We start from the raw sequence: 144,179 nt of genomic DNA on the forward strand, positions 1-144,179 counted from the left end.
TCTGCAGGATTTATGCCAAAATGTGAAAATATCTGTTTATGGAAATCGTACGGTGCATGTTGCTGTTCGCGTTTAAGTGTTGTCATGACAACATTTGTCAGGGAAATACAATAAATATATTAATGATATTTCATGATATTATTGTGATAGTGTCAGCTCCATAACAGCTGATCTTTATCTACACGTGTTTCCAACATTTACACAGGAGTGTTATTCTCACGAGAGTGAATGTTGTTTAACGCCGCAATCAGCAATATTTCAGCTAACCGGGACGACCTGTTAGGAGACTAGACCAACGAAACCAGTGACCGATAGCATAAGCACCACCATCGGGGCACGATAACAAACAATGAACCATAGCACTACTCAATCATAATTGGGGCGGTGGGGTAGCCTAGTGGTTAAAGCGTTCGCTCGTAACGCCGAAGACCCGGGTTCAATTCCTCACATGTATACAATGTGTGAAGCCCATTTCTGGTGTCCCTCGTCGTGATATTGCAGAAATATTGCTAAAGGCGGCGTTACACAATACTCATTAACCCGATCACAATTCGCCCCTGAAGACCAGCAATGGGGCATTTGGGGCCCATTCTAAACCAGGGGACCACCGCCGTGGTCTAGTGGTAGCGGGTCCGCCCAGAGTGCGAAAGGGGGGTTCGATCCCTGGCTGCGGCATAACAAAAGAGGCTAATAGATGGTACCCGTTGTTACCCTGCCTGGCGCTCGACATTAAGGGGCTAAAACAAGGACTGGTCGGCTCATTATAGTGTCTGAGTGGGGTATCCATGTTGAACTGCGGCATGGTATCTCAGTGGGCTTGCACTATAAAATCGGGTTTAGTCCGGACTAATACCAGCAGCCAAACACACACACGTGCATGCACGTCGCTATATAAGTGCAATAATCTTGAACGCGACGTCAAACCCCACCTCCCCTCACCTCACCAGGGCCCAGTTGAACAAAGAGATCTTAGCGCTAATACTGTCGCAAGTGTATGTTAAACTATAGGAGGTATACGATCATCTTTGCAGAAGAATGCTTCGTGGAACGGGCCCCAACTGGTCTCACGGATCTAGTTTGATCAAAATGATCAAAGTGGGATTATTTATCACAACGCCTGGTTAGATACAGGAATTTAACACCATCTCTTTAAAATTGATTGCGTTTGGTTTTATGCGCTTTGAACAGTTTTCCAGTTACACAGGGCGTGTCAGCTTAATGTGGGACGGAGAAGGGATGCAGGTCTCAGACGTTTGCTAGTTCAGAAGGAACTAATGGTAGACGTATGTGTATTGTACGCGTAGTAGAAACAGTAGTAACAGCAATAATTGTGCAGGTAGTAGACAGCATATTCAGTTACCGTAGCAGCATCAATTACCGTAGCATCACACTCAGTTACCGTAGCAGCATCAGTTACCGTAGCATCACACTCAGTTACCGTAGCATCACATTCAGTTACCGTAGCATCACACTCAGTTACCGTAGCAGCATCAGTTACCGTAGCATCACATTCAGTTACCGTAGCATCACACTCAGTTACCGTAGCAGCATCAATTACCGTAGCATCACACTCAGTTACCGTAGCATCACATTCAGTTACCGTAGCATCACACTCAGTTACCGTAGCAGCATCAGTTACCGTAGCAGCATCAGTTACCGTAGCATCACACTCGGTTACCGTAGCAGAACTCTGTTTTTATCAGATATCAAATCAAACCGATTGCTTCATAAATATAATGTAAACATTAAAAAACATTTCAATATCGCCATAATAACGTTAGTATCATGCATGTTTTATGACAGAAATTAGAAATAAACATCAGCGCAAACAACATTATACTTCCTTCCTCCGGGATGAAATAAATTGTCTGCATCATTTCCTAAATCTGAAGAATACCGACCATGGAATACCCATCAGGCTCCAGAACAACAAGCGCCGCTTCCTGTCACAATCTAATGCATTAACCTCTAACCACCTCTTTTAACATGATCAATAGTTTCTGAATTTGTTAGGCGTGTTTGTAATTGAAAGTCTATTTGTTAGCCGATATACCTGTTTCCTGAGTAAAAATGAACTTGTCAATTGCTCAAGGGGTGTGCACAATATTGACCGACGCTCGCGCACAACGACATGAAAGGAAGCATTGCGCCTTTTAGGATCAGAAATGGCGGTCGCCCGTGAATCCTAAACGCACCGGCGGCTTCACCGGAAGTCGCTCGAAATAATCTCGAACCAGTAATTTCCGGTGACGGAAGTAAGGGATTTGAGTTCAAACAAAGCTTACGGATGAATCAACATGCATTTAAAACCAATATAACACTCTATGAAAATGGATTCATTAATGACTCGAGAGTTTTATTATAGTCTGTCTTTTACAGGGGCGGTTTATGAAACGTCAACATTTCCGAGCGATTAGGGCTGATCGATTTGTATCGAATCGGTTGTCACAGTATCAAACCTTGCGAAGTGAACCTGCAAACACTATCCTTGCATCAACGCTGGCATATGTAGACGATTTTTCGATGAAAGGTAACACGGTTTTAACTGTGATCAATATATGTATGGACATCCGCTTTTAGAGAAACAGGATGCTTAAAAGGAAATCGAACTCGAGCGTTGCAGGTGTACAGCGAACGCATTGACTACTGGCCGCCTCAGTTCCACTTTCGGAGAATTTTGTGAATATGTATTCAGTAGTTTAGTGAACTGTTGATAATAACTATTCTTTATTGATGTTTATATATATATATGTTGACCTAATGTCTTAATGCTTCATTTCGCCTTGGTGAAATGGTCACATTAACCAAATCTAGTTTCACAGAACGAGGACCATTTTGAATAATTGATTTATTATTTCAAGGTCTGGATAGGGAAAGTTTAAATCGGAAATTAATATTAACTGAACTGTATGGTGGAATAGATCCACACATATCCAGTACGTCGCAAGGGTAACCACAGTACCACCCAGACGCAAATACTGCTACCTAGGCCTACTGATGTGACAACTCTCCCTTTACGCCCCCCCCCCCGTTTATTCCCCTACCTTCAATTTAAAAATCGCCCCCCCCAAAAAAAAAAAATAATAATAATAATAATAATAATAAAAATAACATAAAAAAAATAAATAAATTAAAATTTAAAAAAACAACCAGAAAAATAAAACAGACAAATCCAAATAAAACAAAAATGTACAAGGACAAACAAGGAACAAACAATCAAAACAGTTAAAAGAAAAGAAAGAAGAAAGAAAGAACTTTTCTTTAAAATATTACGATGTACAGTACACCCGAAAAGCTATACTTGTATATGGTATATACCCAAACACGGAACCGACCTTTGTCTTCAGCAACCCATGCTTGCCGTAAAAGACGACTATGCTTGTCGTAAGAGGCGACTAACGGGATCGGGTAGTCAAGCCCGCTGACTTGGCAGATGCATCCCAATTGCGTGGATCGATGCTCATGATGTCAGTCACTGGATTGTCTGGTTCAGACTCGATTTTTTACACACCTCCGTCATATAGCTGGACTATTGCTGAGTGCGGAGTTAAACAAGAAACAAACAAACAAAAAACATCATATTCATGTGTTGATAACAGAAAATTAACGATGATTATGGTGTTGGGGAGTTAGTAACTAAACATATTTCTACTGAGGATACAATTAACAAACAACCTGTCAAAGGTAACTCGGCTACGTGTTATAAGAAGTCGTAATTTTAATTTTAATCAATTAATAAAATAATTGATTAAAAAATTGAAAAATATTTAACAAACCTATGATTTCCATCCTTGTCACACTTAAACACAAGTACACTTTAAGTGATCAAAGAAAGAGGAATGTTGACTTACGTGCTTCTTAAACAACTATTATAATACAGATGTGGTAATATTTATAATTGCCTTTTCATTCGAGCCTGTAGAAAGTTGGTCAACCAAACAGAAGTCCATCAAACCAGGACCCGCATCTATAGAGATGAACTAGCCACCCTCGTTCAAGATGAAGCCAGGGACGTACTTCTACGAAACATCTCCCACTTTGATATAATAAGGACAACGTACAGATAGCGCCGTAAGAACCAACCCAAATATCTCTTACAGACCACACTGATAGAGTTGCACATCTTCTTGGAGAGTGTGAATGACTTTTAGTAAGCTTATGTTTGTGAATAATGAAGATGTTTGTTTTAGATGGATAGAAAAACAAATGATACAAAAAAATATGTGATAGAGTTGCACATCTTCTTGGAGAGTATGATTGACTTTAATAAAACTTATGCTTGTGAACAGTGATAGATAGACAGATAGATAGATAGATAGTTAGATAGATAGATAGATAGATAGACAGACAGACAGACAGACAGATAGATAGATAGATAGATAGATAAAAAATGTGTTGTTTTTAATTTTATGCACCTCTGTTTTCACAGTGAAATTGGTTGTTCAACATACCTACTTTGTCTAACAAACTCTCTCATCCCTGACTATACCTGAGTTGTCCAATTCCTAGTTTACCTGTTTTTAAAAATTAGACGGTTGATTCCGTTTCCCAACCTCTTACCAATTTTGCCCATCCACCCCGTGAGCCCCATATCGGTACCCTCATAGGAGAAAAATCATTTCAGTCACACATCATCGTCGACGGCTAACGTGTATCTACATGTATCATCGAAGCCACGGAAACTCGCGGCTTGAATATCGGGGGTATCGATCTGTTTGCGCGAGGGCCGGGGGTATCGAGAGGACGAACTTCCCCAGTTTGTTTGGTGCTCTGGGGGTCTTGGTTGAGTGAAAGCCCAGACTATGTGACCGAAGAAATTAATTAGTTTCTCATGCGCAAACTGAGTTAATTAGCGAGCGCCGTGTCTCGCATATGGCGTTCGACGCTCCGAACAGACAGATAAAAATTAAACTTTGCCGCGAACGGTAAAGGATGTGTCATTTTTTTATTCTCTTTTTAGCACCGATAGGCGGTTTGGATACTGCCGTGTGATCTGTTTGCTCAGAATCAGGATGAACAAACGCTACTACAAAGGTTCTTCACGGCAGAAATGACGTCAAAGACGACGCAGCAACAAAAGCATTTTGCTTGGTTAACTTCTGTCGCCTTACTGCATGGTCAGGGCGAGATTCCAACTTCGTCGACTACGGCGGTACCGTCTCGGTTCGCGGAGAAAATAGATCTCGTGAAATTGAATGAGCCGATGTATTCATGGGTGTCTTCAGACAAAGGCCTCTCTTTTGTGTGATAATTACTGCAATGATTACTCATTACTCTTATTCCAGAGGATTACCCCTCACAACCCCACTGCGCTCTTGCAACAAGGGGAACCTGGCGTTAGCCATCTTTCATCCCAGATGGGCATCCGACTCTCAATACGAGCGGTTCCACTAGCCTAAATCTGGAACAATGTGATCATCTCTGGGCCTCTTCGGTTGGGAGACTTATAAAGGTTAAATCTGAAACTATGAATTTTTAAACTTTCTGGGTGATTAAATCTCAAATAGTTTTATAGCATCTCTCACCAACGGGTAAAGATAAACAGCTTCCAAGTTAATACCCAAGGGAAGAGCCGAGTGTTTAATAATCGTCCTTAATTAATTTCTTAATTTGTTCGTGTCCATGATAGGAGCGGAGGCGAAGGAGGACCGCAATGCCATGATTTGATAATTTACCGGTCGCAATTCAGGGATATTTAAGTGATCTCTCGTCGAACCGCGTTGACCTCACTTTGTCATCGTTAAAACTTTGGTGATCTTGAGGGTGCGGGGTGGGGCCAAGTTGTCACCGGGTGTGATAACAGTAAAACTTTCCTGTCTCTATTTATCATTCATGTGTTTTTTCAGTCAATATAGAAACATTTGTCTACCACGCTTAATGCTACTGTCATTAACTTTGACTGTGTAAAATGATATCTAACTTAACATTGATGAAATCTTAATGTTTGACAAATGATAAATATAAATCGATTTGTTTCACACAAAAGAACTAAAACAAAAGGGATTATTGGCGTCGTCGTCGTCACCATCACATTATTATTATTATTATTATTATTATTATTATTATTATTATTATTATTATTATTATTATTCATTACTATTACAATGCACTGTAAATAAAAAGATTACCCATTTATTTTGTAGTAGTAGTAGTAGTAGTAGTAGTAGAAGTAGTAGTAGTAGTAGGCAGGAGAAGGTAGTTGGGTTTATAAGTAGCATGATAAACCAATTAACCAGACATTATATTTAATATATACACATAAATATTAACGTTATTACAGCATATTTCCCTGACAACTATCTGTGCGGAAGTCTCCTTTCACAACCCCCTTTATTCCGAATATATAATTATATATACAACATAATAAAACACGCAGTATCTGTATGTTAATAATTTACACACGTATTTATGTAAGGTCAATGTTATGGTCGAACAATGATTTCTTGCAATGAAGCGATTACACTTGACGTGTTCCAAGAGTGAGGGAAGGTTATTGTGTAAGATCATATCTTGAAAATAATCTGTTATAGATAATCATTTTCTTTGTGACAACATGCTGGTATTGATGTGTTGTAGTTGTGTCCTTCACGACATGCTTGGAAAAGATCAACAACAACAACAACAACAACAACATCTCTTTTCTAACAATCAGTTCGCGCATTTCTTATTTGACATTATTACGATAATCTTACTGCATTAAATATTTTGTAGAAATTCAGATCCTTTGTTGAAACCCTTAAAAGATATTTTGGTTCATTTATATATCCTATTCCTAATCATAAGTAGTAGTAGTAGTAGTAGTAATAGTAGTAGTAGTAGTTTGTTGCTTGTTTGTTGTTTAACGCCGTTCTCCGCAATATTCCAGCTTTCTGACGGCGGTCTGTAAATAATCGAGTTAAGACCAGACAATCCGGTGATTGACATCATGAGCATCAATCCACGCAATTTGGATACGATGACATGCATCAACCAAGTCAGCGAGCGTGACCACCCGATCCCGTTAGTAGTAGTAGTAGTAGTAGTAGTAGTAGTAGTAGTAGTAGTAGTAATAGTAGTAGTAGTAGTAGTTCTGTTGTAAGCAATAACACCAGTATTACTATCGTGATTATTCTCATGATAGTTTTTGTAATAATTTTCAAAGATCTTTATTTTTTATCATTGTCACTATTATCGCCAGTCGTGATTATAATCATCGTTACTGTTGTCATGGTAATTGCCCGATGGATGAAGTGTTGGTTCGTTATGCTGAATAGTCGGGTAATATTTCCCTCATGGGTACGACCCCCGAAGCCTTTGCTTGTTGCCCGTCATGAGGGGTTACAATATTGCTAAAGGTGGCGTAAAACCTTACACATTCGCTTATCATATTCATCTCCATCACGAATTTTATCAGTTTATCTGGTGTTCTACATGACCTTATATGGTAAAATTCGTTTGAAGCCGTCGTTTGGCGTTCTACTGTCGATCTTTTTAAAGAAGATATTCTTCAAGATTTATTCCTAAGAAATTTTAAGACGTTAACGGTCTTTTTCTGACAGAGAACCTCGTTTTTTTATACAAATAAATATCATATAAGCAATGGTTGATACATTGTGCCTGGGTGAATATTCGTTTTATCACCCAGTAGGGAAAGGAAATATGATATAAACTAGATTAGGGTCAACTTTTCGCCCCGAATACCTACAATACACAAAAAAGGTGTCGAAACAATCAGAGAGCGTCATTTATCAACGCTACCTGAAACATACATCACAGCGCCACGCTAATGAAATAAACATCACAAAGTGAAATTGACAAGGACGGAACATGTCAAACACGTGCGGGCGACTGAAATAGATTACCAGATACCATGGTATCACCTTCGCCTCTGACAGCATAGAAAACAATCAGACTAGAGTACATGTGATAAAAGACATGAGATATGAATATGACAAGTGCTTGACACAGCCTACCCCAGAGGGTGCCTTGTTCTGAAATATTCATTAATTTCTCATTAATTATTTCGCAATTTGCGTCTATATTGGGAGCCCTGTCTGATTAGTGTAACCGAGCTAATTACGTTTTCGTACAATATGAAAAACAGGAGTCTTTTTCCCCGAAAAGTTTGCCACTTCGGCTCGTCTCTGATTGAAAAATCATACTTCCCGTTGTAAAAAATTCTTGATTGAGCTCAACGCAGTAACGTGGCGATGCAAAAAATGAAAAGATTGATCGTAATTTAGCTTCAAATTGATCCAACTTGTAGGGAGGCAATTGAAATGTGGAGTCAAATCTTCATGACTTATGTGTTTAGCCGCGACCCCCTTTGCCTCTCAATTGGCATTTCTAAGACACTTTCATCTACATGTTGTGAACGCATTTTGATCAGGATTTTTCTCATTTTTTTCTGCCGAAACTGAACGAATTTTAATTCAGTTCGCACCGAAATTCATCGAATCATATTCAGATTCAGAGAGAGTAATGCGATAGTTTTGCTATTGAATTAAGGGTAGCCGATTTTTTTACATTATTACTTTCGAACATTTTTTATATTTTTTATCAATTTACCATTTACTGCGTTTTTATGGCTCTTTCCCCCCTCCCCCAATTACGTTGAAAGTAATAAAACGTATTATTTATTTGCAAGTGTAAACATAGACGAAATATTAATATTATTCATTTCAAACATTACACATATTGACAGCCCCGGTTACGTTCTACAAGTGTGTTTTCTGTGATTTATTGGACAGTGCCTAAATTTAAACCGGGTTAAATTGTCAATTTGATACTCTGTACATTTGAGTACAAACAATTGCGACACGATAAAATCCAGGATCGAAGATCCGAAAAAGTCTTTTTTAACAAGTTATTTTGAAATATTATATAAAGTATGGTACATTTGTTATTTAATATTTAATGTTTCTTCATTCAAGTTCCATCACGTAAGTCGATATAATTTATCGTTTCGTTTTAAAGTTTTAAAGTTTGCATGTCATGCTGCAAGATTAAATGAAATCAAACAATTCAAGGAAGACTGCATTCCTCCTCTCGCGAGATACTACTCCCACTTAGAAAATTTCCTCGTTTCCCCTTTACAATAAAATATATTTTTAAATATTTATATCCAGAAATCTACAGGTTTAAAATTATGACTATAGCATATGGTTTACCTGTACACAAAGAATATTATGTACATAGCAACGCTTGGGTATTTTAGTAAGTTAATATTCCCGTGTTGATCCTGTTATTGTTCTAATGATAACCACAAATATGTATTTTGAAAAACAACCTGGAAGTTTATCCTTTTTGTTTCAACTTGCGGGACGTCTGAGATATATACATTCACCGTTTTTAGAAGGATTGCTTACAATAAACATGTATGACTACCGTGTTTAAAAGTAGAATATATTTAAAATTAAGGTTAGAGCTTTTATTAACTGCCGGGCAAAAGTAACTGCGGTCCATCGCTTTAGTATGGGCAGCATATGATGCCATATATGTGACTAAAGCGCCGGGCAGAAGAAAGTAAACACCCATGTTTGTTTATTTCTATAAAAAAACAAAAACAAGAAATGGTTATTCGATGGTGATGTATTTCATACGGGTACCATAGTTGTGTTTCGGACCTTATGTCTGCAGTGTTTCGGCGACTGTTCCAGTCTAGTTACGATTTGAAAACGTTTGTAATTTTGGAGTGAAATCCAAGTTTCAGTGTTTGTTTTGTCCGTCATTTTTTGAATGAATCAGCGTATAATTTTGACATTGAAATAAGCTTTATTTCTCAGATAGTTGTCCTGTAAAACTATTTACTTTTAACACCATGTATCAATATTATTAAATTGCACAAATAAAATATTAACAATAATATTTTCAACAATAAAATAGAATCGATGATGTATAATGCATGTATAAGTCTTGAGTGCCAACGCGCCACGATCATAACTCAACCATGAAAATACGGAGAGCACCGCTGTCATTATAGGCCTGAAACAAATTCGTCAAATTATTTATCAATGAGTATGCAAACTGAAATAACTAATTTAAAGACAAAATACAACCGCTTTGGTTTGACATAGTTTCTACTGGTACTGGAGGCATCTAGCGTTTAACGTGTATACACGTACCATTGATTTGCTTCTCAACCTGCAAATTATACAGTGGTTGGGGGGGAAATCGTGTTTTTTTATGCGGCGTTTTTTTTTCTTTATGAAAAGAATTCGGTACGAAAAGGGTTGATACGTATGTCCATGCAAGCGCGTTACAGTAAAACTGCAAGAGGAATACTCGTAGCAAAATATTGTGCTAGGATGGAACACACAACAATTTTCTTTTTGATATTCTCAATTTCCACAATGTTCACAACAAATTGAGCTTTCTTTCAACGGAATCGCGCATCATTTATTTATTTATTTATATATTTATACATATATTTATATACTTATACACATATATATATATATTATTTTGTTGTTATTGTATGTTGTTGTTGTTGTTGTTGTTATTATTATTATTATTATTATCATTATTATTATTATTATATTCGGTCTATTATCTCGGGGGACGGGGGGGGGGGGGGGGGGGGGGGGGGGGGCGTGTGGGAGGGGATTTCATACTTTATAATTACCTCTATTTGAACTTAATATAAAAAAAGGGTACTTTCTTTTAATACACTCGAGGCGTAACAAAAGCTACACACATTAATCACGAGAAATCATGAATGTCTAATCATGACTATTAGATAAACACCTCCACTTTCCCCGATTTCACAATCAGTCAAATAATTAATTTGTCATCGCCTAATTACTATGATAATGAAGAATATTATTCAAGGGGCAGTAACTCCACCCCTAGACACACTGGGATGGTGTTCCTCAGTTGAGCGCATCATCTAGAAAAAAATCAACACGAAGAGAGCCCACCATCCGTAAAATAAAATTGATATATTTTTACTGAAATATTTAACCATGTTGTATTTATGCACACTTATGTACATCTCTGACCCTGCGCAATGATTTATGGGAAGTTTCTGGTACCTCTCTTCAACCGGAATGATATAATGTTCTCTAAATATAAAGCAATTCATTTTAAAAATATATCATTCAACTAGTTTTTTTTTCAGTACAGTTTTATAGAAGCTTACGGGTTCACAACAATACTACATTAACTCAACATTTTGTTGCTTCGTAATTTTATCGTTTTTTATATTTTTTCGAATCCGCAAAAGACGTATTTACGAGGGATTTCTACCCCTTTCACCACGAGGTTCTACAATCGTCGGTTGTTTGCGCGAATGTTGCATTGCTAAGACAAATGACACATTCCCGCAGCACCACTGCTCGGTGCATAACGGTGAACTTTTGAGAAGCATGGCGTTTTGTTAATGTCACACAACAAAAAGAATATAATTTGTCTTTCTGTGAGGCACATACATCCGCCTTGCTCGTTGTGATAGGCAGGAGGAATTAAATACCCTCACTCAACACAACCTATCCCCATGTTTTTTCTTCCGAAAAAAACATCAATCGCTCTGACACCATTGCTGAATTTCAAACATATTCCTTCGCGACTTTTTATACAATTCCTATAAAATCTGTCGACCTTCATAAATGAGAATGGAATGTTCCGTTAAATAGTTTTACCTGAGCACATAATCAAAACCAATTAGGTTACCAAATACCATTCTGTTTGGAGTACGTATTTGACTTTACGCGGTTAAATTCACGACCTTAAATATTGTTTTGTTATAAAGACAGATTTTGGGTATTTAATCGTCTCCGGTTAGATTTGAAATTTAATTTGAAAATGAGTCTAAATGAAAAATTAGAACAGTGAAAATATTTTCACCTACCTGTACAAAAAGCCTTGCCACTTATCTAAAGAGTACAATTCCAAAATGCGTGATTTCTAGTACGTTGTAGCTCAATACGAGCGCGAAAACAAAACCCAACGGCAACACCTCTCTCGGAGACCGTCTGACGGGAAATAAATCGAAATATTCACGATATTGGAATTAAATCGAATTGAGAGGTTCTGCTACATATATTTAATAACCGTTCAATTAATTTGATAACTGCTGGGCCGAATGGTAATACAAATAGCTCAAGTAAATACAAGGATTACGGGACCTCGTTTCAACGACTAATCAACTTAGTGCCCCGTTATTTTCATCTAATTGAAACTTTTATCCCAATTTTCTTGTTTGACTTCTAAAACTCTTGTTTTATATCTCGCCAGACCGCGCGTTATTTGATGAGAGTTTTCAATTTTTTCCTTTATTCGTGGCTAGAAACTATAGATTTTCCATAATTTTCCCGTCCCTTGGAAGGGCTATATTTGCAAATACTGATTGCCCTGCGTACCGTCGTGTCGGTTTCATATTGATGAGTTTAGCCACTAGAGACAGAAGTTAATTTATCAGACACTGTGAGCGATGACCCCACTTTGCCGTTACTTCCCAAGCTCGCGACGCCATGACGACAAATGAGTCACGTGACCCCTGCCTGGGTTTAATTTAGCGGATTGGTTCTGACGGTTGCCGATGAGGGAGGTGGGGAGGGGGTGCGGACAGTAGGTGTACAGTGTATGGCCCAAAAATATCAGATGAAGATTTGTTTGAGATAACAGAACAATATTGATAATTCGAATTTAAGTGAAAGGAAGGAAAGGACGTACCGTTCTTAGAATTACGTCACAGTAAATATTGAAACGACTTACTGGGATCATGTTGATGATGCTAAACTGTTGTAATGTGTTTTTCTTTCTAACACTTTTTATACTTGCTCTGAAGAACCGACGGGATTACAGTCGCAGACAGTATTAGATACGGTGAGATTGACGAAGTATTGAGAAGCCCTTGTATAAATGATGAATAAAAATATTATCGTATGTACAAATAACAAATATCTTCCTACTCAGGTTTTGCATAAATATTGAAATTAAAGACACCTGAAACCATTTGTAGATGACCTTTGTAATGTGGTTGAAAAAATATTTTTAAATGTTTGTTCAGACAGACAAAAAATAATTTTAGACGGGAACTGTAAATATTTGTTTACTTCAAAGACGAGAGTCAAAGCCTTGGTTCAGTCACGCGCTATTGTCGGAATATCAGGAACAGGAAATGGTAGCACGTGGAGTGTAGAGCGGAACAATACCCCCATGCTCGTGTTTGTTTGTTTGTTGTTTAACGCCGCACACAGCAATATTCCAGCTCTCTGACGGCGGTCTGTAAATAATCGAGTCTGGACCAGACAATCCAGTGATTGACGTCATGAGCATCGATCCACGCAATTGAGATACGATGACATGCATCAACCAAGTCAGCGAGCCTGACCACCCGATCCCATTAGATCCCTTGCCTTTTACGACAAGCATGGGTTGCTGTAGACCAATACTCTTACCCGGAAACCTCATGGGTCAGTTGTCATCCGGAAACCTCATGGGTCAGTTGTCAGCGGTCACTGGATATGTATGACTGATATAATGGCGATGCGACGTTAGACTTTATATTTTTCATATTATATAGTTTAGTGAGTCGATTAAAACTGATAAGATGTTTCCAGTTTGTGTCCTGACTGACTGTGTGTCATCATGTACCGACTGTGTGTCATCGTGTACAGACTGTGTGTCATCGTGTACAGACTGTGTGTCATCGTGTACAGACTGTGTGTCATCGTGTACAGACTGTGTGTCATCGTGTACAGACTGTGTGTCATCGTGTACAGACTGTGTGTCATCGTGTTCAGACTGTGTGTCATCGTGTTCAGACTGTGTGTCATCGTGTACAGACTGTGTGTCATCGTCTACAGACTGTGTGTCATCGTGTTCAGACTGTGTGTCATCGTGTACAGACTGTGTGTCATCGTGTACAGACTGTGTGTCATCGTGTTCAGACTGTGTGTCATCGTGTTCAGACTGTGTGTCATCGTGTACCGACTGTGTGTCATCGTGTTCAGACTGTGTGTCATCGTGTTCAGACTGTGTGTCATCGTGTACAGACTGTGTGTCATCGTGTACAGACTGTGTGTCATCGTGTACAGACTGTGTGTCATCGTGTACAGACTGTGTGTCATCGTGTACAGACTGTGTGTCATCGTGTTCAGACTGTGTGTCATCGTGTACAGACTGTGTGTCATCGTGTACAGACTGTGTGTCATCGTGTACAGACTGTGTGTCATCGTGTTCAGACTGTGTGTCATCGTGTACAGACTGTGTGTCATCGTGTACAGACTGTGTGTCATCGTGTACAGACTGTGTGTCATCGTGTACAGACTGTGTGTCATCGTGTACAGACTGTGTGTCATCGTGTACAGACTGTGTGTCATCGTGTTCAGACTGTGTGTCATCGTGTTCAGACTGTGTGGCATCGTGTACAGACTGTGTGTCATCGTGTACAGACTGTGTGTCATCATGTACCGACTGTGTCATCGTGTGCCGACTGTGTGTCATCGTGTACAGACTGTGTGTCATCGTGTTCAGACTGTGTGTCATCGTGTTCAGACTGTGTGTCATCATGTACCGACTGTGTGTCATCGTGTTCAGACTGTGTGTCATCATGTACCGACTGTGTGTCATCGTGTACAGACTGTGTGTCATCGTGTACAGACTGTGTGTCATCGTGTTCAGACTGTGTGTCATCATGTACCGACTGTGTGTCATCGTGTACAGACTGTGTGTCATCATGTAACGACTGTGTGTCATCGTGTTCAGACTGTGTGTCATCATGTACCGACTGTGTGTCATCATGTAGCGACTGTGTCATCGTGTACCGACTGTGTGTCATCGTGTACCGACTGTGTCATCGTGGACCGACTGTGTGTCATCACATACCGACTGTGTGTCATCATGTACCGACTGTGTGTCATCATGTACCGACTGTGTGTCATCATGTACCGACTGTGTGTCATCGTGTAGCGACTGTGTGTCATCGTGTACCGACTATGTGTCATCGTGTACCGATTGTGTCATCGTGTACCGACTGTGTGTCATCATGTACCGACTGTGTGTCATCGTGTACCGACTATGTGTCATCTTGTACCGACTGTGTCATCATGTACCGACTGTGTCATCGTGTACCGACTGTGTCATCATGTACCGACTGTGTCATCATGAACCGACTGTGTGTCATCGTGTACAGACTGTGTGTCATCGTGTACAGACTGTGTGTCATCGTGTACAGACTGTGTGTCATCGTGTACAGACTGTGTGTCATCGTGTTCAGACTGTGTGTCATCGTGTACAGACTGTGTGTCATCGTGTTCAGACTGTGTGTCATCGTGTACAGACTGTGTGTCATCGTGTACAGACTGTGTGTCATTGTGTACAGACTGTGTGTCATCGTGTTCAGACTGTGTGTCATCGTGTACAGACTGTGTGTCATCGTGTTCAGACTGTGTGTCATCGTGTACAGACTGTGTGTCATCGTGTACAGACTGTGTGTCATCGTGTTCAGACTGTGTGTCATCGTGTACAGACTGTGTGTCATCGTGTACAGACTGTGTGTCATCGTGTACAGACTGTGTGTCATCGTGTACAGACTGTGTGTCATCGTGTTCAGACTGTGTGTCATCGTGTACAGACTGTGTGTCATCGTGTTCAGACTGTGTGTCATCGTGTACCGACTGTGTGTCATCGTGTACCGACTGTGTCATCGCGTACCGACTGTGTGTCATCATGTACCGACTGTGTACCATCATGTACCGACTGTATGTCATCGTGTACAGACTGTGTGTCATCATGTAGCGACTGTCTCATCGTGTATCGACTGTGTGTCATCGTGTACCGACTGTGTCATCATGTTCCGACTGTGTGTCATCATGTACCGACTGTGTGTCATCATGTACCGACTGTGTGTCATCGTGTACCGACTGTGTCATCATGTTCCGACTGTGTGTCATCGTGTACCGACTGTGTGTCATCGTGTACCGACTGTGTCATCATGTTCCGACTGTGTGTCATCATGTACCGACTGTGTGTCATCATGTACCGACTGTGTGTCATCGTGTACCGACTGTGTCATCATGTACCGACTGTGTGTCATCATGTACTGACTGTGTGTCATCATGTACCGACTGTATCATCATGTACCGACTGTGTGTCATCATGTACCGACTGTGTGTCGTCGTGTACAGACTGTGTGTCATCATGTACCGACTGTGTCATCGTGTATCGACTGTGTGTCATCGTGTACCGACTGTGTGTCATCGTGTACCGACTGTGTGTCATCGTGTATCGACTGTGTGTCATCGTGTACCGACTGTGTGTCATCGTGTACCGACTGTGTGTCATCATGTAGCGACTGTCTCATCGTGTACCGACTGTGTGTCATCGTGTACCGACTGTGTGTCATCGTGTACCGACTGTGTGCCATCATGTTCTGACTGTGTGTCATGATGTATCGACTGTGTGTCATCATGTACCGACTGTGTGTCATCGTGTACCGACTGTGTCATCGTGTACCGACTGTGTGTCATCATGTACCGACTGTGTGTCATCGTGTACCGAATGTGTGTCATCTTGTTCCGACTGTGTCATCGTGTCCCGACTGTGTCATCATGTCCCGACTGTGTCATCAAGTCCCGATATCATGTGAACGGTTACCTCGCAGTCAACTACCGGTGTGTCTCGAGTGCTTACAAACCGCGTGAAACTGATGAAATATTGCTCTTTGGCGTTAAACAACATTCACACATTCTCTCAATACATGTTTGCAATCTTTATTACACGTAAATGTATTGAGCCTCTTTATGAAATATATTTAATCTTCTTCTGTATTTTACGGAAACACCAACAATATTAATGCATTTTTTACACACTGAAACACATTTACCTGTCGATTACTAAAGTGATCGTCTAAAAAAGAGGGCCATACAAATTTTTCTATTTATTCGATATTTTAGAATGAAACTTTAACCACAATTCTATTCATAAGATGTTGCTTTCATTTTGCAGAAATTCGATACATTCAATCATATCAAAACACGTCGACAAAAGTGTTTAAACCTTTATCGACTCATGTTGATCTGTTTTCTATCAAATGGTCTTATATCGGCACTCTGCTTGTGTCGAACTAGGGTAATTTGATATTTATTCGACGGTACCCAGTAGTTCGAATTAACTAGGCTTCAACGTACTCGCTGCTCGGTTTGTTTGTTTGTTGTTTAACGCCGCACTCAGCAATATTCCAGCTATATGACGGCGGTCTGTAAATAATCGAGTCTGGACCAGACAATCCAGTGATTGACATCATTTGTATCAATGGGATACGATGACATGCATCAACCAAGTCAGCGAGCCTGAAAAACCCCATCCCGTTAGACACCTCTAACGACCAGCATAGACACCTCTAACGACCAGCATAGACACCTCTAACAACAAGCATAGGCACCTCTAACGACAAGCATAGACACCTCTAACGACCAGCATAGACACCTCTAACGACAAGCATAGACACCTCTAACGACCAGCATAGACACCTCTAACGACAAGCATAGACACCTCTAACGACCAGCATAGACACCTCTAACGACAAGCATAGACACCTCTAACGACCAGCGTAGACACCTCTAACGACAAGCATAGACACCTCTAACGACCAGCGTAGACACCTCTAACGACAAGCAAGGGTTGCTGAAGACCAGTTCTGACCCAGTACGTCACGGATGCTACATTTGTATCGTTTTAATTTCGCATACCTCTTTTTCCAGCGTCTTTACTTTGTTTGTTTCTTGTTTATTAGACTTTTTGTTATATTTGATACTTTTCGTGAGGGATACATTGCATAACGTTTGTGTGAATTTCAAAGAATATGAAGTACTTAACAAGACAGGTTACCTTTCGAAGGACATTGGGGACACAAGTATGGAGGATCTGGCTGATATAAAACTTTAAACGTAATGTCGAACATTGCTCATACTGATTGGAATATGTCCTGATTGTGTAATACGCCTAGTTTTGAAAATATATTCAGAAGAAATACATTGTAAATAATAGAAAAAAAAATATAATCATAATAGACGGGTTTTTTTATTATCAAAGGAAGTCGCGAATAATCTGTTGTTGTTTTCCACATGAAAGGGACACACAAGGTACTGTTTAGACATTTATTTTTCAAAGAGTCTGTTTCTTTTGAGGCTTTGAAGATGAGATGCACAATCCTTATTCGTGTTTTGGAAGGTGAGATTGAACTCTTTTTCAGATTTTTATCATTAATTTTTATTTATTGATTTTTAAAGATACATAGATCAAGTAATACGATACTTGACAATAGATGTCATAAAACTGGGACGTGAACATCTGGAAATAGATGCAATTGTAAAATCTGCCGATAGACGTCACTCTACTTTATTGAATTCAAGACCTTTTTATGTGTTTCTAGCATAATGATTGAAATATGTTTGTGTGAAATGTATTTACATATCGCTGTCATATAGCTGGAATAGTGCTGATAATGTTTGTCTATAGCGAATATTCGGGCCTGAGGTATATATTTGGCTACTCGACAAGATATCACATTATGTTGTAACAGTTCGTACGAGTATGACCATACTCCATGTAGTATAGGTTGTTGTTATGACAACCCTTGCACGGAAAGTCTGTGTCAAATCTGTCAATATTGAGCTGCGGGTGACGAAGTGCATTTTATTTTGAGTGTAAATAATTGGTTTATCACCTGAAAGAATAATGTTATTCTTTCTCTACCAAGTTATTGTCATAGTCGTCCCATCTTTTATAAGATTCACAGTCTGTTTGCAGCCAGTAACGCAAAGGCATTTACTTCGCCTGAACTAATTTATCAAAGGCATATTTATCGCTAAACAGTTATATGTAAAGGTATAAGGAAAAAAGGCACAGATAATCGACATGAGGATCGTGAGAATATGCAGGAAATACCACACTTAACCCACTTGTTTCTAAAATGGATTTGTCCGACATTTTCCGAGGCAGGATTCTATTCAGGAAGTCATCATTATTAAAATTTGGGTAAATGTACACTTTATCAAACTCCTTAAAGAGACTGTACATAATGTTGATATCTCATATAAGAAATAAACGACTCGTTGTCGTTGTTTATCGTACAATAAAACACTGCAGGGAGAATAAACCCTAAGGGGTTTATTCTCCCTGCAGTGTTTTATTGTAGGATAAACAACGACCACGAGTCGTTTATTTCTTAAATATAAGTGCTTGCTTTATAAATTTGTGCATAGATTCGGTTTGCACCATCTCGTCTTGACAGTGATAAGCCTTTTATTTCCAAATGTAAGATAGCTACGCGATAAATCGCAAAGAACAATGAAGAACGAAGCGTGGTTTATTTCATGATGTATTTTAATGTGTCCTATAAACCCAGGAGTGAGTGAGTATGGTTTTACGCCGTTTTTAGAAATATTCCAGCAATATCACGGCGGGGGACACCAGAAATGGGCTTCACACATTGTACCCATGTCGGGATTCGAACCCGGGTCATCGGCGTGACGAGCGAACGCTTTAACCACTAGGCTACCCGACCGCCCTTTATAAACCCAGTAAACTAGGCGTGAAAGGCATGTATGTATTATAGTGTGTGTATGTTATTATACGTGTTTGTACATGTGACACACATTCAACACCCCCACGTGTACATGAGATGTGTGTTCACATCATATTGTTATGCCGTGTTTAGTTTTAGGAATACATTGTTTATCTGTTTGCTTGTTTGTTGTTTAGCGCCACAATCGCTATATGGCGTCGACCTGTAAATGGGTAAATAATCAATTCTGGACCAGACAACCAGTGAATGATGTCATGAGCAACACCCCACGCCGTCAAGGTAGGATGACCCGGATAAAACTGTTGGAATATATTCTCATGCAGTGACATTCAGAAAAGTATATAACATACTAATCACAGAAACATTTATAGACATTCTTTAGTGCACAATACGCAAGCCACGTTTTATATAATTTCATACTTTTATCAGAAGATGTTTACCGTCACATGACACAACAGCTACAATCTTTTACACGTTAAGATATTAAAAAGAAATCTAGTTCGGATACTGTAGTAAAAAACAAAATTCATCGCCAACAGCATTGATACGAAATGTACATGGTCTTTGTCCTTGCACAATATTGTGCCATCTGCCAGATTCATTTGGAAGCCGGTGATTGGAGGTTCGGAGTCCCGTTATCCTTTATCGCAGGTCCGGGGAATTCAGAATAAATATTCCTCCATTACCGGCACGTGTTTATACATACTAATGTATTACGTCTGTGTGATATTCCTTTCGACCCACTCCAACTACTGTAAATGTTCCAAAAGAATTAATTTAACATATACTTGTACAGTAGGTATTTATGAATTCAACCCATGCTTGTCGTAATAGGCGACTAGCGGGATCGGGTGGTCAGGCTCGCTGACTTGGTTGATGCATGTCATCGTATCCTTATTGCGTGGATCGATGCGCATGATATCAATCACTAGATTGTCTGGGCCGGACTCGATTATTTACAGACCGCCGTCAGATAGCTGGAATATTGATGAGTGCGGCGTTAAACAACAAACAAACAAGCATGAATTCTTGAGGTACTCAAATGTACCTGTGTTGTTTTATGTGTTATTATGCGTTATCACGTACTGTAACGCACACTGTCACGCACACTGTAACGTACACTGTCACGTACACTGTAACGTACACTGTCACGCACACTGTAACGTACACTGTCACAACACTGTAACGTACACTGTCACGTACACTGTCACGTACACTGTCACAACACTGTCACGAAAACTGTCACGTGCACTGTCACGTACACTGTCACGCACACTGTAACGTACACTGTCACGCACACTGTAACGTACACTGTAACGTACACTGTCACGCACACTGTAACGTACACTGTCACGTGCACTGTCACAACACTGTCACGTACACTGTCACGTACACTGTAACGTACACTGTCACGCACACTGTAACGTACACTGTCACGTGCACTGTCACGTACACTGTAACGTACACTGTCACGCACACTGTAACGTACACTGTCACGTGCACTGTCACGTACACTGTAACGTACACTGTCACGCACACTGTAACGTACACTGTCACGTGCACTGTCACGTACACTGTCACGCACACTGTAACGTACACTGTCACGCACACTGTAACGTACACTGTCAAGCACACTGTAACGCACACTGTCACGCACACTGTAACGTACACTGTAACGTACACTGTCACGCACACTGTAACGTACACTGTAACGTACACTGTAACGTACACTGTCAAGCACACTGTCACGTGCACTGTAACGTACACTGTAACGTACACTGTCACGCACACTGTAACGTACACTGTAACGTACACTGTCAAGCACACTGTCACGTACACTGTCACGCACACTGTAACGTACACTGTAACGTACACTGTCAAGCACACTGTCACGTGCACTGTAACGTACACTGTCACGTGCACTGTCACGTACACTGTCACGCACACTGTAACGTACACTGTCACGCACACTGTAACGTACACTGTAACGTACACTGTAACGTACACTGTCAAGCACACTGTCACGTGCACTGTAACGTACACTGTCACGTGCACTGTCACGTACACTGTCACGCACACTGTAACGTACACTGTCACGCACACTGTAACGTACACTGTCACGCACACTGTAACGTACACTGTCACGCACACTGTAACGTACACTGTCACGTGCACTGTCACGTACACTGTCACGCACACTGTAACGCACACTGTCACGCACACTGTAACGCACACTGTAACGTACACTGTCACGCACACTGTAACGTACACTGTCACGTGCACTGTCACGTACACTGTCACGCACACTGTAACGCACACTGTAACGCACACTGTCACGCACACTGTAACGTACACTGTCACGTACACTGTCACGTACACTGTCACGCACACTGTAACGTACACTCAGTCGTGTGTGCAATATGCCGTATGTGTTGACCTGAACACCTCACACAACCTGACGCAAGTGTACTTTGTGTATTTGTGTATACAATAAGGTACATTGGGTATATTTATATTACGACAGTCGTAGTGTTACGAGTGCTTTGTGGTTATTTATTACTGGGCGGTGCAGACTGCGTCGTAAAAGAACAATCACCCCCTCGTTCATTTACATGGCAAAGCCGACAGTCCGAGAGAACAATACTTCCATCATGGCGCAGAAAATAAGCGCCGAGATGCAGTTCCTAATGTACCGTGTGTTCAGAATGATTTCACGTCTTGAGCAGTAGCATCACGCATGACCGAACGTCATAAGCCGATTTCACACTGGGCTTTTCAAAAGCATCCAAGTCAAAACCTTGTCCGACAATGCGGATCAGCGAATCTTGGTCCTGCATCAAAAGCAGCTGATTCCAAGCAATAACTTAAGCCCTTCTTGAATAGCACCATCTTAATCTTCCTCCTGCACGGGTCATAATTCAAGATGACCTTTATCGGAGACTGTTTACCTAACAACAAAGAATACTATACGACGCAGGTGTGTCGTGAGACGGACACGGAAGAAATTAATCAAGCTTTAGTGTTCGTGCATACTGCATTGGGGTTGCGTGATGGCCTTCGGCGTCAACTTGTTCGGATATTTTAGGCCACGTCAAGAAACCAGGTACAGGCATGTTGATGGATAGAGACGCTTTAACGAAGGTGACAATTCAAAGATCTCAAAGATACCACATGTTATCCACGTGCGCTGCGTTGATTAATAATTAGTGTTTGTCACGAGATTCTGTGATATCAACGTTCTACATCACCGTAAAAAATATTCAATAATTTGTTTAAATATATTTTGTTCATATTCTTAAGTGAGACATTTTACATGCTTTTGCAACATCAGTACAACTCTCCCTTTGTGAAAATTGGGAGGGTATTTGGACACATGGCGTGGTTAAATGCTTTAAGGTGCAAGGATCCGCTAGTAGTGTCTTCCAACCCCGGAATCGTCCTGACTGTTTAAATGGAGTACCTCGTTAAACGTCCCGATTAGCACCATATGAACTTTCTTCCAACATTTAAGACCATACCATTTAAATCTGTGTTAAACCCTCACTCAATCATTTTTATATTTTTTTTCATTTTTTTTTAAATATTTTTATTCATTTATTTATTTATTTATTTTTATATTTTTTTTATATTTTTTTTTTTTTGGGGGGGGAGATATAAACATTAACCTGTACATGTTTGTTTGTTTTTTAACGCCCCACTCAGCAATATTCCTTCTATTAGACGGCGGTCTGTAAGTAATAGAGTCTGAACCAGACAATCCAGTGTTATCAGGAACATCGATCCACGAAATTGGGCTACGATTATATGCATCAACGGAATCAGCGAGCCTGACCACTCGATCCCGTTAGTCGTCTCTTTCGATAAGCATGGTCGCCTTTTTTGGCAAGCATGGGTTGCTGAAGACCGATTCTATCCCGGATCTTCACGGGTCATGTCTTTATGTTTTAACGAACTATATAACTGCATTTGATAAACAATGTAACTTCCCGAGAACACATTTGATTGATAAATGTTGATAAATTAGCAGTTTTTGTTTTAAAATTACTATATATACACGAGCCTTTATGGTGATACTTAAAGTGATTAACTACATGTTCGTTTATGTTGATAAATACGTAAGAAGAATGTGAGTAGAGTACAAGGTTTACTTCTGGTATAGTAATTGTAGACCCGTGAAGATCCAGGAAGGAATAGGTCTTCAGCAACCCATGCTTGCCGTAAAAGGCGACTATGCTTGTCGTAAGACGCGACTAACGGGATCGATTGGTCAGGCTCGCTGACTTGGTTGATGCATGTCATCGTATCCAAATTGCGTGGATCGAAGCCCATGATGTCAATCACTGGATTGACTGGATTATTTACAGACCGCCGTCATATACATGTAGCTGGAATATCACTGAGTGCGGCGTTAAACAACAAACAAACAAATACAGTAATTGTCTGGTCATTGCATTGTGAGTGAGTGAGTTTAGTTTAGTACCGCTTTGAACAATATTTCAGTTATCTCGCGTCTTATTGGCAGTAAGTTGAAAGGAAGCGATGGAGGTATTAGACGTTTGGTGAAACCCAAGAGCACGGGTTGGGTGCTGACACACGAAAACACGATCCGCGAATTCTGGCACGAATAAGGGGAGCAACTCTATAGAGCACATTACGCCACAGTAGATCAATTGGCCCCATGTGTACCGATAGCAGCTTCCCAGGTTTGGCAATGTCACAATTTCTTTCAATGCTTTTAAAAAAAAGTCTCACGATGTGCTGAAAATTGATTTTAAATTTGAATCAGGCACGAGTCCCCGGTGTCTACTTGGTGTATTAATTTTTATCAATCAAAATACAAGTACGCTGCCACATCAAATATTATCCATTCGTGACTTTTGTCTAAAATCTGTTCAACTCACCTCAAAAGTATTGTTCACTATCTAAAAACCATCTAATGCTGACCCATATCTCAAATTAAAAATTAAATATTAATTGATTTAATCACAATTAAAACAAAAAGATCTAACTTGATTCAGGCTTTCAACCCGCATCGCCATTGAGGCATTAGCGCCAGGGTGACCCAGAGAGTCTCACTGAGCGTAATGAAAGTCGTTGTCGGCTAGTATTACTATTGCTATCACTCCGTTGTCGACCAGCCGTGAATTTGGATACAATCAATTTCCTTTTCAGCTCCTTTCGGAGACTCTCGGTTTAATCCATCGTCCAGCATAACCGGTCCCTTGAGCACCATTGCAACCGCTTCTTCTGCTACGGTTGCCGCTCTAGTCGCAGGTGACTCTGAATTATCTCCCCTGAGGGTATCTTCAGACGAGACAGAAAGATCAATGCTGCACGTGCAAAATAGAGTTATCCCCCCTCCAGCTATGACAACATTACGTCAATTTGATTTAAAAAAGTCTTTTAGCGGACAAAAACGATGGAGAATATCGAATCCTACCCGAATATTCCAACAGGAGACACGATGCCGGCTGCTGTAGCAGCGTTAGTGTTTTCGTTGTAGGTAACACGACCATCAACAAACAACCAGTCCATTTCGGAAATGGCCTGTATGGCTAATGAAAAAAGTGAGGTTATTCAGGCTTAGATGGTGATAGAATTACGGTAGTTTGCCACAACAAACGTCAGTTCGCTAACTCCACCCATCTCGCTTTCTCTGTCCAGCTCAATTGACTCCCGTCGTTGGTCGCGTGGAGATCGCGTGCGCGGATTTCTGACTGCCCGCCGGCTGTTTTCGTGTTGCCAGTGCAATTTGAAGTCATTACGCTAATGACTTGGCCGTGATCAACGGACGTGGAAGTCCCGACTATGATTCGAGTCGATTACTGTCGGATGTGGAGGATTACCGCCCTCTTGACTCGTTCTCGCAATTAAGCCACTGTGTCGTCTGCGCTAACACTACCATACTTCACAAGAGTATTTGCTTATTTCCGAGTATCTTAATCAAGCTCCTCTGGGCTGATGACGAGCAACCACTGAAGATTATCAACACACAGGAACGTTTCCTATACAAACCGCCAACTGGCAAACACCGATCGTGTTTTTGTGCTGTCTGTCTATATATCCGGTGTAATCTGTCGTCTGCTTGCTGAAATTTCAATGGGAGTAATCGCTGTTGAGCCTTTCGTGGCCTTTGGCGCCCCATTTGTCATTGTACGAATTTCATGACACGAAAATATAACAAATAAAGCACCCTCGATACTGGTCGATACTAAATGAAACTCGGCCCCGAACGTGTTTAATATGTCATTAGATTATTGAACTATTTTTAAGGGCTGATTGGATGTGTTGTCTACAAGCGATCTGTCAGATATTAATTATCTTACCTTATAATACCGAAACAATCAGGCAAGAAGGTGAATTGGTACAACAGAGCCAAGAGGGCAATATTTTCCTTCACAAGCCATGGAGACTTAGGCTATCCTTACTCTGGTGGTGAGTGAGCGGTTTTGGTTTAACGTCGAACTGCACAGTGTCATCTTCATGTGGGAGACACTACTGAAGTGATGCAGGTCTCATTCACTTTTGTTTGTTTGTTTGACTTGTTGTTTAACGCCGCACTCATCAATGTTCCAGCTATATAAGCCCAATTCTGGTGTCCCCCGCTGTGATATGGCTGGAATATTGCTAAAAGCGGCGTAAAACCATACTCACTCACTCACTCCAGCTATATGAGGGCGGCCTGTAAATAATCGACTCTGGACCAGACAATGCAGTGATATCATGAACATCGATCCACGCAGTTGGTATGCGATGACATGCATCAACCAAGTCAGCAAGTCTGAACACTCGATCCTATTAGTCGCCCCTTTCAACAAGAACAGTCGCCTTCTAAAGCAAGCATGGGTTGCTGAAGACCAATTCTAACCCGGATCTTCCGGGGTCACCAGTTGTGAAACCGATGATAACGGATATAGTGCTTACAAACCTAACAGAAAACATAATAAGGCTAATAGGGGACCATAGGTTTCTTGCACGCACAAACTCTGCACAGCGACTGGCGCTTTCAACCCAGTGGCTGATAACAGGAACACCTACCCGTGCCATGAGTGAGTGGGTTTTATACCGCTTTGAACAGTATGACGGCGTGTTAACTTGCGGAAGGAAGGCTGAGATTTTTTATGGAGTTTAGATATTATTTTCAGCTACATCTGAGAACCAGATATCTTTTTTAATTAAAAAAATTCTAAAACAAAAATCTTGCTACGAAGTATTTTTTTAGCAAGACATTTTCTTTTTTCAACGGTCTTAAGCATTATTCTTTTTTTCAAGCATTTTCTTGGACTTTCTTTAGAAATGGGTGCTGTACGTCCGAATTTCCATCCTTCCGGCCATCCGCCCGTCCGTCACGTCTCGTTTCCGGAGCAGAACACAAAAAACCACGAGAGATATCTTAACCAAACAAAGTCTAGTTGTGAACTGGTGCCTTTTGACAGTTTGATATTTATAAAAAAAACAACGTATTTTTCGAGTTTTTCCTGTCTTAGAGTGAAAATTGTGGTAATGCTCCTTTCCGGAGCAGATCTTGAAAACCGTTCACTATTTCTTCATCAAACTTGGCACATAGATAGATCTTGTGATAAACTGGTGCCTTTTGACAGTTTGGGATTTTTGAACAAAATAATTTTTTTGTGTTTCCATAACAACGACTTTGACTTCGACTTAAAATAGTGGTAGTGCTCGTTTCCGGAGAAGATCTTGAAAATTGTACATTATGACAATATTTCTTGTCTAGCACGCAACCGGACATGTCATATGAGTATTCAGGGGTTTTTTTCAATACAATCCCCGTTATTTGGTAAAGTACATCTCCGATACACATGCTCTATACAATGGAAGCAGTTTGCAATAGAATGCTAATACAATATTCAATGGCGCTATAAAATATGATAACAGTGATCAGTATAACGTAAAAAAATCACACATATATATATATATATATATATATATATATATATATATATTCACCCAGCGGCGACGACCGCCTCCGTGGTCTAGTGGTAGAGCGTCCGCCCGGAGAGCGGAAGGTCGGGGGTTCGATCCCAGGCCACGTCATACCAAAAGACGTTAAAAGATGGTACTTTTTGTTACCCTGTCTGACGCTCGGCATTAAGGGGCTAAAACAAGGACTGGTCGGCTCGGAGTCAGTATACTGTGTCTGAGTGGGGTATTCATGTCAAACTGCGGCATGGTATCTCAGTGAGCTAGCACTATAAATCGGCATCAGTCCGGACTAGTACAAGCAGCCACACACACACGCGTGCATGCACGTCGCTATATAAGTGCAATAATCTTGGACGCGACATTAAACCCAATTTCACCTCACTTCACCTCACCCAGCGGCGACGGTGGTCAAGCCTCCGAGATAGGCCTAGGCTGGGAATCCGGGTTGACAAGTGATCTTCACAATAACCGCTGGTCTTGATGTAATGTCAGATTAAATGTGAGATGAAATGCGAGATGACAGGCATGCGCCCGCGCCACCTATATACAGCACTTTCCACACAGTGCCAGACCAGTCCAGTGTCACTAATAACATCACATCACATAATATTCCAGATATATATTTTACAGATAATTCGAGCATCTAAATATAACTTCCTCACCACTGCTTACGTTAAATAGTACTGTATTCCTAACAACTAATCATTGTCAAAGTACAATGCAATGAACTTCTACAGAATCTCCACATAACCAATGTAATAAGTAAGAATTAGTGTTTAACAATGCAAAAACACTTGAATTTGTGTATACCGTCTTTATGACTGAACGAACAGCATAAATGTATCTTTGGGGAGTGTTATGATGTGATTTTCCACGCGGAGGGTAACCCAGAATTCGGTTCACACGGAACCAAATTGTGAAATCAGTGAATGACAATACAAGACCAATGAATAATTAATAAATAATATCTAAACAGTTCTAGGTTTACAATGTCAATATAACGGATCCAGTGGTAGTAGCTTTAAGAAACAGGCTCCAGAAATAACGTCAATGCACTCACAAATGTTTATTTTATTGCTGCTTTTAATGTCTTGAAAGAGGACCGTCTTCTTAAATCTAGAATAGTGTTGAAAGTTGGCATGAATTCGGTGCTTCCAAATAGCTATTCTGACCGCACTAATGTCGATAAGAAACAAGTCATATTGAAAAAGGCCTGTCGAATCACCCTTTTTTGTCGCTCCTAAATCGTATGTACAGCCAGCCTTCTGGAAACTGTCCCATCCAGAAACGTCTCGAACGATCAAGCCTATCATATCCATGTCAACAACAAGGGCGGATAACTCTAATTCTCGTGCAAAACTTTAACAGTCACTGGAGTTTACAATTACTACATATATATTTCCAACAGTCTCTACCGTCACAAATAATCCTTTTGTTTTGTCTGTTGTTGTTTTTTGTTTAAAGCCACCCTGAGCAATATTCCAGCTTGAGGACGGTGGTCTGTAAATACTTTAATCTGGACCAGACAATCCAGTGATTGACACGATGGGCATCGATCTACGCAATTGGGATCCGATGACATGCATCAACCAAGTCAATGAGCCTGACCACCCGATACCGTTAGTCGCCTTTTACGACAAGCATTGAATGCTGAAGACCAATTCCGATCCGGATCTTCACGAGGGCTTATTAGACTATTTACAAGGGATATTAAGGGATTCCGCGGAGATGACCAGATTGGAACAAATTGGATCTCCCCGGAAATAGTCGGATAATCAGGACACTTTCTGCCACATGGCTCAGGTATTTTTTAGAACACTTTCCTTTTCATGGTGACCTGTTGAAAATCGAGTCTGGACCTGGAAAACGTTTGACCGACACAAAAAAATAATTTTTGTTGTTGTTTAAATAAAGTGTTTTATACGTATTTTTCAACATTGATAAAACCTTTTTGTTTGTCCAGTATTGTAAAGCAGTATTGGCCAAAAATGTTTTTGGTCAGAAGTCTTCTTTTTTTCGAAATATAGGGGTAATTTGGTCAGTCGGTCTCGTAAACCAACTACAGTAAATATAAAAGCTTAGTAACGACGTCTTTTTATAGAAAAGAGGCAACAAAATAATCAAACTTTGTTTTAAATACATACAAAATCTTACAATTTCTACAGAAAACACATATATGGTCTTTTTTAGAACAGATTTGGTTATACTTTCCAATTAAATTATGTCATCCAGTTGATGCCAAACATTTGCGCTCTTGATCAAAGCGATTCTTTATTCAGTGCCTTTGATGCCATGAGACATGGGACTTCTGTCTCTAATCTTGTGTTCGAATTCTTTAAACAACCATGATGAATTGTCTAGTTATTTCCATTCCCAGCAGTTTGAAATAAAATAAGATATGAGTTACGGTCTGTTTTGTTCTCAATATGCATAAAACCAGATCTGTTTTAACAAGTGAAACTCACTGCACTGGCCGATAGAGAGCAAAGACGTATGGAGACGGTAATAGTCTATTCCCAATTGCATACAGTTCTGAATAGTCTTTACCATTGAAGTCATATATATCATTGACAAATTGACACCATTTAAAACTGATTAAAACTTGATCGTATCACAGTTGAAATAACTCATGCTGCTAACATAAAGAGCTATCAGTTTCAATGATTGTGACAAACTCATAGCCGGGGGTTGTAAGTCTCTGAAGGGCTCTCGGAGGATACGAGGCCATATCCTTTTTCTCAAATAACATGACTACCGGGAAAACAATAAACTGTCTTCCTATGCAGAATTGCAACCTACTCATGTCTTTTTCAGCTCATCGCTTGTAGCACCATAAATATGTCGGTTACTCCAATACTATATCATTAATATCAGTTGTTATAGGGGCGGTCGGGTAGCCTAGTGGTTAATATTTGATCCCATGCTGTCATTATATGTTATATACTTACTAAATCAGATTGATTAAAAGATATTAAAATCAGAAATACGCTTCCCTAAAACATCTTAATCAACTTTCCCGAAACGCAATGCCCTTTCCTATAACTAAATATTTAGTAAATAATGTGTTGAAATTAATAATATATTATTCCCTTTCATAATAAAGTTTCACAGTTAAGCTCATTTCTTAAATTATGTACATTCTGTTGGCCACAAAGGGCCCTAACTCTGCCTTTTCCTTTGCGCATTTACGAATCATGAATAAGTTATTATGGAATAGTATACAGACTTTCCGTAAAGTGATGCGTTACCGGCAAAGTGGAGTCCACTTCCTCGCGTATCAGTGGAAAATGTCCAATTAGAGTTTAACGTAAGAGCTGTGTTCTCGGAAACGTTTCAAACTCTGAAATATTGGAAGCTGTTGAAGATCTTGTTTCCCCTGCAACTCTCTGTTCAATTCTCCGTTCTACTAATCTGCAAGATGACCCAGATCAGGAAATGACCTCAGGCTTGCTTGTAATTGAAAATATGACTCGGACTTCTTATATTTATTTTTTTTTTTTGCTTTGAAGGCAAGGATCGTTTGCATATTTATAACCCGTTTTTCAATAACATTCCACCACATTCAGTATCACATTCACAAAAGTATCTTTCGTATACATTTTGAAAACTGAAATACCATATTTGGCCTTCAAGGCACACTAGTTTCTTGTATTACTTATGGATCCGAATTGCCTCGTGGCCATTTTTATTTTTTTCTGAAAATATAAATCAATGTCCTTTTTGCGATATTATCTGGGTAATAACTTGCTTCTAATAAAACTAGGAGAAGGTTTTGGCTGGAACCGAACTAATGTCTCATGCCTTGTCCAAACGTTGCTGTCTGAGGCGCGGCGAACAATACTGTATTGTCCCCGTCTAAATCCCACTGCTCCGGGAGCGGTCATTTCTGCTTTTTGGTCACGATTAACAAGGATTACTCCCGGGAGATCAATACGATCAAAACTTGGAATTTTCCCGCAGATATCACGCCCATTCGGTCATAGTTCAGCTGAGTGGGAAAAGGATCGCGGAGCCAGATTACGAAGGCGAGAATCAAAATGGCCGCTGGCTCTAAAACTGGACACTCCTAAGAAAGATGGCGACCAAAGGATTGCTTCCTTAATCTGATCCGTGGGTAATCTCCCCTTGCGGCGTTTCAAGCGATTACTGACGAGCCGGCAAGGCCCGTGTCTCGAGTTTGGTAACCTTTGACTCAACGTAAAAACACTGACGTCACGTATAATTATACTCGTTGTGTCTGTGGATGGGGCGGACGTGTTTTAGAGGCGGTTTTGAGTCTGTATCTCCACTTGAAGCAAACTTAGAAATAAAGTACGTTGAGAAGTGATCGTTGAATAAACAACGGCATTTATATTAGCTTTGGATGTGTCTGTATCTCAAGATTCGGAGATTTGGTTTAAAGAACAAATCATTTTTGTTTACAGGGCCTAAGTTTGAAAACTATTTTTGCATTTATTATACACTAAGCTTCGTTATTTGGCAATGTATCTAATTAAGCCAAGAAGTGGAGCACAAGTTGTTTAAGGGTATAGAATGGGTAATCCTTGTGAGACAGTTCATAGAATGATTGAGTGTGTGTGTGTGTGTGTGTGGGGGGGGGGGGGGGGGGGGGGTCCCCTGTTCTGTGATATCATCCACTGACATTGGCCAAGCAAAAGTACTGAAAGTGACCTCTGAAAATTAGGTACATCGTAAATGTCGCCATTTTTTACACATTACTAAATCACCACTCACGGCGTTATTTGCAGCATGTTTTAATATCTAAATTTCGGATATTTACTCGGAGAGGTGAATTTCAAAAATAGCATATTAGTGATCACAGGTATCTGTATTTTATGAAATCACCAATGATCATTCCTAAACGTCTCCGATAACCCTAGAATCGTTTCGAATGTTTTGGAAAATACGCAAACACGAACGCCGATGTGAACTTTCCGCCATATTGGATGGTGTTTACAAAATCACGTTTCACGTACACCGGTTATGAGACGCCTGTAAAACAATCTCATTAAAATCTGATCTTATTTCTCGCTACCGCTAAACAAAGATCTGAGGACATCCCATTACGGGTCACGTCAGACCGACCTTGCGCGAACTTTGACCGACCAATGGAATGACCAATCAGAAGACAGCTTCCTCTTGGTTTACGGCACTAATTTCAAAATGGCGACTACGCATCGAAACATATTTTGACAAATTCTCGATTACAAATTTGAAACCTGAACAAAATAACATTCTGGAATGGCTAATAGATGGTCTAGATTGTAAGGATTCAGTCGTTAAACCCGTAACTATCGTTCGGAATACCCCATGTTAAAGTTTTCGAGGTTGCATGATTAGAAATCACATTCCGACTGTCACTCATAATCTGGTAAGCGACGCTCAAATTGGTCGGATGTCTTCAGATCTTTGTTTAGCGGTAGCGAGAACTAAGGTCTGATTTTAATGAGATTGCCTGTAACATCACGTTTATTTCAAACTTAGCTGCGATGCGTACATAATTGAATTCCTCATACATTTTAGAATCAAATGACTAATGGTCTTTGTCACCAATACAAAGTACCTATAGATGAAATCGAGCAAAATAAGTTAAGTGTGAAAACGAACGCTGTGCTCGAAAAACTGCACTATTGATAGGTTTATATAGTGTCGAATACGATATTTCTTTGCTTTGGACAAGTGTTACAAGATGAAGTGTAAATGTAACTGCAGTTTGTACGTATTTCTTGGGATGTGTAATAGTCAATATTATAAGTTCAATAACCAATGTCCATGAATAGCCGTTTAATTTTATATTACAACTTAAACTGAATATATTACTTTAACAAAATGGACAATATTTTTCGTTAAAATATAAGCACACATTTCTGAAAGAATTGTTTTGTATGTCGTATGATACGCAGAACTGTGATATCTAACAATTCTCCAGGTGCGCGTTAGTCACAAACAATTTACAAATTTGCATTATATAATCAATGGGTTCGTTCTATTTTCAATATTGTGATCACAGGAGATTAAACTGTTGACTTCATTTCTCCAGGAATTGTAAAATGCATAAAAATAAAACCCATGCCATGTACCCCGTTGGTTCAACCTTATACGATTATCCTGATAATTCTATACCAATAGATCTTTCTTCGCATCTTTTATTGTGTAATTCTGAGACGAGATGAAGAAATATAATAACATAAAAATTAACAAATATATGTCCAATATTGAACATAAGTTTGGTTGTTTTGAAATATTCTTTTGGGTATTTCATTACGTAAATTGATGCCAAACAGGTGCGTGTCTTGTCCGATTAAGATACACAATAAACTATCTAATTGTTTTATATATTCAAGACATTATCTACTTGGTGAATGCAGTCATTTTATGTTATGTCGAAAAAGCGTCAAATTTCGTTCAAAACATCGATATTTTCCATACCAAGAACGGAAATTAAGGGAGATATATATTAATCAAAATACCAGTGTCGTCTTTCTCCGACGTTATCAAAGACATAAAACCATCCATGACGTCAAAATGAATGGTGTTATTTTTTTTGGTATTTTATTACATTTTATGATAAGGCTATTGCTCCAGTAGTAACTGTGCAACATTAGTCAAATTACACCTACACATTCAGGAGAATGTTGGAATCTAAGGACTAAGTAATAGGTTAGATAGGCCCATCCATTTCTCTATTACCTCTTTTTTATGAAGTAGGATTTCATCATTTCTTATGGGTTTTGTTTATAACTAAACGTATACAGTTTCAATATCGATATTTGTGTTGGAATAGTTTGGTTCCCCGAGAACCATACACCACGAAAATATATTGTCCTTACCCACAGCTAATTCTCACCAAGTGACCTGAGTAACAATAAACTAGTGCTAAGCATACCGGAGTTATGCCCCCTTTCCTTTGTACGTGTGTAACCTCTCTGTCGCCTTTTGACGTCATAGAGAAAAATCAGTTTTCGTCTCTTACGGCCATCTTCCCGAGGCAAGAGAGTAAACTGACTTACGGCATGCTATTTTTGGCATTGAATGTATGTCGTTATACATACGCATATAACTCCATTTGATACGTAGTTATGTCGTTCAGTCTTTAGTTCGCTCACAGCGTAAAGCTTATAAATATATAAAAAATCGTGGCACAGTACTTTTATCGGAGAAATTTACTGTTTTTAAACGCAGAATAAATTCTCTGACAACACTTCGAGTGGTCTTTTTTTTAAACCGGTTCAATATTTGCAGTTAAATTTACATCATCAAATAGGAAATTTAATATTCTCCACCTCCGCGTAATCTTAAAGCCAGAGGTAGATCCAGCGCCACGTGAGCTTCACTTTTCCGATCTTAGGGGAAAAATAGGCATCCAGAGGGTAAACGCCGCAAAACTCAAAATTCCAGTTTCATGGCGACGGTCTGTAAATAATCGAGTCTGAACCAGACAATCCAGTCATTGACATCATGAGCACCGATCCACGCAATTGGGATACGGTGACATGCATCAACCAAGCCAGCAAGCCTGATCACCCGATCCCGTTAGTCGCCTCTTACGACAAGCATAGTCGTCTTTTATGGCAAGCATGGGTTGCTGAAGACCTATTCTAACCAGGATCTTCGCAGGTGAGTTAGTGAGAGAGTCGAGTGGCACGTAGCTTTCAGCAACATTCCAGCCATATCAGAGTGGGTGGCAGAACACGGGCAGGGTTCGAACCCCAGACTCCACCTCCCCGGCTGCGTCATGCCAAAAGACGTTTAAAGATCGTACTTGTTGTTACCCTGTCTCGCGCTCGGCATTAAGGGGCTAAAACAAGGACTGGTCGGCTCGGAGTCAGTATACTGTGTTTGAGTGGGGTATTCGTGTTAAACTGCGGCATGGTATCTCAGTGGGCTTGCACTATAAATCGGCATCAGTCCGGACTAGTACAAGCAGCCACATGCATGCATGCACGTCGCTATATAAGTGCAATGATCTTGAACTATATCCTATTTTGTTCACCTATCCCCATATCCCCATTTTATGTAACAGACCTCCACACACACACACACACCTATCCCCTCCCTACCCGGGCTAACAATAAATCCCAACATTTCAGGAAACATCGTTATTTTGCATTGACTCTTACTCTACCCGCACATCGCGTTAACGTTCCTTTCACAAATGGCCCAGTGGTGAAAGACTCCACAGATGTTCATTAGTGATGCCAGTACAGGTTTGAATCCCAGTTTCGCCCCGATTATGACCCATGGTATGTCAGCACCCACCGTGGTGTCATGCTCAATGGGTGTAGTGATAACAAAGTGTCCACCTCTGTCTGTTCGGGCTTTCTTCCCACATTAAGCCAACACGTCGTGGAGTGAGTGAGTGAGTATGGTTTTGCGCCGCTTTTAGCAATATTGCAGCAATATCACGGCGGGGGACACAGAAATGGGCTTCACACATTGTACCCATATCGGGAATCGAACCCTGGTCTTTGGCGTTGCGAGCGAACGCTTTAACCACGAGGCTACCCGACCGCCCCCAACACGTCGTGGAACAGATTAAGTGCATGTCTGTTCAAAACGGCGTAAAACCCATTTACTCGAAATAACGAAACAATTCTTGACCATATTTATAACTGACACTTGGTATGACCTTGACACTTGATATAACCTTGACACCGTAGCTTCATCCACGCCCTCCTCGTTAAACCTTCAGTATTCTCGTCCACCCAGTAGGTCATCAAGCAAAGAGGTGACCTGTCCTGAAAAATCCATGCCCGTTGTCACGAGACCACAAAATACGTGACTACAGCTTCGCTTCTCAATGTCAGAGCACTAATTCTTGGCCGTTATTCAATAACCTAATTGATTTTCGACTTAGCCGAGAAAAGGGGATTTGAAATCTTTTATGAATGTTTAGCTACTGCCCCAGCGTTGAGCTCGGAGAGGAATCTGAAGGCTCTTTCCCCAACTTCCCCAGAAGAAAGAAGAAATGGTTCAACCTTCTTTTCTTGACTTCCATCACGCTTTCAGCAGCGAATACCGAGTAACATTAGTTTGAGAGAAAATAGCACCAATGCCATTACAATCACTTGCGTGTTGCTTGCCAATCATTCTCCCAACACAGCTTCGATCAACTTCCATGCAATAATCGATCAGCTTTCATGCAGTAATGTGCTTTCGTTCTGTTTCGCATTATATTTTGACTCTAATATGAAATGGTAAGGTAGCTTTGGAACAGTACGCTTAAATGAAGGACAGTTCCATTGTCGTGGGATCACTGTAACGTCTCAGAATCATACTTTTGCTGTTAAGGTCCATCGATTTCTCAGTCACTGTTTGTTGGATTTCTTGGCTCTCTTTTCTTCCAGAAATTAATAATCGTAATACCAATGTGTCGTTTATGTCTTGAAACGATAATACCTTTGCAAGTAAAATGATTTCGCATTGGAATTAAAAAAAGAATTCTCATTTCATTGAAAGAGATTTTCTATAGCCAAAAGAGAATTAATCTTCGTGATATCTGAAAATGCATCCAAATGAGGGGATTCACTTTTTAACTATGTAGTGTTTTAATCGTTTCAGAATAATCTGTGCTAAATTATTTCTGAAGAAAATGCTTGGACCGAATGAATGGCGTAATGATAGTTTGGATAAAGATAACATTCATTTATTACTTGAAATAAATTGAAATAAAGAGGCGTTTTGTTTTTAAATACGGTTTCAATAGGCTCTTCATGACAGTGGCTGAATATTATTTTCCGTCGCAGTCAGCAGTATTCAAGTTAAATCATAGTATGCGGAAAAATAAAACGAGCCTTGCACAGCAGACTAACCCGTAGTTGATAGCTTGAGCGACCATCTACAATGGCATGGAATCAGACAGGTCACACACACATATATATAACCCCAACGAAACGTCATCATGGATAGATATACAGTAAACTACGGTTATAACGAACTCAAAGGGACTACTAATTGTAGTTCGTTTTAACCGTAATTCGTTATAAGCATATATACATAATAACTGCAGCAAATAGTCGGGACTAAAAAGTTAGTTCGTTATATCCGTTAGTTCGTTATAAGCGTGTTCGTTATAACCGTAGTTCACTGTATGAGAAACCGTATTTATCCAAACACTGTAAACATACTTTGAGACTTATTAAAAAGATAAAACTTGGCAAAACTGATCATCAAGGTTGAAATTAAATTGTCAATATTCTTAAAGTGAAACACAACACTAGTCTCTGAGAAAATGGCATCACAAGTCAGTATCTCGTGTGTCCGCCATGTGCATTGATGACTGCCGTACAACGTCGATACATGGAATGGATGAGGCGGTTGATAAAGACCATAGGTACTTGAGCCCACACTCTGAGGAACGCCTGACGCAGTTCAGCTGCAGTTGTCGGCCTTGGTCGGACGTCATTCAGCCGTCTTTCAATCTCGTCCCACAAATGCTCAATGGGATTTAAATCGGGGCTGAGGGCAGGCCACTGCATGGTTCTGATGCTGGAGGAAGTCTCATGTTGTTCTCGCAGTATGGGCACAGGCGTTATCATGCTGAAACTCGGCGACGCGGCGACGTGCCAAATGAGGTATGGCGTGTGGTCTCAAGACTTGATCAATGTACCGAGCTGCTGTGTCCCTGGACCGATGTCCTGGAAAACCACAGAGCCGACCCTCTTTGCAAGATCAATTCCACCCCACACCATGATGCTCGGACCACCCCACGAGTCTCTCTCAACAACACAAGCATCCAAATAACGTTCACCACGGCGTCGCCAGATTCTCTCTCTCTCTCTCTCTCTCTCTCTCTCTCTCTCTCTCTCTCTCTCTCTCTGGAATCTGCTGTTGAGATACAGTAACGGCTTTCGTCTTAGAAGAGGACTCTTCTCCAGTGCTGGTGGCGCCAATGCTGGTGCTGTGTTGCCCGGTGAAGACAGTCCCGGCGATGACGTGGTGTCAGAATGGGTCCTCGGTGTGGCCTGTGACAGTGGAGGTGTCTACTCATCAATCGACGACGCACGGCGTTCGCACTAATGTGTCGCTGGCGTGTCCACATGGTCTATCGAGAGGTTTCCGCAGCATTTACAAAGCGATTTGAAGATGCTGTCGCACAATCTGACGATCCTGACGTCGGGTGGTGATCTTTGGCCTACCACAACGTGGTCGGTCGTCTGTAGTGTTGGTGGTCTGGTACCGTTGCATGAGTCTGTATATGGTCCTTACGTGGACTTGAAATGCACTGGCTACTTGCCGAGCGGTTTGTCAAGCTTGCAATCGTCCAAGGGCTTGGTGTCGCTGATTTCTTGTCAATCTTGGCATGTGGTAGCAATTCAATAACGAATGAATGATATCCGATCTGGGTGCATTTTTATCGGTCAAGAAATGGGGTAACGCATGTGCATTTCAATTTGCACGGAACTCACGTGCATCGGGTTACCATGGCCGTTGCCGTATTGCGTTTGGGCGATCGGTTTTATTGTCATCTGCTTTGTTTTTTAATCATCAAATTTCATTTTTCCGAACAAGGTAATGTTAAATTTTAGAAACTTTGACAAAAATTACCCAGATATTTCAATGACAACCTTTCATGCACAGTTACTTGGGGTGACGTTTCTTTTGCTGTTCAGTGTATAAGCTTTTATTCCTCCAAAGGAGAGTACAAAAATGCAGGGCAAAATATTAAAAACTATTTAGAGGAGTAGATAAATGTTTCTAAAGTTCAGGAGTTGATGTGAATGCTGAAAGCTGCTGTATTACAGTCTTTGCATAGATTATTGTATCTTCTACTGGCAGAGGAAGTGGGGGAATGCACGACAGCAGGGAACACACAAGATCAGTGTCATTTTTACTGTGGAGACTGACGCTCATGGGCTTCATCTAGGGAGAGAGTTTGGCATCTGCAATGCAAAGTGAGGCTGTAGTGAGCCTTCAACCCATGCTTGTCATAAAAGGCGTTTAAAAAATATATTTCAAATTATTTATAATTAATTCAACCACGGATCCAATGGTTTGTGACAAAGGATCCAACATCCAAACAAGAGGCCATTATTATGATTTATCAACGTGACACGTCTGACTAGTGTATAAACTAATGTCAACATTTCTGAAAGGCAGATAAACCCCCGATGTTGTTAACCACAAAAAAACAACCCATATACTCTACCGACATTTTAAGGTCTATGAAGTTGTACAAAAGACTACACATCCGTAAAGATCCGGGTTAGATTTGGTCTTCAGCAGCACATTCTAGTCGTAAGAGGCGACAACGCTCGACGAAAGAGGCGATTAACTGGATCGGGTTGTCCGGCTCGCTGGCTTGGATCTTGGACGCGGGTACTGACGCCATAGCATCATTTAACAATGAGGAAATAGGTTCAAAATTTAAAGCTTTAAATATTTTGGATTATGAAGTACATTAAACTAGTCTTATTTTCATTAAATTTTAAATCACAACTCCGTATAATTAAATGGCTTTGACTTCATTAGAAAATTGCCCATGGATACCAAAGGCAACACGTATCCACTCTCCACAACAAACTCTTCCCGCCTTTACATGGACTTCGTTTGCACGTTGTGTGCGAGAAGCACGATCTGCACGTGCTGTGGTGTCTCAACATCTGATCCGACCTATCCTCACGTGCACGGTGTGCACGTGCGAGTAATGTTTACTTAACACCGATGCTGATGTTTTGACACGTGATTATCTGATATCGGCATTTACCTCCACGTGTTTATACAGCACTGTGTGCGTCACAGCACCCGTCATAAAAGAATCTGAAATAAATAGCCAAATGTGGATTGAACTAGTTTTATATTTGAGATGCATCAAGAGATTTTGATGAAATGTAGAAATATATTTGTCTGCTTTCGTGACAAGGCTGTAAACGCATATCACTTTCCGTTGATGTCCCCAGGGCAAATACCAGCATACATCTAGCATATATTCTCGAGCGTCTGTCGTGACATCTTCTGTGCAATAAAATGTTCACGAACACTCCAAAGTGTCTACACATATTGTTTAATCACCACATTAACTCGCTCTCAACCTTTGATAATAGACTCGGAGCAATTACAGAAAAATTGAAACAACTGGAACACAATCTCATTAAAATCGCATCTTAGGCAAGGCCGTAGTTAACTTTTTTTGACGGGGGGGGGGGGGGGCAAATATTTGTACAAGTATCACTTGTCCCAAACTTGTATTTTCATTATTCAAATAAAACTGTTTTCTATAAAAAAAATCCAGGGGGGCAACTGAGTAAGTGAGTTGGGTTTAAAGCCGCTTTTAACAGTATTCCAGTTATATCACGGCGTGTCAACTTAATGTGGGAGGAAAGCCCGAAGTGATGCAGGTCTCAGACGTTTACAACTTTGGTGAAACCCACGAGCACGGGTATGGTGCTGACAAACCTAGAAACATAATTGGGGTGAACCGGGATTCGAACCCACAATCATAGGTTTCTGGCGTGTCCAGGGGACCCAACTCTGCACAGCGAATCGCGGCGCCTTAGACGACTGGGCCACCCGTGCCCCATTTTGATTGGTCGGATGAAAGGTCGTTCTAAAGGGATGTCCTCAGATCTTTTGTTTCTTTGTAAGATCTGATTTTATTGAGATTGCTAAAAACAACACTACTCACATTAATCGTACAATAAAGATGCATAAAGTATATTGAATATGCCAAGATGAAAGTTTTTTTCCCTTGATTAGGTTTATGATGTTAATTTGTTCAGAAGCTATCATGCTTTCTGTGGTCCAGAGGATATAGATGTAGACTTGATTTCAATAAGGTTGTTGGGTGTGAGTTCAAACCCAGGTTTCAGCAATGAGTTCTTTGTATAATCTGAAACCAATATTGAAGCCTCAGTTTCACTTCTTCCTGTCATGTGATCAGGTGTGAGCACACAATCTCCATGCATTAGATGTACATGTGGTGTGTGATCCTCCATGTTGCCTGCCGATTGTCACAGTCTGTACGAAAGTATGTTGGAGCACAAATGTAAGTTTTCTTTTTGTATTTCTGACATTTTGTGATGATAGGTAAATGCATTTATATGCTTTTGTACTTCTTGAGTTGAAAAAGTGAAATTAATGCATACATTTTAAGAAATGTCAAAAACATGTTTACATAGAAAATTAAGGTCTAAATGTCACAAACTAAATTTCTTTTACTTTGTATTGTAGTTTTCTAAACCTCGTCACCTCGTCACTGGAAGCATCATTTCAACGTAAACAGTTCGTGATGCAAACGAAACTTTCAGTGTGAAACGTTTAACGATATGACACTGACAATAAATTCCCTGTGATGCGAGCGTTTCACAGTTTTTGTGTTCTTGCATCTACAGATATGTTAGAAACACGATCGATTAACACAAACGGAACTGTGTTTACTGTTTGACGTGTTAATAAAATATATTTGGGTATCTATATTTTTCAGTTCATATTGTTTCATGTCTTTCATTATTGGCTTAGGATCACAGAAGTTTTCGGTGCATATACTTGTTATGAACAAAAACGACAAAAACATTTCCATATTCAAGACATATCCATATATGCAGAGTTGACTCTACGATTACGACTATATGATATGCATGTGCTTATGAAACAAACAGCCAGGTGTTCGCGAAACACCGATGCCACACGTCGCAAACACATGCAAAGGCAAGTTAATTGTTCACCTGAAAAAAAACATGGGAACATATGGTACAAGTCAACATCATTTGTCACTAATGCGTCCAATTTGGAAATGTCCTTCACATGTCAAACCCAAAACTCTTTGAAAGATTTACAGAGGACTTGAATGTTGTAACCTTGACAACTTCTGCGAAGGAGTAGTTTGCAGCTTTCTGAAATTTTAATATAATCTTCGCAAGGAGCAACATGTGTTCTATTTACTCTATGAACAAATTATTGACTCCTTTTAACCCAAAGAAAAAACTGTCCGCCAAGCTCTGGATGTGTTGGCATACAAGTTGGTATTGCTGTGCAGTAAACTACGGTTATAACGAACACGCTTATAACGAACTGACGGATATAACGAACTTACTTTTTGGTCCAGACTACTTGCTGTAGTCATGCTGTATATGTACTTATAACGAACTACGGTTATAACGAACTAAAATTAGTAGCCCCTTTGAGTTCGTTATATCCGTAGTTTACTGTATACTGAATAGCATCAACAGCAGATTACAAAACTGTTGACAATCAACAGATATATTTATTAGATCATCCTTTGATGTTGGCGTAAACGTTCACATTACAGCGTATACATGCAGTGAAAATATACATTTGAATTTGCACCTGCTTCAGACATGATGCAAATTTGTTCCTGGTGTAAATATACACCCATGAGTAAACGAGTTCACATTTCAAGTATACTCACGTATGTATATTTACACACGTATACAAATATACACACGTGTCTTCCCTTCTCTCATAACGTGGGTTATCTCCCTTCCCATTTATTCCAGCGCGAAAGACCGCCCACTTTCGGGTGAATGTGGACGGGGTATTAGACAACTAGGCCACCCGTGCCCCCATGACCAATTATGAAACAGACGAGTCGTTTTCACCGTTCTCTTTTATTTCTAGTTCAGGTGGAAAAAATCAGTGGAAGGAAATTCGCAAATTGACCATTATTCTGCCATGAATTGGGAATTTACTCGATTCTGATTGGTTAGTCAGAGGCTATTAAATCACAATCAACCCCCTCTGATTGAAACAGCTGGTTTGAGGGCCGCATCACCGCGGAAGCTCATATTCATAGAAAAGTACTATTTTCAGTCATTGTCGGTAGGCATATTTTAATAATTATATCTACAATTACAGGTTCGATTCCAAATTCAATTTAGCGCGGTTAAAAATACAGGTAACCTATCTCTACATTGAAAACACAGAATGTTTATCTCCTATTTGAACGATATCGGATCATCACAACACCGGTGTCGCGTTCATAAAGGGAATTCCATTGTGACGTAATAAGGTCACGTGATTCTTGAGATCTTCCAACCTGTAGATATCGCTCGATGGCCTCCATTGGGCTGTGTCGCTCTGACATATCCAGAATATGTCGGCGTTAGCCCTACTCACTCACTCAAACGCCTCTCAAGACAACCTTGACCCTAATTCTAAACTTGTCCTGCTCTTGCTTCATGTCTATGATTAAATTTCTACCTGAAGCTAGTAATCACGACTGCCTTTTTTGGACCAGAGAACAAAAGTACACTTTCGACAGGAATGTGAAAAGATTTGAATATTTAAAATCTAATTACAATTGCCCGTGCCTTATCTTTTATGAATGGAGTTTCCCAACAGACAAAATAGTGCAACGTGATGTGATTGGTTTTCAAGGGTTCTAATTCTTTTTTTTTAATTCGCAACCATTTTTCCACATGTACAGTCATATATTGTCCCTGTTGAGCGTCAGATGAGATTCGGTACTTCTTTTTACTTACAGACTGATATATACAGGAAAATATTTAATTTTCGATGCTGCACGAGCGTCCAATTTAATTCAATGTGATGACGTCACGCTATTGTTGTTGTAGTTGATTCTGAACGTGCATTATAAAAAATAAGTAAGCGATTGTGCAAAATTATAGAAAAGATGTATATTAACCATGACATGATTAAAGTCGGAGAAATCACTCGTAAGTAGAATTTACAAATTCTTGTGATTTCTCCTTTATGTAAAAGGACGGTCGTGTAGCCTAGTGGTTAAAGCGTTCGCTCGTTACGTCGAAGACCTGGGTTCGATTATATATGGGTACAATGTGCGAAGCCCATTTCTGGTGTCCCCTGCCGTGATATTGCTGGAATATTGCTAAACCGGCGTAAAATCAAAGTCACTCACTCACTCACTCACTTTTATGTAAAGATAGCATTCAGGATTTGTCGATGGCGCAAACACGCTTTCAGGCAAATCACAGCATATTTTGTTTCTATGTGGCTTCATAACATAGCAGACAAAACTTTTGAACTTCCACAGTTGAAAGGGACGCGGGTGGCTAAAGCAAGTGGCGCCGCAATATGCTATGCAGAGTTGCGCCCCTTAGACATGCCAGACCTTTATGATCGTGTGTTCGAATCCCGGTTTGCCTTGATTGTTTCCAGGTTTGTCAGTACCGTGCTCGTGGGTTTCACTGAACGGTCTTACCTGTATGTCTTCGGGCATTCTTCCCACATGACGCTGAAGCCCCTTCATATAACTGAAATAATGTTCCAAGAGGCGTTAAACCAACTCCCTCAAATCAAAGATGACAGAGATTGACTTGTTTACAAAGGATGTGTTCGCATCAAATTGTTATGCCGTGTTTAGTGGCGACCCCCAACACAGGAAGAATACATTGTTTATTTGTTTGTTTGTTTGTTTGTTGTTTAACGCCACGCTCAGTAATATTCCAGCTATATGACGACAGCCCCTTGTAAATAATCGAATCTGAACCAGACAAAACAGTGATTTATGTTTTGAACAACAGGTCACGCCGCCAGGGTAGTTGGTTGGTTTGTTGGTTTGTTGTTTAACGCCGCACTCAGCAATATTCCAGCTATATGACGGCGGTCTGTAAATAATCGAGTCTGGACCAGACAATCCAGTGATTAATATCATGAGCATCGATCCACGCAATTGGGATGGATGACATGCATCAACCAAGTCAGCGAGCCTGACCACCCGATCCCGTGAGTCGCCTTTTACGACAAGCATAGTCACCCTTTACGGCAAGCATGGGTTGCTGAAGACCTATTCTACCCCGGAATCTTCACGGGTCTCCAGGGTAGGATGACTCGAAGAAGAATGTTTAAATTTATAGATAAGGTGTTCAATGTGTCAATCACGCAGAGAATTATGTAACCAGCTCTGGAGAACTCATCAGCGCCCAGTCAAGATTTATACTGCATCGAGCTGATGGGAGGGACAGTGTGTACCGACGTCGCAAGCTTTGACGATGGAAGCGTAATGATGTTTGCGGTAATCACCAACACTGATAGAACAAACAGGTGCAAGTGCATGGCGCCTTAACGGCCCATCGCGCTATCATGAACCATGATAATGTCACCTCTGAAGGCATCTGCATTCGGCACGTGCAACCACAATGCCCATTTTCCTCTTAATTGCCAGATTTGAAGCCAATAGGATACTTTGGGACGAGTTGATCTGAGGTGAAAATTGGTTTTAACATCTCGGTCAAGATTACTGCACTTATAATACAGAACCATCCTGGGCCCAGTTCCACAAAGCGATCTTAGTGCTACGTTGATCGTTAGCCTATGGTAAAGTATGGGAGTTACGATCAACGTAGCACTAAGATCGCTTTGTGGAACGGGGCCCTGGACCATAGACACTGCCTGCACATGCACTATAGGCCGAGTGGGCTAACATTCCCATGCAACGTGTGACCGATCCCAAAATCACTCATGCAGTCTTGTTACAATCTGTTCAGTAAATACGCATACATGGTACCACGTGACCATCTGCACATAAGTAGGCAAGGAAAGCATGATTAAGATATGTCATTAAACCCCAACTAAAATAATACCTAGTAATTTTATTTTACACATGTATATTGCATGCACTCACTTACACGCACCCTGCACATAGGCGCCTGCACATAGTCTACCCATACACGCACGTACCAAGGTGATATGTCTACGTGGATTCGCACGCACGCACGCACGCACGCACGCACGCACGCACACAGAGAGAGAGAGAGACTGTTTTGGGGGCCAGTCCATTTCCTGTGTATAGGCTGTATATGTGCCTATAACGAACACGCTTATACCGAACTGACGGATATAACCAACTGTTTTGGGGGCCCGTCCATTTCCTGTGTATAGGCTGTATATGTGCCTATAACGAACAAGCTTATACTGAAATGACGGATATAACGAACTGTTTTGGGGACCCGTCCATTTCCTGTATATAGGCTGTATCTGTGCCAATAGCGAACTACGGTTATAACGAACTAAAATTAAAGGACCCATATAGTTCGTTATAACCGTAGTTTTCTGTACGTGGATACCTGATGTATATAATAATAAATAAGGGCTTACTTTCTTTTTCTTTTCGTATGTACCCAGCAAACATTCATCGTCACACGTGGTTAGGACGAACAAAAACTCTTCATGGACGTTGAACAGAAAAAAGATATAGGATAAATCTCCAAAGCATCGCGTCCATACATTGTGAAAATCAATCACAGGTTTGTCTGGACAAGACCAGTATATGTATAAGCCACTGCAACAAAACTCCATTATTTTACCATGAGTTTGAAAGATACACCATTCTTATTGGTCATTCTGGGGTTTCAACTCACAATAACAACCTCTGATTGAAAGAGCTTCATTTGACGGCCGAATCACCACCGAAGCTGATATTACTACAAAAAAATAATTCTTTCCCAATGATTGTCAGAAGCCATGCTATCCCCTCCAAGGTGTACGGAGAACAGAAGCTGGATCGATCCCTGTCCGCGTCATACCAAAAGACGTTAAAACGTGGAACTTGCTGTCATCCTGGCGCTCAGCATTAATGGAGTGAGTATGGTTTTACGAAGCTTTTAGCAATAGTCCAGCAATATCACGGCGGGGAACACAACAAATGGGCTTCACACATTGTACCCATGTGGGGAATCCAACCCGGGTCTTCGACGTGGCGAGCGAACGCTTTAACTACTAGACTACCCCACCGCCCTCTCGGCATTAATGGACTAAAACAGTTTGTCCGTCTCGGAATCAGTATACTGTGTCTGAGCGGGGTATCCATGTTTAAACTGTCATGGTAGTGAGTCTCACTATAAAACCTGCACAAGACCGGACAACAACTATCAGCTACACTGTACACACACGTCTCTAGTTTTGAACTCGACCATAAAGCCCCTTTTTACAGTTATATTTTGGCAAATTGGCAGTTACAACAATATTCAAAGTTTCGGTGCATTACATTTGGAGCGGGAAAAGACGAAAAGAATGTTTTCTAAGGCAACAGAGTTTGTTGATTCTCAATACCTGACTGTCACTTCAAGTATTTTTGCCTCACAATGAGGAATATCATAACAGCGACACTCAAGTTGAACAAAACTGCAATTTTGTTTTGGGAGCCAACGTCACGTTGGCTTAAGAAGTATCTGTGCAACGCACCCTCAAAACTTCTTTTATATGCCAGTAAAGTATAAACAAAGTTTAACCATAAATTGTTGGCAGATTATCAGTGTCTCCTTAATTCGGATCCACAACTGAAAAAAAACATTGGTGTGAAACCATGCCACTTCACACAATATTTTTGCCATATATTCGCGTTCACTACCAAATTCCGTGTTCAGGGAAGATAAATCTACAAGACCCTGTTCCACAAAGCGATCTTAGTGCTACGACTACCATATGCCAATGTTAATGTATGGGACATACGATCGTCTTAGTGCTAAGATTGCTTTGTGGAACGGGATATAAAAAACAAAAGATAATCGTACAACTTGAGTGAGTGAGTTGGGTTTAAAGCCGCTTTTAACAGTATTCCAGTTATATCACGGCGTGTCAGCTTAATGTGGGAGGAAAGCCCGAAGTGATGCAGGTCTCAGACTTTTACCACTTCGGTGAAACCTACGAGCACGGGTATGGTGCTGACAAACCTAGAAACATAATTGGGGCGAACCGGGATTCGAACCCACAATCATAGGTTTCTGGCGTGTCCAAGGGACGCGACTCTGCACAGCTAATCGCGGTGCCTTAGACGACTGGGCCACCCGTGCCCCTCGTACAACTTGAAATTGAGGTCCCAATTACATCTCAGTCCGTTTATGCCATGCAGATGGGAACAGGTATTATAACAGAAAAATGTACTTTGTCATTCCCATGGAATCCTGCAGTTTGCGTTCTATTCTTATGTAAACACTGAAAAGTGTTTGTTGTTTAATATGGCACAATAATCGAACCTGGAGTATACAAGCCAGAGATTGACATTATAAGCAATCCTCACCAACAAGGTATGATGACATGCAATCAACTTAGTCATGGAGCCTGACCACCCGATCCATTTAGTCGCCTCTTACAACAAGCACTGGTTGCTAGGGACCTATATTCATACAGAGTGAGTGAGAGGTTTTATGCTGCTTGTAGCAATATGATGGTAAGGAACACCAGAAATGGGCTTCACACAATGTACCCATATAGGAAATCAAACCAGATTTTCGGTGTGACGCTTTAACAACAAGGCTACCCCCGCCCCAGTTTCATATTGCAAGACAAACAGACAAGATTCCAATGCAATATATTTATTAACATCTGTACAAGTTCTGACATTCAGACAAATCTATAAACGGTACAGTCAGGTGGCACCACCATCATCTAGCTACAGCCACTGGTCAGTCTATCGGTCAAGCATGATGACCACTACGATGACTGAATCTTTCTGGCAATACTATCTTCATTTCGCTGAATCTCTTGACACCGTTCTTGTTGGCTGTGGCACACATTCAATATCAGATGTGTTCTGGAATTTTCTGCTAAAAATCTACACAGTTTGGATATGACTTTCACCGTTTCAACATAAATAAGTCGTTTAATCTGGTTTACTATCATCTGAGAGCCTATTTGACATAACAAGTGCCCAGAATCAAACACCACCACTGTTTGTGACCTATTCCGTTTGTGACTTATTCAATTGAGATCACCACATCCAATTTGTTATGACCAATTAATTATTAGAATATTTCAGAATAATGTCTCCCGAATTAAGAAACAAATATTATCTCAATCAAGAACACTTAAGTTTTGTTTTCAAAACATGTAGGTGCTGGTTTCTGGGCACTCAATAGATGAATATGGTAATCCACAATCAATTTTGAGAATTTCCTTCAGAATTTGGCTGAACGATTCCATTGGCAATAGTGCAGCATCCTGAGAACACCTTGCCCTGTACCCTTGTCGAACTTCTAGCCTGAGTCTTCGGCACTATGAGTGAGTGAGTGAGTGAGTATGGTTTTACGCCGCTTTTAGCAATATTCCAGCAATATCACGGCGGGGGACACCACAAATGGGCTTCACACATTGTACCCATGTCGGGAATCCAACCCGGGTCTTCCGCGTGACAAGCGAACGCTTTAACCACTAGGCTACCCAACCGCCCCTCTTCGGCACTATGAACAAACGCTTCAACCACACGGCTGTCTCATTTGCATGATCAACTCCAAATGTCATACACTATTACAAGAAAGTTCAGCCTTTCAAAACAATCACTTCATATGGGTCCCATAAGTTAACTTTAACTATTATTGAAAACACAATAAAATACTGAAAACTAAGGATACACTTTTCATGTCAAGAATCAAGGCAATAAATAATATTGCAAAATTCATAAATTAGCATAATAATTAAAACAATTTCACTGACCAATATTTTTTTCCAAAATAACAATACTGTTTTATCTTGTTTGTATATAATATTTGAATTAATATTGCAAGCATATAAACCACCATTTGTTCCATGATTTTTTGTGCAGTAATAGGATTAAGGGTGTATGTAAAATTAGAAACATTCTTACATAAAGTAAATTTGAGTTATTCAAATAGAAAACTGTCACAAAACTTCAATCTGATAACACAAAATATTGCACCTACAACATCTTGTCTGGATTACCTGAGGTTAACCAATATCTATATACTTAGAAAAAGATTAGCAATATATTACCACCCCAAAAAACAGCCATTAAATTTTTTTATCCTGTATTAATTTTCTGACAAAATACATTTAGTACAGACTAAAAAAACAATAAATGGTTTTGTAACTTTTGCAGTCGTATTAGGACCACCCTACAATTGTATGCTCTGCTTCTGTATAGCATAGGCAATGACTCCATCTGAAATAAAACACTGTGTTCTTGACCAAAGTTTCACATGTATCGTGCTTTGACATTTATCAAAATGAAATCAATGTTATATGTATTTCCAAAAGATATATGAAGTTTGGCACATACAAAAATAAAAAAGTGAGGTGTCAAACATATTTCCAGGGGTATATTATTATTTTAACATTTTATACTGAGAATCTTACAGCAGATAACCATGTTTGGAGTTCCCTTTTGTTGACATCTTCAGACAAATAGATCAAATGTCAAATTAGATTGTCAGAAAATCAAATCAAATCTTGCACCTTTAGAAACTGCAATGTCTGGACACTTTCCTCAAGCTCACGAGTAGCACTGTTCTGTTCAGAGTCATTGTAATACTACAAAGATATTTCCTATGATAATCAATTATCATGTATGAAGTCATCATGTTGTGACATCACTCCATCAACCTGTATGATTTCAAAATAATGGAACAACTATCACATGATCAAATTAGACCGTGGATGTCATGATCTCAACATGAGGCAAAGCAATCCTCAAGGCTGCTTCCAAAATAAACACTGTCTCTTGTTGCTGGAATAGAAACACTGTATCTTCAATACATTGCAACATCTCTTAATCAGAACCCATATTGGATTCATTTTGTGTCCTATCAGTTGTCAAAGCAGTTTGAAACATTTGACACAATTCCAATTTTCATCAAGCCTACGCCTCACCAGCGAAAACATGACACACAAGATGGCCAGTAATAGCCAAAATATAATTACCATATTTACCATAATACGCATGGAAGCTTAGAGAATTGACAAGGGGTGGGGTGGTTATTTTCCAGTAAAACATTTGTAATATACACAAGAAAAGTTTAAAATATGGGGTCTTAGGAGGAGGCACTTATTACGATTACCGTATTCGATGTAATAAGCGCCCCGCTCTAATAAGGGCCCACGGCGATATTTGCTAATATATTGGCTCGTGAACAATCCCAATTAGCACCCCTTTCGATTGATCAATGTACACTTATTTATTTGTGTATAATATGCGCTCATGGGCAATTATGGGCAATTCACTTCTGGAAAATATATCTGGAAATATAACTTTTCCTTTGTATCATTTCAGGCTGTCAGCATAAAACATGAAATTTACGATCTTTCAACTCTTTTTTTCTCTCTCCAAAATTATATTCTAATAAGAGACCCCTATTTCTAATTTTGGGAGCGCCCTTGGTGCTTATTACGTCGAATACGGTACTTCCAATCGGTTCAGAAGTTGGTGAAGGGGCGTTTACTTGAACAGGATGCTTAAAACAGCAATTGCAGTAATTTGACTCAGTCTGAAGCATATCTGAAGTTCCGAGGTTAGAGCAGCACAGACTCTAATAAAACCAACAATAACTCAGGCCTCAACCTAAAAGCCCTTTCACATAAATCTTACTGTCACCTAATAAACACCTTGAGCCAGGAATGCCAAGCTCCATACAGCAAGGTTTTGCCTCCCAGTCCCTATAAACCATAGGACTGCACAGGTAACTGCACACGAATGGAGTTAGTAGGGCATTTTACTGTATAAATGTATACCTATAAATAATTATTATTTATCTTATTAACTTTAATTGATATGTTATTTGACTATGTCCGAAAGCAGTAACCAACAACCTATCAAACATACAGGACCCCCCCACCCCCCGACCCCCCAACCCCCCAACCCCCCCCACCCTGAGCCATGTGTCATTCTTCTTTGCCCATATAGTTGTGATAAATTCTGACACACACCTTTTCCCTGTCATTTATTCTCCACCCCCATTTAATTTCACTGTCCCCCCACCCTATACTAAATGACCAGTCCCCTATATTGATATTCAAAGGGGAATAACTCTGTGCAGAAGCTCCGTAATACGCAATAAGCAGAATAAAATAAAATGAATGACAAATGAACAAGATTTTCAAAGTGATCAATTTCCCTGGAAGAATAAATGAATTATGCTTGTAATGACTGGTATTTACACTTAATGTAATGAAATCCTTTCAAAACATGCATCATATAAATATTACCCAGGCATAATGTTAAAAGCTAACAAACAAAACAGAAGCGGTATATGAAAGATTCATAAAGCAGTAATAATTCTTGAAGTTGCATGATAGGACATGAAAAGATAAAAATGATGATGATCTGACACAGAGAATTGAAGTCATGATCTCATTTCATCTAGAATATATGTATATATTTCACAAAAAGTCAAGTAAATTGTTCTTTGAATCAAAAATATCCTGTTGGCTGATGCAAAATGACACGGTCACCTTCATCACACTGACGATAAACTTTTATCTATTTGCAACAGACAACAATTCCATACTGAAGGACATGTACTGTACCCATCTCTACCTCCACGACAATGTGCAAATATGCAAATATACAACACATACAGAATGTACAAACAAGTTTGGTAACCATGGTAACAGATTCAATAGTACAAACAACGTATACATATATATGTCTATTGTCTTGCATTAGGCCAAGAAAACACATTCAAAGAGCATAGACACCATTGACATATTATGTCACGAAATATACTTGAGGTGAATTATACTCCTATGACCTTTATTTGGCATCACACAAGACATTAAATACCGGGTGCAACTGTTACATACAGTTTGACCTCGCAAAAAATGAGCCTGACTAAGATCGTCAGTTGACCTTGACCTAGATCATGCCACTGACCTTGACCTACATCAGATAAATTTGAATAAATAACTTTCTAGTGCCTATAGATGCTGGTTGCTTATGTTACTGGCAGATAAATTCTCTTAGCTAACACTGTAATCTAAATCTATGTATATTTGCCGACTGTACTCATGAAAGATGTTTCACAACATGTAACTAGTGAAAGAAATGATGAATGGTTTCATCAATTTTTGTCCCTCTGCTAGCAGACATGATGAATATGGATAGTAGGTAAAAGTTCCTTAACACAGTCCACAAAGACCAGATTATTCACGTCAAAAGAGAAACTATTCGATTATTCAAAATTTCACATTCTCCTTAAAACAGACTATCACATGCATTATCAAAATGCAATTCAAATGTAGTTATTTTCTCGAAATGTTCAAACCAATATTTGACATTGTCTACAAACTAAGTATCGGTTACATACAATAAATATACACTATGAACAAACTGAACTTAACAAGGCTGTAAAACAGCTGGGTGACGTGTAAAAAACTTGGTAAAAAATTCTTTGACTATGTTTTGACATTCTGTTTTCTTCACCTAGACAATATTGCATCACAAGTAATGGTAGCGAGATATTTACATATGAAAACCCACCTGGTTTTATCCCTACAATACTTTTGCATAATCACTATGGTCTACTGCCTATTGCCGTGTCCATCTGTCTATCTGTCTATCTGTCTACTCATCACAGGTCTACTGAGGTCTAGCTGGTACTGTGGGCCGACCAGGGATTTTGGGGGCGCCTCGGACACTCCCTTGAGAATTACCTCCTGGGCGTCTGAAAAAAAATGAATATAAACATGATTAAATTCACATCAGTATTACGTAAACACAAAAAGATTTTTAGATTTATTTATCATTATTATCATTATTCCTTGCGAGTCCAAGTCAAATGAATTTTGACTATCACTGCAGCAATATTCCAGCTATACCAGAGCAACCTGTGAATAAAATCACTTATTTCACACACACATTGGGGCCTTTTTCACAAAAGTGACCAAAGGGAGATAATTCAAATTATCTGCCCTTAGCGACCTTTTCAACAACTTCATAAAGAAATCATTACTTTGTTGTTTAACGCTGCACTCCCACAATATTCCAACCACATGAAGGCAGCATGTTAATACAGTCAAGTCTCGTTAATCCGACACTCGTTAATCCGACACTCGGCTTTATCCGACACAAATGATGGGAACCGATTGATTCAGTGCTATTTAGTCCCGTTAATCCGACATTCTCGCACTCCGACTCCGACACACCTAATTTGCAACGAATTGCCGAAATCACTCATTAATCAGTCTCGTTAATCCGACACAGTGATCAGCGTACTCCGTGGTCATCTGACCGCGAGTACACAACCCCGTGTTTTGACACGCACTGACAGACTATTTTAAGTAGATGAAGCAAGTTGTTAAGACAGTAGCACTTGCATTTACACGGGGAAACGTGGGTCGTTGATCATGTGATAAATTCAGTGAGTAATGTCTCTATTGTTATGTATAAATGGGAAAATTATTATTATTTTTGCATAGTCATTAATTATAAATTAAGGAATGAATGAATAAACAACATAACAATATTAATATTTCATTTTTAATGATTTTATTACAAGGTACACACGGTTATTATCTATCGTGAAGATGTCCGATTTTCGATCACATATCACTTAATTTCGTTAATCCGACATACTCGTTAATCCGACACAATCATGTGCAACCAACGATGTCGGATTAACGAGACTTGACTGTAATTGAATCTGGACCAGAGAACCAATGATAGATATCATGAGCACCATCCCACAACATTGGGTGCAGTGACAGCTAACTAGCCAACTAGATATTTTATTTAGATACTGAAACATTTAGTCGGTAGGTCAAAATATAATTAGAAAAAAATAATACATATTGTATAAGATTTCTGTATTAATGTTTAAGTTTGATTTGGATCGGTAATAAAGTTGTGTTTGTTAATCATAGATAATTTATCTTGATTTGAAAAATAATCTAGCTGTCTGATAGACCTGTCGCCATCTTGTATAACACAAGTCGGCTTGCCTTTCAGAACCAATATCATGACATAATAATCATCATCATCATCATCATCATGATACTGGTAGGTATGAAGTCAGTCGCTCGTCACATCAAGTTGATTTTTGTTTAAAGTGTTGATGTTAATGGGGGACTAGACCCGAGCAGTTTTGATTCAAGTCATTTAAACACCACTCTGTTGTCTGATGACATTTTATGGTGATTCTCAACCTTGCAGTAAACTTGGTACTGGCCTGTGGCGGATAGTCTTTCTAACAATATAAATCATATAGCTCTATGGCTGAACTATTGGCAAGGCATCGTTATTAATCAACATCATCATCATCATCATCATCATCATCATCATCATCATCATCACACTGAAGACCCGAGTTCGAATCCCCACATGGGTACATCATGTGAACCTATTTCTGGTGTCCCCCACTGTGATATTGCTGAAATACAATGTACAGTCAAGTCTCGATAATCCGACACTCGTTGATCCGACATTCGGCTTTATCCGACACAAGTGATGGGAACCGATTGATTCAATGCTATTTAGTCCCGTTAATCCGACATTCTCGCACTCCGACTCCGACACACCTAATTTGCAACGAATTACCGAAATCACTCATTAATCAGTCTCATTAATCCAACACAGTGATCAGCGTACTCCGTGGTCATCTGCCCGCGAGTACACAACCCTGTGTTTTGACACGCACTGGCTGCAGAGATTAACTTAACAATTAACAGGAAAAGGAAACGTGTGTCGTTGATGTGATAAATTCAGTGAGTAATGTCTCTATTGTTATGCATAAATGGGAAAATTATTATTATTTTTGCAATGTCCTTAATTATAAATTAAGGAATGAATGAATAAACAACATAACAATATAAATATTTCGTTTTTAATGATTTTATTACAAGGTACACACGGTTATTATCTATCTGAAGACGTCCGATTTTCGATCACAAATCACTTAATTTCGTTAATCCGACATACTCGTTAATCCGACCAACGATGTCGGATTAATGAGACTTGACTGTACAACCATATTCGCCTGCTTGCCCGCACACTCACTCACTCACTCATACATTCAGACACCCATCCAACACATGCTGATTTAACATACCAAGATTCTGACAGAGAAGACATAGATCAAGAGGTATTGAAAGGAAGCCTGTCGTGAGCCAAAAGGATTTACAAGTTGAACATTCATGTTCACTTCAAGCCCAAAATCTTTCAAGCTTGTCAAATCCTGTACACTTCTGACACATGTAGGTCATAATACTGTTTCCCTGTCTTCAAGAAGTTGATAATATCAAACCTTGTCAGCTAGACTTACGATGGAATAGATGGTGGAATGGTTGGCGCTGGTCGTTTAGGTGAGCGAGGTGGCTCTGGTGCTGCCCTTGTTGCTAACACAGGTGGAATGAACAAGTCCCTAGACGGAACGGCTGGGGGCATCATCATTGAGTTCCTTGGCGATGATGTCATACTGCTGAAGTGTTATTTCAGACTAAATGCTCCGTACCACGAGGGACGTATCTACTACTTGCTCTTACCTGACCAGGTTATCACTGCAGGACTGATGTGTTGGAGGACAGGAGTGGCATCATTTGTACATGAGGTGACAAAAACACACATGTTCAGGTTGCATATTAAACACCTCAACTGGTGCAGTGGCAACACAAAAGCCAAGGGAGGTAACTATTCAATTTTATTCCAGTCCAAACAAAGGGAGGTAATTGCTCTTGTTGATTTATTTAATCAAAACTAAGGGAGGTAACTCCTAATTATTTTCCATTGATATTCAGGTCAATATTTCCTTTCCTTGAATCAATAAATGAGTTCACAAACAAAGAATACAACATTAGAAGATAAATAGCCAGAGCAGATGGAAATTTGAGATTGTGTGTGATTGATGAAATTTTGCCAGATGAATGACCATTTTCCTGTTTTTTTATGATTTTTTTATTTAATAAATTGTTACTTAAAAATTCAAAAGTTTTTAAAACATACCACAAGTCTCAAAATAGAAAGTCATAATGAATCAATCAAGTTACATTTAACTGTTACACTGCAAGTAGCCAAATACCATCCAAATGTCCAAAGACACTGTTGCCCATATCAGAGAAAGAACCAATTTTCACAATGGGTACTTGTCACCTCCATGAACATCCAATGCCACTCCGACCCCCCATCACGTAGCAGGTGTCATACTTACGCCGGTACTGATGGTGCACTGGGAGCCTGGGGGGCGGGGCGAGACGGAATGGATGGCCCTGACCGCATGGGCATTAATGGCTGTGGAAGGCCCGTGTCCCCAGGGCGGTTGGGGACGGGGGGAGGGGGTCTGTTTCTGGCGGGAGATGGTGGTCGGCTGCAAGGGAGATGAAGCTTGTGATGATGGAGAGATGGTGCAGGCATTAGATCGGAAGTACCAATGGAGGCATGAAGAAAAGCAAGAGAATGGAAGAGGATGGGAGGATTTATAAACAAAATAAAGGATAAAGTAAAATGACAAAATTGAAAATATCAAACTGTATTTGAAATTAAGGAGGTTCTTGTGGACATGAGATGTACTTCTGAGTCATGACACGTCTTGAATATTTAGCTTTAACATTAAAGTCATGACCCGAACTCTTTGACATTCACAGTCAATTGTGGGGCACCAGTCGTCTTCGCTGCAATTGGCATGGCATCACTTGGACAGACCAGAAACATAAGATTGTGACTTCGAATCCCAATTAACCCCTTTTATGTTTCATTGTTTATAAGCACCATCCCTGTGCCCGTGGGCTTCACCAAAGTGCTAGAAATCTGAAACCTGCATCACTTCGGGCTTTCCTCCCACATTAAGCTGACACACCGTGACATAACTGGCATTCTGTTCAAAGTGGCCTCAAATCTAACTCACTCAGTCCTACTTAATTGAGAACACTGTAGAATACATATCATAAAATTACATACTGGCACAAACTTAAAAATTATTTTAAATTTAAACTTAGACATTCACAAACTTTCCAAAAAATTCAAGTTTTTAGCTGATGGGAGTGCAAATATAATGAGGGGGAAACAAGCAGCTAATTCTTTTACTTAAAACTAAAATGTTAGATTAATACAAATCATAATTACAAAAGGAAAAGGAAATGAAAGCAAACTAAACATTTAAAGATGATAAAATCAGCAGCAGAAAGAATTCAAATTCAAATATAAATCTGGGCCCACTTGCACAAAGCAATCTTGGCACTAAGATGATCTTAACTCCCATGCTTTAACATAGGCTTACGATAGGCTTAGTGCTAAGATCGCTTTGTGCAAGTGGGCCCTGGTCTTATAACGTCATTATGATGAGCTCTGAGATTCAATTTCACACTAACACGTGACATAATACAAGTCATTGGTCGTCAAGGGTATGGAATTAGTAACGCTAAAACATTGTTTTCCCTTGGAGACGCACCTAGGCCAACAGGCCACTATGGAACATTTGCATGATTTCCTCACGGGACATTACACCATAACAACATTTTTTTTAAGTATCTTGATCAGAACAAGAGGGTGATAGCATGAACACCGATACAACAGTCATTTTCTACAGAAGTGTAATTAACAGTACATAAATTGGGAATTAATTCCCATTATCTTTCATAGCATAATACTATATCCTTGATGAATTGACCTTAAGGCTATGATTCTCGATCATACACAACATCCTCTATATCTCAGCAGGGCTCGCATTTCGGTAAACCTACACTAACCCGATACCTGGATCAATTCCTGTGGTCCTCACGATCTCAAATTATCCTCCCTTAATTAGTGGTGGCCCGTCCCATTGATTACGATAAAGCTTGGGAGAAATTGAACATTGAAAACCTGACTGAAATACAAAAGATAGCCCTCACAAACCTTTTTTGATGGAAAGGATGTCTTCATGTCCATAAAAAACTGGCAGTGGTCTTTGTTTCGAGGTAATACAAGTTACCTCCCTTGCCCATTTCCTTTTTCCTTATCTCGACATTTGATTGGTCTGTTTAATGTTAATGAAAATCAAGAGCAGGGCCCACTTGCACGAAGCGATCTTAGCGCTACAACTATTGTAAGCCTATGTTAAAGTATGGGAGTTACGATCATCTTAGCGCTAAGATCGCTTTGTGCAAGTGGGCCCAGGTAATTTTAGATTGAGAGAGCCATGGAAATGGATCCATGTGTTTGAGAAGGTTTACCGAAACGCAAGCCCTGAAGATACAGAGCATGCATACACGACACCTCATCACATCCTAATACAAGCATGGTACTGGGGACCTATCCGCCCCAGAAACTCCACAGATCTACAGAGGCCCTTGGTGATGTTCAAAGTGTCCACTCACCCATTAAATGGCATTCCTCCTCCTCCTCCTCCTACTCCTCCGCCCCCTCCTCCGCCAGACTCTGCCTTCAGCCAGTCGTTGTCCACCGGGGGCGGAGTGGGGGTGTATGTCGTGCACGTGGAGACGTCGCCGATGATGCTGAGGGCCTCTTTTGTGGCATGGTACATTCTCAACATCTCATCTCGGCGCTGTGCCTCCTCGGGAGATTCCTCCATCAGAGATGACTAGAAGAAGAGAAACAAAATTGGTTTTGAAACTTTCAACACGAAGGAGCACTTGGGACCTTTATATCAGACCCTTTATAACAGATTAACAGATTAACAGATAACAGCAAGTCGAACAACTGGTCCTGGAGAAGTGGACATGAACAATAGTTTCATATATCTGCCTTTTATAGTTGTGAATATCTGGATTATCAATGGATATAGAATGGATTCTATAACAGCGCCTTTGGCATCATCATTTCCTAAATATAGAGGTACAGTAAACAATGGTTATATTAAACTCAAAGGGACCACCAATTTTACTTTGTGATAACTGTTGATCATTATATCCATATACAAAGCATATACACAGCAAAAGGCAGGGGAAAAACAAAAACAGTATGTTATATCAGTCTGTTTGTTATAAGCGTGTTCATTATAAATGTATTTTACTGTATAGTATTATAGTGAGTGAGTATGGTTTTACGCCGCTTTTAGCAATATTCCAGCAATATCACGGCAGGGGACACCAGAAATGGGCTTCACACATTGTACCCATGTCGGGAATCGAACCCGGGTCTTCGGCGTGACGAGCGAACGCTTTAACCACTAGGCTACCCGACCGCCCGTATAGTATTATAACATTCAATGCAATAATGTAAGACCTGAACCAGGCCTGGATTTCACCCTACAAAACATGCACTAGTGCAACCTGATATTGTTTGTTTTTTGTTTAACGCCACACTCAGCAATATTCCAGATATATGATGGCGATGATAAATAATCGAGTCCACACAATCCAGTGATTGATATCATGAGCATCGATCTACAGGATTGGGGTACGATGACATGCATCAACCAAGTCAGCGAGCCTGACCAGCGTTCCCGACCACCTCACCTTATCTGTTTTATACCCTCAGTATCTCGAATGTCCGTTTATCTCAAGTTATAACACGGTTTGAGATAAATGGGTTCGACTGAATCTCTCATGTTCATAATACCAACTTCTAAATGCCACTTAATCTCCACATGTATCTGGTCCATGTCCAACTTTTACAAAAATGTGACTGACATAAAGAGTTAATTTTCCACACACAACATGTATAACTCAAAACCTTAGACTACAAAAAAAAGTCTTGGTTCTCAGGCACCGCAGCATCATCACAAAGTCTGCTGCATGTTTTGTTTTTGTTTCCATTAAAAAAAAAAAATGCTTTTATTTTCCGCGTCTCGAACACACGAGCCCGGCAAAAACATATTTACAATACTACATCACCATTCCCAGTGTTGCGTGTAATTTGTTTTGTGAGTGTGTGTGTGGCTGCTTGTACTAGTCTGGACGAATGCTGATTTTATAGTGCTAGCTCACTGACATACTATGCCACAGTTCTTCATGAATACCCCACACAGACACAGAATACTGACTCCGAGCCGACCAGTCCTCGTCTTATCCCCCTAATGCCAAGTGCCAGGCAGGGTGACAACAAGTACTATCTATTAACGTCTTTTGGTATGACGCAGGTGACCACCCGATTATGTTACAATGGTTAGTCGCCTCTTACGATAGCATGGGTTATTGAAGATCCATTCAAAACCAGATCTTAATGGGTATTCAAAATGTGACCCCCACCCACCCTTTCAAAGCGAATGAGTGATATAGTTTTACACCTCATTTAGCAATTTTCCAGCAATATAACAGTAAGGAACGCCATAAATGAGCTTCACACCTTGTACCCACGTTGGGAATTGAACCTGTGTCTTCGGTGTGACAAGCACACGCCTTAACTACTAGGCTAATGCATGTCACCATCACCCTGTTAAAGCATCAAATATCGGGGGATGTTAGTTATTTGTTTACCTGGTCTCCGGATGAGTAGAGATGTGCCAGAAGGTCTGTGTTGATGAATTCTTTCAACTGAAAGGACAAAGCATCGGTAATTTTCAGTTAGAAAAGTAAATCGTTTGTTTTAGGTCAATCTATCGGTTGAACCCATTCAGTCACAGTCCATACTGGTTCTTATCAAATAAGTGTCAAGAATTGAGAAGAGGGTCTTAATTACTGCATTAGACGTAACAAGTGCCCACAGCGATATTTGCTGATATATTGGCTACTGAACAATCCCAATGAGCACCCCTTCCGAGTGATCAATGTACAAAAGACCTATTTATTCGCGTATAATACGCACTCGTGTTTTAGATGCACCCTTACTTATGAGCAATTAAATTCTGGAAAGATATCTGTCGTATATAAACATTTCAGGCTGTCAGCATAAACCACGAAATCTATCTTCAACTCTTCTAATCTTCTAATAAGAGCCCTCTTCTAATAAGAGCCCCCTGTTTCTTATTTTGAGAGCGCCCTGGGCGCTTATTATGTCGTATATGGTACATATATATAAAAGAAAATATTCAAATAGACGTCTATTGTCATCTGTGAATGTGGACCCTTCATGTCAGATCTGATTAAGGGGGAATAACTCTTACAAACCTATCGCCATGTTACCCTATAATGCATTAGGTTCCTGACTTGGGTAAACCTATTAACCAGATCATCTTCCAAACCTAGACTTTAATTTTGTTTGTTTGTTTGTTGTTTAACGCCGCATTAAATGGTGATGTATTTGATACTGGTGTCTTAGTTGTGGATTGTGTTTTTTAAGTTTTAAGTTTGCAGTGTTTGGCTACTGTTTTCAGCCAAGTAATGTTTTGATAAAGTTTGTAATTTTTTGGTCAAATCCAGTTTTCAAGTGTATATTTCTTCTGCCTGGCTGCTATTATCATTGCCAGTTTTTTGACAGAGAGAGACACATACCATGGCCTATGTAGCTGTAGCACAGGCATGAAAATAGGAAGCTTAATTCAAATGCATAGCTGATCAAAACCGAAATCTCAGTCAAATTTAACTCATGCCAGTTTTATAGTGCTAGCTCACTGAGGTACCATGTCACACTTTAAATTGAGTGAGTGAGTGAGTGAGTGAGTGAGTATGGTTTTACGCCGCTTTTAGCAATATTCCAGCAATATCACGGCGGGGGACACCAGAAATGGGCTTCACACATTGTACCCATGTCAAGAATCGAACCCAGGTCTTCGGCGTGACGAGCGAAAGCTTAAACCACTAGGCTACCCGACTGCCCCCACTTTAAAATGAATACCCCTCTGACACAGTATACTGACTCCAAGCCGACCAGTCCTTGTTTTAGCCCCATATTACCTAGCGACAAGTAGGGTAACAACAAGTACCATCTTTTAACATCTTTTGATATGATGCATCCAGGATCAAACCCCTGACCTTCCACTCTCCAATCTACTAGGTGGTCAAATTCAGGAATAACTAGTGTTTTTTCGTTTGTTTGTTTGTTTAACGCCGCACCCAGCAATATTCCAGACATATGACGGTGGTCTGTAAATAATCAAGTCTGGACCAGACAATCCAGTGATTGATATCATGAGCATCGATCCACGCAATTGAGATTCGATGACATGGATCAGCCAAGTCAGCGAGCCTGACAACCCAATCCTGTTAGTCGCCATGGGTTGCTGAAGACCAATTGTAACCCGGATCTTCACGGGTGGAAGAACTAGTGACATTTCCTTGCAGACTTCCAAGTTTACCATCAGGTAGATGGCTTGTAAGTGTAGATCATTGCCAACTAGTGGAAACAGAAGTACTTTTAACCCTGCAAACATGTAGGCGTAATATGTTGAACGGTTTCAAATTATTTCCTACCCACATTTGAGACAAATTCAAAATTGTCTCCATGGAAACCCCAAAAAAAATATTTTTAAAATTTTTAAAATAGCAAAAGGCACCTGTTAAGCTGATGAGCAATGTACATGCCAAGTATTGCTGAAAAACATTGAATAGTTTTCTAGCTATGGATCGCCAACACCAACAGGGAGCCAAAAACAATGTCTCCCCTCCCTTTGTGGGGGAGACATGATAAGTTGGCAGAGAACGACCGTCTGTTGAAAATCTAAAAGAATGTATGGCTCTGATGTAATAGAGGTAGGGTATTTGAAGAAAGTTACAACTTTCTACCCCTGCCAACATGTATGGGTTAGTGGGTCTCACTCACGTTGTTGACAATCATGTGCATCATTGTCTTGGGCACCAGGTCTCTCTGCGTCTTGTTGATGATCTTCATGTAGGAGTCGACCAGATTCCGGATGGTCTCCACTTGCCTCTCCAGCTGCGGGTCCATCGAGCCGATATCATCCTTGCTCTGTACAAATACAAAACTGTCCCTAGAACAGTAGCAAAATAAACACCTGCCCCATAGCCCGTGACTACATTCTTTTCTTTCTGGCTAGTGAAAATAAAATGTAGGTAACCCCACTGAATATTATTATGTTCTATCAAGTGACTATAATACATAAACCTTTCTCCCCTATCTCGAAAATAAAATAAGACCAATCTAAAAAACATTGACATTTGTTGTTACTGAAGCATCACAACTTACTAGAAGCAGTATCTCCACTACACAAATGCATCAAACTGTCATGTCCGTAGGCTATCATTCAGCCGAATTCATCGATATTGACTCGGATTGAAGTTCTATCCTTGATGAAAATTTGAAATTTATTTTCTTTCTCTGCTACCTGATTTCTCCCCATATTAAGTTCGTTAAAAAACATGGCTACATAAATCGGCAAAAAAGTATCCAGCTAGCAGCGTTAGAAACAAACAGTTTTCATCCACTAGTCCTTATAATGATACCATATAGCAAAACCCTTAAAAAGGGCAAATTTCTACTAGTCCTTATGATACCTTAACTATTGGTCAGTTTGGCAGGGACTATCATCTTCCCGAGGCAAGAGAGTTAACTGACTTTTAAAAGTCCAGTTTCCAACCTTGTCGAACTAGGCTGGAATTACTGGGCTCGATCGTAGCGCCACCAGTGGCTATTATCAGTTATGTCCCTTCTAAGTCTCTCCTATGGACCAATCTGATTCCACCTCTCGTATCACTTGCGTTTGCCTCACACAAAATGGTGGCGCCCAGTCAGGACGATCTGATCGATAATCAAGATCTATATTGTGATAAAACGTGTCTTACATCGCGAAATGCATCAAATCACGTGAGCACCTTGATTAAAAACATGATAAGATTTGGAAAATATCTGCTGACAACGAGTTGGCAGTGCACATGCTTTGCAAATTCTGCAATCGACCAAAATCTGCACGACAGGATTTCCGGATTTTGATTTCAGTGTGCGATTTTGACTGGACTATGCATAGACTCTTTAGTCCAGCCAAAATGTAACTCCATAATACCAGCCTAGTTCGGCAAGGGTGGAAACTGGACTTTCATAGACAGTTAACTCTCTTGCCTCGGGAAGATGAGTGACTATAGGACTAGTGCCAGTTTCTACCACTGGGCTAGTCCACATACTCTGCTGTTATGAGATTATTTCACACTGCCTTTGTGCAGAACAAACAATTCGCAAATCACATTGAAAGACTTCAATCAGGCCAGACATTCTTGATTGTAGTGTAAATGTGTTTGTTTACAAACAAGAGAAAAGTCTCGGTCTCGTGATATCCAAATTAGCTTCGTCATCTCTGCTACAGAGTGGCACCAGATATCAATCTCATCAACTAACCGAAGAGGACCCTTCCTCAGACTGTCGTTCAGGATAGACTCCCGCTCGTAGAAATGACGCCTTCCAGCTGTCGATGTCTTCTTGGTTCTCAGCAGACAACTCCAGCTGCTTGTAGTCCTTGTACACATTCCTGAAGGGACACACAATCAGGGTTACCTCCCTTGTAGCATCCCTCATATAAATATATTTATAGTAATTACTAATGATTATTAAAAACACTTAGTAAGACAACGCACAAATATAATATATGTTACATTTATATAAATAAGACAGGCTCTTTATATCATTAAAGTCATCTTCAACAAATAATCTTATCACAACATAATCATTTTTTAAACTGTCCAAACACATTGAACTTGTTACCCAATTTAAGTAAATGAGTGAGTATAGTCTTATGCCGCTTTTAGCAATATTCCAACAGTATCACGGTGGGGGACACCAGAAATGGGCTTCACACATTGTACCCATGTGGGGAATAGAACCCGGGTCTTTAGCGCGACAAGCAAACGCTTTAACCACTAGGTTATCCCACCACCCCCATAAGTTAAGCAAAGAAACAGTACTTTAAGATTGTATTCTAACCATCCATCAAGGGACTATGCCACTTAGATCATTGTTCTCTGTTTGTTATCATGTTGATTGGTCATCATGTTCTTAGAAAAAAGAGGCCATTACAAATTAAACTCAAATCAAATTATTTAACTTAAAAGGACAGGACTGGTTGAATTATCTTCAATTATTACAACAGTGGCAAAAGGTTAGTTTCACAAAGATCAGGGAACTGTAACTGTAATGAAAGCATAAACAATGCGACTACAACAGATGAATACAACAGATGAATACAACGGCAACAAGCACAGCAGTAAAACCTCCTGGCTACAAGCATTTCATAACTAGTTGTTTTCAAAATGGCCGCCATGTCAGCCATTTTGGCCATATTGCCTGATTTCAGTAAACACTATATGTTCAGGAAATGTTGAAGTTTAACTCAGCAGACCTCAAACCTCAGATTAATGGTCTAGGGTACCATATTTATTGTGATATTATTATAATAGTTAGGTTACCACAGCAATATTCTTCTCAACAATATTATTTCAAAAATCAAAAAAGCAATATTTTCACCTCTTTTACCAAAAAGGGTATGTGTGGTATGAATGGGTACCATTAACTTTGATTTGCAGCTAAACTATTTAATATGTTTATGTTCTCAGTGTAGCAAACATGTTAGAAGCCACACAGTCATGTCAACCTTTATTAACTTGTCTAGATAAGTGAGTGAGTGAGTGAGTTTTGGTTTTACGTCGCTTCTAGCAATATTCAAGCAATATCAAGGCGGGGGACACCAGAAATGGGCTTCACACATTGTACCCATGTCGGGATTCGAACCCGGGTCTTCGGCTTGACGAGCGAACGCTTTAACCACGAGGCTACCCGACCGCCCCTGTCTAGATAAGTGCCGGGTATATCTTTGTATCTACTGATGGTCATTTGAGAAAAGCTGCTGTTGAAGGGTTATTCAATGAAGACATTTGAAGCAGTGTAATCAGTTACAGTATTTGCCTCATAAACACAGCTTCTTAACATTCACCAAGGACCAAAACAGTCATCCTTAGTCACGGGTGTGGTCCTCAGCAAATGTTAAGTAGTATGTGAACTGTTCCAACTGAGAAAAACACATACCATATTCGACGCAATAAGCGCCCAGGGTGCTCTCAAAATTAGAAATAAGGTGCTCCTATTAGAATATTATTTTGAGTTGAAAGATCTGAATTTCATGGTTTATGTTGACAGCCTAAAATGTTTATGTACGACAGATATGTTTTCCAGGATTTAATTGCCCATAATTAAGGGTGCATATAACATACGAGTGCGTATTATACACAAATAAATAAGTTTTGTGTCAATTAATCAATTGGAAGGGGTGCTAATTGAGATTGTTCACTAGCCAATATATTAACAAATATCGCCGGACGGGCCGGGCAGGGCGCTTATTACGTCGAATACAGTAATGAGTGGTTCATCTATCAGGTAATAACAGTTGTTATCAAATGTTTCAAAACATTTATTTGAAGGGACAGAATTGGGTAGAAAAACCCAACAGTCTGTGAAAAAAACATAGAAGGGCTAGTGAAGAGAAATGAACTCATCACAAACACTACACGCCAAGCTAGAAATGCATGATGACAACACTATCTACCTCGACATTCACTATCTAGTCAGGTGTGAGTAGTCAACTATCATGCTGAGGTTACCATGGTTACAGTTAGTGAAAGATGTAGTTGGTGGCTGTTGACTAAGTGAAAGTTACTGAGGAGATTATCCACTGATCTAAAGTGAAATACTGCAACAGGAATTAACACACTTTTAGTTCTACAGTAAACCACAGCAAAGAAAACCAGAAACTGCTATGTGTCTTTGTGGGCATCCAATCTTAGTTGAACCTTTCTTCAGGACTGGCCATGTGATGGTCTATGAGGCAGTCTGGGTTTACTGCATAATTGTTGCTCCAGTTTTGGAAACGAAAACATCAGATGCCAATAGGCATTCTTGAGACAAAAAGAATTCTATCACTGTTGTCTATCATGAAATTTCCAGATTCCCCAACACTATTAAACACTTCCATCCCACTCACAAATACATACATTGGATTCATATTAACTCTCAATTTCGACCCAATTAATTTTTTTTGAATCAATACCAATTTATAAAACAATCCCCAATTTTCTTGTTATCTGAATTTTGACCATGAATGTTCATGCTCACAGACCAGCCCCATAACTTTTGGTTGTATTTCTTCTGCTTGTGACAGAACATCTTGTCAGTCAGCGCTTCAAAACATACAATTGTTTTCTTTAAAGGAGGAACCAAAGTTATTTTTTAACAGTGGAGGAGTTATTTTTATGTGTCAACCCTGAACACCAAACACGAAAGAATTACAGTAAAAAAGAAGGGCAATGTCATCAAATTAGCTTCCGCTGAACAAATATCTGAGGACATCCTACTATGGGTCACGTCAGAACAACTTTTCATCCAACCAATTTTATTATTATTATATTATACATTTATATAACCCAGGTTTCAAGGCACTAGTATCTGCTCAAATGCGGTTTTATTTGTTCCCCGACCAGTGGATCCGTTCACATTCCAGATATCATTTTCAACTCCCTGGGTGTCGCTTCCCAGATCATGAAAGCGACGGTTGGAATGTGCTTTCTAATATGCAACCTCATCAAATTTAACACAGCGTATTCTGAACGACAGTTACGGGACTGAGGACAGAATCCTACAATCCATCAAATAGCCATACCAGAATGTACCGATACTTCTGTTCAGTTTTCAAATTCTTAATCAAGAACTTCTCAAAATGTGTTTCGAAGAGTAGTCGCAATTTTGAAACTAGTGCCTATGAGCACCAGAAAGCTGCCTGCTGATTGGCTAATGTTGACTTCTTGCCAGTCATTCCATTGGTTGGTCAAAGTTTGCAAAAGGTCGGTCTGACATGACCCGTAAAGGGATGTCCTCAGATCTTTATTTAACAACAGTGAGAACTAAGATCTGATTTTAATGAGATTGAGAAGAAAGGTCCAACACAGACTTGATGCCATCAGAGAAAAGAGATAATATTGGCAGGACCCAAAGCCAAGTCCACAACACTAACTGGCGAGTGCCACCAAGCCATTTGTGTTTCTGGTTACTATGGTTACAGGTGTCGATACCTACCTCGTCTCAGGGTTAAACAAGGCAAACATATGTTTGTGGGAGAGAAAGCCTCCCCCCTCAATATCTCGCAACCTTAACCCATCAAGGGGCAGCATGTAGCGTTTTTCCCGTTCCTGTGCAAGGGAAGTTACGAAACAACAAAATGAGAGCCTGGAAACAACATCAACAACACTGCAAGCTCACAGAATTACGTTTCATAAGCGAACAGTTTAGTAAAAATGCTCATGCAGATTGTGCTTCAATATTCAGAAACATGCACTTCGCATTTCCTATAATGAAGACATTTGGAGCAATGTCTTTGAATACAGTGAAAACCCAATTAATCCAGACACTTGCAGTGTTCAGACTGGTTCATTTTCAAGAACACTGACTGATTGTCATCCAAAATGTCCAAAAGACTTTTTCCAAATTAGGCACTGATATAGAAGAACCTCCTAAGTGCTAAAATCATGAAAATGTCCTAATGTCTTTGTCCTCAATGAAATTACTGCCTTTGGAGAACTACTTTGGGGAACTACTTTGAGGAACTACTTTGGGGAACTACTTTGGGGAACTACTTTGAGGAACTACTTTGAGGAACTACTTTGAGGAACTACTTTGGGGAACTACTTTGGGGAACTACTTTGAGGAACTACTTTGGGGAACTACTTTGGGGAACTACTTTGGGGAACTACTTTGAGGAACTACTTTGGGGAACTACTTTGAGGAACTACTTTGAGGAACTACTTTGGGGAACTACTTTGAGGAACTACTTTGGGGAACTACTTTGAGGAACTACTTTGGGGAACTACTTTGGGGAACTACTTTGAGGAACATCAGTACAAGTTCATGACCTTTACCATTTTCCTAATGAATTGTAAATCTGGAAATGTCCCAGGTTAAATTAGCATCTGGATCAAAAGCTTTCACTGTACAAATATGTGTTTATACTTTGTATAATTCATGCCCACTGATACTTGTCAGAAGCAGTGAGAAAGACAAAAAAGAAACACCTGCACCAACGCATGTGCATTTTTGTAAACTGTTCCCAAACAAAAACGACCTCTTGGTTTGAAGTAGGGCCGGTTCTAGTTCTAAACGTCTGTAAGTAAGAGAAGAAGCAGCTCTACCTGGAATCGGGATTGAAGAGGGCAAAAGCATATTTCTTGGACATAAATCCTGCCTCAAGGTCTCGGATCTTCAAAATGTCGAGGCTTAACATGTACTTCTTATCTTTCTCCTAAAATACAAGCATGTGATGTCACAACATGGCTGTCATGCTGACATCTCCCACAGTGCACCAGTACAGGAAGTGAACCAACACAAAAAGCGGGGGGTTGAATTGACCTCGGAATGAATCCAAAGAAAACAAGGAAGAAACAGTACCTACCAAAACAAAATAAATTCAAATTTGAAATAGAAGGGCAAACAGTTCAAACTACAGGGCGTCTTGTTCATATCAGTTATGGTAGGAGGTCAAGGTCAGACTTTCCCCAAGGTCAGACCTCTGACAGAAAGCAGGCTAGACTTGGGCCAAAGTATGATCAAACAAATTTTTAAGATGAATGATGAAGAGTAAACATAGAACAGATTTCTTTTTCTGATTAAGCAAGTTTTCCATTTTGAATTCAATTCCTGAAGACATTGGTGAGAAGATTTGCTCATGCAATGCTGACTGCCTCCCGCATTTTGTGCAAAGAAAAGCCCAGGGGCACTAAAGATATATACACGTACATATACATCCCAAGACAACCAGTATTTTCATCTTAAGAAAGATACTCCATGTCAAAATAATCGGGCACCGAACACGTTTTGTTTCATTTCGGGAATGATTTAGATGGGTTTTGCTTTTAACTCTAGGAAACATCCAAATTTGGAATATTTCTTTCTTAAATATAAAACTTACTTCGATAAAATCAAAAATCATCAGAAATATACAAAATAAATGGAGGCTCAGATGGTTTTGGTTTTTTTTTTAAAGGTGCTAATGACCTTGACCTCAATCGGAAACACCCATATTTAAATATTAAAACTGGTACAAGGATTTTCAAAAACTTTGGTTAATTCTAAGACGAGACATGGGCAATTTGGCAGACAAATGTAGCAATTGTGTTCGCATCAATCTTTCATTTAACGATGAAATAAACTGGATGACCCCTTTCAACAACCCACCACAACATGCTCAACACAGGCAGATACCAATCATGCAAGAAAGTACGGAATTATAACAATGCTGATAACATACAGAGTGTACGAAAGGTTACAAGGACATGATTAGAACATACATTAAGTCTACGGCAGATTAGCATGCTAAATTTAGCATGACAATATTCAGGGCAAAACGGTGAGAAAAGGCGCCCATCTAAAATGATATACCTAGCATCAGTATTGAAAAGAGCGAATGTGGGATGGCGGGAGAATATTCCCCCGTCGACATCGCGCAGTTTCAGGTTGTCCAGCGGGAGCATATATTTCTTGTCTTTTTCCTGAAAGGAAGTTGGGAGTTATGTCAAGGGGGATAACTCCCACACGGAGTTCAGCAGGATATGAGAATTGTGTGAAGAAACAGGGTTTCACAGGTAGGACACTATCATGGGTCATATATTGTGAAAATAGTAAAGAAATATTGTGATTTTTTTTAGTTTGTATACACACAAAAAAACTAACAGAAAAAAAGCCCAAAATTGACCGAACCTGTTTCTCGCGACTATACTTTCTATTTTATCGATATTTATATTACACTTCACATACTGAAGTGAACACCAAGCGGAATCAGAGAACAGTTTTATTGGTAATAGAACATGGGGTCCATCGGATTCATTTGTCAAATGTTCGAGGGGGGGCTTAAAGAATGAGGGCAGTTTATCCCCAATCGAAACATTTAAAAAAAAAAAAAAAGGATTTACATATCCGTAAAAAAAATAATCTTTCAAACGTTTTTAGAAAATAAACCTCAAACCAGACCTTTTGATAATTTTATATTTTGTCCCCTGTATTTTGTCATTCTGACAGATTATATCAAGATTGTTCTAACCAAACAAACACCAGAATAAACGAGCTTCTATGACCCATGAATAAAGCAATCAAAGCTTGAATAGAAAAGCAGTGAAATCTTTGAAATGTCAAAAGACGCTGCTCAAGGGATGGGGGCTGTGTGAATAGACAACAGTTCAAGATACAAGAACAAAGGAAACTTGTTTCAAGAAAGTTTAAGAAAGAAACAATTTTTCAGAATCAAGAAATATCTTTATATATGTATATAATATGTATAGGCCTATAATATATTCTCAACAACAAAAGTTCAAGATCATAACTATTTTGGGGGATATTTTTTGTTGCGAAGACTGGGCACACAATTTCATACAAATATCCCCCAAATATTCATGATCCCAAGCTTTTTTTGTTCTGTATATGTATAATATATTTACATGCATCCTTTGCCAAATTGAGCCATATCGTAGCATCAGCTGCAGGTTATTTCTGTAGTAACTTAATTTCATAAAGAGTCCACGCAAGATTTCAAACAGTCAGGGAAAAGTGAAGCGGTGAGAATGGCAGGTAAAGAATTAGTTCAACACACAGTTAGTGTCAACATACAATAAATCCACTACACACATGTGACAACACTATAATTATTATAAAATAACTAAAACTGAAATTTCATAGTTGGCAATTTTCATTTTCAATGTCCCCACAAATTGCTATCATTCTTGAAATAAAATATAGCATGTGTGTAGTGACATGGTGTGGTTTTACATGAACACATCTTTGGATACTAGTCACTTTGTTTCTTCTATCAATTCATTCCAGGAAAATTAGTTTGGAACTGATTCGTTAACTCAGAGATGCCAACCCTGAGTAATCAGAGGCGTAAGGAAGCATAATTATAAACAGAATAATGTTTGAGAATCACCAATGTGAGTTTTTGTTTCGATAATTGTGTTAGGCAGAGAAATTAAATTCATCATGTGACACTAATTAACTGTTTTTCAGAAAGATTGTTTATTTGTATGTTGTTTAACGCTGCACTCAGCAATATTCCAGCTGTATCACGTGGTCTGTAAATAATCGAGTCTGGACCATACAATCCAGTGATTGACATCATGAGCATCGACCCACGCAATTGGGATACAATGACAATCCAGTGAGCCTGATCACCCGATCCCATTAGTCGCCTTTGATGGCAAGCATGGGATGCTGAAGACCTATTCTTATCCAGATCTTCATGGGTTCCTTTTGAGAAAGACAACGTGGTGTTTTGAGTTCCAGAGTAATATCAGTGTACAGGCAACAAGTTCCCTGTTTACACCTGTAAAGATCTATTGACAAAATGACTTGAGTGTGTTTGAACACAACCAGTCAGAGACCTCATATCACTGGCTATTTTATCACAACGGAACACTCACTGGTCAGCACAGTCCTGCTGTAGAATGGTACTTGTCTCTTCATGGTGTTTCATGCATGTCAATAATTTCATAAAACGTGACAATAATAGTAATTCGGGGGAAGCAAGGGTAACAGCATATATTAGGCTCCGAATCATAATTATTACGCCAAAATTGTATGGTTGGTATCTCTGGTTAACTACTGGGGTTGGTAAATACCAGAAATGTTATTATAAAGTCTCATGCATCTTGCCATCTATCTATCACTTCCAATAAAACCACACCACAAGCTTAAAGAACCCTCATTTGGCATTAAACATCATTGCCTTCACCATTCTCATTTATCTTTGCACAGTACAAAGGAGCCATATGGCATTGAAGCTCACCTGCATTTTCTGATAGTCGACTTGCCATGTCGCGAAGGGCATTTGCCGGACTTTCATATTGCAATTTGTTGCAATAATTATTTTTGTACAGCGATATGTTCTACAATGTATTGCATGCTGACTTTTACCTGTAATTTCTTAACCTAAATAAATATAACCCATATTCTATACAACTTCATAGTCGTCCGCCATTTTGTTGTACGTTATGGTCACATTGAAAGCGTATGAGACACATCATAATAAGAAGTTGGTCGCGATTAGTTTTGCTTTTTCGATCAAAGCTGCTAATTTCTGAATTTCAAAATTTCAGTTTGACTTGTCATTTATAAAAACTACGCCTAGCAGATAAAATAAGCATGATTTGGAAAAAGGGAATATATGGATATCTTACAAACGTATTGTGATATGTGTTTATTAGTAGTGTTCCCTCGCTCATCAATTATTTGGACACTTTTATAGTTTTGTTGCAAGGGATCACTGTATTTCAAATAGTGGTCTACCGACAGTGGACAAAATAGGCGATTACTTTTTTCGGATGAAGGACAACATGCCATGACAAAGGCTCTCACGAACCCTCGGTTCAGGTGAGCTAAAATCAAACTTCAACCAAACACCTACAAATGTGGGTTCCTTAATACATTCAAATATCTTCAAAATAGAAATTAACAGCATATCTTTAAACTGATCTTCTACATTTTGCCGATTATGAGTGAATGAGTATGGTTTTACACCGCTATTAGCAATATTCGAACAATATCACAGCTGGGGACACCGAAAATGGGCTTCACACATTGTACCCATGTGGGAATCAAACCCAGGTATTCAGCGAGATGAGCTAACGCTTTCACCACTAGGCTACCCCAGCGATGTCATGACAGAAGTACTGTCAACTGATGACATCAATGTTGACACAGTTCACATCATCAATCAGATCTCACCTCTTCATCCTTGTACCACGACATGTTCTCTGCAGACAGAACGAACCAAAAATCTTTCGACCCTCCTTTCATAAAGCTGACATTATGGAGAGTGAGCCAACCTTTCCGAATCACCTGGAACCAATGGAAGAAGTCATTGTCAGATCTAGCCTCAGACATAGAATACAGACCAACACTGCTGCGAAGACTGCTTCAGGACAAGGGAAAATGTTTTTAATGTTAGAGGATAATAGTGAGTGAGTATGGTTTTACGCCGCTTTTAGCAATATTCCAGCAATCTCACGGCGGGGGACACCAGAAATGGGCTTCACACATTGTACCCATGTCGGAAATCAAACCCGGGTCTTCGGCGTGACGAGCAAAGGCTTTAACCACTAGGCTACCAGACCGCCCTAGAGGATAATAAGGGTCTACTTCAGTTTAGACCATATCCTGAGAAAACTTAGGGAGTGAGTGAGTTGGGTTTAACGCCGCTTTTAACAGTACTCCAGTTATATCACGGCGGTCAGATTGATGTGAGAATAAAGCCCGAAGTGATGCATGTCTCAGACGTTTACCACTTTGGTGAAACACACGGGCACGGGTATGGTGCTGACAAACCTAGAAACATAATTGGGGCGAACTGGCATTGGAACCCACAATCTTAGGTTTCTGGCGTGTTCAAGGGACGCAACTCTGCACAGCAAATTGCAACACTTTAGATGACTGGACCAAGACCTGAGTGAGTGAGTTGGGTTTAACGCTGCTTTTAACAGTATTCCAGTTATATCACGGCGTGTCAGCTTAATGTGGGAGGAAAGCCCGGAGTGATGCAGGTCTCAGACGTTTACCACTTCGGTGAAACCCACGAGCACGGGTATGGTGCTGACAAACCTAGAAACATAATCGGGGCGAACTGGCATTGGCACCCACAATCATAGGTTTCTTGCATGTCCAAGGGACGCAACTCTGCACAGCGAATCACGGCGCCTGAGACAACTGGGCCACCCGTGCCCCCTAAACCCTCTGACAAACTTTAGATTTGGAGAGTTGGTGGGAACAGTCAACCCCTTTTCAATTTCAGAAACTGCTTTCCTGGTGTGAGAGGTAAAGGCACACAACTGATATTAATGAGTGTCCACTACTTGAACATTTGGAAGCAAACTTCCAATATTTTGCAGTAGAGTTTGTCAATTCTGAAAGAAATACGGCAAATTTAGAGATTTTCCACACAAAATGATAAAGCATATATTTTAGCAAACACATGTATTAAATTGCTTAAAAACCAAAAAAGTCAAAACAAATAATGCTGCACATATAGTTTGTTCCACACAATCCTGCAATATCGGTACCAAACACTTAACCCCCTGTTCATAAAATGGACTTGTCTGACATTAGCGAAATCAGGGAGTCATCATTAATTAAATCGTTTATTTCTTAAATAATGTTCATTGGACAAAAAAATAGCAATTCTGTATCTTTTCCCCAAAACATAATTCCATGAAACTGTCTAATATTTCAGTCATTTATGCCAGTGGTAGATTTGAGATATTTCACCTACCTGGTTGCCCACGCGCTTCTTGTTGACCTGACTCTCGGACTTCTGCTGGGCACTGCAACATGACACCATATATGTGGATACTCAGGCATCTACACTCTCGTACCAAATGCTTGTCAACTAACAGTCAGATCTCACAGCCTCAATGTCAGTTCAGTAATAACAAGAGTTTGCCACTAACGTGGCTATATCCCCCGCCCCTGTTGCAGAATTTATGACATAATTAAATCTAAACAAACCCTAACCCTTTTTAACCGAGGTGGAACTTGTCATGGAAATTGTAAAAAAAAGAAGAGTTTTGAACCTAAGTCCATCTTGTTGCCATGGAAACGTAAAAAAATAAAAACTTCTAAAATTTCTAAATAGCAAAAGGCACCAGTTCATGCACCTGACAAACCTGCAAAGTTTCATGAAAAAATATTGAACGGTTTATGAGTTATGCTCCGGAAAGGAACCCTACCCTCACAGAACCTAAGTCCATCTTGTTGCCATGGAAACGTAAAAAATAAAAAATTCCAAAATTTCTAAATAGCAAAAGGCACCAGTTCAGCATGTACCTGACAAACCTGCAAAGTTTCATGAAAAAATATTGAACTGTTTATGAGTTATGCTCCGGAAATGAAACGTGACGGACGGACGGACAGACGGAGCCGTTTCTATATCCCCGCCAACTTTGTTGGGCGGGGGATAATAATAATGATAAGTCCATTTCCAAAGCGCCAGATTCCATTCACCAAGTTAATGCTCATGGTGCTACATTTGTTATATAGCAGGTTATGCTACAGCAAGGAAAACGTTGTGGCTGGGAGCGAGGGGTGTTGAATTAGACTGAACAGTACTGCTTGAAAAGATAGGTCTTTAGACGTGCTATGAATCAGACATAATTCATTTCTGCAACTCTTCAACACATCAACTTTATCGGGCAATAGGATCAGGGGCAGCCTCCGTTGTCTAGTGGATATCGCATCTGCCCGGAGAGCGGAAGGTTGGTGTTTTTTTAAACCCTGGCCGCAGCATACCAAAGACATTAAAGGCTGTCTGGAGATTGGTGACAAAATGTAAACTTACTTGGGCTGTCTTGAGAGTTGGTGACAAAACGTAAACTAACTTGGGCTGTCTGGAGATTGGTGACAAAATGTAAACTTACTTGGGCTGTCTGGAGAGTTGGTGACAAAACGTAAACTTACTTGGGCTGTCTGGAGATTGGTGACAAAATGTAAACTTACTTGGACTGTCTGGAGAGATGGTGACAAAACGTAAACTTACTTGGACTGTCTGGAGAGATGGTGACAAAACGAAAACTTACTTGGGCTGTCTGGAGAGATGGTGACAAAACGTAAACTTACTTGGACTGTCTGGAGAGATGGTGACAAAACGTAAACTTACTTGGGCTGCCTGGAGAGATGGTGACAAAACGAAAACTTACTTGGGCTGTCTGGAGAGTTGGTGACAAAACGTAAACTTACTTGGGCTGTCTGGAGAGATGGTGACAAAACGTAAACTTACTTGGACTGTCTGGAGAGATGGTGACAAAACGTAAACTTACTTGGGCTGTCTGGAGAGTTGGTGACAAAACGTAAACTTACTTGGGCTGTCTGGAGAGATGGTGACAAAACGTAAACTTACTTGGACTGTCTGGAGAGATGGTGACAAAACGTAAACTTACTTGGGCTGTCTGGAGAGTTGGTGACAAAACGTAAACTTACTTGGACTGTCTGGAGAGATGGTGACAAAACGTAAACTTACTTGGACTGTCTGGAGAGATGGTGACAAAACGTAAACTTACTTGGACTGTCTGGAGAGATGGTGACAAAATGTAAACTTACTTGGACTGTCTGGAGAGATGGTGACAAAACGTAAACTTACTTGGGCTGTCTGGAGAGTTGGTGACAAAACATAAACTTACTTGGACTGTCTGGAGAGTTGGTGACAAAATGTAAACTTACTTGGACTGTCTGGAGAGTTGGTGACAAAACGTAAACTTACTTGGACTGTCTGGGGAGATGGTGACAAAACGTAAACTTACTTGGACTGTCTGGGGAGATGGTGACAAAACGTAAACTTACTTGGGCAGTCTGGGGAGATGGTGACAAAACGTAAACTTACTTGGACTGTCTGGAGAGATGGTGACAAAATGTAAACTTACTTGGACTGTCTGGGGAGATGGTGACAAAACGTAAACTTACTTGGGCTGTCTGGGGAGATGGTGACAAAACGTAAACTTACTTGGGCAGTCTGGGGAGATGGTGACAAAACATAAACTTACTTGGACTGTCTGGAGAGATGGTGACAAAACGTAAACTTACTTGGACTGTCTGGAGAGATGGTGACAAATTGTAAACTTACTTGGACTGTCTGGAGAGATGGTGACAAAACGTAAACTTACTTGGACTGTCTGGAGAGATGGAGACAAAATGTAAACTTACTTGGCAAAACCAATAAAGTCCTCATGGTTTGTGTTCATGTACGCCAGCTGGATTTCAATCAGACTTTTTATTTGATCTTTGGTGAACTGTTCCCGTTCCCGAATTCTGGTATTTACAATCCTCTCTATCTCTTCTCGCAAACGTGGATAGCGGCTCATCTGTGATAGCAGATTGTGAGAACTACATATCATGGGATACAGGCCAGGTGGTGACAATCAGGGGAAGAACATGAGGTCAGCCAATACCCAAATATCAGGTTCTTTATAAGTATTTTACAAGGAATAATGTGTCTATTACGTATGCATTGTGACCATAGCAACATCCAACAAAATGCCAGATGATAACAAACTTGGCAAAATGTGAGGGAGAAGTCTCATAGGTCTATTTTCATTCATTCAACAAAATAACAGAAGAAAGAAAACATGCAATATATTGTGAGGAGTATCGCAATATAGGAATTATTAGTGCCAAAAATTGCAATATTAAAGTGGGCCAATACCCATTACAGGTCATTTGTAGCACTTTCAAGTGGGGGACGGCCTATATCTCACTCAGCCAGTGCCCGTTGTCATGTTTTGTGACATTGTAAGGAGGTGACATCTTACCTTTTCTGTACACTTCTTGACTACGTTGGAGAGTTCGCTTACAACCATGTCCACAGCCTGAAGGGACGGAACATTCAGCCTCGCAATCTGTTTCTTTACGATGGTCTCAAAAGCCATGTCAGGGGTGAACAGACCTGTCCTGTGTACGATTGGAAGAGTGAATTAGTGCTACACGTCGCTTTGAACAGTATGCTTGCATATTAGTCGACTCTTACGGCAAGAATGGGTTGCTGAAGACCAATCGTAACCAGGATCTTCACAGGTGGAAGAACTAGAGCCATTTCCATCTACTTCCAAGTTTACGATCAGGGAGATGGCAACACAGTGTAGATCACTGTACTCAACTACTTTTAACCCTAACAACATGTATGAGTTACATGTAAACAGTTTCAAATTACATCTTCCCAAGGCAAGAGAGTTAACTGACTTTAAAAGTCCAGTATCCACCCTTGCCGAACTTGGCTGGAATTTCTGGGCTCAATCGTAGCGCCACCAGTGGTTATTACGAGTTATGTCCCTGCTAAGCCTGTGCTATGGACCAATCAGATTCCTTCACTTGCATTTGTTTCAAACAAAACGGTGGCGCCCGGTCAAGACGATCTGATCTATAATCAAGGTCTATGTTGTGATAAAACGGGTCTTACATCGTGAAGTGCATCAAATCACGCGAGCACCTTGATTAAACACATGAAAAGGTTTGGAAAATATCTGTTGACAACGAGTTGGCTGTGCACATGCTTTGCAAATCCTGCAATCGACAGTTTAGGAACCGGATTTCAATTTCATTTTGATTGGACTATGCATAAACTCGTTAGTCCAGTCAAAATGTAACTCCATATTACTAGCCAAGTTCGGCAAGGGTGGAAACTGGACTTTTATAGTCAGTTAACTCTCTTGCCTCGGGAAGATGTCAAAGTATTGCCCGGAACAAGACAAGCATCGATCCATGCGACTGGGATACAGTGACATGCATTGAGGGAGTCTGTCAGTCATCTCTCATGGCAAGCATGGCTTACTGAAGACCAGTTCTGACTTGGATCTTCACAGGGGTCAAGGGAGTCATGTAAACAGATGGGAGGAAAGCTCCATTGTGATCCAGGTTATAGATTTTACCACTGACGATATTCGCGAGTACAGGCATCTGGGTGATGGTTCAAGGGGCATAATCTGTGCAAATCTGGGAGTGCATATTTCTTTCATTCTGTAAGCACACCCTATATATTTCAGCTATATGACAGCGGCCTGTAAATAACTGAGTCCAGACCAGAGGATTCAGCAACTGATATTATGAGCAAAGACACACACCGTCATAGTACGATGACACACAATCACGGAACCTGATCACCTGATCCATTTGACCACCTACCGTATTCGACGTAATAATCGCCCAGGGCGCTCTCAAATTTAGAAATAGGGGGCTCTTATTAGAATATTATTTTGGTGATAAAACAGAGTTGAAAGATAAATTTTGTGGTTTATGCTGACAGCCTGAAGTGTTTATGTACGACAGATATATTTTTCCAGAATTTAATTGCCCATAACTAAGGGTGCACATAACACACAAGTGCGTATTATACGCGGATAAATAAGTCTTGTGTACATTGATCAATCGGAAGAGGTGCTAATTGGGATTGTTCACCAGTCAATATATTAGCAAATGTCGCCATGGGTGCTTAATAGAGCGGGGCGCTTATTACGTCGAATACGGTATTACAAACTGCACAGAGTGCTTGGGGCTAATTCCTCATAACATAGGTGTGAACAGAACTGTGAAGCAAAAACAGACATCTTGACGAGAAAGTGCAAGCAAAGTAATTATTGTTTACGCTTCAGTTACCACTTTTCGAGCTATTTCTGGGTCAGGCACACCAGTGGTCAATAGCAAGAGCAACAATCCTGGCATTCAAGTCATTTATGAAATGTTGATCAACGTAATGTCAGTCGTAATCTGATTAACACAGATAAACACAAATGATTGGACTACAAACCCACCATTGCATCCCACACTAGTTACCAAAAAAATTCCACTTTTCTCAAGGCAAGATGTTTCCACCTTCAGACAACTTACCTGATACCGTGAATATTTTTAATGACTATGCCAATCTCTTTACGTAGTTCTCTTTCGTCAAACTCCATCTGAAAACAAAAGACAAAATAAGTTGTTGCAAGATCAGTATTAATATCAGATATCAGTTTGTACAGTATAATGCTCCAGTACAGCATATATGACTCAACAGTCGATAGGGATACTCTATGCAGATGGGTCATAAATCAGACTGGATGTTTGGAGGTGTTGTACAAATAGGTGACGAGGGCTGGACCTGACACATGCTTAGCTTTATTTCATAATAAATAAAAGTAAACATCTCAATCCATTATCTTCCAGCTTCTGTAAGAGAAGGAGCTGGCACGGTATTCCTAATCTTCCCGAGGCGAGGGAGTTACCTGGCCATACAAGTCCAGTTCCCACCCTTGCCAAACTAGGCTGAAATTCCGGAGTTACCTTTTAGCTGGACTAACAAGTCAATGCATAGTCCAATCAAAATAGAGTAATGAACTAGACATACAGTTCGTAAACAACATGGATTTCAAGGTGCAGATTTTGGTCAACTGCAGGATTTGCAAAGTATTTGAAGTGTTATGATGCATTTCGCAGGGTAAGACCTGTTTTATTACAATACAGATCTTGATTTTAGGTCAGATTGTTTTGACAGGGCGCCACCATATTGTTTGAAGCAAATACAGGGATATGAGAGGTGGAATCTGATTGGTGAAGCACATAGAAGGGACATAACTCGTAATAGCCACTGGTGGCGATACAATCGAGCCTGGAAACTCCAGCCTAGTTTGCCAAGGATTGGAACTGGACTGTAATAGTCAGTTAACGCCCTTGACTCAAGAAGATGAGTATTCCTATCAGGAATTGAGTAGAATTATTCAGAGTCTTCTTCTCATTCAGTATGTCAGAACAAACACCTTCCGCCTAAACTATGCAACTCCTATTGCCATTTGGTGAAAACTTCTGAAACTTTGCACGCACATACATACACACTTTTCTTAGAAGTGTTCTGAATATGTCGTCATGAGCACAGTGTCCATGATGACTGTCTTGTCAGTCTTACAGGTTATCATACTGTTCCGCAATGTAGTTGTTGTGAACAGTTAAGTTAGCAAAACAGTGCTACTTAAATCACTTTTTTTGCTTTTAATATCCCGGAGTTGGAATATCCATTAATCATGTTTTTTATAAAAAGTATCACCCAACCACTATGCTCTTTACAATGGGGTGACTGTTTCATCAACATCAACATCAAGTCCTTCATTACCTTCACTAATTGGAAGGGAAATCTTTCGTGGAATATTCGGTTAATCTTGGCGCCACCAGACAAGTCTTCTGTATTCACATGGGTACCACTACCTTCAATATCGCGTTCAAAGTCTGTGGAAAACTGGTTGATCATTCTGAAAGAGAGGACATAGTGTTGTTAGAAACAGACTAAAATTGTCAAGGAGTCCTGATGAATGATTACGACCTTGGTCCCTACACTATCCACAGTACTCACTGCATCACGGCCTTGGTCCCTACACTATCCTCAGTTCTCACTGCATCATGGCCTTGGTCCCTACACTATCCACAATACTCACTGCAACACGGCCTTGGTCCCTACACTATCCACAGTACTCACTGCATCACGGCCTTGGTCCCCACACTATCCACTGTACTCACTGCATCATGGCCTTGGTCCCTACACTATCCACAGTGCTCACTGTATCATGGCCTTGGTCCCTACACTATCCACAGTACTCACTGCATCACGGCCTTGGTCCCCACACTATCCACAGTACTCACTGCATCACGGCCTTGGTCCCTACACTATCCACAGTACTCACTGCATAACGGCCTTGGTCCCTACACTATCCACAGTACTCACTGCATAACGGCCTTGGTCCCCACACTATCCTCAGTACTCACTGCATAACGGCCTTGGTCCCCACACTATCCACAGTACTCACTGCATCACAGCCTTGGTCCCTACACTATCCACAGTACTCACTGCATCACGACCTTGGTCCCCACACTATCCTCAGTTCTCACTGTATAACGGCCTTGTTCCCCACACTATCCACAGTACTCACTGCATCACGACCTTGGTCCCCACACTATCCTCAGTTCTCACTGCATAACGGCCTTGGTCCCCACACTATCCACAGTACTCACTGCATCACGACCTTGGTCACTACAATATCCTCAGTACTCACTGCATAACGGCCTTGGTCCCTACACTATCCACAGTACTCACTGCATCACGGCCTTGGTCCCTACACTTTCAACAATACTCACTTCATCATGGCCTTAATCCCCACACTATCCACAGTACTCACTGCATCATGGCCTTGGTCCCTACACTATCCTCAGTTCTCACTGCATCATGGCCTTGGTCCCTACACTATCCACAGTACTCACTGCATAACGGCCTTGGTCCCTACACTATCCACAGTACTCACTGCATCATGGCCTTGGTCCCTACACTATCCTCAGTTCTCACTGCATCATGGCCTTGGTCCCTACACTATCCACAATACTCACTGCAACACGGCCTTGGTCCCTACACTATCCGAAGTACTCACTGCATCACGGCCTTGGTCCCTACACTATCCACAGTACTCACTGCATCATGGCCTTGGTCCCTACTCTATCCACAGTGCTCACTGCATCACGACCTTGGTCACTACACTATCCTCAGTTCTCACTGCATAACGGCCTTGGTCCCTACACTATCCACAGTACTCACTGCATCACGGCCTTGGTCCCTACACTATCAACAATACTCACTTCATCATGGCCTTAATCCCCACACTATCCTCGGTTCTCACTGCATCACAGCCTTGGTCCCTACACTATCCACAGTACTCACTGCATCATGGCCTTGGTCCCTACACTATCCACAGTACTCACTGCATCACGGCCTTGGTCCCCACACTATCCACAGTACTCACTGCATCACGGCCTTGGTCCCCACACTATCCACAGTACTCACTGCATCATTGCCTTGGTCCCTACTCTATCCACAATACTCACTGCAACACAGCCTTGGTCCCTACACTATCCACAGTACTCACTGCATCACAGCCTTGGTCCCTACTCTATCCACAGTACTCACTGCATCATTGCCTTGGTCCCTACTCTATCCACAATACTCACTGCAACACGGCCTTGGTACCTACTCTATCCACAGTACTCACTGCATCATGGCCTTGGTTCCTACACTATCCACAGTACTCACTGCATCATGGCCTTGGTCCCTACACTATCCACAGTACTCACTGCATCATTGCCTTGGTCCCTACTCTATCCACAATACTCACTGCAACACGGCCTTGGTCCCTACTCTATCCACAGTACTCACTGCATCACGGCCTTGGTCCCTACACTATCCACAGTACTCACTGCATCACGACCTTGGTCCCTACACTATCCACAGTACTCACTGCATCACGGCCTTGGTCCCTACACTATCCACAGTACTCACTGCATCACGGCCTTGGTCCCTACACTATCCACAATACTCACTGCATCATGGCCTTGGTCCCTACACTATCCACAGTACTCACTGCATCACGGCCTTGGTCCCTACACTATCCACAGTACTCACTGCATCATGGCCTTGGTCCCTACACTATCCACAGTACTCACTGCATCATGGCCTTGGTCCCTATACTATCCTGGTCCCTACACTATCCTAGTCCCCACACTATCCACAGTACTCACTGCATCATGGCCTTGGTTTTTCGTGCGGGGTCGTCAGGGCGGAAGTTCTTGTACTCATCGACCTCCTTCTCCATGGACAACATCTGAGTCTGCAGACGGTTGCGCAGCGCTGGCAGCGTGTCCCGGATGTGGTTGGTCAGCTGCTGATTCAGCACCTTCTGCAGGAAGGGCGTGCCCATACGGTCAGCCATGTGTCTGAAACAATCACACAGATCACGTCAGGTAATGTGTTCTTGTTCTCGCAATGTTGTGTGAGGTGGGGAATCTGTAAGATTTGTACCATTTGGGGCTGAAAACTGACAAAAGAGATTGCACAATTTTATTGATTTGCTAAAACTGTGAGCACTAACATTTTATTATGCTTTATTATTGTTTCATCCATTATTTGTGAAAGTATTTTCAGAAAATGGTGATCTTTGCCCTGCATGCCAATATAGTACAGTGGATTTGGGTGCAGTAGTTTACAGTACTAAGACCCTTCTTTGCTTAATTGGCCAGTTATGTATTTCTATATATCTATTTCCTATATCTTTACATATTTTATCTAAGAAAGAGTCAAATACAGGCCAAGTTCAATGCAGTGTACGTTCATAGCTGATAAACTGAATGACGTCATCTCGGAAGTAACTTAGATCTACATGTCATTCACACAAAGTTCAGTCACAATTTTCTCTTTTTTTCTCTGAATATTTCACTCTGGTTCCAGACTAAGTCGCTACAAATGGACGATTAACCTTGAAGCAGAACAAAATATTATTTCCTTGCACAAAATAAAGACAACAGGAAACCCTAACAGGATGACTTCTTTCGGAAAATATATGTTATTGATGTTCAGCGATCTTTTGTTTAACAACAAAGATTTATAAGGATAATCCATTTGCCTGTCCACAGGGACTGATGGTAACATGAATTACCGGTCCAAGCCTAATTTTTACGGTAAGAAAACTTGCAGTTACTGGTGAACAAGAACGATGGTTGGTTGGTTTATTGTTTAACGCTGCACTCAGCAATATTCCAGCTATATGACGGCAGTCTGTAAATAATCGAGTCTGGACCAGACAATCCAGTGATTGACATCATGCGTATCGATCCACGCAATTGGGACCAATGACATGCATCAAACAAGTCAGCGAGCCTGACCACCCGATCCCGTTAGTCGCCTCTTACGACAAGCATATTCGCTTTTTACGGCAAGCATGGGTTGCTGAAGATCTATTCTACCCCGGATCTTCACGGGTCACAAGAACAATGGCAAGTCAGGGAACCCTAGCAGACATCTCTCCACTCACCTGTATGATGAATGAGACAGAAAGAACTTGCGCTCCGCAGCCAGGGCAGCTCGGATATCCTTCCTGCCCTCGATATCCCGCTGACTGCGGTTCACTACACCGATGTACCCTGTAGGCCAACAAGTCAGCGTCAGATATAGTGAGTGAGTGAGTTGGGTTTGATGCCGCTTTGAATTTTATTTCAGTTTAATGTTGGAGAAAGCCATGTAAAGCAAGATTGGACATGTCCTGCTTAAGTGAAGGTGACGTGAAATGTGGTTTAAGATTATTGCGCTTATATAGCGACACGTATGCGGGTGTGTGTGTGTGTGTGGCTGCTTGTACTATTCTTGACTAATACCGATTTTATAGAGCTAGCCGACTGAGATACCATGCCGCAGTTTAACATGAAAACCCCACACAGACAAAGTATACCGACTCCGAGCCGACCAGTCCTTGTTTTAGGCCCTTAATGCCGAACGCCAGGCAGGGTAACAACAAGTACCATCTTTTAACATTTTTTGGTATCACGTGGTATCTAGTATCGAAGTCCGACTTTCTGCTCTCCAGGCAGAGGTTCGACCAGCAGACCTCCGAGGCGCTCTCCGGGCAGAGGTTCGACCAGCAGACCTCCGAGGTGGTCGCTTCAGTGAAACCCTGGGTATGATGGTGACAAAACAGGACACATGATTCTGAGATTCGAACCCATGATCATAGGTGTCTGGCATGCCTAAGGGAGGTAACTCTGCACAGGGAAATGTGGCCCCAATCCCCACACAATCTCCCAGCAGGCAACAGATGTCCACTCACCTCTCCGTAGTGGTAGAAGCCTGTTTTCCAGGATTTCCCGGGCGTCTGTCCCATCATCCATCAAATCCAGCTTGGTAATCACGCCAATCGTCCGTGTTCCTGAATATCAGCAGGTCAGAAATAGAGAAGAGTAGGCTTAATGCCACTTTGAACAGTATAACAGCCATATAACATGTTTACAATGCTTCAGAAGACGAGAATGTACACATTTGCTTCCACTGCAAAGGAAAAGGAAGCTATGGTAAAAAATATGTCTAGAACATTTATCATCAATAGAATGGTGATTTTGAGTCTTAGGAACCTTGAGGTTATCTCCCATAGTAGTTGAACCGACCGATCCATCTTCCTGAGGCAAGAGAGTTAACTGACTATAAAAGTCCAGTTTCCACCCTTGCCGAACTAGGCTGGTATTATGGAGTTACATTTTGGCTTGACTAACGAGTCTATGCATAGTCCAATCAAAATCGTGCAACAAAATCAAAATCTGGTTCGTAAATTGTCGTGCAGATTTCGATCGATTGCAAAGCATGTGCACAGCAAGGTCGTTGTCAACAGATATTTTACAAATCTTTTCATGTTTTTTTATCAAGGTGCTCACATGATTTGATTTGTTGATGTAAGACCCGTTTTCTCACAATATAGATCTTGATTATCGATCAGATCCACCTGACTGACCATTTTGTGTGAAGCAAATGCAAGCCATACGAGAGGTGGAATCTGATTGGTCCATAGGAGAGGCTTAGAAGGGACATGACTGGTAATAGCCACTGGTGGTGCTATGATCGAGCCCAGTAATTCCAGCCTAGTTCGGCAAGGGTGGAAACTGGACTTTTAAAGTCAGTTAACTCTCTTGCCTCAGGAAGATGCGACCGATCTCATTAGACTTATATCTTAGTTCTCGCTAGTGGTAGACAAAGATCTGAAGTCATCCCATTACGGGTCATGTCAGAACGACCTTTTGCGAACTTTGACCGACCATTGAAGTATCATCCATTTTAAATGAAGCGAGAAATAGATGCACAGCTTGTAACTGTTGTTCGGAATACCCTGTGTTAACCTTTTTGAGATTGCATGATTAGAAAACAAAATTCCGACTGCCACCTTCCCAGTCTGGTAAGCGACGCTCTGATTGGTCAGATGAATGGTTGTTCTGACGTGACCCGTAATGGGATGTTCTCATATCTTTGTTTAACAGCAGTGAGAACTGAAATCTGATTTAAATGAGATTGTGGACCTACGCAATCATCCACTTTTAACCACTTGAACACTGGGGATGTGATGTACAGATATAGCCAGGTTAACACACAGCTGACTCCTATAATGTCTGACCTTGAGGATCAACTTCCTTAGCAATTTTCAGAGCATCTGAGTTTGCGAGATCTGTGTTGGCTGGGGACACAGCAAGGATAAGACAGCTGTCCTTGGAGATGAACTCAAACAGCATGCTCCGAATCTGCATCTCAATGTCCACTGGCTGGTCACCAACTGGGACCTTCGTCATACCCGGCAGATCAATCAGGGTCAGGTTGAGCACTGAAACATGGAGAGGGGCTGTCAACAACAACAACAACAACAACAACAACAACAACAACAAGGGGTTTCCCAGTTTCCAACACCAAACCTCTTGACGACATAAACCATTTTAAGAAATCCAATTTTAACTGTGTCAACACTTTGGGATTGTGGGCATTCAATGTTTTGATGCACGGGGAACAAGAACTAACATAGAGAGTACACGAACCAAATTCCCCTTGAGACCAGAGGAAACAATGAGTGTTACTTCACTCATCAGCGCACATGTTTTGATGTTTTTTCAGTTTTTTCACCCGTTCCTTTACCGGAATTCGCTGAAGGGGTACGATGTAATCTTTTCTGCGCATAATATTCGAAAAAAATCTTTTTCCAAAATACTGACTCCGCTAGAGTGGTGTGTGCATTATACTGACTGGGGTATCCAACAAGTTGAACTGCAGCATAGAATATTAGTGAGCTAGCATTAAAAGATCAGCCTGACCACCCGATCCATTTCTCCCCCTATCAGCATAGTTTGTTGTGCCTTATACGCAGGTTGATTGGAATGTTGGAGACAACGAGTACTTACCGTTTGGAGAGTATACCCACAGGTTGATTGTAATGTTGGAGATACCGGGTACCTACTGTTTGGAGAGTATACCCGCAGGTTGATTGAAATGTTGGAGACATCAGGTACTTACCGTTTGGAGAGTATACCCGCAGGTTGATTGTAATGTTGGAGACACCGGGTACTTACCGTTTGGAGAGTATACCCGCAGGTTGATTGGAATGTTGGAGATACCGGGTACTTACCGTTTGGAGAGTATACCCGCAGGTTGATTGGAATGTTGGAGACACCGGGTACTTACCGTTTGGAGAGTATACCCGCATGTTGATTGGAATGTTGGAGACACCGGGTACCTACCGTTTGGAGAGTATACCCGCAGGTTGATTGGAATGTTGGAGATACCGGGTACTTACCGTTTGGAGAGTATACCCGCAGGTTGATTGGAATGTTGGAGACACCGGGTACTTACCGTTTGGAGAGTATACCCGCAGGTTGATTGGAATGTTGGAGATACCCTTGTTTTTGCCAGTAGCTTTATCTGTCTCCTCCTCAATCTCCTTCCGTACTTCGCTGAAGTCTGAGTACTTCCGTCCCTTCTGATGTAGAAATTCGGCATATTCTGGGCACAAAAAAGTACATACAAAAATAAGGATTAAATAATCACAGATGATGCCTTGTGTTCTTTCTATACAGTCCCTATGTAATCAACTGTGTACCGTAAAGAGTTCAAAGATGGGAATCTCTGGGTCCTTGGGATTTGCAGCAGCTGTGTTTGAATCTAGGGACCCCCCCCCTAAATCTTATTGTTAAAAACTTGGGTCATGACAAGGACTCTCTCTCTTGCTTAGCTGTGAAAATGACAATTATACCATGTATACCGTATTCAACGTAATAAGCGCCCCGCTCCAATAAGCGCCCACGGCGATATTTGTTAATATATTAGCTAGTGAACGATCCCAATTAGCACCCTTCCGATTGATCCATGTACATAAGACTTATTTATTCGTGTATAATACGCACTCATATGTTATATGCACCCTTAATTCTGGAAAAATATATCTGTCATATATAAACATTTCAGGGTGTCACTAAAATACTATTCTAACAAGAGCCCCCTATTTCTAATTTTGAGAGCGCCCTGGGTGCTTATTACCTTGAATACGGTACGTCCCTGCAACGTTTCATCACAATACAATGTTATTAACAGTAAGGATGCAATGTATTACCGAAATATAATTTTGTAATGCTTGGCATATCAGTTGATTTCAAATAGCAAATGTTATCATGTGTTTAACTTCACACACTTGCCAAATAACTTCAAAACATTTCCGGAATTCCAAAAAGTAATTTGGCAGAGATAGGGGTTAATTCTCAGTTACGTCCCTTGCTGGCATGCACAGTCTTACACATCGGTCAACAACATCAACACTGGGCCCCAAGATGGCGGTGTGATTAATTGTTTCATACGTGAAAGGCAATCTCTTTAAAATCAGACCTTTGTCCTCGCTACCGCTAAACAAAGATCTGAAGACATCCCATAAGGGGTCATGTCAGAACGACCTTTCATCCGACCAATCACAGCGTCGCTTACCAGATCATGAAAGTGAGTCAGAATGTGTTTTCTAATCATACAACCTCGAAAACTTTAACACAGCATATTCCGAACGATAGTTACGGGTTTAACGACTGAATCCATACAATCTAGACCATCTGTTGGCCATTCCAGAACGTTATTTTGTTTAGGTTTCAAATTTGTAATCAAGAATTTGTCAAAATATGTTGAAGCGTAGTCACCAATTTGAAATTAGTGCCGTAAAGCACGAGAAAGCTGCCTTCTGATTGGTCATTCCATTGGTTGGTCAAAGTTCGAGCAAGGTCAGTCTGACGTGACCCATAATGGGATGTCCTCAGATCTTTGTTTAGCGGTAGCGAGAACTAGGATACTGTCCATTTAAAGAAAGGACTGACAGCAGATTGTTCAGATTACCATGGTTACTGTGATAAACACTGACATTTATTATTCGAGTAAATCCTTTGAATTAGTTCTTTCAAGTCAACGCCCTCTAATCATGCTAATGCCATGAATATATCATTAACATGAATAATGACTTTCAACAAGGTCAATGTGGAATTCTTCACAAATGAATGACACATCAGCAGGATTCTCTGTTTCCTGGTGAATACTATTTCTAACAACATACAGAGTTACAGATAAGCTGCGTATTTGCGTAAAATACCCCCTAAAACTATGCAAAACCCAATTACTTTCAATTAACTTGCATACAGAAACGCATGCATTAAACGGAAAACGCAATTGTTTGAAAACAGCAGGCGTAAATACCCAATAAAGTTTTTCAGCATATGTACAACAGAGCTAATTTCCGAAACACAATTACGAGCTAATTTACTTTCCGAGTCAAGCCTTTACTTTGGACAGTTATGTACACATGGTACATCTAAAACATATTTCATTATTTTTTTTAAATCTCACAATGTTTACTCATTTTGAGAAAAAGTTAAAACCCAATAGAATGATGAATAGATGAGTGAAAATATATTAGTAACCCAACGAAAAATGTAATAACCCAATTAAAACAGAAACCCTAGAGTAAAAACTCCATTGCTCAAAAAGATATCTGGAGCTCAGCAACATATCCTAACACCACAGAACATGTAGAACGAATAACAAGTTCCAAGATGACATCTGAAACTGCTGGAAGCAATGCCTGAGGGCAGGTTCCCCTTCTCGACAGTAATTGCAACAACATGGCAAACAACAGAGAAACAGCACCTACCCACTCTGTTGTTGATGAGCTGGAGCACCAATGGCCTTCTTGTTACAATGCCTGAACCTCTTGGCAAGAAATCTCTGAAAATAGACCATGTTATATTATTCATCAAGTTCATGTGCAACACTTCAAGCTGGAACCGAAAAAAGATATTCTGGTCTTGCCTGAAGACACTTTTCCAGCATGTCCAGTAACCATGGTAACCAGAGTATTGATATTAGTAGTAGTTTTTTTAACAATGATAGTGCAGATATCGAAATCAAAAACTAAAAAAAGAAACATTTGGTAATGATCATTATTTGTTCATTCGATCAAAAATAATAAAATAATTCAAATAAAAATAATTAATTAACAACATGCTGTCTGTTCAAAAGAACAGTTAGATTTATTGAGCATGATGAGTTTGATACGGAACATGTTGAACTATTAATAGTATTATTTATTTTTTCCCCGGGAAAATTGGTTCTCCGGCAATGGCAATGGCATTATCATGCGTCTTCAAGAAATTAAATTGTATTCCAAAAAGTGCTGGCAAGGTCAATGGTTTTATAAAAACCCAGAAAATAACTGGACATGCTGAATGTCGTAAAAATGGGTTTTTGTTCCCCAAAACATTGAATTACTCCTCATTTCAAAGTTTTTGTTTGTAAGTTGTTTAACGCCGCTCTCAGCCATATTCCAGCTATATATGACAGCGGTCTGCAAAAAATCAAGTAGGACCAGACAATCCAGTGATTGACGTCATGAGCATCGATCCATGCATTTGGGATATAATGACTTGCATCAACCAAGTCAGTAAGCCTCACCACCCGATCCCGTTAATAGCCTCTTATGACAAGCATGGGTTGCTTAAGATTGTCACTGGGGTCAGAGAAATGGGCCAGTCCATTAGCAAGAAATATTTACTACCCGAGGAAAACTCTCATCCCTGTTTAAGGTCACTCTACTAAACTTCTACTAGCACTAGCATTCATGATACCCAGAACATAAGAAACGCTGGCAAATCTCCCTAGCACTTTTTTCATTTAGAGACTAGCTGCAGTGTGTTGTCATAGAAAATCCCTGTTGTCGCCAACTCCTTGTTCCAGTCCCCATGACAGTGTGAACAGCCGCTCAACACAGTGCATCTTCTCGAGGCAGGAGAGTTAACTGACTATAAAAGTCCAGTTTCCACCCTTGCCGAACAAGGCTGGTATTATGGAGTTACATTTTGGCTGGACTAACAGGTCTATGCATAGTCCAATCAAAATCTCGCACCAAAATCGAAATTCAGTTCGCAAACTGTTATGCAGATTTCGATCGATTGCAGGATTTGCACAGCACCGCCAACTCGTTGTCAACAGATATTTTTCAAATCTTTACAAGTTTTTGATCAAGATGCTCACGTGATTTGATGCACTTCGCAATGTAAGACCCCTTTTCTCACAATACAGATCTTGATTATCGATCAGATCGTCTTGACTGGGCACCACCATTTTGTTTGAAGCAAACGCAAGTGATACAAGAGGTGGAATCTGATTGGTCCATGGGAGAGGCTTGGAAGGGACATTACTCGTAACAACCACTGGTGGCGCTACGATCGAGCCCAGAAATTCCAGCCTAGTTCGGCAAGGGTGGAAACTGGACCTTTAAAGTCAGTCAACACTCTTGCTTAGGGAAGATGAACAGAGTGGTGCGAACATGAATAAACATGACAAACACGGATCGTTCTAATGCTTATCAAATGCTGCAAGTATCCAGTATGACAATAAAGCACTGCACAATGCCAACTGCACCTGGCATTGCATACACAGATGCAGTTTATTGGAATGAGTCAACGTGGTTTCATTGATCAAATTACCACCAACATTCCAGCTGCATCGTTTTGCCTGCAAATAGGCAAGTCTTGGCCAGACTCACCAGTGGTTGATAACATGAGCACCAGTGTTGGAAGAGGTTAAAATTTCATGATTATTGTATTGATAAAGCAAGTGATATTGAAATAAAAAAATGAAAAATGAAAATAGTGCCATGGCATGGCAGCTCACCTGGACATGTAGTCAACAGTTTAAAATCTCAACAAAGACAGACGCTCAACAAATGTTGGTGTCTGTTTCGACATTTGCACATCTTCCACATAAATACTCATGACTAAACACTGAAGTTAAAATTTGATGATTTGACCAAAATATGATGTCATCAAAAGCATGATAAGGAGAAAACTTCATGCATGTCGTTCAGCTCCCTCAGTGTGCAATGGTGTGGCAATTTTAGATGAGAAGTAATTTACAGAGCAAAATATGTACTTTGAGGACTTTTTAGGGCATTGTCCAATAAACTGTTAGAATAACGGGCAACACAGAACACACATGTTGAGTCCCATAACTAACTTATGACACACATACCAAATTTCATTGTATTTTGAGTGAGTGAGTTTGGTTTTACACTGCTTTTAGCAATAATCCAGCAATATCATGGCAAGGAAAACCAGAAATAGACTTCACACATTGTACCCAGGTGGGAATCGAAACCAGGTCTTCGGTGTGACAAGTGAACGCTTTAACCACAAGGCTACCCCACTTTATTTTTTTTTAAATTGCCAGAGTTTTGTCTTTGTTTGTTTGTTTGTTGTTTAATACCACACTCAGCAATATTCCAGCGATATGACATCAGTCTGCAAATATTCATCAAGTCTGGACAAGACAATGCATCAACCAAGTCAGCGAGCCTGACCACACGATGGGTTGCTGAAGCCAATTCTAACTGGTCAATTGACTTAGTAACTATAAACAGCATTCTGTCGGAACGTCTTCTGTTTACTGCAGTCTGCGACAAAATCATGATAATGCACACGATCCCAACTGCGTGGATAGATGCTCATGTTCTCAATCACTGGATTGTCTGGTCCAGACTCGGTTATTTACAGACCGCCGTCATATAGCTGGAATATTGCTGAGTGTGGCGTAAAACGAACAAACAAACAAACAAACAAACATAACCCACAAGTCTGAAGCCCAAGTCTAGTCAAATTTTGTTTGGTCTAGTAAGCTCAGCTAATAACATAATATTATAATAAATCTATTGAAAATGACCCTAGGACAAGTCTGAGTCAAGTTTGGGCTTGTAAATTCAAAATGCATTGGCACAGACTGTTATGTTTTTTCCTTATTTCATTGTCACCATGTCCGCTTACAGATTCATTGAACATGTAAAAATAACCTCATGCAACTTGAAAGGAATCAATGACCGATTTCATGGTCGGGTTATAATGATTGAGACCATACAGATTCTTGATGCAACACGAACAACACTCAACATTGTGTCAGGATCATGGAACACAATTGCAATCACACATTGTAACTACCTGACACTGACGACCCAGTGGTCGATATCATGAGCTTGATCTCACACACATTTATCCAGGTCACACATTGTAACAACCTGACACTGACGACCCAGTGGTCGATATCATGAGCTTCATCTCACACACAATCATCCAGGTCACACATTGTATGACCTGACACTGACAACCCAGTGGTCGATAGCATGAGCTTCATCTCACACACTATCATCCAGGTCACACATTGTAACGACCTGACACTGACAACCCAGTGGTCGATAGCATGAGCTTCATCTCACACACAATCATCCAGGTCACACAATTTAATGACCTGACACTGACGACACAGTGGTCGATAGCACGAGCTTCATCTCACACACAATCATCCAAGTCAGAACACAGAAACTCCCCCCATCAAAATTAACAGTAGTTCAGTCTTACTACAGACATTGAGTTCAACATGGCGCACAAATGACCTTTTCTGCCCAGGTTTCAGTGTCGGGTGCTGTCTATCAAGTATGTGGTTCCTCTTCACATTCAAAAGCCCTCTGTTATTTAACACAGACAACTTCTCTATTGCTAATAAATTCCAGTCAAAAGGGTTAAAGAACCAAATAACATAATGACAAAAAATACAAAAATAATTGCAAAAGAATCAATATGTACAGCGATAACATCCTCAATCTCCACAATGAGACAATTAGCCCCGCGATTCCTTTAACTAACAGTATCAATGGTAGCCCCCTGCAAATTCACCACCAATAATTTATTTATGCCAGTAGCTTCTTTCAAGGAGTTTGTAGCATCAACGTTAATTTTCTAAGTGGGTTCTGCGACGCAGGGCGTGTTTACGTTAATCAATCAGCTAATCAATAACCCTCGCCAAATTCATCCACCTTTTTCTGCATCACAGAATTCCATTCTTCCAGCATGTCTGACACTTATATTGAAAATCTAACCAAGTTTATTTGCCACCTGACAAGTCGTTCACTTTATCAAATGAGAATGCCAATTTGTTTACTGGGAAACGGTATCCTACTTTGTTATGGGCAAGTATTTGGTCCACTCGTCTAACAGGATTCTAACCAGGTTGAGGAGGTCCCAGACCTGTGGTTAGTCAGGTGATATACTGTGAATGACAATAACAAGAAAAATTCATTGTAACACTACAAGTTGGTAAAGTTTGCATCTCCTTCTGACTATGCACACATTCATTCTGACTTTGATATGTTTGAGTCAAAATAAAGCTTTAATCAACTTCAGTGTGAGCATGTCCGGGGTAGAATAGATCTTCAGCAACCTATGCTTGCCGTAAAAGGCGACTATGCTTGTCGTAAAAGGCAACTAACGGGATTGGGTGGTCAGGCTCGGTAACTTGGTTGATGCATGTCATCGATCCCAATTGCATGGATCGATGTTCATGATATCAATCAGTGGATTGACTGGTCCAGACTCGATTATTTACAGACCGCCGTCATATAGCTGGAATATTGCTGAGTGCTGCGTTAAACAACAAACCAACCAACCAACCAAACCAAGCATGTTCAGATTGGTTTATACATGTATCTGAACAGTTTTTGCCAGTGCTCAAGTAAAACAATTCACAATTAGATATTTTGTATCCAACTTTTGAGGCCTACAGTGGGTTTGTTTTTGTTTGTTTGCCTGTTGTTTAATGTGCATTCAGCATGTTCAGTAATATTCCAGCTATATGATGACGGTCTGTAAATAATCGAGTCTGGATCAAACAATGTAGTGAGTGACATCATGAGCATCGATCCACACAACTGGGATATATTGATGACAAGCATCAGCCATGTCAAAGCCTGACCACCCGATCCCATTAGTCATAGGCTGCTGAAGACCACTTCTAACCCGGATCTTCACCGGGATTCAATATTTCAGGAAACAAGCCATTCTAAAAATGTTCACAAATTTTCACTAGCTTTGGGCCCCTTGATAGGAGCATGGGCACTCGTAACCAATGGTGATAGTGTGACAGTGTTTCAATGATGGATCTCACTGAGGTTAGGTATTTCACAGTACTAATTGTGACGTAGTCTACAAAGTACTTTATCTACTAGGTCTGGGCATTCAGCGATTGCTCCCATGAGTTTGAATGTGCGTACCACTTTATCAAACGGGGATATATTTAAAGCCTCACTGCCTGTCGCAACAGCTGCAGGGGTCACTCAAATGGTCAGTTGCCAGCAATGTGTTTTCATGTCTAAAGAGTCTGCCATGTGAGGCGGGGCTCTGCTTTAACCATGTTAACAATTCCAGTAATCAGAGCACACGCAGCATATCAATCATGATGTAATTAACACTACCAGTGTTCATTTAATTCTAATTATATTTTGTAAATACCGTATTCGACATAATAAGCGCCCAGGGCGCTCTCAAAATTAGAAATAGGGGGCTCTTATTAGAATATTATTTTGGTGGAAAAAAGAGAGTTGAAAGATAAATTTCGTGGTTTATGCTGACACACTGAAATGTTTATATACGACAGATACATTTTTCCAGAATTTAATTAACCATAATTAAGAATGCATATAACACACGAGTGCGTATTATACGCGAATAAATAAGTCTTGTGTACATTGATCAATCTAATTGGGATTGTTCACTAGCCAATATATTAGCAAATATCGCCGTGGGCGCTTATTAGAGCGGGGCGCTTATTGCGTCGAATACGGTAATCATTATAAATAACAGAGCAAGCATGTGCCTGGACACAAACTTACTTATATAATGTGTTGCGTGACCCAGCAGAGTCTGGTACCTCACAACTCCCACAAGACAGTTTCAGGTGTATTATGGGGCAATTTTTATAACATTAGTCATGATATAAAACAAATACTAGCCCATCCAAAAATTGCAAATACATGTCACATTCCTGATAAAGGACATACTTATTTAAAAATCCTAAACAGGCACAGTGTGCGTGGGGCATATCGTGTTTTTAAATAACCTGTTTTTCTACTTCACAAACCTCAATGTGCATTGTGTGTATGATTTCGTTTTGAAATAACCCTGTTCTTCTACTTCAGAAACGAAACTTATTGTAATATTCTCCATGGCGGCAGCCCATGAATACTTAAGCATGTTTCATCTCAAGGAAAGTAAATATCAGTTTTGAAACCATGATACATTTAAAGAGGTTTCACATCCAATTATTCAAAGCCGGTCCACATAGATAAATCCCTGCAGCATCCGATCCAGTTCGAAATACTTCCCTTACATTATACCCTTCATATCAAAATAATTTCCCTCTCACAAAACGCAAACGCAATTCCATACAAAGCATCCTCCCATTATGGCAGCAGCTGTAATCATGGCTGCATCACCGACCAAAAGAAGCAATCTCTCGCCAAATATACTCCACACAGACAACACAGACCCTGATCAATGCCTGTGAATATGATGGTAAGAGAAAGGTGCCCGGTTCTGTCAAGTCTTGTACAATCAAGGGACAGTGATGTAGGTGTGATCCAGTGATGACTGGCCATCATTTACAGAAGCTAGTAATTGGAAGATGATGGCTGCAACAGTTTCTGGCTGAGACGATGGTTCTCAAGAGACAGATCTTAATAAGTTGGAGGCATTGGTGGCCCAGTTGTCTAGAGCGTGGGAATTCGCGTTGCAGAGTTGCCTCCCTTGGGCATGCCAGAAACCTTTGATTGTGGATTCGATCACACTTTGCCCAATTATGTTTTTAGGTGTGGTCACACCATACCTCTGTTTGTGGGTTTCACCAAAGTGGTAAACGTCTGAGACCTGCATCATTTCAGGCTTTCTTCCCAACATCAAGCTGACACGGGGGGATTAGATAACTGTTCAAATATATACTCACTCACTCACTCACTCACTCACTCCAGTCTCAAAAACCTTCTCTAGAGATGAACATGGTGAAGTGAAATGGTGTTTAATGTCACGATAAAAGATTGTCACACTTATATATAGAGACTTGAAAACAGAATCGTGTCCACCTATACCCAAACCGTTATCTGGTACATGACTATCCGTCACAGCCTTAAACTTGAGAGATATGAAACTTTATCACTTTTCAGCAAATGACACGACACATGCTGAACAATCACAATGATGAACTTCCTTGTCCAGTGGCCGTCAGTCAGCCAACACATTCCTAGTGACATGCTCCTTGTTCTGACAGTAATTAACCAACTCAAGGTCACCGTGTTAATCTGTTAACAGATCAGTATCCACTGCCAACATAATCACATTGATAAAACACTACAAATGTTAGCCCTGTAGGGGTTTCAGATCAGATGTGTCCCCAGTACCCCATGCTGTGCTACATGTCCAGGTCAGAATAGGTCCCCAGTACCCCATGCTGTGCTACATGTTCAGGTCAAAATAGGTCCCCAGTACCCCATGCTGTGCTACATGTCCAGGTGAGAATAGGTACCCAGTACCCCATGCTGTGCAACATGTCCAGGTCAGAATAGGTCCCCAGTACCCCATGCTGTGCAACATGTCTGGGTCAGAATAGGTCCCCAGTACCCCATGCTGTGCTATATGTCCAGGTCAGAACAGGTCCCCAGTACCCCATGTTGTGCTACATGTTCTGGTTAGAACAGGTCCCCAGTACCCCATGCTGTGCTATATGTCCAGGTCAGAACAGGTCCCCAGTACCCCATGCTGTGCTATATGTCCAGGTCAGAATAGGTCCCCAGTACCCCATGTTCTGGTTAGAACAGGTCCCCAGGACCCCATGCTGTGCTACATGTTCTGGTCAGAACAGGTCCCCAGTACCCCATGCTGTGCTACATGTTCTGGTCAGAATAGGTACCCAGTACCCCATGCTGTGCTACGTGTTCTGGTCAGAATAGGTACCCAGTACCCCATGCTGTGCTACATGTTCTGGTCAGAATAGGTACCCAGTACCCCATGCTGTGCTACATGTTCTGGTCAGAACAGGTCCCCAGTACCCCATGCTGTGCTACATGTTCTGGTTAGAACAGGTCCCCAGTACCCCATGCTGTGCTACATGTTCTGGTCAGAACAGGTCCCCAGTACCCCATGCTGTGCTACATGTTCTGGTTAGAACAGGTCCCCAGTACCCCATGTTGTGCTACATGTTCTGGTCAGAACAGGTCCCCAGTACCCCATGCTGTGCTACATGTTCTGGTCAGAACAGGTCCCCAGTACCCCATGCTGTGCTACATGTTCAGGTCAGAACAGGTCCCCAGTACCCCATGTTGTGCTACATGTTCTGGTCAGAATAGGTACCCAGTACCCCATGTTGTGCAACATGTCCAGGTCAGAATAGGTCCCCAGTACCCCATGTTCTGGTTAGAACAGGTCCCCAGTACCCCATGTTGTGCTACATGTTCTGGTCAGAATAGGTACCCAGTACCCTATGCTGTGCAACATGTCCAGGTCAGAATAGGTCCCCAGTACCGCATGTTGTGCTATATGTCCAGGTCAGAATATGTCCCCAGTACCCCATGTTGTGCTACATGTTCTGGTCAGAACAGGTCCCCAGTACCCCATGCTGTGCTACATGTTCTGTTCAGAATAAGTCCCCAGTACCCCAAAAGCAATGAGAATTTTCGTCTTCACACAGTGGGGAAACTGTATTTGATTTTGAGTACTTGTGACTCAAATAATGTTTCAAGCAATATTACCAGATTATATAGATATATCCTCGGATATCCTATTTTCGAACATTAATTATTTCACTGCGAATACATGTATTTAAATATATTAGCATAAGTATAAACAAAAAATTACATTCGACTTATATTTCTGTTCATCATGTTCATTGTCTACTTTAGGAGAAATTACACTAATATTTATGTATTTCTGTTCATTGTCGACTTGGGAAATTATTCGCAGGACAATTATAGATCGTTTAGGAGGCATGTTTACCACCATCGGGTGTTCATGTCGTTGGCATGCAGGAGACAACAATCTGCAGTTATCAAATTTCGACAATGTGTGTTTAGATTGTAATTCAATATATTTAGAGTGATGACATGAAATAGTGATTGTTGTAAATGGTATTTCAGTTTGTTGGCCAAAAATATATAATTTACATTCCAGTGCTTTCGTCAATTCCGTCGTCTTATTTCCGTCTGAACTGTGTACCATATCAGAGTCCGGGTCTCTGACCTTATGAAATGAAATGTTATTAATCATGTTATATGGACTTTTCAAATAATTAGAACTGACAGTTCATTATACAATGACTATTGCTCAAGGTTCACTCTCTTGTTCAATTGGCAACAATTAAGTCATTTATTTCACACAGAGCAGCAGCCAGAAAATGTTTATGAGTAACCGAGTAACCGGAAGTTGAAAAGATTGTTGACACTCACAATGTTTAAGAGTTACATTTGAATGATTAAGTCACAGTTTTCAATTTTTATGGACAAATTTGGAAGCTAACGTAATGTAGCATATTCTAAAAAATCTAAATCCAACTTGCTGTTTGGCCACTAGAAATAGTTCAAAATTTGTAATTCACGCGCGGTGGCCTTGCACGAGTGTACGTTCATGAAAACTCTTCCACCGGTGCCGTCACCGGCTAGGCGATTCTCATCTAAAATAAGATCATTTCTGATCTGAAATGTGTTGATTATTTTGGAGAAAGAGTTGTATGTACATGATGTATATTCATTTAGTTTTTGTTTTGCTGTCATTCCAAAATCGAAATTTGCTCGTGTTTTGAAACTTTTCCCATGATTGCCTTTTTTCTCTTGATTTCTGTATGGACGCACATACAGACTGAAATACAGGTTATCTCTACAATGCCATAAAATTACTTATTAGACATAGATACAACAGGAATAATCAATTTGGAATTTTTTAATTCCGATATGGGAAGTTTTATTGACATTTGCTGCAGAATTAGGGCGAGACCAGCCTCTGAACAAGTCTAAATTCCTGAGATTGTTCATATTTATAACAAAAGAGTTATCTTTCCTTGTCGATGGCTGCTATGATGGAACTAGTTCCCAGGCAAACACAATACTAAAAGTAAATATGGGGCAAAAGGAAGAACAAGATCCTGGTGACTTGAACGTAAAAAAAATGAGCTTTTGGTCATCATGGTCAAGCTGAGGGGAAATATACTTTCTCATGTTCATAACATCATTTAGAATAAAAATGAGGATGTCTAATTTCTCTCAACTGACAGCTGAAAAAACACTATCCAAGCACCAAGTGGAATATTCTTGAAGGTCACACGACATGTGACTGTGGTTGATTAATGAGATTAGCGACCAGACTCCCACTCCCAGTATGCAGTAATTAGTCCTGTTCAAACCAGGTCACTACTGCTACTGGCACACACCTCCTCACTAAACACTGCTGTTATACTGCTGTAGTACTGCTGTAGTACTGCTGTAGTACTGCTGTAGTACAGCTGTAGTGCTGCTGTAGTGCTGCTGTAGTACTGCTGTTGTACTTCTATGGTACTGTTGTTGTACTGCTGTAGTACTCCAATAGTACTGCTGTTGTACTCCTATAGTACTGCTGTAGTACTCCCATAGTACTGCTGTTGTACTCCTATAGTACTGCTGCAGTACTGCTGTTGTACTGCTGTAGTACTCCTATAGTACTGCGGTTGTACTCCTATAGTACTGCTGTAGTACTGCTGTTGTACTGCTGTTGTACTTCTATAGTACTGTTGTTGTACTGCTGTAGTACTCCAATAGTACTGCTGTTGTACTCCTATAGTACTGCTGTAGTACTCCCATAGTACTGCTGTTGTACTCCTATAGTACTGCTGCAGTACTGCTGTTGTACTGCTGTAGTACTCCTATAGTACTGCGGTTGTACTCCTATAGTACTGCTGTAGTACTGCTGTTGTACTGCTGTTGTACTTCTATAGTACTGTTGTTGTACTGCTGTAGTACTCCAATAGTACTGCTGTTGTACTCCTATAGTACTGCTGTAGTACTCCCATAGTACTGCTGTTGTACTCCTATAGTACTGCTGCAGTACTGCTGTTGTACTGCTGTAGTACTGCTGTAGTACTGCTGTTGTACTGCTGTTGTACTTCTATAGTACTGCTGTAGTACTGCTGTTGTTACAGTGTTCATTCTGGACTTGCCTTGATGTCAGCCATGGCCCCCTTGACTGCTAAAACTCCCAAACAAGGAGGTCTATTTGAGAATATGACTGGTCATCAATGATAAGCAAAATAATCCATAAAACAGATCTACAGTCTGGGAACTACAGTGATCCCTCGCTACAACGCTACCTTCGGGGGCCAAATTATTGATGAGCGTTATAGATGATCAACGGTTTAATGAAGGTCGAGTCGTAGGTGGTAGATGACCAAGAAAACAGTATACATGCTCTGCCTACCTAACACGATCTACATTGCACGTTTCAGAAGTTATTTATGATTCATAGTGTAAAAAAAGAATTGATCCAATATTAATATGCGCTTTCAAAAAAGAACAATACATTGTATCCCTTCAGGTGAATAAGCAGGTAGATCAATAACAAACTTGGTCAATAACAGTATGAAATTTGATATAAAACATCACAAGACATAATGATTTACCTTTTAAAATGTATTTCCTGCTCTCAAAGGCATTGTTTTATATGCAGAGATTAAGATTAACGTGTGTATTTTCTCGTAAACTAAGCCGGAAATAGCAATCAGCTGTGCACACGTTTCCTCCCAATCTACCAGTGATTCAGTTAAAACGTACCCAGTGATACAACTTTAAAGAAATCTGATGCAATGATCGGAAGAAATTGTATCTGAAATTATAAGAACCACAAGCTTAGCACTTTGGTACAGATTGTTTGCAGGATATTTTTTGAGGTATGGAACGATTTTGACCAGTCACTGTAGGGACTTCCCGCACTACATGTATTTCGAATGCGAAAACGTTATGTTGACATTTAGTAGTCAAACTGACTCAAATATGACTTTTAGCGAGTCATGGTACGGCATTTCTGATGTGTGTATCCATTCTCTTGCAACTAAAGTTTGTTTCAAGGCGACAATAGCGGTAATCTGACCATGGTTGCTGTAAATAACGGTGAGTTGTGCGATTTACTGATCACTTCACATACGATTTCGCCGAAATTATTGTAAACATTATTATAATTATTGAATGAAATTTTGAAAATAATTAAAAAATATATTGCAAACATTAGTCCAGATAAACAATGAACATTTTTTTTATTACCAGATACTATAATAATAGGATCAAATTGCGTACTTCAGATCGGATTTGTTGACTGGTATTTCCGGTGTTACGTGATCGCGGTGATCGGATGATAATGTTTTCGAAGATGGGGGAAAACATCGCGACATTGGAAAACTTGAGTTTACTGAAAATGTTAGTAAATTTTGGGAGCCATGCTTTAACGCGTGCTATAACCGAGTTAGCTCTATAGCATGTATAGCGCTATATTGAAGGGCGCAATAACGAGGGAACACTGTACCTGGTATTAGAAACTGCCCTTGGTCATGCTGGCATGCTGATACCGAGATTGGGAAAAAATGTTTTTTGCGCAAAATTGGGATTTATTTCAAAGTTATTATTTCCTTGATTTCGGAAATATTTTTACATAGCTTTCAAATATCAATCCTCGTCCTTTTTTTTATTCAAAATATCAGTAAAATATAAGTCACCTATACAAAGGCATTAGAACCGTGACGATCTGGGTTAGAATTGGTCTTCAGCAACCCATGCTTGTTGTAAGAGGAGACTTACAGGATCGGGTGGTCAGGCTCGCTGACTTGGTTGAAGCATGTCATTGTATCCCAATTGATCAATGCTCATGATCTCAATCACTGAGTTGTCTGGTCCAGACTTGATTATTTACAGATCGCCATCATACAGCTGGAATATTGCTGAGTATGCTGAGTGCGGCGTTAAACAACAAAACAAAACAAAACAAAACAAAACAAAACAAAACAAAACAAAACAAAACAAACGCATTAATTAACTATACCAACATGATCGATTAACAGGAACAGCGACATTTTTAATTTATATAACATTGGGGAGGTGGGGCAGCCTAGTTGTTCGCCCATCACGCCGAAGGACCAAGTTCGTATCCCCACATAGGTACAATGTGTGAAGCCCATTTCTGGTGTAACCAGCTGTGATGTTGCAGGAATATTGCTAAAAGCAGCGAAAACCATACACGCTCGCTCACTCACATTATGTGTTTTGACTGACTTCCAGTTTCGATCAAAGTTAACAGAACCGATATCCCATATGTGGCTGAACGAAGGCTGAAAGTAGGATCCCAAGAAATCCCAAGTTGGTATGAAGTCCTGATCCTAAACAATAACACCCCATTCAAAGGATGATCACAGTTATTCTGTGGCCACCATAAAGGACTTGAAAAGCCTGCTATTAATTCTAAGTATTAGCCCCCTCCGTGTGGGACAGCTGCAAATACCCTCCTGCAATCCTGGACACAAGGCTCGAAATCAGTTCTAGCGATCTGGGACTTCATAATGAGATCAATAGACGTGATAGAGGAATGGCTAGATCGGCATCGAGGGTTGCGTCCAAATGGGGAAACATAGGATATGTCTAGAAATCAATAGCACGGTTGAAGCAGGCGCAGACTTCAATGCTGAGTGTTTACATTTCACTTGTTGTTGAAGGTCAAAGAGGGAAGTGAAATGGGGGAGGGTTGGACCAAGCTGAAGTGAAATGGGGGGAGAGTTGGACCAGGTGGTGTTGAAGTGAAATGGGGGAGGGTTGGACCAAGCTGAAGTGAAATGGGGGGAGAGTTGGACCAAGAGTGGTGTTGAAGTGAAATGGGGGAGGGTTGGACCAAGCTGAAGTGAAATGGGGGGAGGGTTGGACCAAGAGTGACGTTGAAGTGAAATGGGGGAGGGTTGGACCAACGGTGGTGTTGAAGTGAAATTGGGGGAGAGTTGGACCAGGTTGAAGTGAAATGGGGGAGGGTTGGACCAACGGTGGTGTTGAAGTGAAATTGGGGGAGAGTTGGACCAGGTTGAAGTGAAATGGGGGGAGAGTTGGACCAGGTTGAAGTGAAATGGGGGGAGGGGTTGAACTGTGGTGGTGTTGAAGTGAAATGGGGGGGAGGGGTTGAACTGAGGTGGTGTTGAAGTGAAATGGGGGGAGGGGTTGAACCAAGGTGGCGTTGAAGTGAAATGGGGGGATGGGTTGAACGGGGCATGCTGAGGGTGGTGTTTAAGTGAAATGGGGGGGAGGGGTTGAATTGAGGGTGGTGTTGAAGTGAAATGGGGGGAGGGGTTGAACTGAGGGTGGTGTTGAAGTGAAATGGGGGGAGGGGTTGAACTGAGGTTGGTGTTGAAGTGAAATGGGGTGAAGGGTTGAACTGAGGGAGGTGTTGAAGTGAAATGGGGGTGGTGTTGAAGTGACACAATAGCATTAAAACCAGATGTTTTACTCCAACAAAATCCTTGCAATCTGTTCCTAGGACTTTCAGATCAGATATTAAACATTGTGGCTTCTGTGATCTCAGTATCAGTGAAGCATTCAAACAAGCCTGTCTGATTGATGTATCTTGAAAATGAACTTAAACAGTCAGTTCTGAATGTAAGCAATACAAGTTGTGGATATTTTATACACCTTCTGTAATCTTTAAAGATTTTAATGTGTTTTCCGTTGTCAAAAATAAAATTTTCAAACGAAGGTGGTAAAGAAATGAAGTCGGATAATCTTAGAAATCTGCAATCTGATCAACTCAAAACCACACATTCTTTATCAACATTTATCAACAGATCACTTGGGATTCATCTGACACAGAGATGAGACTCGGACCCTTGCCACACATCCTGTTGAATGAAACTACAGCTGCAGATGAAATCAGGACCCTGAAGGAAGGGAATTAGCTCAGCAGGACTTGCATAAAAAGTGGTGACTTAACAATGGCCTGAATACCCGGAAACTTACAACTTACAACAATAGTCAGGGAGTTTGGTTCATCTCGTGTTCATCCCATTGTTCAGAAAAGATACTTGAGATAAGGAAGCAAGTTGTCATTTCCCTGATTGAGGACATAAGACTTTATGACTATGGCAACACTCTTAAATCTTTCACTAAGGGTGAGTGAGGGAGCTGGGGTCAACGCCTCCTTGGACAGTATTCAGTTATATCACAGCTTGTCAGCTTGATGTGGGATGAAATCCTGAAGTGGTGCATCTTCCCGAGGCAAGAGAGTTAAAAGTCCAGTTTCCACCCTTGCCTAGTCTGTCTTACAGACCCTGATACAAATTAATATCAAATACAGCCCATGCAAGTCTATAATGTTTGGCAAGTCTAGATCACTGCAGTATCTGAAAATGAAGAGAGTCACTGGGCTCCTTTTTATTATATTTTTATTAAGATACCTGAACAACTGTTTTTTTTATGTAAGATGTGTTCATTTCAGAGACTAGATGTTAGTCTAACCCTTGCCGAACTAGGCTGGTATTATGGAGTTACATTTTGGCTTGACTAACGAGTCTATGCATAGTCCAATCAAAATCGCACACCGAAATCGAAATTCCTTATTTGTCAAGCAGATTTCAGTCGATTGCAGGATTTGCAAAACATGCGCACCGCTAACTCCTTGTCAACAGATATTTTCTAAATCTTTTCATGTTTTTAATCAAGGTGCACACGTGATTTGATGCATTTCGCGATGTAAGACACGTTTTATCACAATATAGATCTTGATTATCGATCAGATCGTCTTGACTGGGCGCCGCCGTTTTGTTTGAAACAAATGCAAGTGTTACGAGAGGTGGAATCTGATTGGTCCATAGGAGAGGCATAGAAGCCACATAACTCGTAATAGCCACTGGTGGCGCTCCGATCGAGCCCAGGAATTCCAGCCTAGTTCGGCAAGGGTGGAAACTGGTGAAACCCATGAGCACGGGTATGGTGCTGACAAACCTAGAAAAATAACCAGGATCATACAATCATAGGTTTCTGTCGTGCCAAAGGGATACAAATCTGCACAACAAATTGCAGCACCTTAGACCATGTAGACTACTGGGCCACCATGCCCTGTTTCAGTTCAAGAATCAACGGACTCCCGCCAACACCATAAAAACACTTCGTACCATTTTAAGTCCATTTGCTGTTTTTTTCATTCTGTTGCAAAGTAGCAAGCTACAACATGCAACAAAGGGATTGGGTTTTTTTAATCAAGATCACGATAATTATCATGAAATGTTATGACAAGGAAGTAACTAGCACTAGCCCGGACCACTTTTGTTCATGTTAAAGGTATCCTATGGTCAAGTAGAATTTCAAACATTTGGGGGGTACTGCAATATGTCATCACTATTTGGGCTAGCAGACATTCTTGGTTAATTTCCGTCCTTCTATGAGCATATCCTGTTCTGTTCCCGCTGTAATCTGTGGTCACAAATTATGTTGCAGAAATTCCCATACAGTGTAAAATGTACCTATCTTGCAGAAAACCACATTTTGTGCAGAAATTTGCATTTATCTGCCACAGAGTGAATGAGTTTGATTTTACGCCCCTTTTAGCAATATTTCAGCAATATCACGGCGGGGACACCAGAAATGGGCTTCATACATTGTACCCATGTCAGGGATTGAACCCGGGTCCTCGGCATGACAGGCTAACGCTTTAACCTCAAGGCTACCAGACCGCCCCTTATCTGGCACAGAATTTGTCATATATATTTGCAGAATGTAAACATGTGAGATTAAGCTGGTTGGAAATGTGGAAACGGATATTAATTTGGTTTTGAAGCAAAGATGACTTTCAAACTATTGCTTAACAAAAGTGCATGTTCGTTTGTTTACACTTGTGATCTAATTCACTTCCATAAGCTATTCTAGCTGTATATGAGTTCATCATTACTATGCCGTCCAAAAGTCAAAAAGGAGGAAAAACTAAAAAAATCACGAACATTATTTTAACAGTTTGTGGAATTGTCAAAATTTGGTTGCAGAATTTACAAAAATTGACCGCAGAATTTTGATTCTGTGCAAGTGAAATACAGTGGGAACTGTCTGTTTATCTGCTGTCAATAGCTATGATAATAAATAACTTAACATAACAATTACCTGATTACAGAGCCATATCCCTGACAGCAAGCACTATCCTGCTAATGTGTAGTTTCATCTAATCACCATACACAGACCTTACAGCATAAACATCAATGCATTTCAAACAAGTCCTGATTACTTGTATTGTAATAACTGATTACTGATCTTGCTGATTACTCAAGCAAAGGGATTACTAATCCATGCACATTTCAGATCAATGATCATCAACATTCAGCAAACTTGAAGCTTACTGATATTATGGGTAATTTCTGAAGACTGAGTTGAAATTGAAACAGTTTAGCTGGGCATCATACAAGAAGACACGATGTGAAATGTGTAGAGAGTTCTTTCACAACATCTTCACAAACTGCGTAAAAACAAGTACCATCTTTTAACATCTCTTGGTATTACCCGACTGTGGTTTGTTTGTTTGTTTGCTTGTTTGTTTGTTGTTTAACGCCACACTCAGCAATATTCCAGCTATATGACGGCGGTCTGTAAATAATCGAGTCTGGACCAGACAATCCAGTGATTGACATCATGAGTATCCATCCATGCAACTGGGATCGATGACATGCATCCATCAAGTCAGCGAGCCTGACCACCCGATCCCATTAGTCGACTCTCACGACAAGCATAGTCGCCTTTTACGGCAAGCATGGGTTGCTGAAGACCTAGATGCTCTATCCACGAGACTATGGAGGAGGTCTCTGACTGGACAGAAACACAATGATGGAATGTTCTATGAAACTAATGAGTTGTAGATTAAAGACAGAGTTCATATAACATGTACAAAATCTAATCTAAAAGATATAATCAAAATCTGAAAGAGAATTAATTCCCTTTGATCTCCGAAAGATCAACATGATGAATTGTCTTTCTGCAATTTTTCAAACAAGCATGAAAATCAAGGTATCCCTGTCATAACCCAAAGGTTAAAGTTCAAAATTTAGCATTACAATATTTAAGGCTCCCTAGATTCAAATACAGCAGCCAACTTCAAGGACCCCTGAACCCTTAAATTCAAAAACATGGTTCTGGTTACCATGGTTACATGGAATTCAAAGTGTAGGTCAGACAATTGGGTCATCCTTAAGGTCATTAAGTGAGTTAGTGAGTTTAGAGTAACGCTGCTTTGAACTGTATTTCAGTGACATCACAGAGTGTCAGCTTGATGTTGGTGAAACCAGGAAGTAATGTCGACCTCATGTCACCCAGAACCAAATAAGCATGCAACTATTTTCCCCAGTGTAATGATGAGGATGCTGAGTTATGAATCGATATAATAATTAAATTTTTGTCGTGTTCATTGAAATTCCTGCATTCTGATTAGCTGCATTGGACACTTGTTATTTCATTCATTTCCCAATAAATGTAAAAATATAAGCCACGCCCACCCTGGCGGACTACTTTTATTACTATGGAATGTTGGGGAATCTGAATATTATTACATTCGAGGGAATACCCTTTCTCCTCACGTGTATCGTCATGCACAGGACATTCGGCGAAATTCATGCATATTCATTGTCCAAACAACCTGTTCAGCCCGAAAGTCGAGAAGGAATGAAATAGCAAACATGCAGGCTCGCTTGCCTGTTTTTTCCCACTCGCCTCGGTTCCACAACTTTCATGTCTTCAGGTTTCATTTCTAATTAGCATTTTTGCAACTGTGTCTTCCCGTTCTCAGGGAATAATGTTTGAATATGGCGGTAACTGCCTTCTCCCGGACATATTTGTTTGTCTGTTACAGTCTGACTGTTGCAGTTCTTCTCGCCTCTTGCCTTGATCGACAGGTCCTATGAACTTTTTTTTTTATCATACTCTCCTTCGATTAGCTACTGGCTTTGTAGGCGTGACAAGTTATGTGCATAAATTAAACAGTCACCTGATTCATGTCACGCCACAGTATGTATTCCTACACCCGGAATGTTGATCAATCACGTCATTTTTGTCTGCTTTGATATATACAACTGTTTTTGGATACACTTGTGTAGATAAACCATGTTTTCGTTGTCAAATTTAATTATAAGCATTGACTGTGCATTTTTTTCGGTTCATTGCGGTATGAATAAAAAAAACGCATGTGCTAAGCGGATACATACAGTTTGCACATCTGTTTTTCGATTCATACCTCAATGAACCGAAAGCCCGGAGAGCGGAAGTTCCGGGGTTCGATCCCAGGCCGCGTCATACCAAAAGATGATAAAAGAAGGTACTTGTTACCCTGTCTGGCGCTCGGCATGAAGGGGCTAAAACAAGGACTGGTCGGCTCGGAGTCAGTATACTGTGTCTGAGTGGGGTATTCATGTTAAACTGCGGCATGGTATCTCAGTGTGCTAGCACTATAAATCGGCATCAGTCCGGACTAGAACAACAGCCACACAAACACACACACACATACATGCACGTCGCTATATAAGTGCAATAATCTTGGACGCGACGTTAAACCCCATTTCACCTCACCTCACCCACAAATTCAAGATGTTTGCAAGAGATATGAGAGACCTGTGGCTGTTGTTGTATTACTTGACACTCCATGTACATGTTGTCATGACTTAGGAACAAATACATACCCCACTCAGACACAGTATACTGACTCCGAGCCGACCCTTTCCTTGTTTTAGCCCCTTAATGCCGAGCGCCAGACAGGGTAACAACAAGTACCATATTTTAACGTCTTTTGGTATGACGTGGCCGGGGATCGAACCGCAGACCTTCCGCTCTCCGGGCGGACGCTCTACCATTAGACCACGGAGGCGGTCTCTTGAATTTGATTCACCATGAAAGCACCAAGTCAACACTTTATGAAAGGGCAAGTGTTAGCCTTCAAACATCGTTACAAAGAATATAGAAGTTGTTATCCATAAAAAGTTTCATGTTTTCACCTTAAAGAGGTGATAAAACAATGATCAACCTGTCCCTGATACAATGTAAATATTCCCTTTGTTATGTCCACAACTACAGCTGCCAATTAATGAGGATGTCTTTATGTGAAGTGACCCGTTTATGACTTTCCCAAACTTGGTTCTTAGCATCCTTGTCAGAAGATGTTTCTGTGATTACATTGACTACTATTGCCTGAGCTTACTTGGCCAACAGAATATTGTTAGACTCATTCTTCAGACTAAACTTACAGACTGCCCCTTGATAATAACAAGAACATTTACCATATTCGACGTAATAAGCGCCCTGGGCGCTCTCAAAAATAGAAATAGGGGGTTCTTATTAGAATATTATTTTGGTGAAAAAAACAGAGCTGAAAGATCGTAAATTTCGTGGTTTAAGCTGACAGCCTGAAATGTTGACATACAACAGATATATTTTTTCAGAATTTAATTGCCCATAATTCGTGGGTGCATATAACACACAAGTGTGTATTATCATGATTATACACGAATAATTAAGTCTTGTGTACATTGATCAATCTGAAGGGGTGCTGATTGGGACTGTTCACTAGCCAATATATTAGCAAATATCGCCATGGGCGCTTATTAGAGCGGGGCGTTTATCACGTCGAATATGATATAATGATTTTAGACATCAACAACTTCAGTTATGAAAGATTTTTACAAAAGGAAATAAATTTGTCCTGCCTCCAAAGATGATAAAAATACTGACATCACTTACATGCGTCACATATATATATATTATCTTAAGCATGTGGTTGTGGGATTGGTTTTCCAGCTCATCATGCTAATATCTCGTTATCGTGCTCCTGATCCATCTTCTGACACGAAGGATGTACATTTCAAGCACTGAGGTGTCCAGCAAGCTTGTTATCAAGGTTATCAACAGGTAGCACCAGTCACACTGTGTTGATAGCTGTCAATCATGCTGTCATCACACAAGCAGCATTCAGTGTGAAGCTCAAGTAATGAAACAACATTGTAAACAAATCTGACTGAGCAGGACTAATTCTTAATCGTTCAGGACTCGATTTAGCCATGTAAAACATGCACTAGAGCAACATAATATTCATCGTATTTATGTCTACAAGCACCAAGTGCATGCAAAAAACTCAAATTTGAGTCCAACAACCTTTTCTTTTCCACACAACATTGATCTCAATACCTCTTAGCTTTATGTACCACAGTAATTCATTAATCCCCGTGTTGTGTACTTTGTCATGCTTTCCTGGGCTGGATGTCATCAAACTTCGGGTACTTCAAGATTATATCAGAGCTACAGATAAGCAGCGTATCTGCGTAAAATACCCCCCTAAAATATTCAAAACCCAATTACTTTCGTTTAACTTGCGTACAGAAACGCATGCATTAAATGAAAAACTCAAATGTATAAAACAGCACGTGTAAATACCCAATGAAGCTTTTTCAGCATGCAAACAAAGGAGCTAATTTCCGAAACCCAATTACGAGCTAATTTACTTTCCAAGTCAAGCCTATATATTTAGAACAGTTATATGCATCTGAAACATTATATCATTTCTTTTAATCTAAAATGTTCACTAATTTTGGGAAAAAAACAATAGAGTGATGAATAGATGAGTGAAAAAATATTGGTTACCCAATGAAAAATGTAATAACCCAATTTTAATAGAAACCCTGGAGTAAAAACTCAATTGCTCAAAAAGTTATCTGGAGCTCTGTTGTATGCACATGTTCCTATTACATAATACAGCAATACGTCAATAATGTATGTAAAATCAGGATACAGTCATCGGGGATCTGCTGATAAATATATGGGACCAGGGTGCAACCTGGTTTTGTCTTGTGCAATCTGGTTTTGTCTTGTGCAATCTGGTTTTGCCTTGTGCAACCTGGTTTTGTCTTGTGCAATCTGGTTTTGTGTTGTGCAATCTGGTTTGGTCTTGTGCAATCTGGTTTTGTCTTGTGCAACCTGGTTTTGTCTTGTGTAACCTGGTTTTGTCTTGTGCAATTTGATTTTCATGTCAACATGCACCTGGGGCAAGTTAAAGCAAGTTTCTTAAATCGAGCCCTGCAGCTGTACATTGTTGACAGAATTTGTATGTGATAATTTACAAGACAAATGCAGTCTAGCATGTCTGTTGAATATATCTCATAGAGACTGCAATCTGATTAGACATTGAGGAAAGCCTGAAGTGATGCGAGTCCTAGCAGCTGTAGAAACTAACATTTTAAGTCCACTAGTCCTAATGTTAACATATAGCAAAACCCTTAAAAGTCGCAAATTTCTACTGGTCCTTATGATACCTGAACTATTTGGCTGTTTGGTAAGAACTACAGGACTAGTGCAAATTTCTAACGCTGCCTAGATATTTGCAACTTTGGGGAAACCCTCGAGCACGAGAATGGTTCTGAGAAATCTAGAAACATAATCAGTGTGAACCTGGATTCGAACCTACGTTCATCTCTGTTTTGCCCAAGGGACGCAACTCTTCAAAACCACTTGCAGCACCTCAGAAAACTGGTTCACCCATGCCCACCCTTAATCATGTTAATTTTCAGAGATGGAAGATGGGATATTATCATGATTATCGGGAAGACACATATAGGCTAGAGGCACTTTGAACATTATGCTATTTTAAGTCAGCCATAAAATTAGAGGATCTGGGTAAGCTTTTTGTTGAACATTTTCATTTAGCATTTTAAATCTGTTCAGGGGTGTATTAAGTTTAACATTATTACAATGCTTGCAAATATGTTAAGAATGTATGTTAAAATACCCTTGAATTTAGAAAAATAAGAACTTTAATTAAAATCACGTTTCTGAACAAAATAACAATTCTTTCCCGATTCTTTTCCAAGGGCACAAAGTTTGGAATCCTTGACAAAATACTGCTGTTATTATTCATGTGTTTATGTCAACATAACCTGTGATGTAATGTATCGTATGTATTGCAATACAGGGGTTGTAAATCGATGTATTGGATTATGGGCCTCGTATCGGGATACAAACCGTATTGTTACACCACTATATATGAAAACTGTATCATGATGCCAAAAGCATAATGAAAATCATGAACAACAGGGCAACATTTCAACTCCATGGATATCATATGTGATCTATGATCATGACAGTGTATCAGAAAACATTTGACATTCACTGTCGTATCATCCTGACCTTGTGGCCTGCAATGGTCAAACTTAACATAAGTGTGCTTGTGTGAGACAAATAAAATTCAATAGAGGACAAGTGGTCAATTTCGTAAATGGCAACTCTGTGTCAGATTGTTTTTCTCATATTAGTGAAAAAATATATTTAAATTTATGTCTAACCCGGCATGTAGATTTATACTTTTTATACAGAAAAAATGAAAAGGTAAACCTGTATTCACATTGTCAAATTGGTTCATCTGTTCATCAGCGTTAGAAATTGGCACTAGTCCTATAGTCCTTGCCAAACTGCCCAATGGTAAAGGTATCATAAGGACTAGTAGAAATTGCCATTTTTAAGGGTTTTGCTATATGTTATCATTATAAGGACTCGTGGACGAAAACTGTTAGTTTCTAACCCTGGTTAATTTTCAGTCGTTGACTGATTGTCATAAAAAATATTCCTGAAGACACTTTTAAAATTTTATGTTGATATCGAAGAATGCCAAAAATTGATGACATCATTTAAATGTCCTGAAGGCATTTGCCTCTAAAAATTCACAAGCATTAAAGGCATCAGTTTGATACGTGTCACAGCTTCACAATGTTCAATGTCAAAAGTCATGGCAAGCAACAGCTTTTCAAAATGAACAGCAACATTAACAGCTGATAAAACTTGTTTTCTTTTAACGGAATCAGAGTTATTTAAATAATAAAGCGCTGAAAAAAGATATTTCACTACAAACTTGAAATAGTACCCGACTCTAAAAGTATATTCTCGCCTTTGAAGGCTTGCGACATCGATTTCAAAGGAGACGCCCCTTCGTTTAGATCGACATTTGATATGCTAGAGTTGATGTAAATAAAAATGAACTGTAGACATTGGGCTAATATGGCTAGTCGGAGAACAATTAACAGCTACTAAAACTGACAAAGCAAATAACAATACAATTTTATCAAATACATAACAATTTGAAGACGGAAGTGACAGTTCTTACCTGCCAACAAAATTTTCAAGCACACTTGATTTTCCTGCACTTTGACTTCCAACGACGGCGATCTGTGGCAAATCCAGGGAAATTGGGACTCCTAGTAAAGCAAACGCATCCTGCAGTTTGTTCACAATAGGAATTAAATTTTCCATACCCACGTTTCCCGACATTTTGACAGTTTTTTAGTGGGATATTAGACTAAAAATTTATATATTCGGCATGGCGGAAATACGACGACCCTCTATGATGTAAGCGACATCAGAATAATTTATATAAATACTGTTTCTTTCCACATACAGAGATACTATTCACATTGTTTGTAAATAATGACGTATGATAGGTGTTGGTAGAATCTCTCCCGAGCTGATGAATCTCCGAAAACGACACATTAAAATGATCGTGAACGTAAGCGAGCAGCGAATAAATTTATAGGTCAAACTGTGTACTATTTTCCGGACAACTTTTCAACTAATATGAACTCTTTTGATAAACAACTTCAGTCGAACTTTTACTTCAACAGATAGAAATAGACTCGATCAACTTATATTTCATATAATAACTTTAAGTAACGTTGATACAATGATATTACTTCCAACAAATATCTAAAAAAAACATGCTTCAGATCATACTGATTAAATTGTTTTGTTTTTGTTTTGGGTGATTAATATAGGGTATCATTGTATGGCTATAATGCTATAACACAGCCAGCAACTGTAAAATTATTCACTGCAAAACTTGAACAATTTCAAGTAATCACAGTTAATATGCAACGTGGAAGGCTACGATTATCTGGAATGTTATTCATACGCATTTAAGTAGTAGCATTGTAGTTGTTCTCATGTCTTTTCTTTTCATATGTCACCGCCTATTAATTCAGCATATTATACAGTTATCATTTAAATGTTACTAGGTGTCAATAAGAGCTAACTACTTCACAACACACCAAGCCAATTAGCACTAGGTGCTTTTTCAGCAAACGATAAGGTAAATAACGCTACGTCGAATGAAGTACTGTAACCACAACACAATACAACACAAGTCGACAAGATAGTAGCATTGTGAAATTTGCCAAGGGTCACGCTATTCATCGATATCAACACACTTTGACTCAAACCTTAAATTGGACAGATATTACCGTATTTTTAGTAACGAATGTCACAAATCGTGCTACAAATAATGACGCATGTCCTTCAAATTAGATAACCCTTGCTGTTTGTTTTAACCATATAAGGAAGTAAACAGTTGACAAAAGATACCCGTTTAGCTGCCATCTCGTGGCATCACTGCCAAGCACAGGAGGGCATAGACTACAGATATTTAGTACACGATCATTAGACATTGGTTACCGTTAATGAGGTGGGAGCGTCAGATGTTAGTGTTTGAGAAACATATATAAACACACCTTTCTTAAATTATATTTTTAAAATAACATTAACATTAAATTGCTGTAATTTACTGAAACAGGATCACTATTCCTCAGAGTGAGTGAGTTTGGTTTAACGCCGCTTTTAACAGTATTCCAGTTATATCGCGGCGTGTCAGCTTAATGTGGGAGGAAAGCCCGAAGTGATGCAGGTCTCAGACGTTTACCACTTCGGTGAAACCCACGAGCACGGGTATGGTGCTGACAAACCTAGAAACATAATCGGGGCGAACCGGGATTCGAACCCACAATCATAGGTTTCTGGCGTGCCCAAGGGACACAACTCTGCACAGCGAATCGCGGCGCCTTAGACGACTGGGCCACCCGTGCCCCCCTCTATTCCTCAGAAAGGATGTACACAGTTGCCATAGATCTACCGTGTGGCGAAAGTGGTATCAATTTAGAAAAGGAACCAAGGGGTTTTCTCACTTTGCCGCCATGTTATTGTCCTCATCTATATATCACCAGACCGAGATAAGTTACAGAGATGTTACAGACTAGCGTACTTGTGTTAATTTCGAACCCTGCCTGTTTATGTTATTTACACTTAAGATCGATAGTTTTAAAAAATGGCGATTATGCACAGGTACGCCTTTTGAAAAAAGGTGCAATTTGTTGTCATGGAAGTAACTGACAGTATAGTGCTGGTTGAAGGTAAATCTCCAAAACAATTTGTGCATTTGTTAGTTTTTGTTATGGTGTTGAAATGCGTTAAAATTAGTATACACACCTATAGCTATTAACTTCCAAATGTATAAATGTTTAGGGTGCTAAAGAAAGAAAAAAAGGGGTGAAGTTGAAGTGCGCTCCCCTGCATCCGAGCCTTATTCGAGTGGCTATTAATAAAGAGGATGCATTTTTTCAGCTAAAACTGAAGTTTGTTAATTCAGTTAATAGAGAACTCTCGCCTGTTGTGTCGATCCCTACTTGGGATATTGTCAACTTCAGTACGACTAAAATAAGATAGTTTTAAAATATTTATTTACTAGGAAAAAATTGAAACTACTATATGAAGTAAATTGGCGTGGATTAACTGTTCTTTGACGATAATGAAAACATGAAATCTTTATAAGAATAATAAATTCATAATATGGACGAATACTAAAATTACTCAACGTTTTAATAAGGCCTTAATTCTTCTTTCTTGCTGCTGAAATGTTATTTGAATGCAGTGTGAATGTTGTTTTACACCGCAGTCGGGACAACTCTTCCATCCGCGGATGGTGATGATGATATCTTGTTGGGGTGATGATGATGACAAACAGTCTCATTCGTTTGAAATTCGAAAATAGACCTAGTTTCCTTACGATGATGCGTAAGAGTACTTGAACCATAGCGAGGGCGCGGCTTACGTTGAAATACACCACAGGACCTATAGCATGTGTAGCCACAACATCCAATTATTACAAGGAAATAGAAGCACATTACAAAGGGATGTGGACGAGTTCTAATCATGGCGGTGATTCATGGGACATGTATGTACTAACCAGGCAATGACCGTAAAGGGTTTGCGGAAAGTCACGAACTGTGACGAAGTGTATTCAGTAGCATTCAAACTCAATCAAAGCTCTGGGAAAATACTTCTCCTTGCTGTCAATCTAAGGGAAATTGTTACAAGGAAAATATGTTTACATCGCCGTATATTTATTTTTCCATAAAATAAAAAAATATCAGACGATTATTTTATTGGAGGGTGTTTGCTGTTTTGGGGGTTTTTTTTGTGTTCAGTGTGCAACTGTAACTTTCGTGTACATGTGCATTCCACATAATTAAAATCAATCTGTCGCCACTATGAAGCGTTTCTACGGTATGGGACCAGTGAAGATTCCGGGGTAGAATAGGTCTTCAGCAACCCATGCTTGCCGTAAAAGGTGACTATGCTTGTCGTAAAAGGCGACTAACGGGATCGGGTGGTCAGTCTCGCTGACTTGGTTGATGCATATCATCGATCCCAATTGCGTTGATCGATGCTCATGATATCAATCACTGGATTGTCTGGTCCAGACTCGATTATTTACAGACCACCGTCATATAGCTGGAATATTGCTGAGTGCGGCGTTAAACAACAAACCAACCAACCTCCTACGGTATGGAATCGCTGAACGGCAGAACTGAATTACACCCCCCATTTGGAATGGATAACATAATGGCGGCTATTATCATGACATACATGCAGGTTAAATGAGTGAGTGAGTTTGGTTTAACGCCGCTTTTAACAGTATTCCAGTTATATCACGGCGTGTCAGCTTAATGTGGGAGGAGTGATGCAGATCTCAGATGTTTACCACTTCGGTGAAACCCACGAGCGCGGGTATGGTGCTGGCAAACCTAGAAACAATTGGGGCGAACCGGGATTCAATCAATCATAGATTTCTGGCGTGTCCAAGGGACACAACTCTGCACAGCGAATCGCGGCGCCCCAGACGACTAGGCCACCCTTGCCCCCGCAGGTTAAATGAACACAATTGGGCTCATAGATATGTAATGTTTACTATTTCTAACAAATGACTTCAAATATATACTTTACTGTATTCTGGAATGATATCTATCAATTCTGTGTAATTTAAAGGTCAGGTAACCAGTCAAATTGAGCAAAGTATGCATTGAAATTCGACATCATCATCTTTGCAACAGAAGTTGAGGATAATATTGCTCATTATAACATATATTTTCTAAATAAAAACAATCCTCATTCAAAACTGAAAGATATGTTGACGTAAAAAACACAAATCGTTCTCAGGAGTGAGTGAGTTGGGTTTAACGCCGCTTTTAACGTTATTCCATTTACATCGCTGCGTATCAGCTTAATGTGGGAGGAAAGCCCGAAGTGATGCAGGTCTCAGACGTTTACCACTAGGTGAAACCCACGAGCACGGAGATGGTGCTGACAAACCTAGAAACATAATCGGGGCGAACCGGGATTCGAACCCACAATCATAGGTTTCTGGCGTGCCCAAGGGACGCAACTCTGCACAGCGAATCGCGGCGCCCTAGACGACTGGGCCCGCACAATACATGGTCGAAAGTACAGTGGGTGCTCCGTTAATTTCAAGGTGTATATATAGTGTCTAAACTAATGTTTATCTCGAGTCTAAATAAATTCTCATCGGTTTGTTACATTTTATTTGACATGCACCGCTACAGTTGTTAAAAATGTACGTCTGTTTCCATTCGTGGAGTCTGGAATTAAGGCGCATTAAAAACTCGTGCAGCGGAAGTGAGCACCGATTGGTTAAATTCGTAACCATGACAACATGACCATGCTGGCGAACACCTGCGTGAAATATACAACGTTCTCTCTGCCCCGGGATGTCTCCTTATACGTGGTAGGGAAAAGAATCATCATCAATGGCTACTCAAATTTAGAATTGGTTGTAAAGGTTTATCTCGCTATCCCGGCTGTCTTGTGCTGTTTCAAAATTAATTCACACGCTGGCAAGACGTATGCAAGGATGATACACTTAACGGTGATCAGTATCTGTTGGGGTGACCAGTGTTATAGCGTGGCAACATTTATAGTTCGTTTGGCTCCAAATGACAATGACGAAATGCAAAATAACTCAGAGAATCTTGAATAGCCTATTCAATGTCAGTACGGTACACGGCAATGAATACTCTATTTGCTGTTTGTTATTTTTATTCCCGTCACTGAAAAAAAGTTATTTGAGAAACTATCACGTTGTTGTGTGTACAAGTTGACACCTTGAACGGAGGGGGCACAACGGTAGGAGGAACAGCGGCAAACGGGATTTTCTGGATAGGCTTGGTTGTCTGAAGGCTTCCTAACGAACGTCGTGCAAACGTCAGCGTAAAGCACTGGGCTCCATTCTGAGAAAGCCATGCTGTGCTGGACTTTCCCTGTGAAGAATGTGGTCAGTAGATATAGGGGGTTATTTTGCTGGTCAGAATGTTCCGAGTAGTGGGGAAAGTATAACCTTCCGCATTCATGGTGAAGTGTAAGAATGAGTTGCGGGTGCTGTCCACGTGCAATGATGCCCCAGTCACCGTAGACAGGCAGTTGTAGTGTCAGCGAAGGTGGTCTGGAAGCGGGATCTCATGTGTTCATATTCGTAAATAGGGAATAGCTTTCGGTAGAGGTGTAGAAAATGATAGTTAATCACAATATACAATCTGGCTTGCTGGTCATTTTTGCACAGTAACACATTAACGAAATATTGTTTAAGACAAAATTAATTCATACTCCGTACACAATAATCTAATATTTTACATTGACATGGACGCCAAGTATATGTTTCGCTAACCTCAAAATACCGTTCTGCGTACCTGTTCCAGATTTGGATTGATATAATCACACCTCTTGAGTTGGTCTTTTAAAGTATTATTAATAACACGCCGCTCTCTGTTATAGTGATACCCGTAAAGATCCGGGTTAGAATATGCCTTCAGCAACCGATGCTTAAAAGGCGACTAACAGGATCGCTGACTTGTTTGATGCATGTCATCGTATCGCAGTTGTGTAGATCGATGCTCATGATGTCAATCACTGGATTGACTGGTCCAGACTCGATTATTCAAAGACTGACGTCATAAAGCTGGAATATTGCTGAGTAAAACGTTAAACAACAAACAAACAAAAATATATTCTTACAGCTATGAGAAGAAGATTAGTAAATACCACTTATTAGTGAAGCGTAAAACAACAAACAAACAAATCTGTTACAGTGATGAGATGCATGGTGTGCACACAGCCTTATAGCATTTATTTAATGAACAGTTTTCCTGAACAATCGAACATTTCAATAGGCAACATGAATTGGGGTACAATGACCCACTGTTCTTAAATATTTATGGCCAAAATATGGGATCGCATGCATTCAATGGAACACGAATGGTCATGGTATGAATGGTTTTCAGCTATTTGGCAACATGATTGTGAAATGGGGGGTGAACGCAATCTCATTAAAATCAGATCTAAGTTCTCGCTGCCGCTAAACAAAGATCTCAGGACATCCCATTACGGGTCACGTCAGAACGACCTTTCGCGAACTTTGACCGACTAGTGAAACGACTTACAAGAAGTCGACATCAGCCAAAAAGAAAGCAGCTTTCTCGAACTTAACGGCACTCGTTTCAACCTGGCGACTTCCATTTCAGACTATGCTTGAAAAATATGTTGACACAGTTCTTGATGAAAATTTTGAAAACTGAACAAACGAACATTCTGGAATGTCTAATATATGGTTGAGATTGTATGGCAGTGCTTCCCACGTACTGTGCAACGCCTCCGTTCAATTGTTTATCCCACGGAAGTGAGAGTCAGACGTTAATTTTACGGAATCAGTCGTACGGGCCGTTACTGTCGTTCTCAAGGTAGCATGATTAGAAAACACATTCTGACTATCACTTTCATGATCTGGTAAGCGACGCTTTGATTGGTCGGATGAAAGGTCGTTCTGACGTGACCCGTAATGGGATGTCCTCAGATCTTTGTTTAGCGATAGCGAGAACTAAGATCTGATTTTAATGATTGGGGTGAACGTTACACTCGATCCGGGTCCCGTGGACTTGTACAATACTGTCGGACATCTGTAATTTGTCATTGAATATGGCCTGGAGCTGTTACGCCTTGTTAACTGACGTTTGCAAGTAGCAGTCATCTACATTGCGCACAGTTAGACCACTTAATGTGGTGATTGCCCTAAGCCCTGTCTTCTCCCTAAACGCGGGGCGTTGGGGTAGCCTAGCTTTACCACCAGGCTACCCCATCGTCCCAAAGAGCTTCAGTGAATATCATAGAAAACAGATGTTATCTCTCGTTTCTGAATGGTATATAATCGCGATATCACACCAGCTCGAGTGAAGAAATGAATATTCGTGGGTGTTCGATAGGGGCATAGCATGGCTATCACTGTCATTTTGTTATCTAGAATACATTAGTAGTTTTATTTGGAAGGTCTTTTACCAACAAAATGTCGGGGACCCTTGTTCCCAACAACTTATGCTGGTCGCAATAGACCCCTGAAAGGATTGGATGGTCACGTTTGGTTGATTTGTTGATTGGATGTCATCGTACTCCGTGTGCATGGACCGTTGCTCATAATATATATGATTGATTTGTCTGGTCCAAAATCGATTATTTACAGGCAACCAAGCAAATGAGTGAGTGAGTGAGTGAATATGGTTTTACGCCGCTTTTAGCAATATTCCAGCAATATCACGGCGGGGGACACCAGAAATGGGCTTCACACATTGTACCCATGTCGGGAATCGAACCCGGGTCTTCGGCGTGACGAGCGAACGCTTTAACCACTAGGCTACCCGACCGCCCTAACCAAGCAAATGTTAAACAACAACCCAATGTTATTGCACAACTGCGTTTGACATTGAGTGAATGAGTGAGCTGTTTTATGCCTCACCCATGGTGGGAGATTCCACAGTAACCGAAAAGTCACTGTATGTTTACCAAGCCAACTGTTTTTCTACATGATGCTTCACAACATCTTTTATTCGTTGAATGTGCTCTTTGTTATATGTTTCATACATCTTACTTAGTGTGGTTTTAACGAAATAATCTGGAGTACTTCAAGAATTTGGGAACCCGTGGGGATTCCGGGTGAGAATATAGATCATATAGAATACCAAGACGTATACCAGAAACCTATTGTCTCTTTGTTGTGTCCTGAACATCTGTATCATCATATCAACAGTACCTCAGATTCTCGTATGTACTGTACACACCTGACAACCTTGATCATATCTCTTAGCTTATTACTTAGCAACTAGTTGTCAGTTACTTCACTTTAAGGTCACTCCACAAACGAAGCTATGTGTCCATGGGGTTGATCATAATAGAATGGATATAATACTCTGGATAATGGAAGATATGGAAAGTATGTTTGACTAACGGCATCGTCTCCAATTATTGGCCATACAAGTTAGGATAACTAATGATGTCCTGTCCCAAAACCATGTATATCCATATATATAGTCTTGATGGTGTTAGTAAATGAGGTGAGGTGAAATGGGGTTTAAGATTATTGCACTCACTGATGTCGATTATATAGTGCTAGCCCATGAGTTACCATGCCGCGGTTTAACATGAATGCCCCACTCAGACACCTTAATGCCGAGTGCCAGGCAGGGTAACAACAAATACCATCTTTTAACATATTTTGGTATGACACGCCCGGGGATCAGACACACCGCTTCCGCTCTCCGCACGGATGCTCTACCACTAGACCACTGAGGCGTACAGTGAGTAATGAATTTTTCTTGTAGGCATATTGTGAGTGAGTGAGTTAGATTGAGTTAGAAAAATGGGCTTCACACATTGTAGCCATGTGGGGAATCGAACCAGGGCCTTGAGCGTGACAAGCAAACGCGTTAACCACAAGGCTATCCCACCGCTCCTGTAGGTATATGTCAGTCCAAAACATATTGATCTGTATCCTTTTGCCATGCAGTACAAGTTACCAGACACCAATAGAAACAGAATAGGCAGATACTCTATGATACTCTATGAAATAGCATCACATCCATACTTTCACACCCATAGGGATTCCCAGTAAGAATATAGGTCCCCAGCAAGCTAAGCTTGTGGTAAGAGGTGACTAAAAGGTGGTCAGACCCTGTGACATGGTTGATTGCATCCACACATAATCACACTGCTGTGACATTATTCATTTAGATTTGTATGATGAGTGTTCATATAAACCACTCAGACATATAGTCACACTGCTGTGGATATTTAAGACTCATCTATCTACAAGCAGAATGATTTTGGCACTAGACAAGTAACAACGGATTTCTGACAAGTGTGCTGCGTTAAGAAACAAACTTTTGACTTCAGTAATTTAACGTGGCTGTATGACGACGGTCTGTTTGGACGGTTTGTTTGTTGTTTAACGTTGCATTCAGTTATAGTACCAGCTATATGACAGAGGTCTGTAAATAAATATCGAATAATCGGGTCTGGATCAGACTATTCAGTAATTGATATCATGAGCATCAATCCACTCAATTGTGTAGACTACTGGACAGTCTGGTCAAGGGCTTGATTATTTACATACCTCAGTCATATGGCTGTAATATTTGCCTCAGTTTGCACCAGCCATGACTTTTTGAAGACTACTGTTGGATATTTCATTTGAGGAGATAATAACTATGTTTTATTGTCGCTATTAGCAATTTACACCAGAAGATGGGCTTCTCATATTGTACCCTTTCATTTTCTGTCATAAGCAAACAATTAGGACATGGCTCTTCTGCTGCTTCCTCACATCTCAGAGGGCTGATGTTATGCAGAGCCAAAAATTCCTTTTGAGATAATTTTATTTAAGACCATTACATTGCGAGAATAGGCTGTCATGTAAATTTCTGAGTGTTTTAGTGTGGGTGCTTATAAGAAATACTGACAATACAGCAATATCTGAAGTTGTAGATTCATTTACCATGTAGTCTCTGAGGAGGAGATGTTTGCAGATGCTGATTTTGGTAAAGGATGGACACTGAACATGACATGCTTCACTTACAGTCAGGTGAGCTAACCTCAGACATCAAACTTCAAACTCATGAAAAACAATAGACAGTAGAGGTTTTGTGTGGTTTTAATAACATTTGCTCAAACATGTTCAAGTAAAATGGCTGTAAAACCAAAGGATTATTTCCCTGACAACCAGTTGTTTATCTGGCATGACAGCAGGTTCCTCCTCGGGTCTCAGGGCAAACCATGGGGTCATTGCAACTGTTAGATATGTATCACAATCACTTTCCTCAAGTTTTGGGTATGCAGAAAACAAGGTCAATTGCCATAAGTCTGCATCTCCCCAAAGCAAGGGAGTTAACTGACTTGAAGAGTCAAGTTTCCACCCTTGCCAAACTTGGCTGGAATTTCCAGGTTCGATCGTAGCGCCATCAGTGGGAATTACTGGTCATGACCCTTCTGAGTCCCTCCTATTGACCATTCAGATTCCACCTCTCATATAACTTGCTATTGCTTCAAGCAAAATGTTGGCACCCAGTCTAGACGATCTGATTGATAATCAGGATCTACATTGTAATAAAACAGGTCTTACCTTGCAAAGTGCATCAAATAATGTGAGCACCTTGATTAAAAACATGACAAGATTTGGAATATATAAGTTGACGCTAAATTGGCGGTACACATGCTTTGCAAATCTGCAATCAACCAAATCTAGGCGACAGTTTATGAACCGAATGTCGATTTTGTTACACGATATTGATTGGACTATGCATTGACTCGTTAGTCCAGCCAAAATATAACTCCATAATTCCAGCCTAGTTCAGCAAGAGTTGAAACTGGACTTTCACAGTCAGTTAACTCCCTTGCCTCAGGAAGATGTTAGTATGTGAAAAGAAACACCACAAAAACATGACGCCATATGTAAACCACATCATAAAGTCTGAGAATTAAGTGAGTGAGTGAGTAGAATTTTAAGCTGGTTTAAACAACATCCCAGCAATATCATGGCAAGGAACACAAACAATAGGATCCACACATACTAATGGGAGAATGAAATCGGTGGTTTCAGTGTAGTCACTGGGCAACTCCAGGTAACACGGACAGTAACATACAGAATCCCTTCACCACATTATATCTCTGCTATGCATGCAAATGACTACCAACACTAAGCATGCCAGGGTTGCTTCTGGAGTGAGCTGTATGGCTTAAGGGAGTCTCCAGATTATAACAACATCAGCATGTCAATAACAACAAACATAACCGTACAATCCCAACTTAGTGGATTCTCAAACACTGGAAACAAACAATAGAGAGCACAACAAATCTGTTACTTGTTTGTCAGACCTGCTGTGTGCTTTATCCCGAACAAAGGACAAAGTCCCTTTCAGGGTCACTGGAATGCCGAGTCAAACTGGTACGGATCTAGGAATTTGTTCTAAAAACGCATATGACCGACAACAGCAATATTTAAATAACACTCAATTTCGCTACATCACAATGCTACCCGTGAAGATCCGGGGTAGAATAGGTGACTATGATTATCGTAAGAGGCAGCTGGGATCGGGTGGTCAGGCACGCAAACTTGGTTGATGCATGTCATCGTATCCCAATTACATGGATCAAGGCTTATGATTGCAGTCACTGGATTGTCTGTCCAGACTCGATTATTTACAGACCGTGTCATGTAGCTGGAATATTGCTGAGTGAGGTGTTAAACAACAAACAAACAAAACATCACAATGCTTCCGGATTCTTTGAGATTGTGCACAGCTATTGAACATGTCATTTGCTTTTGAGCAGAGTTGTCATGGTGCGAGGCATGGTGTCCGTTCATAAATAGAAAGACAATGCTGTGGTTATTGCTGGTATGGACACGCGTTAAATTGATCATGTGAGCATAGAAGGAAACAGCAGATTGAATATTGAACTAAAACTGGCTCCCACCCTGTTGTGGACAGGTTGTGTTGGTGCCATACGGTGACCAGTTATATAACCCTTTTTTTAGACATAAAATTTTGGGCATGCAAGTAAGAAGACATTGACAAATCTAACACAGCAGCCAATAAGGCTACGGAATCACCAGTAGATTAAAAAAAATGTGTGTACAGCTGATTTCTACTTCCGGTTTTGTTTACAAGAAAATACAGATAGTAATCTTAATCTCTCCATAGAAAACAGTGCCTATCAGAACAGGAAATACAATTTAATCGGTAAATCATCATGTCTCAAATTTCAAATTTGTATTGACCAATTTTACTTGTTATGATCTGTTCGTTTCCCTGAATTCGATGAAGGGATACGATGTAATTTCCAACTGTCACTTTCATGATCTGATAAGCGATGTTCTGATTGGTCAGATGAAAGGTCGTTCTGACATGACCCGCAATGGGATGTCCTCAGATCTTTGTTTAGCAGTAATGAGAACTAATATCCGATTTTAATGAGATTAGGGACAGATCTCAGTTGCCTGTGTATGACCAGTCAATGGGAGATAACTCCTGCCTGGATCTTTGTTGACACTGAAACTACCCATTTCGTGGGCTTTATCTCCAAGCCTACAGGCTGCAGTCTCAAGACTCTCAACATCATTGACAAGAAGCTAACTGACTGTTTTATGCTTCACTTGTTGAAAGAATCATCTAAGATCAGCCGGAAATGAGCTTGACACATTGTACCCATTCGGGAATCGAACCCGGGTCTTCAGCATGACAAGCAAACGCTTTAACCACTAGGCTACCTTACCGCCTCTTATTGACTTAAGGTTAACCTGTCTGTTTCATGAAGTTTCATGAACAATTGTTGCATATTTCATGGTTTCCTTCTGGTGTTGACCCCCGACTGTACGTTGACATGTGGATTTAATGAAACCAGCTCAATGTCATGTCTTTAAAAAATATTTGTCATTTAGCTGTTGCTCACTTGTGATTTTGTTACCCAAGCGACTTTAAAATTTCATGGACACGGGAAGCATTGCAATCTCATTAAAATCAGATCGTAGTTCTCTCTGCTGCTAAACAAAGATCTGAGGACATCCCACCAATCAGAGCGTCGCTTACCAGATCATGAAAGTGACAGTCAGAATGTGATTTCTAATCATGCATCCTCGAAAACCTTTTACATGGGGTATTCTGAACGATAGTTACGGGGTTAACGACTGAATCCATACAATCTAGACCATCTATTAGCCATTCCAGAATGTTTTGTTCAGATGTTTAATCGAGAATTTGTCAAAATGTATTTCAAAGCGTAGTCGCCAATTTGAAATTAGTGCCGTAAAGCACGAGTAAGCTGCCTTCTGATTGGCTAATGTTGACTTCTTGTCAGTCATTCCATTGGTCAATCAAAGTTCGCGCAAGGTCAGTCTGACATGACCCGTCAAGGGATGTCCTCAGATCTTTGTTTAGCGGTAGCGAGAACTAAGATCGGATTTTAATGAGATTGGAAGCATTGTGACTTACAATGAGACTTACCTGTAAGCTGAAGTGACTAGCTCTGCTACGTCATGGAAGGATGGAGGTTTACATGCCTTCACTTCCCACCCAATAACTCCATCCAGATTCATCATATCTGGTGGAACTTAATGTCCCACTCTTGCTCTAAATATGCAATCATTCCGTACAATCTCATGTAAACCTCCAACATCCGACGTAGTAGAACTACAATTTAAAAAAGTATGGATTTTTAGTTTTTTTCACAAGAGATTATATTTTTGTATCTTTAGCAAGTCTCTTTTCCAAGCTGATATTTAATGTTGATTATCCCAACAGTGTAAGTAATCCAAGTTTATGGGTAATTAGTACTAATAACCTCACTATTACACTGAAATAGAGATGTTTTGGTCTGGATACTTTACGCAGTTTCCAACATATTTAAATGATGAAATAGATATTTGGAATAGAGACCTTTATGATTTATAAAGTCTCATCCAGCATTAAGTCTGACAAACAAGTGAATGATTTGCCATGATCATATATACAATTCCTCACAAATCACATACCGTATTCGACGTAATAAGCGCCCAGGGCACTCTCAAAATTAGAAATAGGGAGCTCTTATTAGAATATTATTTTGGTGAAAAAAACAGAGTTGAAAGATAAATTTCATGGTTTATGCTGACAGCCTGAAATGTTTATATACAACAGATATATATTCCATAATTAAGGGTGCATATAACACACGAGTGCGTATTATACGCGAATAAACAAGTCTTTTGTACATTGATCAATTGGAAGGGTGCTAATTGGGATTGTTCCCTAGTCAATATATTAGTAAATATCGCCGTGGGCGCTTGTTAGAGCGGGGCGCTTATTACGTCAAATACGGTATTATTAATCTTAATGTAATACAAACACATTCTAAGTCATAGCGGCCATTTGTCACAGGAGTTTCATCATAATGTCTGACTAAGCGCATCATTCAGCTGCGCCAGTTCGTCCAGTGGACCAGGGACGTGCATGACAGGCAGCTGTTGATTGACCAGTGGACGAGGCTGTGCGATCTTGATTGCAGGGCAGGGTATGACCTCGTCAACCTTTGAGTTTTGAATATGGAAGGCTGGCGCTACCCATGACCCACAAGGGCATCTTTCGCCTACAACAATAGGATGTCTTTGTTTTACAACAATGTTTAATTACAATTCTTCACAAGCTGGAATACACGATGTTCCCCTATTGTCTGAGGTGAGGAGAATTTGGGTGTAACGTCGCTTTCAAGATTATTGCACTTGTACGACATGCATATACGTGTGTGTGTGGCTGCTTGAACTAGTCCCGACTAATGCCAATTTCATAGTGCTAGCTCACTGAGATACCATGCCTTAGTTTAACATGAATACCCCATTCAGACACATTGTACTGACTCCGAGCCGACCAGTCCTTGTTTAATCCACTTCAATCTAATTAAAATCAGATCTTAGTTCTCGCTACCGCTAAACAAAGATCTCAGGACATCCCATTAGGGGTCACGTCAGAATGACCTTTCATCCGACAAATCAGAGCGTCGCTTACCAGATCATGAAAGTGACAGTCAAAATGTGAATTCTAATCATGCAGCCTCGAAAACTTTAAAACGGGGTATTCCGAACAATAGTTACGGGCTTAACGACTGAATCTATACAATCTAGAGCATATTTTAGCCATTCATGCATGTTTTGTTGATCAGGTTTCAAATTTTTAAGAGAGAATTTGTCAAAATATGTTTCGAAGCGTAGTCGGCAATTTGAAATTAGTGCCGTAAAGCACGAGAAAGCTGCCTTCTGATTGGCTAATGTCAACTTCTTGTCAGTAATTCCACTGGTCGGTCACTTGTCAGTAATTGGTCGGTCAGAGTTTGCGAAAGGTCGGTCTGACGTGATCCTTAATGGGATGTCCTCAGATCTTTGGTTAGCGGCAGCGAGAACTAAGATCTGATTTTAATGAGATTTAATCCACTTATGCTGAACACCAAGCAGGGTAACAACAAGTACCATCTTTTAACATCTTTTGATATGACGTGGCCGGGGATCGAACCCTGGACCTTCCACTCTCCGAGTGAATGCTTTGCCACTAGACCGCGGAGGTGGTAACCTGAGTACATTGCGTCGGTTGGTTGGTTGGTTTATTGTTTAACGCCGCACTCAGCAATATTCCAGCTATATGACGGCGGTCTGTAAATAGACCAGACAATCCAGTGATTGATATCATTAGCACTGATCCACGCAATTGGGATCGATGACATGCATCAACCAAGTCAGCGAGCCTGACCACCCGATCCCGTTAGTCGCCTTTTACGACAAGCATATACATGGCGTCGGTATGTGCTAGATGTGCTATTTGTAACTAATGAATATGCTTCCAGCAAGATGGGTCCTTCACATCTCATAAAGAGCAGTGGTTCTTGCATCCTCTGGCTCTACACATTGCTTGAATGTCTGGCCAAGATAGGGTATGCACAAAGTTCATGCACAGAGCGGAGACATCTGTAAGATACACAGCCTCATCTCATTAACAGTCTTAAAACACTACATCAATTGGCAGCCCTATGTATTCGCGGGTGATAAGGGAACGTAGTGTATGTAAAGCATATAAAGCATGTAAAGCCAAGGTCATGGAAAGGACAGCTAATTGCAGTGCCTTAGACAACTCGGCCACTAGTGATGCCTTAGACAACTCCAATAATATTTGTGGAGCCTTAGACAACTCTGCCACTCTTTGCTGAGCCTTAGACAACTTGTGCACTTTTTGTGGAGCATTAGACAACTCTACCACTATTTGTGGAGCATCAAACATCTCAGCCACTATTTGTGGAGTTTTAAACAACTTGTCCACTTTTTGTGGAGCCTTAGACAACTCCACCACTATTTGTAGAGCCTTTAACAACTCGACTACTATTTGTTGAGTCTTAAACAACTAGGCCACTAATTGCAGAGCCTTAGAGAACTTGTCCACTTTTTGTGGAGCCTTAGACAACTCTGCCGCTATTTGTGGAGCCTTAGATGACTCTGCCACTAATTGTGGAGCCTTTGACAACTCGGCCACTACTTGTGGAGCCTTAGACAACTCAGCCACTAATTGTGGAGCCTTTGACAACTCGGCCACTATTTGTGGAGCCTTAGACAACTCGGCCACTAATTGTGGAGCCTTTGACAACTCGGCCACTAATTGTGGAGCCTTAGACAACTCGGCCACTATTTGTGGAGCCTTAGACAACTCGGCCACTATTTGTGGAGCCATAGACAACTCGGCCACTATCTGTGGAGCCTTAGACAACTCGGCCACTATTTGTGGAGCCTTAGACAACTCGGCCACTATTTGTGGAGCCTTAGACAACTCGGCCACTAATTGTGGAGCCTTTGACAACTCGGCCACTATTTGTGGAACATTAGACAACTCTGCCACTACTTGTGGAGCCATAGACAACTCGGCCACTATTTGTGTTACGTTAGACACCTATGGCATCTGAGTGAGCAGCTATTAGTTAAAGGAGTTCGTCAAAACATTGATGCAGCTGGATTAACCAGGATAGTTGGTTTAGAAGTAGGGGAAGTGTGGCAGTTTGGTTTATCTATGTTGTGGTCTCCTAGGCAGACAGTGTCTGAAAGTCTCAACCTGTCTACATAATGTTTGATTCGCATATTAGAAAATGTTTAACCTGAAACTCTTAGAACTTAAACACTCCTTTCCATGAATATTCATAAGGTCAGAATGTGTACTTACCATACCATATGAAGGAGCCTATCTTGGATGAACATTTTGGACAAAAGAGCTGAAAGAGGACACATAGTTCATTAAGTCAAATTCATTATTCCCTGACTTCCTCACAATTTCCTTGCATGCTTTTTCCTCAATCCTCATGAGATACGTAGGGCCCTACACCCCAATCATCAATATTCTAGCAATATCTCATAGAAAAAGATGGTTGGAAAAAAGAAGATGGTTATCAAAAAGATAATTTGATGCCAATCTTTATAAACTTGAAAATTGTAAGCAAGCCAGCTTTTTTCTTACCTTCCCCTCAATATTTTCCACCGTTCCAGCCATCCATTTAACAGGCTCTATAAACAAGGATTTCTTGCATATCATCTCTGACTTGGCCTTGTCTTCGTCCGTCCTGTGATTGGCTGACTGTTTCCCCCGCCAGTCGAATGCTGATTCCCCTTCGCCAATAGCGTGACTTAGTAGGACAGACTTTCGGAAGAGAGATGTTCTGCAACAAAACGTTGTATTTTAATGGCACTGAATTGTGGGGTAGCCTAGTGGTTAAAGTGTTTGCTCATCATGCTGAAGACCCTGGTTCGATTCCCCACATGGGTATAATGTGTGAAGCCCATTTCTGGTGTCCCCTGCTATGATATTGCTGGAATATTGCTAAAAGCTCACTCACTCACAGAATTGTGGTAAGTGTTGTGTTGTTCTGAGTGAGTTATGTTTTATGCCATTTGTAACAATAGTCCAGCAATATCACAATTCCCGAAATGGTCTTCACACATTGTACCCATGTGGGGAATAGAACCTGTACCAGTCATAAGTGGAATGAGGAAATGCTTGAACCACTAGGCTACCACCCTAGTGATGTTATATAATTAGGAGAAAGTGTTCTGTGTTTTCGAATGAGTGAGTTGGGTTTAACGCCGCTTTTAACAGTATTCCAGTTATATGGCGGCATGTCAGCTTAATGTGGGAGGAAAGCCTGAAGTGATGCAGGTCTCAGACGTTTACCACTTCGTTGAAACCCACGAGCACGGGTATGGTGCTGACAAACCTAGAAACACAATCGGGGCGAACCGGGATTTGAACCCACAATCATAGGTTTCCGTGCCCAAGGGACGCAACTCTGCACAGCGAATCGTGGCGCCTTAGACGACTGGGCCACCCGTGCCCCCTCTGTGTTTTTGATGTAGATATATGTTACCAAGAGTTGACTGAAGACTTAAATCTTGAAGAGAATGGGCATAGGGAGGTTCCCAACATTACATTGAGTGCCATGACAGTGTTCCCGTTTACCAGTAATTACCAGTTTTTTTACCGGTAAAATTGGTCTTGGACAGGTAATTCATGTAACTGCCAGTCCCTGTGGACCTTATAAATCTTTGTTGTTGAACAAAACATCGGCGATATTCATAAATAATAAGTCTATTTTTCGAATGAAGTCAGCTTGTCTGTTGCCTTCAGGGTTTCCCCTTGTCTATTTTTAGTGCATTTTCCTTTGGTTCGAGGTTAAATATATATTTGTAGCAACTTAGTCTTGAAATATAAAAATAAAAGAGAATATTGTGACTGAACTTTGTGTGAATGATGTGTAGATCTAACTAAGTTACTTCAGAGATAATGTCATGTTGAATGAATTAAAACCAGGTAATTTTTATATGTTTTTTTTGTTGAAAGTTGGGACTGACCAAAATTAGGATGGGACTGGTATTTTTTAGTGTTGCCAGTCTACCAGGACTGACAGTATCAAAAGCCAGTGGAAACACTGCATGAACATGTTATTTCATCACACCATATGTAATTCTGCAAACTACATGATAACATCTTCCCGAGGCAAGAGAGTTAACTGACTTTAAAAGTCCAGTTTCCACCCTTGCCGAACTAGGCTGGAATTACTGGGCTCGATCGTAGTGCCACCAGTGGTTTTTACAAGTAATGTCCCTTCTAAGCCTCTCCTAAGGACCAATCAGATTCCACCTCTCGTATCATTTGCGTTTGCTTCACACAAAACGGTGGCGCCCGGTCAGGATGATCTGATCGATAATCAAGATCTATATTGTGATAAAACGGGTCTTACATCGCGAAATGCATCAAATCACGTGGGCACCTTGATTCAAAAACATGTAACGATTTGGAAAATATCTGCTGACAACGAGTTTGTGGTGCACATGCTTTTCAAATCCTGCAATCGACCGAAATCTGCACGACAGTTTACGAACCGGATTTCAATTTCGGTGCGCGATTTTGATTAGACTATGTAAAGACTAGTTAGTCCAGCCAAAACGTATCTCCATAATACCAGCCTAGTTTGCCTTGGGAAGATGACATGATAACTGCAAATATAAAGGGCAAAATGATGTTTTCAATATGGCTGCCATGCTAAGAATTGGACCTGCACACTCATGCTTTATTCCCATTGCTGGGAATAGCCAGGCATTTCAGTTTCAAAAGCCTTGTGGTTTCCTAGGAGATGTTGAAAATGTAACACGTCATGACCTAAGGAATATAACATAAAACTATACAACTCAACATTTGACAGGTATAGAGTGTCTAGGCCGGACCTCAATATTGGTTGCCAGGAGATAGTATCAAACAAATAATACCATATTCAACGTAATAAGTGCTCCGGGCATTCTCAAAATTAGAAATAGGGGGCTCTTATTAGAATATTATTTTGGTGAAAAGAAACAGAGTTGAAAGATCGTAAATTTGGTGGCATGGGTCTTGTGTTGACAAACCTAGAAAGACAATTTTGGTGATCATAGGGTTCAGCCATGCCCAAGGGACACAACTCTGCACAGCAAATTGCAACGCTTAGCCGACTGGGCCACCCGTGCCCCCATAAGTGCTAGTGGCTACTACTGGCCCTTCCTAATACCAAAGTCTATTGCTCTAATATATTATGTTTAAACATATTTGTGATGTGAAGGGGAAAGGATGAATATATGTAATGTGTTCTTGATGAAACTATGATATCTAATGAAAAAATTGAATGTACATACAAGTTTGAATAAGTCCCCCCCCCACTCCCCCAAAAACTCGCACACACACACACACACGCACGCATACGCACACACACACACACACACACACACACACACACACACACACACACACATCTTTGTAAGCCTAATATTCCACCCATATGACGACGGGCTTTATATAATCGAATTTTGACCAGACAATCCAGTGACATCATGAGCATTCATCCACACAATTGGGATACGATGACATGCATCAACCGAGGCAGCGAGCCTGACCACCCGATCCCGTTAGTCGCCTCTTACGGCAAGCATGGGTTGCTGTCACGGAAAACAATGGCCATTGTTACTCAAAATTGGAATAACAGCATTATTATTTTAACTGGTCCATATGAATTTTCACCAGCCTTGGACCTGAGGACAATACTGGCGTCATATGCTGATAGCAACATGGGTCTACACACAGTTGGTCATACTCACCGACACTTTCTACACTTGTACACCACATCATCTTGTCCGGGGCTGTCTGGATCAGCAGCAAACATGTCGGACGGGACCTCCCCTGAGTACACGCCTGGAGTCAAGTAGTCATCATAATATTACATGTTCAGATAATGTGATTTGGTTGGTTTGATGTTTAACGCCGCACTCGGCAATATTCCAGCTATATGACAGCGGTCTGTAAATAATCGAGTCTGGACCAGACAATCCAGTGATAAATATCATGAGCATCGATCCTAACAATTGGGATCGATGACATGCATCAACCAAGTCAGTGAGCCTGACCACCTGATCCCGTTAGTCGCCTTTTACGACAAGCATGGGTTGCTGAAGACCTATTCTACCCTGGAATCTTCACGGGTCTCAGATAATGTGAACAGATGATAATACCCTAAAAACATGTGAACAAAAAATAATTGATAACTCACCACATGTAAAACCAATATTCATTAAGAGGGGGGGCACGGGTGGCCCAGTTGTGATTCACAGTGCAGAGTTGCATCCCTTGGGCACGCCAGAAACGATTGTGGGTTCGAATCCCAGTTCGCCCTGATTATGTTTCTAGGTTTGTCAGCACCATACCCGTGCTCGTGGGTTTCACCGAAGTGGTAAATGTCTGAGACCTGCATCACTTTGGGCTTTCCTCCCACATTAAGCTGACATGCCGTGATATAACTGGAATACTGTTAAAAGCGGTGTTAAACCCAACTCACTCACTCACTCATTAAGAGGTCAAAATAACAAAATGGTTTGTTAAACAATCAAACCACAAACCTGCTCATCTGAAATACCTTTAAAATTGCGTTCATTGACAGTTTTGTGTTTGGAATGGACAAACCTGACACATGCTGACAACTAGGAATATCATCACTAACAAAAGTGTATGACAAAAATTTGTAAGAAATGATTTAACTGGGCTATATCATCTATTAAGTTAACTTAAGCAACTTGATGATGAATATAATTTATAAAGTATAAATTGATCTGCCAAACAAATCAAGATGATCAAATAACATACCTTCGTAACAACTTCTGAAATATCGTGTTTGCAACCAAAAATATCCATACAGATTGTGAGCATACCATCATAAAAATGGTTCACAAGGAAATGTTCATGCATTAATAATTCTGAGGAAGATTATGAAAAGGGCCCCCCAGGGATTTATCTAAGATTCTAAACAAAGTGCCCATGGCAGGAAATGATCAATATTTTGTTCAAAATTGGGATTTTATAAAAAGTTACAAAAATTTGGAGGTATTTTAACATTGCATTCAGTGTGATAACATTTAACTGAGCATTAATGTCTCTTTTCGCTTTAATGACCCTGTCATCAGTGATATAAATTTTTTACTGAATACAATCACTCAATTTTTTACCCTGCAGGCCATAAACTGTATTTCTTTTTTAATATTAAAAAAATAATTCTAAATAACAAATGGTTTATTTGCATGTTTTGATTCTAAAACAAACATCTCTCTTTTTTAAAGGTAAATCTATTATTTCCAAGCAGTGTTTTTTTAAACATTTACCTCAAAATTGACCCCATCAACAACTGTTTACTAATATTATTGTTCTCTTTACCTTTGCCTGTAGACGTAATAGAGCATGTGTTGACCAAGAATTTCTGTTAAACAAGAAAATAAGAGGTCTGAACCTCGTCCACAGTAACCTATGCTTTTCGTAAGAGGTAACTGTTTGATTGGCATTCTAGAATATAGTGAGTAGGTTAGCAAACGTACAACTTTATGGGTAACAACCTGGTATATTGCACATAGCGATGTTTAGATGTGGGCTCCTGGGTGCTGTGCAAAACAACTTTTGTGCTACGACTATCGTAATTCTATATTCAGATATGGGAGCTACGATCACCTTATCGTAAAGATCGCTTTGTTAAACGGCACCCAGCTTGATAATAGTGTAATCTACATCTAAACGTTCCTACACGCAATCAACCAGAAGTTGTTATCCATAAAGTTGTACGTTTTCTTCTAAGTCGTAAGAGATGACTAACTGAACTGGTTGGTCAGGATCAATGACTTTGTTACATATTTGTCATCGTATCCTACAGACATGGGATATTTGCAGTGCACATGAGCATTTATGCACAGTGAATGTTGCGCTATACAAATGCATTTATTTATAATCAATATCAACGACTGGGTTGTCATGTCCAGATTCAATTATTCACAGACCACCGTGAAACGGCTCAAAACTGCTAATGGGCCTCAATTTTATCTGGTAATATTTTCTCTCACAATAAAGTGTGAATGAGAGAATCTAAGAGCCAAAAACAAATACCCTATCTGACGTAACAAGCGCCCATGGCGCTCTCAAAATTAGAAATAGTGGGCTCTTATTAGAATACAAATTTGGTGAAAATGAAAAAGAGTTGAAAGACCGTAAATTTCATGGTTTATGCTGACGGCCTGAAATGATACAAAAGAAAAGTCTGTACGTATTATACACGACAGATATATTTTTTCCAGAATTTAATTGTGCATATAACACACGAGTGCGTATCATACACGAATAAATAAGTCTTGTGTACATTGATCAATGGGAATGGGTGCTAATTGGGATTGTTCACTAACCAATATATTAGCAACTGTTGCCGTGGGCGCTATTAGCTCATGATTAGAGCTGGGCGCTTACTACATCGAATACGGTAAGGCAAAAACCCTTGACTTACCAGCCTGTACTCGGAGCGCTAGCTGATTGAGTTTGTACATCCGGAAGCCGTTGTGTTTCTTGTCGATGTGACACCCCATGTCTTCATACAGCTGAAGCTGTTCCATGAACCCGCGGTTCGGCCTGTAATCAATTGTCAAATACAAGTCTAACTTGTTTGTTTTTTTATTGCTTAACGCCGCACTCGGCAATATTCCAGCTATATGACGGTGGTCTGTAAATAATTGAGTCTGGACCAGACAATCCAGTGATTGACATCATGAGCATCGATCCGCGCAATTGGGATCGATGACATGAATCAACCAAGTCAGCGAGCCTGACCAACCGATCCCGTTAGTCGCCTATTACAAGCATAGTCACCTTTTACGGCAAGCATAGGTTGCTGCAGACCTATTCTACTCCGGAATTTTCACGAGTCACAAGTCTAACTATTTCAGTATTCTTATCATCAATAGGTAATAAGTTTGTCAAGGTCACTCAAGAATTATTTTTAATCAGACTGGCATGCTGAGAGGAATCTAGAATCCTGGCATGATATCTGACTGACTCAATTCATTTCCTTCATTTTGATTGCTAACGTGGTTCGATGCTCATGATATCAATCACTGGGTTGTCTAGTCCAGATTTTATTATTTGCAGACCACCATCAAATAGATGGGATATTGCTGATTGCAGCGTTAAGCAACACACAAACAAAACAAACATTTTGATTGGGTGCATGGTTGACTATGCTTGTCAAAGCAGGCGACTAACGAGATCGGGTGGTCAGGCTTGCTGACTTGGTTGATGCATGTCATCATATTCTAATTGTGTGGATCGATGCTCATGATGTCAATTACCGGATCGTCTGGTACAGACTTGATTATTTACAGACCGCCGTCACATAGCTGGAATATTGCTGAGTATGGTGTAAAACAACAAACAAACTAAGCATAGTTAACTCAGGGTTCACCAGATTCAATGTCCTATGGATCTTTACACAGAGAGGTATCATATTGGAGTAAAAGAAATGATGTTCAAGGGATTGTCACAAGGGATATAGGGGCGGTCAGGTAGCCTAGTGGTTAAAGCGTTCGCTCGTCACGCCGAAGACCCGGGTCTGATTCCCGACATGAGTACAATGTGTGAAGCCCATTTCTGGTGTCCACCCCCCCCCCCCTGTGATATTGCTGGAATATTGCTAAAAGCGGCGTAAAACCATACTCACTCACTCATTTTCCACACTTGCTAAATGTAGTTAAAGTGAGAATGGCAATGCCTCGCCTACTGGATGTGTGCTTCAAAGAAGAAATCTTTCAATGGTTTCTTATTGGCGTGCCTCAAACTGGTAGAACTCAGTGAGAGGTAACACAATGTCTCAGTCTATGATTTGTAGACTTTGGAACAGGTTCAGAAGATAATATGTCAATGGTCGCCCCCGCCAGGGCGCCCTACATTTGTTGGTCTGCAACACAAGTCTAGGTTCGACTAATAAAAAATCAGGCCTTTAGCAATCGTGCCCAAGTTCCTTTGCTCCAGGCCACGCGAGCTCAAGTTAGAAATCGTCTTCACTCAACAAATATATATGCGCAGCGACCACTTGATGCATCACCATCAACAAATCGACACATTTTTGTCGGACGCCCCAGAATGCAATGTCTCTAGATTTTTCGGGCCATCGATCACGTGACTGTCTGGTTTGTTTACATGCCCCGTCGCCGCGTGGCAGGACCACTCCAGTGTGGTGTCAGATAACAAACATTTACTTTTGTATGTAAATTGTTTGAGTTGTATAGGTATAACACTGACATCTGGACATTGGCATAATTTTAATAAAGCGTTAATTTTGATGTTGACATTTTCAGGAGCATTAACCATGCTGAATCATTTGATATCCAATTGTTACCATGGTTACATACCTGATTATGCTCCTCATTTTCTTGACATACGCCAAGGCCTCCTGAAGATCGGTCTGACACTTGGCCATCATGTAGGCAATCACCATTGTTGCGCTACGAGACATGCCCGCAAAACTGCAAACACAAACATGTTAAAATATTTGTCATTGCAACTTTCCTTATCACTTGAGACATGACATGCAGTTTACAAGACAAAGAAAAGAATTCTTACAATTATAAGGAACTAATGGCAATAAATCAAAGTTTTATTGTCAGATGAGACTTTGAACATTACAGAACAATGGAACGTGTGTAAATTAGAATTTTTTTACAATACAGAAAGGGGCCACGGGTGGCCCAGTCGTCTGAGGCGCCGTGATTCGCTGTGCAGAGTTGCGTCCCTTGGGCACGCCAGAAACCTATGATTGTGGGTTCGAATCCTGGTTCGCCCCGATTATGTTTCTAGGTTTGTCAGCACCATACCCATGCTCGTGGGTTTCATTGAAGTGGTGTACGTCCGAGATCGGCATCACTTCAGGCTTTCCTCCCACATTAAGCTGACTTGCCACGATATAACTAGAATACTGTTAAAAGCGGCGTTAAACCCAACTCACTCACTCACTTCAATATGGAAACACACTCGGCTTGTATTTAGTATCAGCTCTTGAGTCCTCTTTATGATATGTTACTAAGAGTTAATTGAGTTTTCACCTTAATGCCTATGCCATTATGGTTTGGGTTGTATCATCATGTTTCAATGGGGGCCATTACATCGACCATTCTGAAGCATTGTTTATAAACAATAGCCCATCACTATTGATCAGCTTGAGCTTAATCGGCTCTGCTTGGCTTATTCCATGAGAGAATTGTCTGCTCAAGTGACCACACCGTAGGTGTAGGTTTATCCCATGACCTGTCTTTTCTCTTTTTTTTGTAAAGAAATGCATTTCTTCTGAAATAAAAACAGACGGGCCTAAAGGAAGCCTTTCAGTGGGTGTTACATATTGTTTTGTATAATGATATAGACATGCTATAATACTACTAGTACTCCAACTGCGACAGTGAGTTACATGACAAAATAGTTTTACACATCAAAGTGCTAGCACCCTGTTGCGCTTTGATGACAGCCGTGGAGGAGCCAATTTATGTTGGGTTGACGGCTTCCTGTGCAGAGCTCTATTGCTTTGGTTTGAAAATTGAATTGCGCATGGACTTTGGTTGTGGCGTCACACTTGGCAATTATTTCATGTATGAATTAAAATCACACAGAACAGTCGATGTACTGCCCTTTAGCAGGTTTAGTTAGAGGCTGAATCACAGTGTTTAATTCATTTGAATTGTCAAAAAGACCCTGCTAACCTTCATCAGTTTCACAAAACATTTTAACAGAAAACGCTACAAATAGCATGAACAGACTTGAACATTAAAAAAACAATTGTTTTACCAGTGAACTAAAATTCCACCCTTGTTTCTTCCTTCGTTGATGAATTCAACACACTCATCAAAATAAGTCAGGAGATCCGTGTCTTGCAGGTCCAGTCCATGGACATACTTGCAGCTGAAATGACATGTGATCTCCTGTAACAGGGGCCGGTCATCAATGGTCAAGATGTGAGTGATGCCAAGCTCCTTCAGAGTGTCGGTGTGTAGAGCTGCCTCCATACTCCCGAGGTACAGGTCGTCAAATATTGCGTTTAGATCAGAAGGCATGGTTGACAACAAGTGAACAACACAAAGCTCCAAATATAAACGGTCGAACACGGCCCTCCTTCTGTTTATGACAAGAAACCGTATAATTTGTGTTGTGCAATCATTTCAGAAATTGTAACTCGTTCATGTGCGCAGCCATCTTGGATATATTAAAGTCCGGTAACTCTCAAAAAGCTTTCGATAAGAAGACCACACAAAACATTAACGTCACTCGGCTTTCCTCCAAATATATAGTCCACAGGTCATGTTGGACGGAAAAATCCCATTGAATCCATATGTCTGCAATAATTATTTTTCACTTTATTTTGTTGACTTAGCATAAGTCAGTTAAGTCATATTCAAATGTCATACGAAATTAAAATGAAAAAGTTTTATATCTAGTTTGTCTCACAGCCTCTGATGCATACTATTTTCCCTTCCGCTCAGCCGTTACTGTTGTACTAGAGTCCTAAATGAAGCAAGTCTAGATTTCCCACGGGTTCCCATATCTAACTGGGGCTCCTTTACAATTTAAATGTAGTTGTTTGTTTCTATTGTAGCGGAGCCTTGAATCGTCCCATAGATGACACCCTTACTTCGTCAGTCTGCTGACGGGCTTAACCTCTTTGGTCATGTGGACAAGACGTTTGAACCCGGATCAGAAGGTCCTTGTATCGAATCCCATCACGGGACTTGGAAATTTTAAGCCCGCTAAAAATATATATATTTTTTCAGAGACTAAGCGTTAGTTTCGTCCTGTACGTGACACGTCGGTTTATGGGACCTTTACACAGGATGGCGACCTTTGTGCCTCCCGTGTGCGACAATGTTATTTGCCAGGTCGTCGTTGGAGGCTCAAAGGAGGCAGACTGGTTGCCTAGGTCGTTCCAAGGTGGTACACATGAGGTTCGGACATCGAGGCCATGGTCGCCGTGAATTTTTGAACATGTTCAAAACAGTCGCACAAAGGTCGCCGAAGAGGTTGGTTGCTCAAAGGTGGCTCAAAGGGGGCAGAAGGGAGGCACAAGCATTGCCGTTGTTGCAGAATGAAGGCACAGTGGTCGCCCAATGGTCGCCAGGTAATAGCTGTGTTCTGCTGCAAGTTTTCCCTCTCAATCTGGG

The 144,179-nt window shown here is 40.5% G+C and overlaps 2 protein-coding genes across 7 annotated transcripts in view; both read right to left on the reverse strand.

Annotated features, from left to right (window-relative positions):
• Window positions 1-51,995: 51,995 nt before the first annotated feature.
• Window positions 51,996-116,667, reverse strand: LOC124112328 (dynamin-1-like). 6 transcript variants are annotated; one of them, XM_048389992.1, is made up of 20 exons: window positions 116,277-116,667; window positions 91,913-91,986; window positions 89,587-89,736; window positions 88,367-88,570; window positions 87,038-87,136; window positions 86,249-86,357; window positions 84,960-85,154; window positions 82,516-82,651; window positions 81,258-81,325; window positions 79,190-79,328; window positions 78,585-78,742; window positions 76,162-76,213; window positions 74,622-74,735; window positions 68,934-69,046; window positions 65,214-65,343; window positions 63,687-63,833; window positions 61,466-61,522; window positions 59,405-59,628; window positions 56,380-56,532; window positions 51,996-53,784 (listed from the first exon to the last, which is right to left on the reverse strand). In XM_048389992.1, the coding sequence occupies exons 1-20, from the start codon at window positions 116,438-116,440 to the stop codon at window positions 53,700-53,702; spliced, it is 2,571 nt and encodes an 856-aa protein (XP_048245949.1). In that variant the 5' UTR covers window positions 116,441-116,667; the 3' UTR covers window positions 51,996-53,699. The 6 variants fall into 6 exon arrangements, with proteins under 6 accessions (XP_048245949.1, XP_048245946.1, XP_048245945.1 ...); XM_048389989.1 differs by having other exon boundaries at window positions 56,380-56,535; XM_048389988.1 differs by lacking the exon at window positions 56,380-56,532 and adding an exon at window positions 57,262-57,417 and having other exon boundaries at window positions 116,277-116,665.
• A 13,704-nt stretch (window positions 116,668-130,371) lies between these two features.
• The window catches only part of LOC124112327 (dual specificity protein phosphatase 12-like), a 13,942-nt gene continuing 134 nt past the window's right edge, over window positions 130,372-144,179 (reverse strand). The window contains exons 1-7 of the mRNA XM_046472389.2: window positions 142,813-144,179; window positions 141,390-141,503; window positions 139,493-139,614; window positions 136,782-136,875; window positions 133,621-133,819; window positions 133,330-133,378; window positions 130,372-130,726 (exon numbers count right to left, since the gene is read on the reverse strand). The exon at window positions 142,813-144,179 is cut by the window's right edge and continues 134 nt beyond it. Of these exons, the coding sequence (XP_046328345.2) occupies window positions 130,527-130,726; window positions 133,330-133,378; window positions 133,621-133,819; window positions 136,782-136,875; window positions 139,493-139,614; window positions 141,390-141,503; window positions 142,813-143,078 (1,044 nt within the window). The 5' untranslated portion in view covers window positions 143,079-144,179 and the 3' untranslated portion in view covers window positions 130,372-130,526. The remainder of the gene's footprint in view (window positions 130,727-133,329; window positions 133,379-133,620; window positions 133,820-136,781; window positions 136,876-139,492; window positions 139,615-141,389; window positions 141,504-142,812) is intronic.

The sequence above is a fragment of the Haliotis rufescens genome, unplaced genomic scaffold (genome assembly GCF_023055435.1).
Source record: "Haliotis rufescens isolate VD_foot unplaced genomic scaffold, xgHalRufe1.0.p SCAF_8, whole genome shotgun sequence".
NCBI classification, from domain to species: Eukaryota; Metazoa; Mollusca; class Gastropoda; order Lepetellida; family Haliotidae; genus Haliotis; species Haliotis rufescens.

Bases quoted from the DNA above. Each gene is read 5' to 3' on its own strand.
- LOC124112328 (XM_048389989.1), bottom strand. From the start codon at position 116,440: ATGTCGGGAAACGTGGGTATGGAAAATTTAATTCCTATTGTGAACAAA. The intron at 76,214-78,584 runs GTAAGTTTACAT...GTCATGTTGCAG, and splicing joins GACTTTATTGGTTTTGCCAA to TGCCCAGCAGAAGTCCGAGA. The intron at 61,523-63,686 runs GTGAGTGAGACC...TTGTCCTTTCAG, and splicing joins TGCACATGATTGTCAACAAC to TTGAAAGAATTCATCAACAC.